General features: G+C 36.4%; 3 protein-coding genes across 6 annotated transcripts; 1 reads left to right on the top strand and 2 right to left on the bottom strand.

Moving 5' to 3' along the window:
- Window positions 1–18,291: 18,291 nt before the first annotated feature.
- Window positions 18,292–19,233, bottom strand: LOC127839693 (immediate early response gene 5-like protein). Its single transcript, XM_052368077.1, has one exon. The coding sequence runs from the start codon at window positions 19,231–19,233 to the stop codon at window positions 18,292–18,294; it is 942 nt and encodes a 313-aa protein (XP_052224037.1).
- Window positions 19,234–60,004: 40,771 nt separating this feature from the next.
- On the bottom strand, window positions 60,005–125,518 carry LOC127838433 (uncharacterized). 4 transcript variants are annotated; one of them, XM_052366213.1, is made up of 8 exons: window positions 125,015–125,518; window positions 120,030–120,054; window positions 112,321–112,369; window positions 70,813–70,902; window positions 69,108–69,186; window positions 67,579–67,745; window positions 63,098–63,253; window positions 60,005–61,800 (listed from the first exon to the last, which is right to left on the bottom strand). In XM_052366213.1, the coding sequence occupies exons 1-7, from the start codon at window positions 125,076–125,078 to the stop codon at window positions 63,146–63,148; spliced, it is 582 nt and encodes a 193-aa protein (XP_052222173.1). In that variant the 5' UTR covers window positions 125,079–125,518; the 3' UTR covers window positions 60,005–61,800; window positions 63,098–63,145. The 4 variants fall into 4 exon arrangements, with proteins under 4 accessions (XP_052222173.1, XP_052222172.1, XP_052222174.1 ...); XM_052366212.1 differs by having other exon boundaries at window positions 60,005–63,253; window positions 125,015–125,517; XM_052366214.1 differs by lacking the exons at window positions 120,030–120,054; window positions 125,015–125,518 and adding an exon at window positions 117,380–117,463 and having other exon boundaries at window positions 60,005–63,253.
- LOC127838426 (uncharacterized) lies at window positions 84,475–92,263 on the top strand. Its single transcript, XM_052366192.1, has 3 exons — window positions 84,475–84,591; window positions 84,900–86,249; window positions 90,624–92,263. The coding sequence occupies exons 2-3, from the start codon at window positions 85,516–85,518 to the stop codon at window positions 91,198–91,200; spliced, it is 1,311 nt and encodes a 436-aa protein (XP_052222152.1). The 5' UTR covers window positions 84,475–84,591; window positions 84,900–85,515; the 3' UTR covers window positions 91,201–92,263.
- Window positions 125,519–144,179: the final 18,661 nt, after the last annotated feature.

Genomic DNA, 144,179 nt, shown 5'->3' with positions numbered 1-144,179 from the left:
CCCGGATCTTATTGCATGTGATCCTTTAATCGAAAATATCTTAAAAACGGAAAGTGTAGACCCTGATCAACACGTGGGGACTTCACAATCTAATCGAAGACGACACTTTACGCACATGCATTAAGCCATGTTTTCCCAAACCGAGGCTCATATTTAAACATTCACATGATGACGATTTATGTTGGCGTTATTTGCTGATACTACCATGACTTTTTGAGCGATTTATGTTCAAATGTCACTTGCTTTGTCTTCTCGGATATGCGAAACAGTAGGTCAGTGTTGAATACAGATATGTTTATCTAGTGATGCTAAGACAACTTTTGCCACGAACCTGAACTTCATCGTGAAATGAGTCTCGTACTGGTTAGCCTGTGAATTCCGCACAGGCTAACCAGGGACGATACTTTCTGTAGTTTTTTGTTGTTGTTAAAATGAAGTCACTTAAGCGAAAATTCTGATTCAGAGAAAAGTGTCGCTCCTGATTAGCCTGTGTGGACTGCACAGGCTTATCTGTGACGACGCTTTAAGCCCACGCATTAAGCTCATTCTCCAGAGCAAGACTCAAATGTAAACGGATCTGGTTATGTCTGGATGGGATCCGAACCAGACACCTAATGAATCAAAAACTACGTCCAACCTCTAGATACATTCTGCCACGTTTGTGAAAAAAAAACTTAAAAGAACCACGACATCCTGTTTGCTACACCAAATGCACGACAAATTGAATTGTTTACTGTGCATGAAGCAGTAGCATAATGTTCTCGGCCCTGATGAAGGACTACTATCGTCTCAGATTCGAGTTAATTCCCCTTCCATTTAGTGCACTAACTGCGTCACATGGTCATTAATTGTTACGAAACTTGTCCTTTGATCAAAGCTCGATGCGCGTGCATCTTTAACTGAGATTGATTTAAATTATAATCTGGTCCATTGATTTGTTGTGATCGGATCTTACGCCCGCAAATGTATTTGCAGCCACGTAAACAATTTTAATGAGCTAAGACGTCTGCTATTGATGTGCGTAAATACGAGTGTATCGTGACGTAGACATGCCACAAATAGCTACGAACAAAAGAACATTACCAGAGAATGTGCGAAATATTTTTACATGTGGTATACGTTCAAATGTGGCGAACCTTCTCAATTTCAATGAATTCGCGTGAACAATGCACTACTGTTCCCACTAATCATGACTTTGTTTCCGCAACCTTAACAAAGAATAAGAATGAAAACAAACCCCGTGTTGTACCTCTTCACGGGGATTGGCTACAACCGAGACCACGTGGTGGGAAGCACACGTCAGTTAATGACCTACATTTTATTCAATGGGCGGGATTGGTTCCCTCGTACCAGACGAATTCTATACTGGTCCCCGCTGTTTATACGCGTTTGTATACCATGGTGTTAAACGTTGAATGCTTCGAAAGTGGGTTAAAGTATTGAAGCAAAATACTGTCGGCGTGGATCTATGAGGCAGTATGTGGCTTACATTCAAAACACCATCGTGCGTCAGACGGTGAAATTATACCGCAAATATTCCGGCTGCAATTGATCTTTGTTCTGACACGCCCTTGAAAAGGTATTGGAATATTTCCATAAACAGCCATTAGAGAGACCGATATTTATTGATGTTGATGCAGTTGTTTGGTTGTTGGTTTTCGTATGCATCACGTTGCTAACGTGATTATTGAAAAAAAAAAGATTTTGTTTATTATTTCCGCTGTGCTGGTGATTGCCACACTGAGCTTCATTCGGAAGTGAAGTGGTTGGTGATATGAAGAAACAAACAACAACAAACACAGCTTAGCATCTACTACCACTACTTCTACTACAAATATTTCTATTACAACAACTACATGCACTGCACTTACTTATAATAGCACTACTTCTACTAGTACTACCACTATTACTACTAATACTACTACTACTGCTACTACTGCTACTGCTACTGCTACTGCTACTGCTACTGCTACTACTACTACTACTACTACTACTACTACTACTACTACTACTACTACAACTACTACTACTACTACTACTACAACTACTACTTCTACTCCTACTACTACTACTACTACTACTACTACTACCACTACTACTACTACTACTACTACTACTACAACTACTACTTCTACTACTACTACTTCTACTACTACTACTACTACTACTACTACTACTACTACTACTACTACTACTACTACTTCTGCTATTGCTGCTGCTGCTACAACTCTGATTATGTTGTTGCTGCTGCTATACTACTAATAATAATAAAAATTAAAATTTCTACTACTTATACTACACTCGGCACATATACTTTGATTGCTTCCTAATTCCTACAACACAATTTCTTGTCAAAAATACTTATGCTTCTGAAACCACTAACCCCACCACCACCTAATCGATGCGGGCAAGGTCGCATGTCATGTCATAAAACATGCTCTTTAATATGCCCTTTGACAGTTGACCATCTGGCAGCGTCTCCTAGCGCTCTCGATATTTATTGGAATCGCCAAGACAACAAAACAAAACACAGTTGTTCTTCTTGTTATGTTCCCATGGGCCTGTATCATTATCTGTGTTTCAGAAATCCACACGGCAACAAAACAATACCGTTATTCTTGTTGTTGTGTTCCCATGGGATTCGATCATAGTATTTGCTTTAAAGGGATTGTTCCGAAATATGACAAAAGTGTTGCCGCTGATTTATCAACACAACTTACAAACGAATATCAGAATTCTTGGAAGCATGAGTTTTTTGTTCTGCGAAGCATGTATTTCCGGGTTCAATTATATGATTGTGCAGAATTCGGAAAGAAAACGGATTACGCCAGAATATGTGCGATAACCGCTTCCATTAAATTACCGATATGAAAAGGTTGTTTATCTTTTCGACTTTTCAACTGTTGTAATGTTAGCAATTCAGCAATTCAGCCCACATCTCCATCTAATGCAAAAGGCAAAAAACATTCCCCCCCCCCCCCTCCATTCGCCTTACGGGCGACAGAACCAATGTTAAAAATTGACACAGTGGTATATTGGTAGAATTCTAATAATAATAAAATCAACTAAGAGTGATAATCGGTTAAATTCGTCTTAATTAACTTACATTTCGCCCAAACTAAATTGCATTTCATTGTTCACATAGATCACAGCCATAAGTCACCTACTGACATTAAATTGTTCGATTTGAATGACGTCTTTTATCCAAAAATTGTAATATTTTCTGGCGACACAATTAAAAAGCGTTGACTTTAGAAAAAAATCAAAACTAAACTTGACCGGTAAATATTTTCACATAGCAATTATTGTGTTTCGATGTTCAGGTCGTTTTTAACCCTTCGAAACCAATTATCATTGGACTTTTAGTTGGCTGTTCGTTTCGGAATTTTGATAAGACATTTGTAAGAGGTACCGTTACATTTTCCGAATTTCGATCAAAACTTTTATATGAAAAACAACCTCAGCTCGGGTTTCCTCAAGAGTCAAACAGTCTTACTCCGTGATGTAACGTTCTAGTTTTGGAAAAATCCCACAAATCTGGGGTAATAAACAAGCTACCCATGGAAAATGCCTTTGAAATAATACACCATATCTTTAACTTCAAACTGCATAGAACGTGTCTGCCATCGGTACGTTAAAGCGACCAGCGTCGTTTGTACATAAGGATAAAGTTAATGTTTATTTTATTTTATTTTTCAAAAATGTGGAGATCTTGACCATAACTTTTTGAGTCGCCATGGATTATAATTATGAATCTCGTTATTGTAAATCTGGACCTAATTCTTGCGCGTAAAGTGTCGTCATTGATGAGCATGTGAAGCCCGCATAGGCTTTTCAGGGACGACACTTTCCGCCTTTACTGGATTTTCGTTGAGAAGAGACTTTTTTCAAATGAAAAATTCCATAAAAGCGAAAAGTGTCCTCCCTGATTAGCATGTAGGATTGCACAGGCTAATCTAGGACGACATTTCACGCACACAGCATGCAGTGATTAAGTCCTGTTTTCAAGTACGAGAGCATTATTAACGAAAAAATCGTGTAACACAATATCCTTAACTGTTGTATAACAAGCCATTTGCGTGACGCTTTCCATTTTCTCCTGTTTACAACCTTATGTAACTTTATTTTTTACAAACTTACGTAACTTAAATATAATGGCATGTTCATGCAATTTTTGAATATTTCAGTTTCGCATTACTTCTCTGACAACCTACCGTTTTTCTGTGAATAGTGCGTGCTGTTCAATAGCATCTTTATCGTGTAATCATTTTACCGCTAACGCCCTTGAACTTTAACTTTGTCGCTGTGATGTTTTCTTGTTTTCGTTTGCGCGTCTTGATATGGTTGCAGACAATGGCAGACGACACAGGCGATTGGACGAGTCGTCATATTTTACATTTAAACTTTAAATGGCCCCTTTGCCCCCATTGTTAAGCCAACAAGCGACGCTAAACGACCCCTAGTTGATCCCGTCCGACTCATCAAAAGGACAACCAGGTGCAGACGCGTCAACCTTTGTCGATTTTTCTCTTTTTAATATTAAAGCATGTGCGCACCTGCGCGTTGTTTAGTGGTTTCCCGACTTTAACACCATATTGATTTTATTTCATTTCTCTTAATTCGCTGATTCATGTTATTTATTGGCGTAGGTTCATTTGCACTCGGTTTAAAAGACGATGATAACCAATATACAAATGCGGATCGACAAGTTTATTCCCGTCAGTAATACCCGTTAGTAGTGATCGCGTTATCTAAACTCTAGCTTTCATTTCTTTACAAGGCCCTTCTGCATGTGACATAGTTTAGCAATGTTGTTTCCCCATTGATGTTATAACGCTATGTTTAAAGCGATGTCTACATTTGATAAAAGTTCGTTTTGTTTTTATTGTTAAGGAAAACGAACTTAAAAGCAGTGAAAGACGGTAGAGTATCAAAATAAACTTGGCCTTAAACGATGACAAAGTGTTAATTGCGTCATTGGTACTATCGCTAAACGATGACAAAGTGTTAATTGCGTCATTGGTACTATCGCGCATGCGTCATAACTGGGCTCGACTCCTCGATCAGAGCAGTGATCGGAAGTATTGCGAATAATCACTTCATTATCTTCCTCATGATCATCTTCGTCAACCTCTTTCCTTCCATGTACGTACAAAGTTCTCTCTGTGGCAGTGTCGTACGGTTCATTTTCTGGTCAAAATGTCACCGAATACTACATGTATTACATTTACAACAAGTAATGCTGAATAAAAGTTGTCAGTTTTTACCCCGTGTTTGTCGTATTCTTTGCAGTCCTTAAACATTGACATTGTGTCAATACAGATTTGGTCCGTGTCTTCACACGAAAGAGAAGGCAATATCAAATCTTATACAAGCATAAACTTGTCATTATACATCTTGTTATTTGTGTGCATAAATATGTTTAAAGTCATTTCGTAGTTATATATATATATATATATATATATATATATATATATATATATATATATATATATATATATATATATATATATATATATATAAATATATATATGATCGTGTTAAAAAGCCATCAATTCTCGCTGATTTGTTTTTCATTTGCTAGTCATGAACTGGGTGAAAAACCCGATGTCTGGCACACACTATCAGATCTCACACGCACGATGAGGGGGAATATTTATAATTCTACATGCATCTGAAGCGAGTGAAGCACCCTGTCAGTTTATGAGTATTGTTTTTGTTGGAACGCTTTTTTCGGTACACGTAATACGATACAATCTAGAGAAAAAAATATTGAGGTATTACTAATGCAGGAAGACAAGTGTACTATTGAAGTCTGAGGACTTATAATTTCAGTGTGTTGGGCTTGAGAGGTCTAAAATGTAGTATGGGTGGTCACTGAAGTGCAAGAAACACTTCGTCGTTCCTAGTGCGTTTCTTCTTTAATTGCTCAGTTGTTTATGCATCTAGTACACAACATCTAGGACAAATGGCTTTAACTGCGTATACCGGTACCCTTGAGTATAACGTTCAGTTGGCTTAATTGCGGCAAAAGGCCAGTTTATTCCACTCCGAAAGCAACTATCACCTGTGTTTAGCTGTGGCGACTCACAAGGCAGTCATCTCGAGGTGCGAAAAGTAAACACTAAAAATTATAAATCTACATAAACGTCTTTTACATCCGACGTCCTAACGTCTATAGAGCGTTTATTTTGCGGCTAGAGAATTTGAGTGCGGTAACTGCCGATGATATGCTAAATACGGACCACTGTGAGAAAACAGATCAAAAGGATGTGGAGAAGATTTGATAACATGATTTAATTAATTATAAAAAAATGTAAAATGTCAAATGTAGCACGTTTTAAGTAATTCTCGCTTATGAAAAGCCCGCAAATTACTTCTTACAACCTTAAGTTAGTAAATACATATAGGATCTGGCACGATTTGTCATATCATACCATTTTTTATTAAACGAGTTCATGAATTTTGTTAGTAAGCGAGCCTATGGCGAGCTTACTAACGAATTTCCTGGACGAGTTTAATAAAATATGGTATGATATGACAACGAGTGTCAGATCTTTTTTATCACATGCTTTCAAATGAGCAAATTAAATAAATATTAACGCAAACATAATGATAAATCCCGAATGTCGTTTACATTTCGTGACGTCATTTGACGTTGTAACGTCATTTCAGCAAAATAGCCAGAGGCGATTGGTCAATTAACTAAAACTAAGCCAATGAAAACGCTTAAAAATGTTGTATTACACATGTGTAATAAAAAAAAATGTAATGGTTGTATTACATGGGAAACAGGGTACAGCATGTGATAAATAAATATATATGGATTTGAAAATAGGATTTTCGGATCATTCCTGATATGAGCTTCTAGCGCAGAAGTTAATTTTACATGCAATAGGTAAAATAAATCACGGATTATTAATGAGTTTAGTGTGTGCTTAAAATGACGCAAGCGCTATAATCTGAGGCTCCAGGGTTGGGAAGCTGGTGCTTTTCCACAAGGCCACGGATCCGGTATATCGCAACAATGGGGTGAGGCACCAAAAACCATGCACCTCGGTTTAACCCATTTATGCCTAGTGGACTTCCCCATCCTTCTAAATTGAATCAATTTATTTCCAAAATAAGGGATGTCTAGTATATTTATTTCTATATTTAGAATATTTCTTACAGAAATTCGTTTAAGCAAACAGCGCAGACCAAGATGAGACGCCGCATCATGCTCTCATAAGGGTCTGCGCTGTTTGCCAATGCCTTTTTTTCTAGACGCTATGCATAAATGGGTTAATGTCGCTTAGAAGTTGGTTTTGGCCTTGCATGGACTCGAACCAGCGACGTTTTGGATGAAAAGGCAGTTTATAAATAATAATGGGTTACTCGTTGTGTAATTTATCATACTACTACATAGATATCTGCCGGATATAAAGCTATCTTATATATCTCTTACATCACGTAAATAGGAAGTTGTAACATACGTCAATGTTTGGCTTAACAATAATGTTTACTATTTCTTTTCTTAAAAAGGGGTGTGTGGTATGAGAAACAAAAGAACAGGTCACTGCCTGATCGTATTGTCATATATCAGGCTCGTCACGAATACAATAACGACTCAACAAGCCTCGTCGTTATTTTTATTCTAACGTGATTATGTAAAAACATCAGGCATATATATTTACGTCTATATGTCTACAACAATAGGACCGCATTTAAACAAGCAAATTCGTTGAATTGATACCCCCGCCTATATACTTCTGGACACAAAAGTGTTATATTTGACACTAAAAAAAGGATTTTTTTGAAGATACAAAAGGCCACAACTCTGTTATTATCAGATGGTGTGCAATGCCATTTGGCGTGCATCATCCTATTATCCATATATACACTCATACCAAGTTTTAATGAAATCCGCAAAAGCACTTCCAAGATATGGCTCCGGACACAAAAGTGACGGACGGACGGACAGCCGGACGGACAGCGCCAAAACAATATCCCTCCGCCTCTGGCGGGGGATATATACTCATACCAAGTTTCAATGAAATCCGCCAAAGCACTTCCAAGATATGGCTCCGGACACAAAAGTGCCTATAGTAAAAAGCTTTTTTTCAAGATACAAAGGGCCATAACTCTGTTTTGAACAAATGGTATACAATGCCATTTGGCAAGCATCATCCTCTTATGCATATATATACTCATACCAAGTTTCAATGAAATCCGCCAAGGAACCGTCAAGATATGGCTCCAGACACAAAAGTGCCTATAGTAAAAAGCATTTTTCAAGATACAAAGGGCCATAACTCTGTTTTTAACAGATGGTGTACAATGCCATTTGGCGTGCATCATCCTCTTATGCATATATATACTTATACCAAGTTTCAATGAAATCCGCCGAAGCACTTCCAAGATATGGCTCCGGACACAAAAGAGCTTATAGTAAAAAGCATTTTTTCAAGATACAAAGGGCCATAACTCTGTTTTTAACAAATGGTGTACAATGCCACTTGGCGTGCATCATCCTCTTATGCATATATATACTCATAACAAGTTTCAATGAAATCCGCCAAAGCACTTCCAAGATATGGCTCCGGACACAAAAGTGCCGGACGGACGGACGGACAACGCCAAAACAATATTCCTCCGCCTCTGGCGGGGGATAATATGTTTGTCTATTGAGGTAAACATTTGAGATGACATCTAAAAAGCGCAGAGGTTCCTCTAAAGGTCAAAAGAAATGCGAATATAACACAGAGCGACACTATCACAAAAGATCTTCCCCCACAGTCACAGTAAGAAGTAAACACGTAGATTTTCCTTTGACGTCATTGGTTATTATTGGACATGGGCGAACGTTGTCCGATAACGTATGCGAAAGTAAACAACATTCACTATCCTCGCTCATTGACACTTCGTCAAAGGTCGTTGCACTTTGTATAGCCTGGCCAAACTATTAGGGAAGGTTGGCGGCCCGGTAGGGGTGAGGTTCGCCGAATCTTATCTGATATCATGTCATGCTAGTATAATTTGTTAATCGCTATTTTAATTAATGACTTAAAGTACTACTAATTCGGGATTCATAACTAACTTGTTAAATGTTTCATGTTTGCCAAACTTCGCTTTATTTGTTTAAAATTATATTGCTTTATTTGTTTAAAAGTGTATTGCTTTATTTGTTTAGAAATACACATTACTTTTAATTAATACCCGTTACTTATAGTATAAATAAAATGATGTACAAACATACGAGTAAGAGAAAATGTATTTTGGTTAATTTAAATTGTTGCATATTGTTTCATAATTGAATGTCTTTTGTATCTGATTTTAAATGAGTACCTGTTGTATTTGATGTTGAATAAAAACAGTATTGGTATACTTAAACTGTCACCTTAGGTCAGTTGAAAACAAACTGACCACATATTTATTGGGCATTATTACATAGGTATGTTTTCTACAAAGGGTCATTAAAGTAAAAACATTCGTCATCTGCTGTCAAACTTCCCTAAGGCAAACAGTAAGATCTATTGTGACAATTAGATGTAAGCAAAATTGCATCATATCCGATTTGATTTGTATTTAACATGTTTCGTGATATCTGTCATGCTGACACCTCGTGAAGAAACCTTGTATAAAAGTGAAGAATAGAACACATGAATAAACCCGATAGAATAAACCCGGTATACTCTGAACAAAGTGGTTCTCTGTGATATGTTGACACTTCCTTTAACGTTATAAGAATACATTTAAAATAAACAAACATCGATTTTATTTAGCATATTAAGAATGTGTGTTTCAAAACTGTGAACTCTAAGGATAATTATTATTTTTGCTGTTAAATGGTTACTTCATGAAAATAAATTCTGAAATAAACGACACTTTGTGAGATGCATTGCGCGTCTACTAAACTAAGAACTCAGTGTCAATCGCAAAACTTAATCATCCGCGGCATAGCAGTAGTAATGGAATATCAAGGGGCCGTTTAGTTAATGAGTTATAAAGTTTCCCCCAAACTAGCGGATGAATGGTAAAGTAGTCTGAACAGCCGTAGTGATTTGAGTTCTCTATAATGAAACTACAGCATCAGTCCTAATAAAGCTCTCCGTTTCCACAAACTCGACCGACCCTATTTTTGTGCCGACCCTTAACCCATGTATTCCTAATGGACTCTCCCATCCTTCAAAATTGGATCAATTTATTTCCAAAATTAGGGATGTCTAGTATATTTATTTCTATATTTAGAATATCTATTACAGAATTCCTTAAGGCAAACAGCACCGAACCTGATGAGACGCCGCATCTTGCGGCGTCTCATCTGGGTCTACGCTGTTTGCCAATTCCTTTTTTTAGACTCTAGGCATAAATCGCTAGGCATAAATGGGTAAATATTTGTTTCGATTTTCCAGTTTGAGTTTTCAGTTAGTTTTGCTAAGAGTCGATGGTTTCCACTAAGTAACCGTTAGATTATTAGGCATAAGTAAAACATAATAATGGTACATATATACATAATCGCAAGATGTATGTTATTGGCATCGTTATTAAAGTGGGAAATAACCAGTACACCGTTCAAAAAGTAATAAAAAAAGAGCCTTACGTTCCCATGTGTGATTTGCGGATGAAATACTGCCATGTGTCGCCGTGGCGTAGTTGATATGGTGTCCGCCTGGCGATCGGGAGGCCACGGGTTCAATGCCAACAGTGGGAGCGATCTTTAGATCTCCGTCAAATACACCAAATACTGGTTCTAGTCCAAGGAAGCGAAATCAAGAGCGTTTCAAAGAAGCCAAAGGCTTTCTATACAATCGAGCTAAAATAAATAGGTTTAAACTTATTCTGACATAATCGACCTTATTCAGAAATAACGTACTGACAGCGTTTTGCAGTTATATGAACTTGCGGTCACATGAATATCCGTGTATTGACAAAAAAGTTCAGATCCATCTAATATCAATATAATACCTAGTAGATTTAGATCAGTCTTGTTCGTATTTTAAGTAAATTAGGACAAAAAAATCGTGTGTCATAAATTCCGAATATCAAGTTCATATTACGAACAAGAAAAGGCCTTTCGTTGATTTCATTATCAGAGCTATGCTCTGATAAAAACGGGGGTAAACGCATTCGCGTGACATAGTTCCAGATAAGCCTGTGCAGTCCACACAGTCTAATCAGGGGTGATACTTTCCGTGTTTATGGAATATTTCGTTTAATTTAAATGAAGTCTCTTTTAAAAAATCATGTCTAGGCGGAAAGCGTCGTCCCTGATTAGCCTGTGCGGACAGCAAAGCCTAATCAGGGACCGCACTTAACGAACTTTACGCACATGCATTAGATCCCGTTTTCCCAGATTGAGGCTCGTATAGAATGAAAACACATCACTAAAAGAAACTAAAGTAAATACACGTGCGTGCAATCTTATAGTATATTAATCGGAATTTCTCTGATTGATAACAAGTACATTAGATTGCAGGAGCCGTGCGATTTCTCTCATAGGTCATATGGGGCACTGATCTTAGAACAAAAGCCATTGGCAATCCAGCTGTCACCACTCAAACTGGAAGCCACATTCTAATCTATATGGGTCAAACCAGGATGAGAACAGCTACACGCATTTCTTACGTACAGAACAAAAATAAATATATTTCTCGTTATACCGTTAGTTATTTATAGTAAGCACTTATGTAAGGCTAAAAATAGCCTTTGTTAATTAGTAGATAAGTTTAGTCGCTTTCTGTTTCAGAACTTCGAACGCGTTATTTACGGTTTTTGCTTGAATTTTTCCAGGGAAAATCAATCAAATGGGCGCGATGATACACATCATCATCTGGATGCTTACAACTGCACCCACGTTCTAGGAAAACTGCGCTTTATGCATGCGTGTAAATTGTCGTCCCAGAATGCGTGTACATTGTCGTCCCAGAATGCGTGTAAATTGTCGTCCCAGATTAGCCTGTGCAGTCTGTGGGCTGAACATGCTAATATGGAAAGATACGTTACATATATGTTTGAAGCCCAGTTTTCCCAGTTCACGTTATACCAGTATAGTTAAGTATTAAATTAAACATTTTAGTACCTAAACGGTGTGAAATTATTTATAAAAAAAAACATAAGTCGATATGAGTCGGCAAATGATGTTATAAATCAGACGCCTGTGTATGTGTAATCGTGTATTAAAAAAAATCGGACACCTGTCATTCGGGAATATTTGTTGTTTCTAAAATTGTTGTATCTACAATTAAATATATTTTAAATGTTTCGTGTCCGAAAACATGATGTTATTACGGAACACTACGCACGCTTACGGATCGCAAATGGTTAGGTTACAATTTAAGAAAAAGTCAACGATTTTGAGGACGACAACGTGATGATTTTTGTCCCCGATTGTCATTTCCTTGTAGCATTTGGAGTGCAATTACTATAAAGGATCTATCAATAAAACGTACAATTCTGCTATCGGATGAAATCGGTTATGATCGGCTTTTATTGTTGTGCAATCGGGACTCCTCGGACAATTCCGCCATAACGGCGATCGTCGGTGTGGTGTAGCCCACTGTCCGATGCGTTCAGATTGATTGGTGTGATGCGTAACGCGATAGGTTGGATTCGTAAGATTACGGTCAAAACATAACTCTATAGAGTTCTTTGTTTCACACATACACACTATTTTATTGTTAGCATGTTCATGATTTTGATATGAATCAGTCTAAATCCAGATTGCATTGCGGTTAATCGACGCATAAAACGGTTCTGTATCGATAGGGTGTGTATAACTTCACTTGGTACACACGTAAATTATTGTTCTCGTGGAATGTTGGAATGGCACGCCTATGTGCTGGTTTTAACCATCCGATTCATTAATAGCAGACATATTTGTGAATTGGAATGAATGAACAAGAACGCACGCGCACTGGGTGTGGTAGTCAGCAAATATGTTAATGGGAGGAACGCCCTAACCCTCTTATAGTGATAATTAACGTTTCACGGTATTGAACAAAAGCAAGTTTGTTTGTAAAATTTTCGAAACAAGCAGTGTGGCAAAAACGTGTGGTTGTAATATTTTGGAGACAAATGTACAAGCCTGCGTATTTGTACAATTTTCGAAACTAACAACCAGTCTTAAGCAGTCTCAACTCTTCTTGCTATAAGTATAAAACCCCACAATGACCAAAAGAGTTGCTTTCCGATAAAGGTATAACGAACTGATTACTGTTTACACCACCATTTGACTTTCAATTGTATCCCAAGGTTACGAAACTGATAAACACGTCATTAACACGTCACGTATCTTCCGGATGTTTCGTGTTAGATATATGTGATTATAGTCTGAAAAGATGACATTGTTTGCTCTTTGGTTTCATTGTGAAACAATCAATTCCTGAAGTGATTTAATGTTCGTTGACAGCGTATGTGTTATATTGAACGGTTATGAAAGTTTAGTCGAAAATATATATGCACAAACGCTTTTAAAATTAAATCTAAAAAGTAATTCCTGCGCCCACACACTCATATCTTTCATTCATTTATAAATTCATTTATTCATGCACTCATTCATTCATGCAACTATTCACTCAATCATGCCCGTACTCACTTACTCCCTCCTTCCCTCACTCACTCATTCATTCCTTCATTCATTCATGCAACTATTCACTCAATCATGGCCGTTCTCACTCCCTCCTTCCCTCACTCATTCATTCCTTCATTCATTCGTGCAATTATTCACTCACTCATCCCTGTACTCGCTCAATGTTGCTTTCGTTCAGTAAGCAAGAAACCCATTATCAGACAGTTGAACCCATTTTATGCCTAGTGGACTGTCCTATCCTTCTCAATTGGATCAATTTATTTTCAAATATAGGGATGTCTAGTATATTTATTTCTATATTTAGAATATTTCTTACAGAAATTTCTTTAAGCAAACAGCACAGACGCTGATGAGACGCCGCATTATGCGGCGTCTCATCTGGGTCAACGCTGTTTGCAAAGGCCTTTTTCTAGACGCTAGGCATTAATGGGTTAAACACAAAACGCGTAAACAAAACAGTCCATGATATAGCTTGCAAGTAGTCTAAAATTGTTGATAACAAAAAGCAATAACCGCATACTAAGATCCGGTATAGGTTAAAAAGTACCATATGTATCGCGCTCCGAGTAAACAATAATTTAATAACCCTTTATGTAACGTTCCGGGTTCGAACCACCAATTTCTAAATGTTTCATCCCATTGAATTGATAACATTTATTCGGAGAAACTTCCTGGTCGATTACAAACGGAAAGATAACGCAAAAGCCTTATAAAATCATGTGTTACTCGCTATTTTCTGATGAAATACATTACGATGTGCTAATTATATTTTATATTCGCCTGGTTTCATGGTAAAGGTGCGCCCGTTAGTGTTTTAAATAATTCATAGTGTTTAGAAATATGCGCGCGTTCAATGTTGTTGTATCCTTAAATATAATTTTAAGTACGAAATGAGAGCGTTGTATCCGACGGAAAATTGTGTCTTGTTCAGTGAAAATTGGGCAAAATGCATGTGTGCGTAAAGTGTCGTCCCAGATTAGCCTGTGCAGTCCGCACAGGCTAATCAGGGACGACACTTTGCGCTTTAATGGTATTTTTCGTTTAAAGGAAGTCCCATTTTACCGAAAGTCTAGTTTAAGCGGAAAGTGTCGTCTCTGATAAGCCTGTGCGGCCTGCACAGGCTAATCTGGGACGTCACTTTTACGCACATGCATTATGCCCAGTTTTCTCAGAACACGGCTAAATTAATGGTGTATCTGTAACAAAGCGCAGGAGACGTGCGAGATCTGCGTGTATTGCACTGTGTGAAAATGTTGTGCAACCAAAAACATAATCAACACCTAATGCAAAAAAAACGCGTGACCTGTAAGAATGGTGTTCGTCACCACAGGTGAAAGTTAAAAGCCGATGCTATTGTAAATGCCATTGCTAACTTATATACATGGTGTAAAGGCCAAACTGTCAATTAAATATTGTATAATTATAAATGACGGTATATAAAAGTCCGTACACGTTCGAGCTCTGTTATTAATCGACGTTGCATTTATGTTAAAAGGGCGGAATCTAGAGCAAGCCCCTCTGCTCATTTTTACCCCCGACAATGAAATTAAGGTATCGTCTGTTCACACGCACAATTTCAGGCCATTAACAGACAAAACCAGTTTAGTGGAAGCCGATTTTGAATCAAAGAACATGTAGGAGGAATATCGGGATTGTGACCATGTCGGAACCACATCGAGCCATACCGATCTCAGGCCTTTGTCAAACACAATATCAGGCAGATTTATCGGGTCGATATTGGGAAAATATGAAACGTTTGATTTGCCCAGCCCAATCCCGTCAGTCTAGCTGGCTGGCTGAGCGCAGTGGTTGGTACATGCGGTTCACACCGGGTTCAATTCCCGTACCCGGCGCATGTTGGCTTGTTTCGTGAGTACTACGGTTTCCTCCAGGTTTCGTCCACATCTCAACACCACAAAGTCTGTACCCGCGCTTGCTTTGATAATGATATTAAAACTTGTTAATGTACATTTTATCCTGTCTATTTTATTTTAATTAACTGTCTCAGAGTTTCTTAACTTAAAATGGTCATTGATCCTACCAGTAATTTCCGCATGCACTCATTCCTATCGGTCGGGGTTTTATGTTAATGTGACGCTTTGCCTTCATTTGAAAACGGAAAGTAGCGCCTGCTTACCGGTATATTGTGTCGAATAAATATGCGCTTCGATCTATGAAAACAGGGCGTAATGCGTGTGTATACGTTGTCGTCCCAGATAAGCATTTGCCATCCACACAGGCTAATCAGGGAAGAAACAATGCGCTTTAAAAAAAATGTTTTCATGAAGTATTTTTTTCAACAATAAAAGCGGAAAATGTCGTCATATTAGCCAATGCGGACTGCACAGGATTTTCTTGGACGAGACTTTACGCACATGCATTACGCCCTGTTTTCGAAGAGCGAGGCGCATATTCCTTTTATTGATGTATTAGAGGTGTGACAATACTTAACAAATTTGTAAAGCAACCATACATTATTAATTACTCTGTAACTTACAAAATACTGTTTATGTTTAACTTTTGACTGTCTGATCATCATCTCTTCCGACAACATCGTCATTCACCTCTACCGCAATCATCACAGTGGTGCCCCGATCAGTGATTATTATTTATCTTTCAATGACATTGATGTGCACTGAAATTACCATTTACACGTGAAAACAGTGATACAAATCTCGATATTATGTATAAAGATCCTTGTCTTATATAGAACGTATTTCTGCTACTTGTATTTTCTGTGCTTTTACAAAGATTTTTATTTACTATGCACTCGTGCATAGTTGCATACTTTGTACACTGCTTACAAACTTGCATCCTGTTTATAAACTTGCAAACCATTTAGCTATATACTAACACAGCTGTATTCAATTGCTACTAACACATAATGTGTGTAAGGAATGACGTAGGGTGGCCTCGACCTACACATACCTATTGACGAGATAAATAAACTATATTTCCCCCCCCCCAAAAAAAAAAAATGTATTTCTCATTCAAAGAAATGGTGTAACTTTCCTTGGAATATAAATAATAAGACAACAAAAGTCAATAGTATTGTTATTCATATTTTTATTGCATATTTTTCTGTTTTCTTTTTTCTCATGGAGAACATATTTCATAATACAATATGGACAAATAAATACGATTTAAACAATATTTATAAAAATAAATACATTTTGTTCAAACGTTTTTTTTCAATTCATCAAAATGTATACAATATAATTCTTAAATTTCATTTACTTCATTTAACATACATTGACTGGGTCAATCGACTATTCCATGAACAAACATTTCTTTTTAATTATGACAAACAACATATACATACTAATTACCCACTAAGTATAAACCTTGTCACCATAAGGTAACAGATGACACGCGTCTATTCTACTAACTTCCACCACGCGATCTAACATCATGGTAAATGACAGCCTATCATATGACAGGTAAGAAAGGTAACGTTGTATTATTAATCGACTGACAATAAAGGGATCTTTTCACGCTTTGGTAAATTGACAAAATTGAAAAAAGTTGTTTCAGATTCGCAAATTTTCGTTTTAGTTATGATATTTGTGAGGAAACAGTAATACTGAACATTTACCATGGTCTAATATAGCCATTATATGCATCTTTTGACGATTTTAAAACCTAAAAATTATAAAGCGTTGCAACGCAAAACGATTGAATAATTTGGAGAGTTCTGTTTTTGTCGTTAAATTTTGTGAAACTACGAAGATTGCTTATATAACGTATAAAATACGTCAAGTATGTGTACTTGGCGGAATAGCTCAGTAGGCTAAAGCGTTTTTACTTCAGGACTCTGGCAGGACTCCAGGGGTCACTGGTTCGAAACCTGGTCCGGGAAATGTTCTTTTCCTTTTTTTAATTTTATTCTTGATTTTTTACTGGAGCTTTTACGATCCAATGTTTACATTTATCGATATAAAGCATTTAATGAATAAGTTAAAAAATGCCAAAATCTGTGAAAAGGCCCCTTTAAGTAAGCCTAATAAATATTTGTACGCTTATCACTGCAACGCCCTGACCTTTGTCTCAGAAGTAGGTCAGTAGGTAGATATAGACAGAGGATTGTAAACAGTCGTTACAAAACCTGTTCAAACCAGTTGCCCAAGACAACATGTTTACCTGATCTATACGTTGTATAAATGTTATCTTTTTTATATAAGCATTGGTCGGCTGATTATTAGTGCTAATATTCGGAGCGGTCAACAGCTTAAATAGATCTTAATAAATAGAGACTTTATATAACAGAAATGGTATTTTTCTGAACAAATGAGGTCTATGTCATGACACATAAACCATGTATGTAACATAGGACTGGTCTTAATACTGGCCGGACATAAATTAACAATCACAAGTTTGATCTACTATAGAGCATAATCCTTGTACATACACTTTTAAAAAGGGACGAATACTCAACCAAAACCAACCCCAATCCATTCATATACTTCCTTGAAGAGAAATAATTAATCGAACTTTCGTATGAATTCCCTAAAAATTGTTGTGTCAACATTTACACATACACCCAAAATTATCACAACAACTCATGTCCTTTAAGAAGCATAAATGCTTCTAAACCCTGATTGCACCTTCGTTTTTCATAAAACGTTAAAAATAAATTATGACAATTAAAATTCCTTAGGCCTATACATAAACAATGGATTTAATACAAAAATGATAAGTGACATGGTCCCAGATAGTGTCGTTCATACTGCCAATGCAATAGCGGTGGGCAGCGAAACTTTGTCTATTATTTGGGTGCCGCAACTTAAGTCTTTCAGTACATACTGGTGTCCGCCAACGGACCTGTCCGCGCTGACGTACACATTGATATGTCCGGCCGGTGACGACGGCTTCGCTTCGTTAGATTTGCAAAGTCCGTTAAAGCCGCTGTTAAAAATGTCAACCAGACCGGTCACCTGAGACGACTCAGTCTGCATTCTTTCCGTTGCATCACAGTCACTTGAGTCCGAGTCATACTCAAAGTCTGAGTCACTTCCATCGCCTTCCTCGGTGAATCGAGCCCGCTTTGAGACCGACCCTGATTCATAATCCACCGCAAGTCTCCGACGCTTTGTTCCTACACACCTGCACTGGGGTAACTGGCTGACGTAATCCGAACTGTTACGCGACGACAGCGCAGGTTTTCCTAACACAATTGGAGCCGCGTTGTTAAGGTCCTTTTTATAACAACACTTCGATTGGAGATCATCCGATTTATCACAAATGTCTGAAGACTTTAATTCCGCATTGTTCTTACTAACCGGCACGATATTTTCTTTGTCCGAACACGACTTGCTCGCTTTGTTCGTCAGTTCCCCGTTGGGAACCTCCGCTTTGTCAGTTCGGATACGGTCTGTGACCTCAGGCGTTGTTGAACTTTCCATTAATTCAACGCGTGAAGATGACCGCATTTCTGGCTGTGTGTCCACGATCATTTTAGCCGCTGCTTCTTTCTCGGCCTGTGCCCGTTTCTGAGCCAGAAGTGTCTGAAAGTTATCCATCATGTACGTTGTTCTAGCCTTGTGAAGGACACTCGCCACTAATAAGTTTTTATGCAGGTTAATTCCACAACGTTGCTGGCGTGACACGGCAATTTTCCCGAGGGACACGGCGATCAAACGTTGCGCATCGGTTGTGGCACTCATGATTATTCCAAGTCTCTTTGCTACACCGAACTATGTCCGTTTATAAAGCACCAAAACCCCGTGAAACTGATCGCTTATGTGTGATAAAGCCGAGAGCTGTCCAAAAACGATGCTCCTCGTGGCGCGTCAGTTACTACTATGCCGATTAATAGTAAACTCGCTAGTTTTCACAACGGATTTGTACAACCAATCGCAATACTCGGTCAACATATACGTCACAATGATCAGCCAATCATATCGCGCTTGAATATTACATTCCGCGTGATAGTAAAATTCTATTTTTAGATTGACCCACCAAATAAAGCAGCGGAAAACTTGTAGTCATAGCGGAGGTTTATAAATCATCGAGTCATGCTACGATTATTAACCACGTGGTACAAAATGGCGACGAGTCTAATCTTGTTTATACCAAAAATTGTTGTTTACAAATCAATATTCCACCTGTAATTGGGCGTTTAATTATTCAATGCACACTGGGGTTGCTGATAGCAACGAGCTGTATTCGTGATACTTTATATAACAAAATCAGTAATGACTTGCCCGCAAGGCTTATTAATAACATGAATAAGAAGTTCAGGATTTTTCAGTATTCTAATAATAGCACACAGCGAGAGAGGTTGTTTTCCCAAAGTTATGTGGGGAATTTGTAGCGGACGCCGCATATTACTTGCTCACTATCTGATAAAGATAAACGGGAAGTTAGTGCGTTCAGGAAAAATAAGACTAGCTCAGCTGGGTTTTGTTTTATAAATAGCTCAATGTGTTTCCCCTGGTTTCAATAAAAAATAGTTTGGTTTGCAAACTAAGCATTTTTTAAATATCGAAACAATTAAAGAAATCCGTCTTATAAACTTAGTAAGTGACATTTATATATATTCACTTATTATGCAATATCAGTATTTTATCAGATTTATAAGAATAAATTGATGCACATGGATAACGAACTACGCTGATAATATAGTAATAATAATCATATTTTATGAAATGTTACAGGGTATGTAATAACGTGTTGTACCAGGAATAGCTATTATGGATGTTTTTATTAAAATTCCTCGAAATTGATTCGAACATCAGAGAACGAAACAAAGTCATATGTTCTGATTGAAAATTAGCCTGATTTTGATTTGCATTTACAAATACTAAAACATGTAGGCTTACTAGAATGTGCAGACAATTAATACACTCTATAGTGCTCTATTGCACCAAAGATCTATAAATATTTATAGATCTTTGATTGCACGTATGTATATTTTGTTGGGTATTCATAAGTTTTCTTTTACATAAACCTTCGTGGATGTTGTACATAAATGCACCATCCGTGTTTCTGATTGACACACACTAACATAATCAACTAAAATTTATCAAAACAAAATATATCTACTATCCTACACGTGTTACACGAATAAGCCGGTTTTCATAAAAGTTAACATATCCACGTAAGATGAACATACGTTCCTGTGAGTAAAAATGTTTTAACCCATTTTTGCCTAGCGTCTAGAAAAAAAGCCTTGGCAAACAGCGTAGACACTGATACGACCCCGCATGATGCATTAATAGCGACACAGGTATGTTGACCGTCCTAATTAGTAAAGGACATTAGTAATGGATATTATCAATCAACCAAAATAGCAATTGGCAATTTATGTTTTAGGAATAATTTGTAATACGGTTTCGGTTACCGTCCCCTTTCGAAACCCACGTTACTGACTGAACCCATTCATGCCTAGCATCTAGAAAAAAGGCCTTGGCAAACAGCGTAGACCCAGATAAGACGCCGCATGATGCGGCGTCTCATCAGGGTATTCGCTGTTTGCTTAAAGGAATTTCTGTAAGAAATATTCTAAATATAGAAATAAATATACTAGACATCCCTATTTTTTTTTAATAAATTGATCCCATTTAGAAGGATGGGAGAGTCCACAAGTAATAAATGTTCTAATAATAACGAGTTTGACCCGCAACCATTAACACATTTCGATATCATTATTTAACCGCAAGGTATGGCCATAAATATGACTTCAAACAGCAAGGATTCGGCATTTCCTTTGCTTACGACTTTCTTTTTTAATAGTTAAACAAGTGCAAGCTCCACATGTATGACTTAAAGGGGCCTTTTCACAGATTTTGGCATTTTTTTAACTTATTCATTAAATGCTTTATATTGATAAATGTAAACATTGGATCATAAAAGCTCCAGTAAAAAAATCAAGAAAAAAATAAAAAAGGAAAAGAACATTGCCCGTAGCAGGTTTCGAATCAGTGACCCCTGGAGTCCTGCCAGAGTCTTGAAGTAAAAACGCGTTAGCCTACTGAGCTATTCCGCCGAGTACACACTCTTGACGTATTTTATACCTAATATAAGCAATCTTCGTAGTTTCAGTAAATTTAACGACAAAAACAGAACTCTCCAAATTATTCAATCGTTTTGCGTTGCAACGCTTTATAATTTTTAGGTTTTAAAATCGTCAAAAGATGCATATAATGGCTATATTAGAGCATGGTTAATGTTCAGTATTACTGTTTCCTCACAAATATCATAGCTAAAACGAAAACTTACGAATCTGAAACAACTTTTTTCAATTTTGACAATTTACCAAAGCGTGAAAAGATCCCTTTAACATGGTTGTTTAGTTGGTTTTGTGGCCAGCGATGTGGTGGGATTGGCAGCTACATACTTTGATCAACAACAGCGGTTTACATCAACAGGATTAGTCTCATAATCAAGAAGTCAATAACATAACAAAGGGTCTAAGTTTCTCGACGAAGTTGTTATTCACAGTTTCGGAAACACATTATTCGCAGTTTACATTGTTCGTGGTATTTAAATAAAAAGTATCACAGTTTGGTTTTGGCTGAGATGTCACTTTTTAACCAAGAGAAATGATTTACAAATCGAAATCCTGTTAACACGTGTTATTACAAGCATGGGACGCATTTTAGATTGTCGTTACAGCTGCTTATCCTTCAACTTAACCGTATAGATAGATGATTTGACACGCCATCTGGGAAAATTGGGCTTAATGTATGTGCGTACAGTGTCGTCCTAGATTAGCCTGTGAAATACGCACAGTCTAATCAGGGGCGACACTTTCCTATAAATGAAAAATACCAAAAATACAGCGGGAAGTGTCATAACTGATTATTTCACAATCTAATCTGGGGCGTCACTTTATTTTTTACGCACATGCATAAAGCCCGGTTTTTGCCAGACTGTTGCCTTTTGTGTATATTTTTTATTTACTGAAATAGGCCTACACCATTGTACAACATGTGCAGCTTTTAAGTAATGTCCGGTAGCTTGAATGAAATGGACTATGCAGTGGGCCCGTTGCCTTGACTCCGTTCACTATCTACGTCCAATTGTTTTAGCCTCTGTCTGCCATTCCACACCCACCCGAAATATAACAGCATAGCAGAAATAACGTTTTGTAAAATCCTTTAATTTGTATGGACCCTTACAGGGTGGGTCATACGCATACCTTAAAGAGTTTTGTTTTTAACGTCTGTTCTAGATCACTAACCGAAAGCATTTGCCATTATGGATGCACGCATGATAGTCCATATGCGTTTAAAAACCGTACATGACTCACATCCGCGGATATGAACGAAAATACCAAACAAGAAAGAATAAAGGCACTTTGGTGTTTATCCTTCAATTACTTTAAAATGATATTTTTGTATTATGAAAAAAACAACACAATTCGTGTTGATAACATTGTCTAAAAACAGAGCATGTCCTGTGTAGCCTAAAAGTCATGTATTGGCCGGTCGGTCATATTTCCGGATATGAATTTGGTGTTGCAAAAATGTCAAGAAAATTCTAACATAGTCGCTCTTAACAGTGCTTATGTATTAAATGTATTTTATTCAAAGAACGATTTTTATATTTAACAAAAAAGGAAAAACACAAAAAGGCTTTATCTTTTCATTGTAGCTCTTTTCAGTCATATCCGCGGATATAACTCACATGCGGTGTTTAGTCTTACCCCGATAGTCCATCTTTGCATGTCTCATTCGTTGATCCATTGAGTGGGAGTTGTTTATAAGCCATTCAATGACCACTACCGACATTACGTTTGATCTCATTTATTTTTTTGTACAGAAACGATTTTTTCCCATCAACAATTTATACACTTTCCCATTTCCAATAATATCAACTGCACCTTGCTCTGTTAAAACGGGGCTAAATGCTTGTGCGTAAAGTGTCGTCCCAGATTAGCATGTGTAGTCTTTGAAGTCAGGGGAGACACTATCCGTCTAGATTGGATTTCCGTTTAGAAAGTCATTTGTTTAACGAAAAACTCCATACAAGCGGAAAAAGTGTCGTCCCTGATTAGTCTGTGCTGACAATTAACGCACATGCATTAAGCCCCATTTTCCAAGATCGACACTTAAATGGTTTGTGTACGTTTTTTGTTACGTGAATCATATTGGATGCATACAACAAACGTCACGATGATGGACTGTCCGCTACATGCACGAAGTGGACTATAATGGACCCGTGGTCGTGAACTCCTACACCCACTCACGGCATTATCATACCATTAACCCTTTGCATGCTGGGTAATTAGTCGTCTGCTAAAATGTCGTCTGCTGAAATTCTAAAAAAAGGATTTTCTTCGATTAAAAAAAAACAAACAGTTTGGATCCTGATGAGACGCCACGTTCTGTGGCGTCTCATCTGGATAATTTTCTTTTTGTTTGTTTTTGCGGGACAAGATATTCAACACATGTTCATGTACCAAGTTAGCGTTCGTGAGTCGTATGAATATATATCGTTGAGGTAAATTTAAATGAAATATATTGTGCCACAAAAAAATAAAAACCAGCATTTTGTATCTCGTTAAATCTATGTTACCATACCACATCTAGCTGTTATATGTCTTTACTTAATTTTTTCGAAATATTGTATGAAAGTTTCGTTGATTTTTAGTAATTATGCTGCTTTAAATATCTGTTCGATCCCGTTGGTTTGCAAAATCGATGTACAATATACTAAATTTAAAGGGATCTTTTCACGCTTTGGTAAATTGACAAAATTGAAAAAAGTTGTTTCAGATTCGTAAGTTTTCGTTTTAGTTATGATATTTGTGAGGAAACAGTAATACTGAACATTAACCATGCTCTAATATAGCCATTATATGCATCTTTTGACGATTTTTTAACCTAAAAATTATAAAGCGTTGCAACGCGAAACGATTGAATAATTTGGAGATTTCTGTTTTTGTCGTTAAATTTTGTGAAACTACGAAGATTGCTTATATAAGGTGTAAAATACGTCAAGAATGTGTACTCGGCGGAATAGCTCAGTAGGCTATAGCGTTTTTACTTCAGGACTCTGGCAGGACTCCAGGGGTCACTGGTTCGAAACCTGCTCCGGGCAATGTTCTTTTCCTTTTTTTATTTTTTTTCTTGATTTTTTACTGGAGCTTTTACGATCCAATGTTTACATTTATCAATATAAAGCATTTAATGAATAAGTTTAAAAAATGCCAAAATCTGTGAAAAGGCCCCTTTAATACTGCTCCATAAAAGATCCTGCAATTTGCTTTAGCTGTAGATATGTACGCAAGGTAAAACAATATAAAGAAGTGAAACTCCAGCTGCTGGAGCAGTATTGCATTCTCATTATATACAATTTGTTGGTCCTTTATTTAAGGCAAATGACCGATTGCCAAAACAGTACAATACAAAAGAACATAAACACATATAAGAATAAAGCTGGGGTCACCGCCTTGGAACGATTAATGCAAAGCATTGGGGTTTAAACCGGTTTTAGAGCGCTCAACCTCACACTTGGCCCAGCAATATTCATGATACATTTAAGTGAAAATAAAATTTAACCTCATAGCATTGCAACTTAAATTAAATAATAAAAAAATGGAATTAATACGCATTCAATTTAATTACCATTTAATTACTCAATGGTAGGAAAGAGACCAGAGCAACAGAGTTGCAACTTTTTGAGGAACGATGAAATGAAACTACGAACAAGTGTCAAACGAGTCATGTGTTTCCATTTAAATCGCCAAACATTGGGGTAGGCAGATACGCTTAACTGTTTTGTCGTCATCTCTTTTTAAAGATTCTAAACTGTATATTATGCCATGACAATGGGCAATCTTACAAATGTCTACTAAACATTCTTCATTTAGGTAATTTTATTTAATTTAAAGTCAATTTAGTGAATATGATTTAATGTAGCAAAAAGATCGATAATTAAGATTTATTCAGTGAAATAAACAAACATGTTGGAAAACTCAACATGGAAAACCAAATAAATGAATAAATAAATGAATACAAATAAGCCTAGGGTCGGCATATTAACTTTGAGTCGGCCGGATTAATGGAAACGAACTGTTTTTTAAGCCTGACATTTGTACATGTGTTGCGTATGTGTCTGAAATATCTGTGTACGTGATGTCAATGTCGGGATATCAAACTTTTTTATTTCATTGTATAGCATGCTTTACAGGAAGCTACATTAAACTACAATGATATAAGTATGTGCAAAGTATCGTAATATATATGGTAAATGGTTGCAAAAATCTATGGCTTCACTTTTGGACAATTTGAACGCGTCTGTGAGTTTTTCAACTGTGCTCGGGTACTCATCGGCGAATAGTTTCTCCATCAGCATGGCGTCTCAACTTTTAGCATAACGATAATGCGTATATTATGGAAAATCAACAATATTTAAAGACCCTTATTTTGTTAAACTGACCGACTTAAATCCTATGGACGAATGCACCTGCGACAAAATAAACAATTCAATTAAATCTGTCAAACTTAACCCATTTATGCCTAGCGTCTAGAAAAAAGGCATTGGCAAACAGCGTAGACCCAGATGAGACGCCGCATGATGTCTGCGCTGTTTGCTGAAAGGAATTTCTGTAAGAAATATTCTAAATATAGAAATTTTTGAAATAAATTGATCCAATTTAGAAGGATGGGAGAGTCCACTAGGCATAAATTGGTTAATGATTGATTTTAAAGAACTTGTGAAACGGATGTTAAAGTTTTGCGTAGGTATAGCCATCAAGTTGCCGCCTTGCGAATCCTTTTGACTGAAACGCACTAGATTCGCTCATCACCAATAGCAACCCGTCTTGTTGCTTGCGTCAATAGCCAATTATTGTTTTGTGGCTCTCTTACTTATTATAATTGCCGCCATTGGCAACGGGTTGGCGTTAAGTCGTCACTAGCAACTTTCGCGACACTCCTTTCTGCACGCACGCGGTTTGTTGTCGGCAGTTTACCAATATCGGACAAAGTCTTAGAATAAGAGATTCGTTCTTTTGATCAGGGTCCTTGTTTCATCATATTCTAAAATCGTGCAGCGAGTAACGGTGCTATGTCGTAATTGGCAGTGATCGGAAAAGGCATCACAAAGCATTATGTCTAAGATATAATACTGATTTGTTACCTTTCCGAACCGAGAATAGAATAGCATTCCATACAAACACATATCGACAAATTTAAGCATCCAAAACGATGTCTTAAAAATAGTTTCTTTAGCAATTGGAATCGACACAAAACATTTCACTATCCGAAACAGACATTAACAATCCCATGCATTCTTGCATTATAACATTCGCGAGAATGCTTCTTAACCCATTTATGCCTAGTGGACTCTCCCATCCTTCTAAATTGGATCAATTTATTTCCAAGATTAGGGATGTCTTGTATAGTTATTTCTATATTTAGAATACTTCTTACAGAAATTCCTTAAAGTAAACAGCGAAGATCTCATCTGGGTATACGCTGTTTGCCAAGGCCTTTTTTCTAGACGCTAGGCATAAATGGGTTAAAGACGGATATAGTGGGACGTTAAAGTTTTCATGAACACATGGGTCATTAATTTTTTGTTTCAAAAGGTATACTTCGCGTCAATTTATTTATGTTTGCAAGATCCGTATTGCATTCAATGTGTATTGAACTTGGGAGAACCCATATTTTGCTAATCATTGAATAATTTGTGGTCATAATAGCTCATTTAAGGCTTACATGTGCCTCGCTCTGGGGAAACCGGGCTTGATGCACGTGCTTTACGTGTCGGCCAAGAGTAACCTGAGCAATCCGCACAATGTTTACATCTTACCAGTGACAACACTTTCCGCCTGATCTTGATTTTCTCTGAAGAGACTTCCTTTACACGAAAACATATAATTAACGCGGAAAGTGTCGAAAATGATAAGCCTGTTCGGGCTGCACAGGCTAATCTGGGACAACACTTTACCTAAATGAATTAAACTCCATTTTCCCCAAATAATAACGTATGCTTCATATACTCATTATTGTGAATTAAACGTTTCCGTGACACATTAACGTTGCTAACGTTTCTTAGTTAAAAAATGCATTACTATTAAGAATTGTTTGTAGGTCAATAAACTATGATTTGATATATGATGAGTACAAATTAAATCATGCGACATTAGCCCGACATGTTAAATGTTAAATAGTCTCGCATGAGTTGTTTATTAACAGATACGCAACCATAGTGAAACAAATATTACGATTCTAAATTGATTTTAAAACATACTTGTGCAAAGGATATGATAACTGTATTTTACCCCGTTTAACCCTTTGTTTGCTGGGAAATTAATTTTGTCGTCTGCTAAAATGTCGTCTGCTGAATTTCTAAAATTAGCATTTTGTTCGATTTTTTTCAAAGGATACTATCAGAATAGCAAGCAGTTTGGATCCTGATGAGACGTTACGTTTTGTGGCGTCTCATCTGGATCCATACTGTTGGCAAAGACCTTCAAAATTCGGTTCTAGCACTAAAAGAGTTAAGGACCTTGTTCGGTATTGTGTATTTGCAGTTTTACAATTTGAGACGTTCTCATGGCAAGACTAATATTGAAATATTGCACAATTGTTGTGACCAACAATTTGTGAAAATTATGTGCTACACATGTGTTTGTTCACCTATTTAAGTCTAGTGGACTCTCCCATCCTTCTAAATTGGATCGATTTATTTCCAAAATTAGGACTGTCTAGTATAGCTATTTCTATATTTAGAATATTTCTTACAGAAATTCCCTTTATTCCTCCGATTCATGCGGCGTCTCATCTGGGTCTACGCTGTTTGCCAAGGCCTTTTTTCTAGACGCTAGGCATGAATGGGTTCAGTCAGTAACGTGGGTTTCGAAAGGGGACGGTAACCGAAACCGTATTACAAATTATTCCTAAAACATAAATTTCCAATTGCTCTTTTGGTTGATTGATAATATCCATTACTAATGTCCTTTACTAATTAGGACGGTCAACATACCTGTGTCGCTATTAATACAACATACTATACAGATACACGTAAACATATCATAGGCATTAAACGATTACAAATCGGACCTATGATTTATCATACAATGTTTATGTAAGCTAGAGACTAAGCCCTATTCATAAACATGCTTACACAATCAATGACATTATTTTTAACCCACTCAGAAAATTGTAATCGGGTATTTCCCAATGACAGTCGATTGATATATGACCATATATAGCATACAGCAGTCAGCTGACTACTGATTGTATACTGAATACGTATTACGTATACGTACACTCCAGTAATTCAATATGATTCATTCACGCTACAACGCCCTTTTACAATTACGCTACATACTTAGGTTCAAGTACTTTGTATTTAAGTAGAGCAACAGCAAAGCGTTGTGTACTTTTTAGCTGATGTTTACTTGTTCAAGCGAAGATCAACAACATAAAATGTACCTTATTTTCCACGCAAAACGATTTTGCGACGCGAAATTCCCCTCGAAACAACATACAGTGAACATTGCAAGCGTCGTACAATTGTTTTAATTGACTGCATTAAGACAATAATTAAAACAAACAATAGCAAGAAAATCCCCATCTCAGGAAACATGCTCAGCTGATTTTAGTAGTTTCATTTTCAGCAGTATTTCAGTCGTATCACGGCGTTTCGGGAAACAGTTTACACTATTCCTGCGTTAACTGGTTTATCATTACTTAGGGCACATACTTATGCCAGTAACCTTTAACTACCTTACTTGCAACTGACAACTGCTTTACATGTAACTGACAACTGCATTACTTGTTACGTATAACTGCGTTACTCGTAACTGACAACTTCCTTCCATACAACCGACACCTGCCTTACTTGTTACTGACAACTGCCTTCCATGCAACTGACAACTGCCTTACTTGTTACTGACAACTGCCTGACATGCAACTGACAACTGCCTAGAGGTGGGGGTGAATAGCCTTGGAAAGGATTCCATGAACAATCGCGCGCAAATTATGTGGCCGGGCCGCCGATCGAACCCATACTCATTGGATTAAAAAAATTCGATTACAAAATTAACAGAGAAAGCTAGAACAAAATGTATTTAAACTGTGTCGTTAGGAGTAAGACTATACGTATATTTGTAACGAATGAGATTATTTCCTTCCACAAAAATATTATACTAGCTTTGGGCAAATCGGGTTTAATGCATGTGCGTTTAGTGTCCGCACAGGCTAATTAGGGACGACACTATGCGTTTGTCTTTGTTTAAAGGAAGGCTATTCTGAGCGAAAATCCAGTTATGCGGAAAGTGTCGTCCTTGAATAACCTGTTCGGACTGCACAGGCTTAGCTGGGGCGTCTCTTAACACCCATGAATTAAGCCCCAAGTTCACAGAGCGAGGCTGAAGTGTACAGACAGACTCAGACCTGAAGAAATAAGACAACTAAACACCATGTTGCGTTCATCGCCTAAGCGAACATTTATTAAGTCTCGATTGTTTATACAGATTTTTGGATGGCAAAATACGTTTTGCGTTTGTATTCGAGATAAAACAATGCTTACATACACAAATCGAGACGCGTTACCTCAAAATCTTTATTTTTAATGGGATTTTTGCACCAAGGCAACAAACAAAAACTGCTGTTTGTTTGTTGTCCGGTGGGGAGAAGTAGCACTATACAAAAAGCAATCTGATAAAACGTTGTTTGGTGCATTAGCGCAAAGTGTCGTCCCAGGTAAGCCTGCACAAACTGCACGGGCTAATCAGGGACGACATATTCCGCTTAACGCATGCATTTAACCCCGTTTTCCCGCAGCAAGGCTCCTACTGAATGATAATGGACGTTTCTTTGTTACGCAATTGTGGAAAATACAGCACAATTTTAGTTGTTTATTAATCAACTGAGGACAAAGATAGAAGTGTATACTAACTGTTAAGTGTTTATAAAATCCAGCCTTAGAATAGAAAATAAATTTGAAGACTTAAATGAAGTACACAATTACATAGAAATAAGTTTTCCGTTGTAACCCTTTTAACCGGATTTTCTTGGAACCATGATAAAGGTTCGATTTATAGTGGGTTGCGGTTTAGAGGGTAAGTCATCATTTACGTTAACCAATATCTTAAATATTGCCCTCTACGGCACGTCACCCCATGTCACGCAACAGGACGGTATGGTACGGTTTAATACTTACAGTACATTTACATGTATATCGTAGTAATGAAAGTACTCGAGGCAATATTTAGGAATCAATTGCTCTGATTAATAGAGAGAAGTGATTTGTCGTAAACACCGACAGTATATTTGATAAAGTGTGCGATTTTCAGTATTTACCAATGAATACCTGATGAAACACGACGAACTATTTCATAACTGCAAATCGTCCCCGAGATAGAAGTTATCATATTTAAACACCGGTAAGAGGATTTCTAAAATCAACCGTGACATGTAAGACACATACACAATAGAGGTAAGACTTGCTTAGGAAGACCGAATAATGTCCACGTACAAACATTCCCAATTGAGGATAGACTTGCATAGGAAGACCGAATAATGTCCACGTACAAACATTCCCAATTGAGGATAGACTTGCATAGGAAGACCGAATAATGTCCACGTACAAACATTCACAATTGAGGATAGACTTTCTAAGGAGGACCGAATTATGCCCACGCACAAACATTCCCAATTGAGGATAGACTTGCATAGGAAGACCGAATAATGTCCACGTACAAACATTCACAATTGAGGATAGACTTTCTAAGGAGGACCGAATTATGCCCACGCACAAACATTCCCAATTGAGGATAGACTTGCATAGGAAGACCGAATAATGCCCACGTACAAACATTCACAATTGAGGATAGACTTTCTAAGGAGGACCGAATTATGCCCACGCACAAACATTCCCAATTGAGGATAGACTTGCATAGGAAGACCGAATAATGCCCACGTACAAACATTCACAATTGAGTTAGACTTACTAAGGGCAATCGAGTAATACCCACGGCACAAACATCCACAATCGAAGATAGACTTGCTAAGGAAGACCGAATAATGCCCACGTACAAACATCCACAGTTAGGGATAGACTTGCTAAGGAAGACCGAATAATTCCCACGCACAAAAATCCACAATCGAGGATAGACTTGCTAAGGAAGACCGAATAATGCACACGCAAAAACATCGCCAATTGAGGATAGACTTGCTAAGGAAGACCGAATAATACCCACGCACAAACACCAGCCATGGAGGAGAGACTTGCTAACCGTGAGACCGAATAATACCCACGCACAAACATCCACAATTGAGGATATCCTTGCTAAGGAAGACCGAATAATGTGCACGCACAAACATCTATAATAGAGGATAGATTTGCTCAGGAAGACCGAATAATGCCCACACAAAAACATTTACAATTGCTGATAGACTTGCTTACAGTGAGACCGAATAATGCCCATGCACAAACACCCTGAATGGAGGATGGAATTGCTCAGGAAGGCCGAATAATATCCACGCACAAACACCAGCAACTGAGGACAGACTTGCTAAGGGTGAGACCGAATAATGCCCACGCACAAACATCTACAATTTAGGATATATATGCTAAGGAAGACCGAATAATTCCCACGTAAAAACATCGACAATTGAGGATAGACTTGCTAAGGTAGACCGAATAATATCCACGCACAAACACCAGCCATGGAGGAGAGTCTTGCTAACCGTGAGACCGAATAATACCCACGCACACAAATGCACAATTAAGGATAGACTTGCTAAGGAAGACCGAATAATGCCCACGTATAAACACCCCCAATTGAGGATAGACTTGCTACGAGTGAGAGCAAAGAATGTCCACGAACAAATACACACAATTGATGATAGACTTGCTAAGAGTGAGACCGAATAATATCCACGTACAAACATCCACAATTGAGGATAGACTTGCTAAGGAAGACCGAATAATGCCCACGTATAAACACCCACGATTGAGGATAGACTTGCTAAGGAAGACCGAATAATGCCAACGTATACTTGCTAAGAGTGAGAGCAAAGAATGTCCACGAACAAATCCACACAATTGATGATATACTTGCTAAGACTAAGACCGAATAATGCCCACGCACAAACATCCACACTTGAGGATAGACTTGCTAAGAGTGAGACCGAATAATGCCAACTCACAAATATCCACAATAATTGAAGAAAGACTTGCTAAGGAAGACCGAATATTACACACGCACAAACATCCAAAATTGGGGATAGACTTGCTAAGGAAGACCGAATAATACCCACGTATTAACATCCACAAGTGAGGATAGACTTGCTAAGAATGACCGAATAATGCCCACGTATTAACCTCCACAATTTAGGATAGAATTTCTAAAAGTGAGACCGAATAATACCCACGTATTAACATCTACAATTGAGGAAAGACTTGCTAAGGAAGACCGAATAATGCCCACGCACAAACATCCATCATTAAGGATGTACTTGCCAAGGAAGACGAAATCTAGAGGTTATCCAGTAGTTATTTTCAGCAAGACCCTGCTAAATAAGAGGTTAACATGGTAAGCAACTGCGTATACCTTTGCTGGTAATGTGGAAAGCACTCAAATCTAATACTAGTAGTTCACTATAAACATTGGCTATCTGTATTAACATATTTGTAAAACAAAATATTTAAAAGGAACCATACACCATTTAGTAATATAAAAATGGATTGGTTTGAAAAGTCTAGGTCAGTATCGATTTATTGGCCTATATAATACGTCATAGTCCACAATTTGTTTAATATCAAGGTCTAAATGAGTCGTGTTCTGAGAAAAATGGGCATAATGCATGATCTTAAAGTGTCGTCCCAGATTAGCCTGTGCAGTCCGCACACGCTAATCAGGGATGACACTTTCCGCCTAAATTGAATTTTGCTAAGAAGAGACTTCATTTAAACTAAAAATGTCATAAAAGTGGAAAGTGTCGTCCCTGATTAGCCTGTGCGGACTGACAGGCTAATCTGGGACGACATTTTACGCACATGCATTAAGCCCGGTTTTCTCAGAACGCTAATCAAATTTTCTAAGATGATGTCAGTATGCTAAGTTTTTCATGAAAGATTTTTAGTGAATACGTTGTTGTATTGATGTTAATCGAACGGTCAAATTGGGCTTACCACTAATTTTGATCTTCGGAAATAGTTCCTAAGTAGGTCAGTATCAAGGTCCGGGGATGTGATATTATATCATCATGTCATTTAGACTACCTTGTACGGACGGACGGACTAACAAACTGACTGAAAAACGGATATGCCAATCGCTAAATGCCTTTCGGTGTCAGCAAATCTCGGTGGCATACACAAGATTATTCGCAGTCTATAAAGACACACTGTCTTAAAATATCCTGAATGACATCACAAGTTCAGCGTTTCTACCAAAGTTTGACAATAATTTTATTTTTCAATAATAAAATGCAAGAACGATTTTGATTTGCATAAACAGTTTTATTTTTAGCATACTGTATTATATTCTTACATCATATACTTGTATATAGCTTTTTTAAATAATTTACGTTGAAGTTAATTAAAAACTATTTTGGTTCTGAAGGTTCATTTTACTATGTGACAGCATTTTATTAACAGAAACATAAACATGTGTTTTTATTTAGTTTTCTGCACTCTCTGCACTTTCTGCTCTTGCAGGATTTTCAAATGTACTCTGTATATGTAGTTCAAACGTTTTGACTGATAAGTTAGTCAAAAATTTAAATACATCACCATCAATCGACACTGTGTTCAAACACTTTTGATATATGGAATAAAAATGAAATACATTAGAAATATTATAATCAATCACATATATCAAATTTTACCTTGTAATGGTTGACAACCTTTGGCATATGTAAAATCATTCACACTGTAGCACTTCTAAGCAGGCGTTATGAGTATAAAAGTCCATTTCGGAATGTACTTATAACTAAACATAAATTCGTAGGAAGCGGAGAATGACCGATATATTATGAAATTGATGCTGCAGTGATGAGAATTAGCGAGGACACACTAACCAACATCCCCTAATATTTGTGATTGGCAGCTTGTTTTTATTTTCAATCAAATCAACCGCGAAACTCATGCGTTCTCGTCGTAGACAATCGAAATAACGACAGTGGACGAAAATGGCCAAATTCTTAGTTTCTGGTGTTGCTAGGACCGTTGTTGATATTTCAGTATATTTTGCTTGCTCCAACGTATGCATAAGTCCACTGCGGCTAGCGGAGTCCTGTTGCAAAGTAAGCAACACACTGTTCACAGATTAAACAAACTGAACTTTGGTATTAAGACTGGATACAGGAATAATTGCGTAGGCGCTGAACGCGTGTAAAATGTCTTAGTCATAGATTGTTGAACATTGATGGCGGTTTAGTCAATATGGGTGTATACGTGTATGAACTATTAATCCATAGCCGTATTATGTGGTATATAATATAAGTGTATAAGTGTATGCACTATTAATCTATAGCCCTCATATGTGGTAAAAGCATGTAGTTAAATTATATAGAAAAAAAGAAAGAAGGTACTTGACTTCAAAATAAACTCAAGGTATAAGCAAGCCACTAACTTATGGCAAGGTCTAGACCAAAATAAAAAAGTGAAGAATTGATAGAAACTTGTACTAAATAATTTTTATTAATTCTGTTCATTATTATTGTTTGTTCTTTTACCATCTTTTATCCCAAATAACTTGTAAAATTGTATCATGGCACTGATGAAATAAGGTCCCGTGACCTTAACTGAATAAAAAATGTAGTGTGCACTGTTCTGTTGTGTTTACTGTGTTGTGTTTAAATATGCTGCAATGTGCCATGTTGTGCTGTGTTGCGTTATGCGTTGCTGCAATGTACTGAAATGTGGTGTACTGTGATACCTGATTTGCTGCCGTGTACTGAGATGAATTGCGCTGAGATCCGTGCATTGTTGTCATGTATGTGAAGTGCTGCGGTCCGTGCTAAGCTGCCATGTACTGTGTTGTGATGTGCTGTGATCCATGCTTTGCTGCCGTGTGCTGAGATGTGTTTTGATCCGTAATTTGCTGTCGTGTGCTGAGATGTATTGCGATCCGTACTTTTCTGTCGTGTGCTGAGATGTGTTGTTATCCGTACTTTTCTTCCGTGTGCTAAGATACGCTGTTATCCGTAATTTGCTGCCACGTGCTGAATTTGTGCTGTGATCCCTGATTTGTTGTCGCGTGCTTTGGTGTTATGTGCTGAGATCCGTTCTTTGCTGCCGTGTGCTGTGATGCTGTGTTATGTGATGCTTGCTTCGCTGTAATATGCTGTGCTATGCTGTGATCCGTACTTTGCTGTCATGTACTGTGCTGTGCCGTGCTGAATTGCGCTATACTGTTCTGATATCTACTGTGCTGAATTGAACTGTTCTGTGCAATGCTTTGCCATGCTGCACTGTGTTGCCCTGTAATGTGCTGTGTCGTGCTGTGCTGTACTTTGTTGACATGTACTATGCTTCGCTTTTCTGTGCTGCACTGTGTTGCCTTATACTGTGCTTTGCTGTGCTCCACTTTGTTTCCATGTACTGTACTGTTATAGCGCATTCTTCGCTGAACTGTAATGTGCAGCACTGTGCTGTTATGTGATGTGCTTTGCTATGCTGTACTGTGTTGTGTTTTGCTGCCATGTACTGTGATGTTATGCACTGTGTTGTGCTTTCATGTCCTGTACTAAGATGTGCTGTGCTTTACTATGCTGTATTACGCTTCACTTTGCTGCCCTATACTTGGATGTGCTGCGCTGTGCTTTGATGCCCTGTACTGTACTGCACTGTGCTGTGCTGCATTGCGCTATACTGTTCTGTTGTCTACTGTACTGAAATTCACTGTGTTGAGCTATGCATTGCTGTGCTGCACTTTGTTGCTCTGTACTGTGCTGTGTTGTGCATTGCTGTACTTTGTTGGCCTGCATTGTGCTGTGTTGTGAATTGCTGTACTTTGATGCCATGTTATGTGTTATGTTTGCTGTTCTTCACTGTGTTGCCTTATAATGCGCTGTGCTCTGCTTCCTTGTAATGTGATGTGCTGCGCTGTGTTGTGTTTTCCTGTCCTGTACTAAGATGTGCTGTGCTTTGCTATGCTGTGTTGCGCCACGCTTTGTTGTCCTATACTTTGATGTTGTTAAGCTGTGTTGTGCTGTCCTGTACTGGAATGTGCTGTGCTGCATTGCGCTATACTGTTCTGTTCTCTACTGTGCTGATTTGAACTGTTCTGATCAATGCTTTGCTGTGTCGCACTTTGTTGCCCTGTACTGTGCTGCGTTTTGCTGTGATGGTCTTTGTTGCCATGAACTGTGGTATTCTTTGCTGTGCTTCACTATGTTGCCTTATACATGAACTGTGCATTCGGTGCTGCACTTTGTTGCCATGTACTGTATTGTTATATGTTGTTCTGTGCTGAATTGCTCTGTACCGTGCCGTACGGTTTGATGTGATGTGCTTTGCTGCCCTGTACTGTGTTGTTCTGTACAGTGCTGTTCTACACTGCACTGGGCTTTCCTGATCACGCTGTGGTGCGCTGCGGTGCAATGTACTATACTGCATGTGCTATACTGTCTTGTACTCTTCATGAGATTCCGGATGATCATTTTACAGTGCGACACGTTCTGGGAACGAATGTTTTTAAGTTCTTTGAACGTTGTGACGTGTCCGTTACCATGCGGATGTATATTTGAGATATGTTGAGGTTCGCATTATAATATTTATTGAAAACAAGAAAATTTATTGAATTTATATTCCCCGCCAATTGTAAAATTTTGCGACAGACTGACGGAATGACGGCCATAAAGACGAACGGACGGACGGACAACGCCAATTCTATACCTTCCGCCTTTGGCGTGGATAAAAAATTACGCTCTGTTTTGTTATTGCAATTCGTCTTCAAGCGTAACACTTTCCCAACAAACGCATATATAATAATAGCGGATGCGACAATCATGATTTAGGATAGACATGCTAATGAAGACTGAACGACGCCCACGAACACACAAAATGGCTGGTTCAGGAGTCTTTCTAGTTCGTCATAAGCTTAGGTCGAGATTAACGCTTCCCACTCATAACGTTTTTCATTTGACGTTAGTGTAAAATTGACGCTTTAGAAGTTAGCAACTGCGTATACCTTTTAAATTTATGTATGTTTAAGACATGCTAATCAGGAGGGGGGGGGGGGCATAAACAAGTTTATTTCGAAAACCAAGCATGAGCTCATGAGTTCAATGGACCTTATACATAAATAAACACACAAACAAACATCGCGCTCCATGTGATGTAACAAAGCCGGCAGTATTTAAGCTATACAAATAATACACATATCAATTTTATTGTATTTATGTAAACCAAATGCTCATGTTGTATATTAAAAGGTTGAGTCATGTAGTTGATCAGCTTCGTAAATAAATGTCTCAAGTATGACTGATACACGTTCAATGTCGGTGTTTAAAAAAGTTCGAAAAATTTAAGAATGGTTGGCCGTTTTCCAAAACAGATAAATTACGATATTCACGTAGATCTACTTTCTTTTATTATAACAAAGAGGGCATTCAAGCATAAAATGAAGCTGGGCTTCTAGTTTATTGCATAGTGAACATAAGTATGAGCCTCGCTCTGCGATAACGGGGCTTAATGCATCTTCGTAAAATGTCGTCCCTGATTATGCTGTGCGGTCGGTACCGGCTAATCGGGGACGAAACTTTCCGCCTGGACTGGATTTTCGCTTAGAAGAGACTGCCTTTAAACAAAAACCGTCATAAAAGTGTCGTCCTTGATTAGCATTTGCTATCATATTGTGTGCGTATTTAATGAATCAAGGGGCCATTATTTATTAATTATAATAATTTAACTTTTTCGGCGTAGTAAGCTACTAATTTACTAGATATATTAAGATTATTATGCTGCGGGAGCATTTATTGCAAAATGGACAATCGTATTGTTTACGGAATTGTAACATACAACAACTGTTGAATGCCCACCAATAATTGTTGGATACTTTTACATGCATTCAAAGATTTCTACATATTTTTAACATAAACTCTAGATACAACGATAATAATAATGAACTAATTGTGTTTCGTCAACAGAATGTTTTATTTACTCACATTATAAAATATAACTATCTAAAGTTTTCAGTGATATGTTTATATCACTTTCTGAAATAGATAAAGACCTCTTTTCAAATCTCTGTTATTTTTCCTGTAAAATAATTTACTTTCATATGTGTGTGATTGAAGAAAATGTGAATTCTTCTCTAATCTGTTCACAAGACAGAAATTTAGCAACCCAGTGCAAAGATTTTTTTCTCAAACGAGGCTTGGCGTTCTATATACGTTTTTGTTCGATCACAGAGAGTTCAACAATAATATCAATGTTCAATAACAGCATCGATGAGTTCTCGCTCAGGATTAAGCTTGCGCCCAATCTGCTTCTTACCGCAGATTGCATTGAACCAACTTCCGTGCAGAGCTTTGACTGGAACCAGCATAGCTTGAGCAAGGAACGACAACTCTGCTTGGAGATTGGCAATGTACCAACCGGGGCTCAAGACTGTGGACATGACCGACAGTTGACAATGGCACTGAGTGCTACAGAGTGTGATCGACAGTATTTTAAATATCGTTTCGGGAAATTAAAATGGAACATATTGTCCCATAAAAAATAAAAACGAGATTTTTGTATCTCGTTAAATCTATGTTACCTGGTCACATCTAGCGTTGAAATTTTGGCTATTGCTATAAGGAACGCTGATTTTTTTTATAGATTAACTTTATTTTACGAACTATTTAACGAAATATTCGTTTATTTTGAGTGTTGATGGGCCTATAACACCATCCCCACTTCCAACGTGATGGTGGTGTCATATGTGGTCATTTGTATTTTTGCTTTGTTTGCAGTTTTTACATTTAAACGCGATGACATAAACGCTATGAAGTGGAGATCGCGTGAGAATTACAACCGCTGATAGCGAAAGTTGTTGAGAACATGTAGTGTATTAGGTGTAATATTTATTGAGTGGCCATATTTTCGATGAAACACAAGGAACAAGTAAACGAATACGGACGTTACAAAGCAATGCCTCATTGATTGGTTGAACAATTGTAACTTCGCTCTGGGTAAACGGTCTGTGGTCCGCACATGCTAATCTGGGGCGAGACTTTTTGCACACGCATTAAGCCCCGTTTTCACGCATTAAGCCCCGTTTTCACGCATTAAGCTCCGTTTTCACGCATTAAGCCCCGTTTTCCAAGAGCGAGTCCCCTTTTTAGATTTTTCCGTTGTGGAGCAAATTATGTTGAGCACATGCAGTCGATGAATGTAATCCATTTCATATATAGGCAACTGAACTTAAAAAACTGTAAGTGTATATACACTTTACAAAAAGTTAATATTCGTCAAATACCGTTAAATCAGATGCACGGACATACAATTCGTTTTCAAAAACTAGTTTGAGTTTGAAAGCGGATAATATCTCTATGCAATTCAGTTTAACTTAAATGCTGGTCTATTGTAAACATTTCGTAAAACTTAAAAATTCTATGACAGCAGGTCAACACATAAAAAGGAAGTGATATGAATCGTAGTAATCCGACCTTATATAAATTTTAGGGTTATGTCCTTGTACACTGTTTACCTGTAATTAAATTCGACCTTTAATGTCTTATTCTTTGTTGGAAACTCCCCAATATAAGCAAAAATGGCCATGCGCAAACGTGCATATTTTGTCTCTCTTAAATGGTTCTGTCCTAGTTTTTAGCCTTGTTTGAAGTAACAATTGGGTGTGCAGTCTTATCTGGATTACCTGCACTGGTTTTACATGTTTTCGAGCGTTCATTGTTTTTATTAGCTTCGTCTGCGCATATAAAGATATAAAAAATATTTGGATTGTATCTGACCTGCGAACAATAAAAAGGTTGAAATCGACGGATTTGGTAAAGTTTTCTGGGTCTTTTTGTTTAGCATAGAGTCGTATCAGACCGTTTTACCATTCTTAATGGTCCGTTCGGAAAGTTAAAAAGTATTGTATATCATGTTTAAAATATGCATTGTAACGTAAAGCAATGTCGCAATACAAATTTATCATGACCTATTTACTGGATTCAATTGGTAATTTAACGAAGATTTATTAATAATGACCGATATCGAATAGGCAATGCATGCATATTATAATTAGATATTAGCTAAGAGTGCTAGACATACAGATGATATAAAACAATGCGTTGAGTCATATAAAACAAGATTTCATACTTTCGAATTCGCTCATTAGTATTTGCTTAAAATAATAAAATATGATCTCATTCGCATTATTCAACTATAAATAGATAACGGAAGTATTTTTCTGAAAAGTTTGTCATGTGTTTACACTGTAGATTCGATAACCGACATTTTGCATACAAATATCTAAACAATACAGACGCATGTAATAATAAATAATCAGGGGTATTCTTCAAACGGCATTCCTATGGTTGTAAAAGTTTGATTTGTATAAAAAATAATCGTTTGTATTACGTTAAAGTTATATTGTTATAGCAATTCATTATGTAATCATAAACAGTTTATTCCAACACTTGTTTTAAAAATAAATGACAAAAGACATAATGAGATAATACAATTTTCTATACATATATACAAATTTTGAACATTTTTATTTCACGAAGATATTTTATATACATGTAATTCTTCTTCGAAAAAAGCGTATTTATTGCTGCTCACTTTATATATTATAATGATGTGCGACAGTATGTTCACGTGGGTACAATATTAAATTGTATTCAAAAAGAGAACACATATGCAAGTACCCCCGCACTGCATATGCCCGTTTATGTATACAGTTTCGTGAATGTGATGCAATTTTGGTTCATCGACGCACAGGGACTGACACTGGACGTATGCCTTTGTGTTTCCGAGTGTAAAGCCTTACACTATACTGAGCTTTAAACTAGCCAAAAATGCGGTTTATTAAAATCAATCAATCGTTTATGTTTTATTATATGATAAGTAGACAAACATTTGCATTGATTGTATTCAGATATTTGTTCTTATTGCACAAAGCATATCTTCCACCGTGACTGTCCGGTTAGCGCGCATCTCACCTAGGCGACCGGCGATCGATCCCTGTTCCCGGAAGCATGCGGGTTTGGTTGGTGGTTACCACACCTGACGTCTGGGGTTTCCTTCCGGGTACTCCGGCTTCTCCCAACAACACTAGATAACATCAAAATTGAAAATCTTTCAGTAACAACTAAATAGCTGGATTTTTTTTGTCACTATCATGATTAAATCGCCCAGTTTTCATGCTAGGCATAAATGGGTTAAACAAACTCAACTTTGGTATTAAGACTGGATACAGGAATAATTGCGTAGGCGCTGAACGTCTTTAAACTGTCTTAGTCATACATTGTTGAACATTGATGGCAGTTAAGTCAATTTGAGTGTATAAATGTATGTACTGTTAATTTATAGCCGTACTATGTACTATAAGCATGTAGTTAAATTAAAGAGAAAAAAAGAAAGAAGGTAATTGATTTCAAAATAGACTCGAGGTATAAGCAAGCCACTAACGTATGGCAAGGTCTAGACGAAATTAAAAAAGTAAAGAATTGATAGAATCTTTTATTAAATAATTTTTATTAATTCTGTTCATTATTATTGTTTGTTCTTTTACCATCTTTTATCCCAAATAACTTGAAAACTATTATCATGACACTGCTGATATATGATCCCGTGACCTTAACTGAATAAAATTGTAGTTTGCACTGTTCTGTTGTGTTTACTGTGTTGTGTTTAAATATGCTGTGATGTGCCAAGTTGTGTTGTGTTGTGCTGTGCTGTGTTACGTTATGCGTTGCTGCAATGTATTGTGATGTGGTGTGCTGTGATCCCTGATTTGCTGCCGGGTACTGAGATGTGCTGTGATCCGTGCCTTGCTGTCATGTACTGTGTTGTGATGTTCTGCGATCCTTGCTTTCCTGCCATGTACTGTGTTGTGATGTTCTGTTATCCGTGCTTTGCTGCCATGTGCTGTGCTGTGATGTGCTGTTATCCGTGCTTTGCTGCCGTCGACTATGATGTTTGTGCTTTGATCCCTGACTTGCTGCCGGGTACTGAGGTGTGCTGCGATCCGTGCTTTTCTACCATGTACTGTATTGTGATGTGCTGTTATCCGTGCTTTGCTGCCATGTACTGTGTTATGATGTGCTGCGATCCGTGCTTTGCTGCCATATACTGTGGTGTGATGTGCTGCGATCCGTGCTTTGCTGCCATATACTGTGGTGTGATGTGCTGCAATCCGTGCTTTGCTGCCATGTACTGTGTTGTGATGGGCTGTTATCTGTGCTTTGCAGCCGTGTACTGCGATCTGATGTGCTGTGATCCGTGCTTTGCTGCCAAAGGCTGAGATGTGTTGTGATCCGTACTTTGTAGCCGTGTGTTGAGATGTGTTGTGGTCCGTAATTAAATATCTGTGCTGAGATGTGTTGTGATCCGTAATTTGCTGCCGTATGCTGAGATGTGTTGTGATCCGTTATTTGCTGCCGTGTGCTGATATTTGTTGTGATCCGTACTTTGCAGCCGTGTGCTGAGATGTGTTGTGATCCGTAATTTGCTGCCGTGTGCTGAGATGTTCTGTGATCCCTGATTTGTTTTCGTGTGCTGAGATGTGTTGTGATCCGTGCTTGGCTGTCGTGTGCTTTGATGTTATGTGCTGAGATCCGTACTTTGCTGTCATGTACTGTGCTGTGTCGTTCTGCATTGCGCTGTACTGTTCTGTTCTCTACTGTGCTGAATTGAACTATTCTGTGCAATGCTTTGTTTTGCTGCACTTTGTTGCCCTGTAATGTGCTGTGTTGTGCTGTGCTGTAATTTGTTGCCTATGTACTATGTTTTGCTTTTCTGTGCTGCACTGTGTTGCCTTATACTGTGCTGTGCTGCACTTTGTTGCCCTGTACTGTACTGTTATGTACTGGTCTGTTATGCGCTGTACCCTGCCGTACTGTGCTGCGTCGCGCGTTTTCTTTCCTGAACTGTGATGAGCAGAACTGTGCTGTTATGTGATGGTCTTTGCTATGTTGTACTGCCTTGTGCTTTGCTGCCATGTACTGTGATGTACTGTGCTGTGTTGTGCTTTCCTGTCCTGTACTAATATATTCTGTGCTTTACTATGCTGTATTGCGCTACGCTTTGCTGCCCTGTACTGTGCTGTACTGCGCTGTGCTGCATTGCGCTATACTGTTCTGTTGTCTACTGTACTGACTTGCACTGTACTGAGCTATGCTTTGCAGTGCTGCACATTGTTGCCCTGTACTGTGATGTGTTGTGCATTGCTGTACTTTGTTGCCATGTACTGTGTTAGGATTTGCTGTGCGGGGGGGGGGGGGCATAAAAAAGTTTATTTCGAAAACCAAGCATAAGCTCATGAGTTCAATGGACCTTATACATAAATAAATACACAAACAAACATCGCGCTCCATGTGATGTAACAAAGCCGGCAGTATTTAAGCTATAAAAATAATAGACATATCAATGTTATTGTATTTATGTAAACCAAATGCTCATGTTGTACATTAAAAGTTTGAGTCATGTAGTTGATCAGCTTCGTAAATAAATGTCCCAAGTATGACTGATACACGTTCAATGTCGGTGTTTAAAAAAGTTCGAAAAATTTAAGAATGGTTGGCCGTTTTCCAAAACAGATAAATTACGATGTTCACGTAGATCTACTTTCTTTCATTATACCAAAGAGGGCATCCAAACATAAAATGAAGCTGGGCTTCTAGTTTATTGCATAGTGGACATAAGTATGAACCTCGCTCTGCGATAACGGGGCTTAATGCATCTGCGTAAAATGTCGCCATGATTATGCTGTGCGGTCGGTACCGGCTAATCGGGGACGACACTTTCCGCCTGGACTGGATTTTCGCTTAGAAGAGACTGCCTTTAAACAAAAACCCGCCATAAAAGCGGAAAGTGTCGTCCTTGATTAGCCTGTGCTGTCATTTTGTGTGCGTATTTAATGAACCTAGGGGGCCATCATTTAATAATAATAATAATTTAACTATTTAGGCGTAGTAAGCTACTAATTTACTAGATTTATTAGAAAAAATAGGCATTCGTATGTATTACGGCATTGTAGCATACAACAACTGTTGAATGCCCACCAATTATTGTTGGATACTTTTAAATGCATTTAAAGATTTCTACATATTTTTAACATAAACTTTAGATACAACGATATTTATAATGAACTAATTGTGTTTCGTAAACAGGATGTTTTATTTACTCACATTAAAAATATAACTATCAAAAGTTTTCAGTGATATGTTATCACTTTCTGAAATAGATAAAGACCTAAAGAATATGTGAATTATTCTCTGATCTGTTTACAAGACAGAAATTTAGCAACCCAGTGCAAAGATTTTTTTCTCAAACGAGGCTTGGCGTTCTATATACGTTTTTGTTCGATCACAGAGAGTTCAACAATAATATCAATGTTCAATAACAGCATCGATGAGTTCTCGCTCAGGATTAAGCTTGCGCCCAATCTGCTTCTTACCGCAGATTGCATTGAACCAACTTCCGTGCAGAGCTTTGACTGGAACCAGCATAGCTTGAGCAAGGAACGACAACTCTGCTTGGAGATTGGCAATGTACCAACCGGGGCTCAAGGTTACAATATACTAAATCATTTTGGTGTTCAATGCTATACCCTCTAAAAAATGGAACATCATTTATTTGAAGACACAATTCTCTGTATGTGCACTTGCCATGACTTTATTTTTGAATATTTCTGTGTGCATGTGGTAGGGAAAACATTGTTGTACACTACAAATTCAGTGTTTTGCTTATAGGTTGGAGACTACATGAGATTTTGACAGATGGCGGGAAACCCTCATCAACTGGAGATCAGCCGGTAAAAAGGTGGCCTTAAAACAGTGACCGTTGATTCGCGTCGAGTTCTTTCTTACATACTGCATGACCTATCTTTTTGTATTGTTTTAAGCCATTCGGCTTGGCATGCTCTTTAAGAAAAGGTATGGGTATGGGGGTGTCTACGCGCAAAAGTTTGACTTTATTTTTCGTTGAAGTTGTTGATTTTACATTGAATTTGTTAAGGAAATCTTTTGGTATATTGTAACCTCAAGACTGTGGACATGACCGACAGTTGACAATGGCACTGAGTGCTACAGAGTGTGATCGACAATATTTTAAATATCGTTTCGGGAAATTAAAATGGAACATATTGTCCCATAAAAACGAGATTTGTGTATCTCGTCAAATCTGGTCACATCTAGCGTTGAAATTTTGGCTATTACTATAAGGAACGCTGATTTTTTTTATGGTTTAACTTTCTTTTACGAACTATTTAACGAAATATTCGTTTATTTTGAGTATTGATGGGCCTATAACACCATCCCCACCTCCAACGTGATGGTGGTGTCATATGTGGTCATTTGTATTTTTGCTTTGTTTGCAGATTTTACATTTAAACGCGATGACATGAACGCTATGAAGTGGAGATCGCGTGAGAATTACAACCGCTGATAGCGAAAGTTGTTGAGAACATGTAGTGCATAAAATGTAATATTTATTGAGTGGCCATATTTTCGATTTTCACATGGAACAAGTGAACGGATACGGACGTTACAAAGCAATGCCTCATTGATTGGTTGAACAATTCTAACCTCGCTCTGGGAAAACGGTCTGTGGTCCGCATATGCTAATCTGGGACGAGACTTTTTGCACACGCATTAAGCCCCGTTTTTACGCATTAAGCCCCGTTTTCACGCATTAAGCCCCGTTTTCACGCATTAAGCCCCGTTTTCCAAGGGCGATGCTCCTTTTTATATTGTTCCTTTGTGGTGCAAATTATGTTGAGCACAAGCAGTCGATGAATGTAATCAATTTCATATATAGGCAACTGAACTTAAAAAACTAGACCTGTATATACACTTTACAAAAAGTTAATATTCGTCAAATACCGTTAAATCAGATGCACGGACATACAATTCGTTTTCAAAAACTACTTTGAGTTTGAAAGCGGATAATATCTCTATTCAGTTTGACTTAAATGTAGGTCTATTGTAAACAATTCGTAAAACTTAAAAATTCTATGCCAGCAGGTCAACGCATAATAGGAAGTGATATGAATCGTAGTAATACGAACTTATATAAATTTTAGGGTTATGTCCTCGTACATTGTTAACCAGTAATAAAATTCGACCTTTAATGTCTTACTCTTTGTTGGAAACTCCCCGATATAAGCAAAAGTGGCCAACATGCATCTCAAAACGCAATTGTTTATGAGACGTGCGCAAACGTGCCTGTTTTGGTTCTGTCCTAGTTTTTAGCCATGTTTGAGATAGCAATTGGGTGTGCAGTCTTATCTGGATTGCCTGCACTGGTTTGAAATGTGTTCGAGTGTTCATTGTTTTTTGTTAGCTTCGTCCGTGCATCGAGGACATTGCCTTATACAGAATATATTTCGATTCAATCTGACCTGATAACAATAAAAAGGTTAAAATCGACGGATTTGTTAAAGTTTTTCTTGGTCTTTTTATTTAGCATAGACCTGTATCAGACTGTTTTTCCATTCTTAATGGTCCGTTCGGAAAGTTAAAAAGTCTGGTATACTAGTATTATGTTTAAAATCTGCATTATAACGTAAAGCAATGGCGCAAAACAAATGCGTGTAACATGCCTAATTAAGTTGATTCAATTTGTAATTTAACGTTAATTTAATGACCGATATCGAATGTTCGTACATGAACATAAAAGTGCATGCATATTATAATTAAATATTAGTTATTAGTGCTAGACATGTATATGATATCAAACAATGCATTGAGTCATATGGAAAACAAGATGTCTTACTTTCGAATTCGCTCATTATTAATTGCTTAAAATAATAAAAGATTATCTCATTCGCATTCTTCAACTAAAAATAGATGACGGAAGTAATTTTTTCTGAGAAGTCCGTCATGTGTTTACACTATAGATAACCGACATTTTGCATACAAATATCTAAACAATAACGACGCAAGTAATAATTAATAATCGGTATAATTAAAACGGCATTCCTACAGTTGTAAATATTTGTTTTGTATTTAAATAAACGTTTGTATACGTTAACATTATATTGTTATAGCAATTCTTTGTGTACTCATGAACAGTTCACTCTTAACACTTGTTTATATATGACAAAAGTCAGAAACTAACATCTGCTAAATACAAATTGTGTATTTCGCGATGAAAATTTATATAATTCTTCTTCGAAAAAAAGCGGATTTATTGCTGGTCAATATATACATAATGGTGTTCGACAGCATGTTCACGTGCGTAAAATATTAAATTTTATGCAAAAGGAGCACAACATTGCAGGTACCTCCTCACTGCATATGCCCGTTTGTGTATACAGTTTCGTGAATGTGCTGCGATTTCGGTTTATCGATTTCGATTTCGGTTTCAGTTTATCGTTTTCGGTTTATCGACGTACAGGGGCTGACGCTGGACGTATGCCTTTGTGTTTCCGATTGTGAAGTCTTGCACTAAACTGTGATTTAAACTGGCCAATATTGCGGTTAATTAAAATCATTCAATCTTTTATGGGTGTTTTTCTATGATACTAAGACAAAAAAAGTGCATTGACTGTATTCAGTTATTTGTTTTATTGCACAAAGCATATCTTCCACCGTGACGATCATACATAGACTGTCCGGTTAGCGCGATTCTCACCTAGGCGACCGAGGATCAATCCCGGTTCCCGGAAGCATGCGAGATTGGTTGGTGGTTACCATACCGAACATCTGAGGTTTCCTTCCGGGTACTCCGGCTTCTCCCAACAACAGTAGATAACATAAAAATTGAAAATCTTTCAATAACAACTAAATAGCTGGAAATTGTCCCTATCATGATTATTTCGCCCGATTGTCATGAATCCAGTAAGTTAATTAGGTAGGGGTGCTTGGGCGTACCCCGGGTCCTCGCATAATCCGTCTCCGACACAGAGGGACCTCACCAACGAACAGGGGGTTACATCGGGCATTTGCAATGCGTTTCCGGTTGTGAAGCCTTACACGATTTTGCGAATAAAACCAGCAACAAATAATTGCGGTTAATTTGAAAAAAAATCAATATTTGTTTTTATTAAATGATAAGTACTGTATGCAGACACGTGTATTGATTTAATTCAATTATTTGTTTTTATTGCATATGTCCTATATTTCATTTCTTTTGGCATAAAGCGTATTTTCAACAGTGCCGCCCATGCCTGTCGTTATGTTGCCATGCATGACATGACTACCGACATAAGCTAGCAGTCACGTTTTGTCATGGCATGTTGTCACCATCTTGCGTAGCGTCTCCATGGCGACCCGAGTCACGCGCTGTGTACATATGGAGGACTCAAAGTATTGTTTGAACTTAACGAACCAACATATGTATATCGATAAACATGTGTTTGTTCAGATCTTTGAAAGACCAGAGAGATTGCATGGTTACCAATCGTTCTTTGGTCTTTTGAAATACGCTAGAATCAATTTTTTATGTCGCAGCTATGCTGCGTGAGTTTCAAAATTAACCCATTTATGCCTAGTGGACTCTCCCAACCTGCTAAATTGGATTAATTTGTTTCCAAAATTAGGGATGTCTAGTATATTTATTTCTATATTTAGAATATTTCTTACAGAAATTCCTTTAAGCAAACAGCGCAATCCATTATGAGGCGTCTCATCTGTGCCTTTTTTCTAGACGCTAGGCATACATGGTTTAACTAGTGTACCAGCCAGTAAAGCAGTCACGATTTTAGTATTTCATCATCGAAAAATAAGTTGCAAGGTTAAACACAAACACTGAAACTATTTCAATCGTCACACCAACAATCCGGATGTTCTGAATGTTCAGAAACTAGAACGTTCGCATACAAAGTCGATACTTTTGCAGTAATACAATGAAAGTAAAACCCACAAGTGACTGCCTATTTTGAAAAATGGCCAGAATTACCGATAAAAAGCTTTAAAGAAAATTGACACGAACAGTAAGATTAATAAGACTTAATTATAAAACGAAGGTTACATAAAATATTAAGAACATGGGGTGATTTTATTGAAAACGAGTATTTTTAAACACATGTAATTGGTAACCCAATAACTATGACGGAATTGTCTATTAATACGTTTAACCGTATTTTGGACAATAATGGCCCATGGCCAAGATTGGGTTCAATGACTATTTCACAATTAAGTGCACCGATGTCGGCTGTTATTCAGTACAGACGCTTAAAGTAGGAGTAGATTTAAAGTCATAGCTGGTCACAAAGTTCGTCGACAATGCCCTCAACCCACTCGCTTGTCGCTTGGAGACATAAGGATTTGTCACTCAATGTTGGGGTGGGGTTTATGAAATCATCATTACGAGATTCTGTTTAATCTGTTAACTTTTAGCTTGACACGTCGGCCATTGACAGTAATACAATATATTGCGAGGAGAATTCGGCCATTGGCAGTAATGTAACACTTTTCGCGTAGATGTCGGGGATTTATTACGAAATTTCCCGCAATAAGATGGTAGATTTCAGTAGCTAAATCAACAAGAATCAAAGGCACGCACAGTCTTGATTGTACAATTTAACAGTTACGTTTAAAACCTGTGTATAAGGACCAGCCGCAATTGCTTGCCCAAAGACTAGAGGAAGGGATATTCAATGGCATTTGGTAAATCTGAAGGTCAACTCAGAAAACCCACATCTGTAATCAAAGGCGTGGTGGAGGGGTGTGTAGTCAAGGTTAATCCCGTCTGGGAGCCTACGGGAACAAATTAAGGCCAATTCTCCTATGCCAAAAAACATTTGTCAAAAGCATACCTAGCTTAGTGAATTATCATTTAACGGATCTTGTATCAGCAAGGCTCGGTCATTACATCTAACCACTTGTCATGTTACCGATGTTCTTCGGAAAACATTTAATACAATTTAGGCGTGAAATATGTATATTTTATTGAAACTGCGGCTTCATCGCACGTAGTTTTTAATGCCCGGCGAAATGCCTACGCAACACGTACTGCAACTCGTTCAGAACACGCCTATGCTTCAGAAGGCTAGGTTACTTCTGCCTTACAGGATTCCTGAGATAGTGGATGTTTCACGATTTGGCCAAGCTATGTTCCAGAAAAAGGCGACGCTATAGATGTTGCGTGGATCGAACGTGCGTTCAGTTATTTTCTAGCAAGTGATTTATCATTGGACGAAGTGGCCGCTGCAGTGCTGCAATGACGTTTTTCGCTTGTAATACACTGTTTTGCAAAAAGCAATTATAATAAAATGACACTGATTTTATTGACAACAATGTGAGTCTTTGTATATCTCATGTTTCAAATTGTTTGGCATTGAGAAAGCCTGTCTATAAAAAAAAATCGGTTAAGCCGTAGCGTATAAACAAACAAAAATATTCATTATAAATGTGCAATCGAGCTGTCTGCCAAATGTGTCACAGATCTTTGCTGCGGTTAACACAAAGGCTGATTTAATACAACGCAATATGGTATTGATCAACGACTCATAACTGACACATTTCAGATGGTATGTCATGCGTGCGCCAATCCTGAGGTCGAACCGCGAAAACTGGGTGAACGGGGCTCAATTTTTTCACCAATACTTGACAGGGTTACATGTATAAACCTGTGAGTTTGTAAGTATATTTAAGCGGCTACTTACTCTTACGATTAAACGGTGTAAACTACTAAAATATGCTTCCTTGTTTACTTTTCTTATCGCATCCAATTCGGTTTTACTTTCTTATATTTCTTTAACTTCCTTAAACTCCCGAATAATTGAATGTTGGTAGCCTTTGCATTTAGACGAAACTTTTGCAACGATATTAAATATTATAATTGAGTCTCGCTATTGGAAAACGGGGCTTAATGCATGTGCATCAAGTGTCGCCCCAGATTAGCATGTGCAGTCCGCCTTAACTGGATTTTCGCTAAAAAGAGACTTCTCTTAAACGAAAAACACAATATAAGTGGAAAGTGTCGCCCCTGATTAGCCTGTGCGGACTGCGCAGGCTAATCTAGTTGACACATTACGCACATGCATTAAGCCCTGTTTTCCCAGAGCACAGTTCAAGTATATTTAATGTATTTATTTGCTGCGTCGTTTGAACGTTCAAGCTGCTGTCTCGAGCTCTAAAACTATAAGTGCAGTTAACAATAGCTATCAATTATACATCATTATTGAGTTTATCCGTTATGTTCCAGTAAATGCTTTCCGTAGAATTATATAAGCAGAGAAGAACAGAAGGGTTTATTTGGACGTAAGCATATAAAGCACATTGCCTTTATCATACATATATACAAAAACCACTTGCGATTTAAATATAGAACATATTTCCTTTCGAAAACATCAATTTAAATAAACAGGTAAACATGTTTTCGTGAGAATGTCACATGGGTGTGATTAATACAAAGTGACCACATAATGTCAAACGTTGTTTAATAAATGCAACCAGTATAACATTATTGTGTACTTGTTTTCTTAGAAAAAAAATTCTGCAGCCAGCAGCGCGTATAAATTTTCAAACCACCGAAAAGCCGTTTCGCATAAAAGCGGACACTTTTCTTAATACATGTACTTATTTATGTTGTAAAAAAATCAATCACCATTATAAATTTTAAACATTGGCCCCAAATTTCTAAACATAACCAGCGCAGTTCTTCTTGATAAGGAATGACCAGTGGCAAACACAACGGAGAGGTAGTTTGTTGATACAGGTTCGTTTAGTTAAAGAAATGGTGTTTGACGAATGCAAACTTCTGGGAATCCAAAACCCACGTTACAAAATTATGTCAGCTTTTTTGTAGAAACGATTTCTTCACAACAATCAAACAGAAACAAGAAAACAATCGTGTGGATTTATTTTCGGTTTCATGAACCAGATTTTTTCGAGAAAAAAATTTGTTTTATGAACAACTGGCTCAAATCGGTTTTATTGACGCACAGGTCTATTTTAAACTTGATGGTGTTTTATATAATATTATTGACGCTATTGTATTCGCATAAATATATTCGTAATGGAATGTTTGTACACTATATTGCATCACGTTATTGCACTTTGGAAAATGCGAGCTTATGCTAATTACGTTAGTCGCGTTCTGAGAAAACTGGATTTAATGCATGTGCGTTAAGAGTTGTCCCAGATTAGCCTGTGCAGTCCGCACAGGCTAATCTGGGACGACACTTTCCGCTCTAACTGGATTCTCGTGTGGAAGAGACCTCCTTTAAACGAAAAATACCATTAAAGCGGAAAGTGTCGTCCCTGATTAGCCTGTACGTACTGCACAGGCTAATCTGGGACGACACTTTACGCACATGCATTAGACCCGGTTTTCTTAGAACGCGTCTCATATTAACTTACTTAAGACTATTCTAGGAATCGGAGCCGAACCAGCTCTTAATCCCGGAAATGATTTTCCACACGAGCGTTTGTTATTATGGTCGATTAACTTCAATGGCAAATGTCAGGGTCAACCTTTAACATAACCGGAATGAAACCGAACAGAAAACGAAACCAGCTGTGCAGTGATTATGAATCACAACCGACATCCACATATCCACCTAAAATACAGACATTTCAACTACGAATGAGTATGAATCATGAAACGCCGTCAAAGAAGAAATGGGTGGACTTTGAATACCAAGTCTAAATAGATCAGCCATTGCATGATGAAATGAAATATACATATGAATGTCAAGTTAAACACCGATTATTAAATAATACAAGTGTACGATATGAATTGTCTATTATTACCTTTTTGAATATATACTTATTTATTGTTTATATTTACTGAGTTACTTTGGGATTAGTGGTGCCTCATTTATGTGCATATCCTCGTTTATGAGTTGAGTCGTGTGAAAACTGGGCATAATGCATGTGCGTAAAGTGTCGTCCCAGATTAGCCTGTGTAGTCCGCACAGGCTAATCAGGGACGACACTTTCCACCTAAATTGGATTTTTTGCTAAGAAGAGACTTCATTTAAACGAAAAATGTCATAAAAGCGGAAAGTGTCGTCCCTGATTAGCCTGTGCGGACTGCACAGGCTAATCTGGGACGACACTTTACGAACATGAATTATGCCCAGTTTTCTCAGAACACGACTCAGTTAGACTTTTCATCTCATGTATACCTATGACCCAATGATTTTTAAATGTTATTCTATCCTATTCTCTTTAATATGAGAAATGGCGTATACAATACACGCAGTGCCAGAATATAGAACGCACGAATTTTGACATGATCGCGAATACAATTCATGTACATGTATATCCAATATGCACATGATCTGGGACCTATACAAACATGGTTGTTAAGGTCCCTGAAATGATTAAAGGCATGAACATATGGCTGTTTTTCAGACCTCAGTTGCAACCTGTTTTTCACTGATTTTCGTGACGTACACATATGCTCTTCTAAATCAATGGGTTATTTATTGCCATCCGAACTTAAATGACATTAAATGTTTTGTCATTATATAAATATACATGTGACACAAGTAAATATGCGCCTCGTTCTGGGAAAACTGGGTTTAATGCATTTGTGCGTACAATGTCGTCCCAGATTAACCTGTGAAGTCCGCACATGCTTATCAGGGATGACACTTTCCGCTTAGACATGATTGTCGTCAAGAATAGACTTTTTAAAACGAATACTAGTAATTCCAAGCGGAATATTTCGTCTCCAATAAGCCTGTGCACTCTTCGCAAATGCATTAAGCTCTGTTTTCCCAGGACGAGCCTCATGTGACAGTTTGAAGTTGCTTATTTGGATTAAGTTCGTTGAGTTCCGAACATGGTCTATTACGGGGCTTTTTCGGGTATCCCTAAACGAGAGCAAGGAATTATATGAAAACACGCACCACCCTTCGTTACCCTTGGTTACGATGCATGTTGAATAACACGCCTCACGGAAGACGCAACACGAGTCTATGAACTGGATATATTACGAAATGTTGTACGAAGATACAGTTTTTAACCTTGAAAGTGAAACAACAGTGAATCCTGTTTGGCTATCAGTCTAATCTAGTCGTATGTCCAATAGTCATGTGAAAACTTGAACGCACTCCCAATGTTACATATGATTATTTGGAAATGCACTTCCAACGTTAGATATGATTATTTGGAAACGGCAGTTGAGTAATAATTAAGGGCTTAACATTACTTTAAATATGCGGAAGAAGAATCAATTTTGTTGAACCAGTGGGCGTTGAGATGAAGTACAATGTGTCTGATTTACAAATCTGATATGAAAATGCAATTTCACGCATTCAACATACAACCATTTTTCGAAGCGATTTGTCAATAGCTGATCATATCCGAATTGACTGAGCTATTACTGCATATCGATTGATCTTCTTATCGCTGCATCATGTTTACAATTGTTATTTTCATTGTATCCCATGGTAGCGTCGGCTTTGGGTTTCTCAATGAGCAAAACCATTCTCTGTTTCTTTCATATTGCCGTTTTCAACTGCTAGCCAAGGGAAACTACTCCGTATTGGGAACCACAAAACATTAACTGGATTACCTACCTTATACTTAAGATTTTATTTGCTTATAACTTATTGATTGAATTGAAAATAATATAGTATAATGAGGTAATTATACATTAGTAAAATCTCGGGCGATGTTAGCAATATTTTTAGTGAGCTATAACTTAAATGTCGAAAAACAGAAGTTCGTGTCATATATCACTTCTGTATTCATCAGCTACGGTATTCAATTTTACAGTCGAATAGGCTGAACAAATGATCAAGACAATATGAGCTTTGTTCTGAGAAAACTGGGCTTAATGCATGTGCGAAAAGTGTCGTCCCAGATTAGCCTGTGCAGTCCACACAGGCTAATCAGGGACGACACTTTCCGCTTTTATGACATTTTTCGTTGAAATGAAGTATCTTCTTAGCAAAAATCCAATTTAGACGGAAATTGTCGTCCCTGATTAGCCTATGCGGACTGCACAGGCTAATCTGGGATGACACTTTCCGCACATGAATTATGCCCAGTTTTCTCAGAACGCGATTCATACAAACATTTGTATGTGCTACAAGTGAGTGTGGCGCCAGATTTATATAGCGATATTCGAATACCTTTAACCGTAGCATGCTATAATGCAGGTATTGTTTTGATTTACTTGATCTCAGGTATATCGCCGAGGTTGTTTGTCTTTTAAGATTTATTTCGACAGAATATGGGGATCCATATCAAATATCTTGTCACCTTCTCAGCTGAAATGGTCATATGGAAATACAAAACAACTTAGAAAACACCTTGATGGCTTACTTTGACACGAACACATTATTTAGGACACAATGTTGCGTAACCCTTGTATGCCTAGCGTCTAGAAAAAGGGCCTTGGCAAACAGCGTAGACCCAGATGAGACGCCGCATGATGAGGGTCTGTGCTGTTTGCTGAAAGGAATTTCTGTAAGAAAATATTTTAAATATAGAAATAAATATACTAGACATCCCTAATTTTGGAAATAAATTGATCCAATTTAGAAGGATGGGAGAGTCCACTAGGCATAAACGGGTGAAACTCGTGTACGAGCACATTGTAGGAAGACGGTGAAAGACTTACTGATACGCGATCATGTGTATGTATTAAAATGATAAAAAATACAAGATTACATTTGTAAGAGGTATCTCCTTTATCCGATTGCTATTCCTCTACATAGTACTTGATTATTTTATATAACCGATTAAATACACGTGAAGTCTAGAGGCAATGATGATACTGGTATCAGACAGTCTTATTCACAGGGCGAGGACCATTCTCGTTGTTTTTTATCGTCGGGAGGGTACCTAGTGCATATCGTGCGCCGAACCTTCGTCTTACAAACAGTGTCTTTGCGGACAACACACGAAGCCTTAGCGAGCACCATGCGACTGACTAGCGTAAGTCTCAAGTATATCGCATGTTTGAATTAGACACCAAAGGTAAATCGCAAGAAGTTTGTGGTAGACGCTCGCATACAATGCGTAATCGACGCTTCTTGATATAAATGTTTGGCGTATAAGATGGAAACAATATAAAAGTTCCACAAATACCAGAGAGGTCGCAAAGGTGTTTTGGTAGCGGCGACTGGTCAACGCCAGCGAAAAAATGATACGCCCGAAAGGAGGCAACTTCGATACATTGAGCCTTGTTCTGAGAAAACTGGGCTTAATGCATGTGCGTAAAGTGTCATCCCAGATTAGCCTGTGCAGTTCGCACAGGCTAATCAGGGGCGACACTTTCCGCCTAAACTTGATTTTCGGTAAGGATTGACTTCATTGAAACTAAAACTCCCATAAAAGCGGAAAGTGTCGTCCCTGATTAGCCTGTGCAGACTGCACAGGCTAATCTGGGACGACACTACGCACAAGCATTAAGCCCAGTTTTCTCAGAACGCGACTCCAATATTGGGGAAGCGGATATGAATTTCACATGGTGACTAATTTACCTTAACCCATTTATGCCTAGTGGCCTCTCCCATCCTTCTAAATTGGATCAATTTATTTCCAAAATTAGGGATGTGTGGTGTAATTATTTCTATATTTAGAATATTTCGAACAGAAATTCCTTAAAACAAACAGCGCAGACCCTGATGAGACGCCGTGCCTCTTTTCGCAAGAACGCCGTAACCAACGCAACTGACATAATGCAGATAAACGTGAAATGTTTCATGATGATTGTATGAAAAAAGTGTACATTCTAAATCATGTCTAAGTTTGCATACTTTTCCACAAAAGACAATAACTCTGGCGTTTTGTATGCAACATTGGTTAGATTTCAATTCAATAACAATATAATTATAATAGACAAACTTTGAACGATTGGTGACGTATGGATGAAAAATAAAGTCTCCACAATGGTAATGTGCATTTGTCCACAAAGGTCACTAACAGTTTGGATCCAGATGAGACGCCACAGAACGTGGCGTCTTATCAGCTGATGACTCTACTTTGATCTTGCTTTAAGGTTTCTTTTTTTTTAAACTTATGGTTACTGACAGGATGTATACATTATCTTCGACAAAGTCCATGTTTGCTTTTTTTTGCTTATAATAAGGCCATAACTATTGTATGTTTGTTCCAAAGATATTGCATATATTATAACTAAAATCTTAATGTCTTTTCATTATTAGTTCTACTGACCGAAGGCCTGAAGAGCTTATGTCATGGCGTGGTTTCCGTCGTCCGTCCGCGCGTGCGTGCGTGCGTTAGACTTTTTCTTGTTTACCTGATAAAGTCCACAGTTTTCATCCGATTCTTTTCAAACTTGTTCAGTGTCTTTATATTAATGAGGACTCGAACCCTATTGAAAATGGGTTACATCAGAGTAAAAAGTCCAGAAATATCTCCCCTTGAATTTGAGAAAATTGTGAAATAAGGCTTGTTTACGCAATACAGTCCACAGTTTTCATCCAATCATTTCCCAACTTGCACAGTGTCTTTATCTGAATGATGAGTCAAACCCTAATGAAAATGAGCAATATCGGAGTTATAAGTCCAGAATTATCTCCCCTTGAATTTGAGAAAAAAATGAAAATCTTTAACATTTTGCCATAACTTTTGCAATATTGAAGATAGCAACTTCATATTTGGCATGCATGTGTTTCTTATGGAGCTGAACATTTTAATGAGGACTCGAACCCTATTGAAAATGGGTTACATCAGAGTAAAAAGTCCAGAATTATCTCCCCTTGAATTTTAGAAAATTGTGAAATAAGGCTTGTTTACCCAATACAGTCCACAGTTTTCATCCAATCATTTCCCAACTTGCGCAGTGTCTTTATCTGAATGATGAGTAATACCCTATTGAAAATAAGCAATATCGGAGTTATAAGTCCAGAATAATCTCCCCTTGAATTTGAGAAAAAAATTAAAATCTTTAACATTTTGCCATAACTTTTGCAATATTGAAGATAGCAACTTCATATTTGGCATGCATGTGTTTCTCATGGAGCTGAACATTTGGGTGGTGAAAGGTCAACGTCATCCTTCAAGGTTTAAGGTAAAAAAATTATCACGGCACAGAAGGGGACATAGTGTTTCCGACAAACACATTTCTTGTTTGTTTACATATAAAGTTCTATCCTTTTGAAACTTCAACGGATGTTTTATATCACCAAGGGCCATAACCCCATTTAGAGTGAAGAAAATTTGTCCAACTTATTGTTGAAAAGGAGCCATTTGAAGTTTAAATTTTACGTTTCTTCTTGTATATGCGATAAATTTCCCATTTTGGGTCGGTTTATTTTAAACTTACTCAGATTGTTCATACTATCAAGGGCTTGAGCCCTATTGATTCTAGCTAGTAGTGCGATTCAGGCCCTTACAGGCCTCTTGTTTCCCTCAGAAATGACTATTTTGGGCGAGTTTTCTCCATAAACAAATGGTTATAACTCCAGTATGTGTTAGTGTTAAAGACGAGCTAAATAGTTGCTGTTAAAAAGCTGTCATTAGACCAATTGAGTCATGTTCTGATAAAACTGGTCATAATGCATGTGCGTAAAGTGTCGTCCCAGATTAGCCTGTGCAATCCGCACAGGATAATCAGGGATGACACTTTCCGTTATTATGACAGTTTTTCTTTAAAAAATTAAATGAAGTCTCTTCTTAGCGAAAATACAATTTAGACGGAAAGTGTCGTCCCTGATTAGCCTTTGTGGACTGCACAGGCTTATCTGGGACGACACTTTACGCACATGCATTATGTCCAGTTTTCTCAGAACGCGACCCAATTATTCATGGTTTTTATCAGTGTCAAGGCCAATGTTACGAACCACAGATAAGTGATAAATCGTGGAAAAAACGCAGACAAAATACATACACATGCATGTTTGAATCATTGTATTCTTTGTGATTATAAAGTATTTTCAACAACATAAAAACAAACAAGAAACGCAAAAATATTCTTTTAAAAGAGTCTGCAAAATGTAGCTTACCATCAACAAAGCAACAACATAAATGTGTGACTAGTCTGTAATAAACTTTACATGACATATAAATGAACAATATCCGTGTACGACACAACAACAAATTAAACTGTTCAGCGCAGGAAGTGCTCACTAGGTTTTGCATTTGACTTTTGAATTTTTTTTACTCAAATGCCATGTTAGTAAACAAACCACAATCATTTTCTTAAATCAGCCCAGATATCACTAGTATAAATGGTTTTACTATAACAAGAGCACCGCATAGCGGGTGCCAACGCTCGGCTGTGGGTGCAGTTTTGAATAAATGAATGGTTGTCAGAAGTGACCTTGACCTTTGACCTAGTGCCTAAAAAATGGGTGTGGCGTGTAGAGCTCATCAAGGTACATCTACATATGAAGTTTCAAAGTTGTATGTGGAAGAACTTTGATTTTAGAGCCTATGTCAAGGTTTTAGCACGACGCGGACAGCAGACGCCAGACGACGAACTGGCAATGACAATACCTCTGGTTTTCTCCGAAAACAGTCGAGCAAAAATAACTTTCCAACCTCATGGCAAACATGTTTTTCAATTAAACTAAAACCATATTTAACTCAGTGGAGACATCATTAGAAAAAATGTTCTGAGCAATATTTATGAAAAATTAGCAAAAAAAGTTACTTCTAGCGTTAACAATCTACTTGTTTAATATGACCAAGTGACCCTGTATAGAACTTGGCGAATATGTATTTTGGAGAAATGTTGTGACCAAGTTTACTGTTGATAGGGCTAAAATGCGGCTTATTGAGCATTCACTAGCTTTTTCTTCAATGTGTCTTAGTGACCTAGTTAATTACCCAGAGTGACCCAGTTGCAAACGTGGTCCACATATCATTTGTACAACTGGTTACTGACTTAGTTTCACAGATGATGGACAAGGGTGGTCACTAGGGCTCAACAAGAACATGTGCTCATGTGAGCTTAAGCATTCCTTGTGATTTGTGTTCACCAACAATATGGCTCTGCAACAACGTGGCTTGACTTTTACAAGCAAAATTTGCAAAAATAAAATTTATTAATAATAAGTGAAATATCTAATATATAACAAGATGCATTTGGAAACACTATGTCCCCCATATATTTGACCTTTGACCTTTCACCGTTTTTTTAAATAACAATGATATTGAGATTTCTTGTATGTAGAAAGTTAACATTTATGTAATTTAACCAATGGTTAAGTAGACAAGAATCAGAAAATAGTTATTAATTGACTAAAAAAAGTTACTTAAAAAGTTATTTGCAACATGATATGAACAAGATTCTCAGAAATAAAACCAGAACGAAACTGATCTAAGAAGACATAAAAAGAGATACAAAGACATAAAAAAATGAATCATTACCATATTTTATCAAATGAGTTCAGGAGTTTTAATAGTCAAGCTGAGACTTTATAATCAACTTTAAAATGAATTTCTTTACAAATTTAAAATACTGTACGCATTATTGTGTTGTACTTGTACCTCATGTTTACATTCTGCTGTTCAATACCATTTCGTATTTACAAATTTTGTTCATAATTGGTACATAGGTGTATTGTTCACTTAAGTGAAGTCATTTGCTCCGAAAAACTTCATGTGACTGATCAGTCGAAGAAAATGTTGCCAATGTTTGATTCTTGAAATGCTGTCTTTAACATTTTAAATAAAATAATTTATATGCATTCCGTATGATTGTAATTTAAAGCACGTGACAATAAATTCTTATGTCTCGAAATGAAAGTTACATAAATTCATACATCAAATACCTATACATGGTACAAAACAATATACATTGTATCTGAAGAGACAATTTAAAACTTAAACATGTTACTCTTATTAAATACAAAACAATGTTCTCCATATAATATGGTATTACAAACAGCACATTACACTTTAAAATAAAGAACAATTAACACCATTTAAAACTTAACCTCATTAAATAATTTAACAGCTAAAATAACTACAAAACCATGCATAAAATATTTCACAATAGAAAGAACATTCAGGTCCACATGTGTATCTTCCTTCTCCTATGCATATTTAGTTTTCCCCACTGATCCAGTAATTATACTGGTGTCAAGTGTTGATGTCAAATACAGCAAATTCTAACATGAAGTCAGTGACTATATAGGTGTCAAGTGTCGATGTCAAATACAGCAAATTCTAACATGAAGTCAGTGACCATAAAGGTGTCACGTGTCGATGTTGAATACAGCAACTTCTATCATGAAGTCAATCATCATAAAGGTGTCAAGTCTCGATGTTGAATAACTCCTAAAATGAAGTCAATCATTATTAAGGTGTCAAGTGTTGATGACAAACACAGCAAAGTCTAAAATGAAGTCAGTGACAATAGAGAAGTTAAGTGTCGATGTCGAATAAATTAAGTTATAACATGAAGTCAATCATCATAAAGGTGTGAATTGTTGATGAAAAATACAGCAAATTCTAACATGAAGTCAATCATCATATAGGTGTCAAGTGTCGATGTTGAATACAGAAACTTCTATCATTAAGTCAATCATCATAAAGGTGTCAAGTGTCTGTGTTGAATACAAAAACTTCTTTAATTAAGACAATCATCATTAAGTTGTTAAGTGTTGATGACAAATACAGTTACTTCTACCGTGAAGTCAATGACCATATAGGTGTCAAGTCTTGATGTTAAATACAGCAACTTCTATCATGAAGTCAATCATCATAAAAGTGTCAAGTGTTGATGACAAATACAGCAAATTCTAAAATTAAGTCAGTTACAATAGAACAGTAAAGTGTCAATGTTGAATAAAGCAAGTTATAACATGAAGTCAATCACCATGTAGGTGTCAAGTGTCGATGTCAAATACAGTTACTTCTACCGTGAAGTCAATGACCATATAGGTGTCAAGTCTTGATGTTGTATACAGTAACTTCTATTATGAAGTCAATCATCATAAAGGTGTCAAGTGTTGATGTTGAATACAGAAACGTTTCTAACATGAAATCAATCATTATAAAGGTGTAAAGTCTTGATATTGAATACAGAAACTTCTAACATAAAGTAAATCATCATAAAGGTGTAAAGTCTTGATAATGAATACAGAAACTTCTAACAAGAAGTCAATCATCATTAAGGTGTCAAGTGTTGATGACAAATACAGTAAATTCTAAAATGAAGTCAATCATTATTAAGGTGTAAAGTCTTGATGACAAATACAGTAAATTCTAAAATGAAGTCAATGATTATTAAGGTGTCAAGTGTTGATGACAAAAACCGTAAATTCTAAAATGAAGTCAATCATCATTAAGGTGTAAAGTTGTGATGACAAATACAGTAAATTCTAAAATGAAGTCAATCATCATTAAGGTGTCAAGTGTTGATGACAAATACAGTAAATTCTAAAATGAAGTCAATCATCATTAAGGTGTAAAGTCTTGATGACAAATACAGTAAATTCTAAAATGAAGTCAATCATCATTAAGGTGTCAAGTGTTGATGACAAAAACAGTAAATTCTAAAATTAAGTCAGTGACAATAGAGCAGTAAAGTGTTGATGGCAAATACAGCAAGTTATAACATGAAGTCAATCACCATATAGGTGTCAAGTGTCGATGTTGTTTAGTGTCAACTTTGAATACATCAACTGCTAACATGAGGGCCAGTGTCAATCGTTAAGGCTTGGACGATCCAAGGGTCACATTTAGAACCTTCTCGAAACTCATCTTTCGATAACATGCCGTCCTTGTTCTGAAAAAATAAATAGTGTTATTTTCACAATATGCTTTGGATAAAGAGAAAGAAAGGGCAGTAACTCAAAAAATAGGGGAGCAATATTTATGATTCTTGTGCAGCGCAACCTCCTCAGTGACATGTAACCTCCTATGAACCTTCAAGTTGATTCCTCTGTTACTTTTACTCTTTTACTTTGCCAGACATGCTCTGAACAAAATTAATGTTAAACAAGATGCTGCATTCAATAAACACTGATGTCCCATTGAAAACCTTCTCATTTTAGTTCAATTTGCCCATATAAAAACAGATCAATGTCAAGGTTAAAATGAGGTCAGGTGATTTGGGTCAGTAGAGTGCATTCATAGATAACTTCCATGTAAGTATCAGGGCTTAGAAACAAGCAGTATTGATGTTAGACGACACGTGTCATTAATTATTTTGGGTTCAGCAAAAATTTAGTGTATGTCTAAAAGTAGGTGTCAAGGTCAAAATGAGATCGGGTGATGAGTGTTTTAATAGATTTCAAAGGCATAATTGATTTAAGCATAAAAGCTTTGTAAGGAGCAACTATTGATGTAATACAAAAGTGTCTGGTTGACCAAGAACTTGGACCCTCTAAATCAGTCCAAAAGTTTTCACCATTTTGAGAGTGGGTCCCTTCCTATTGTAAAATATTGCATTGTTTTTAAAATGAAAAATGTGTGTGTGTTTTTTTACAAATACTAAAATTTGAGAATTAAAGCATTTCCATGTTCAACTGACAGAGCTGGAATGGATTATGAACTTAGTTTTATAATTTTGATTTATATATATAAATTTTTTAAAGGACACCTTCAATAATAAATTTCAGGCAATCATTTTTTATTTCGCCCAAAATTTGACCCCCATCAAAAAATGAAAAAAAAGTCAAGGTCAGAATGAGGTCAGGTGTTGTGAAAGTTTTGAAGGTGCTTAAATATACCATCTACAGAAGTATCAAAGCTCTCTAGCAAATGATATTGACGTTACATGAAAAGAGGCACCTAGGGTTAACTTCGTACTGATAGATGGACGGGCTATGTCTCTTGACATCAGGATCTCGAGCTGATGATGGGGCATACAAATTCACAAAGGGAAATTACTCTAAAACTAGGGTTGTAAGAGTTAGAGTTCTTGTGCACTGCACATCCCCTCCATATAAGATCTACTTACCTATGAAGTTTCAAATTGATATCTTAACAGTTTTTATAATATGCTCCAGAAATACACAACTTAACAAGGGCAATCAAGTGCACAAATTAACATCCTTGCAAGTATCAAAGCTTTGAAGCAAGTGGTAATGGTGTAATACAAAACGAGGGTTAACCCATTTATGCCTGGTGTCTAGAAAAAAGGCCTTGGCAAGCAGCGTAGACCCAGATGAGACGCCACATAATGCAGCGTCTCATCAGGGTCTGCGCTGTTTGCTAAAATAAATTTCTGTAAGAAATATTCTAAATATAGAAATAAATATACTAGACATCCCTAAAATAAATTGATCCAATTTAGAAGAATGGGAGAGTCCACTAGGCCTAAATGAGTTAAACTCGTACGGACAAAGGAACGGATGGAATCAGCTTCTTGAACACGTCCTACCACCTCCATGAAATCTGTCTGCCTATGAAGTTTAAAGTTGATACCTCTACTATGTATACTTTTCAAAATAACCCATTGCATGCTGGGAAATTTGTCGACTGCTAAAACGTTGTCTGCTGAATTTCTAAAATTAGCATTTTCTTGGATTTTTTTTCAAAAATACTATCAGAATAGCAAACAGTTTGGATCCTGATGAGACGCCATGTTCTGTGGCGTCTCATCTGGATCCAAACTGTTTGCAAAGGCCTTCAAAATTCGGTTCCAGCACTGAAAGATTTAAGCTCCTGTCAAGAAATCCAATCTCCTGACAGACAGACTAAATCTAGTGAAGACAAGGGCTGTTTGTAAAACATGCATGCCCCCCATATGGGCTGTCAGTTGTAGTGGCAGCCATTGTGTGAATACGTTTTTTGTCACTGTGACCTTGACCTTTGACCTAGTGACCTGAAAATCACTAGGGGTCATCTGCCAGTCATGATCAATGTACCTATGAAGTTTCATGATCCTAGGTGTAAGCATTCTTGAGTTATCATCCGGAAACCATTTTACTGTTTTTATTCACTGTGACCTTGACCTAGAGACCTGAAAATCAATAGGGGTCATCTGCCAGTCATGATCAATGTACCTATGAAGTTTCATGATCCTAGGCTTAAGCATTCTTGAGTTATCATCCGGAAACCATTTTTTCTATTTCTAGTCACTGTAACCTTGACCTTTAACCTATGGACCTGAAAATCAATAGGGGTCATCTGCCAGTCATGATCAATGTACCTATGAAGTTTCATGATCCTAGGCCTAAGCATTCTTGAGTTATCATCCGAAAACCATTTTACTATTTTGAGTCACTGTGACCTTGACCTTTGACCTAGTGACCTGAAAATCAAAAGGGGTCATCTGCCAGTCATGATCAATGTACCTATGAAGTTTCATGATCCTAGGCGTAAGAATTCTTGAGTTATCATCCGAAACCATTTTACTGTTTTGAGTCACTGTGACCTTGACCTTTGACCTAGTGACCTGAAAATCAATAGGTGTCATCTGCCAGTTATGATCAATGTACCTATGAAGTTTCATGATCCTAGAGGTAAGCATTCTTGAGTTATCATCAGGAAACCATTTTACTATTTCGAGTCACTGTGACCTTAACCTTTGACCTAGTGACCTGAAAATCAATAGGGGTCATCTTCCAGTCATGATCAATGTACCTATGAAGTTTCATGATCCTAGGCGTAAGCATTCTTGAGTTATCATCCAGAAACCATTTTTTCTATTTCTAGTCACTGTAACCTTGACCTTTGACCTAGTGACCTGAAAATCAAAAGGGGTCATCTGCCAGTCATGATCATTGTACCTATGAAGTTTCATGATCCTAGGCCTAAGCATTCTTTAGTTATCATCCGAAAGCCATTTTACTATTTTGAGTCACTGTGACCTTGACCTTTGACCTGGTGACCTGAAAATCAATAGGGCTCATCTGCCAGTCATTATCAATGTACCTATGAAGTTTCATGATCCTAGGTGTAAGCATTCTTGAGTTATCATCCGAAACCATTTTACTGTTTTTATTCACTGTGACCTTGACCTTTGACCTAGTGACCTAAAAATCAATAGGTGTCGTATGCCAGTTATGATCAATGTACCTATGAAGTTTCATGATCCTAGAGGTAAGCATTCTTGAGTTATCATCAGGAAACCATTTTACTATTTCGCGTCACTGTGACCTTGACCTTTGACCTAGTGACCTGAAAATCGATAGAGGTCATCTGCCAGTTATGATCAATGTACCTTTGAAGTTTCATGATCATAGGCCTAAGCATTCTTGAGTTATTATCCGAAAACCATTTTACTATTTCGAGTCACTGTGACCTTGACCTTTGACCTAGTGACCTGAAAATCAATAGGGGTCATCTGCCAGTCATGATCAATGTACCTATGAAGTTTCATGATCGTTCTTGAGTTATCATCCGGAAACCATCTGGTGGACGGACCAACCGACGGACAGACCGACCGACATGTGCAAAACAATATACCCCCTCTTCTTCGAAGGGGAGGGGGGGGGGGGGGGGATAGATATGCTAAATGTAATTTGATTTTCTAAGGGAATACAGACATGTCAAAGTGTGTATTTGAGAGGCAAATGGTTAAGCCTTGAGATAGTGGCCAAGGTGAGGATTACTACATACACTTTAGGTAACAAAAGAAAAATGTGGCTAAATAGGTGTGCTTTAAGTGTTGTCCCAGATTTGCAGCCTTCACATGCTTATCAGGGACGACACATTCTGCCTTTATGGAATTTTTTGTTAAAAATAAGTCTTTTTTTAAATAAAATAATCAAGTCTAGGAATACAGTGTCATCACTGATTAGCCTGTGCTTACTGCACAGGCTAATCTGGGACAAAACTACGCACATTCATGAAGTCCCATTTTCCCAATACACTAATTTTTCCAGCCTTGGGCTTGTGTTCAAGTGCAGACTACTAAGTACACTTGATTTAACCTTTTGCATGCTGGGATATTTGTCGTCTGCTAAATTGATGTCTGCTGAATTTCTCAAATAATCATTTTCTTCACTTTTTTCGCAGACCTATATCAGAAAAGCAAACAGTTTGGATCCTGATCAGACGCCACGTTTTGTGGCGTCTGATCTGGATCCAGACTGTTTGCAAAGGCCTTTAAAATTTGGTTCCAGCACCGAAAGGGTTAACAAATCACAAGCCTGCGCTCACCGCATCCATCTGCTGAAAGATCTTGTTGGCCCGTTTCTCCGGCGTATCCTCGTCCTTGGGCAGCTCCAGGAGGCTACCCACCATGCTGTAGATGGCGTCTATAATCTCGATCATCTCTCTGCGCGTGATGTAGCCGTCATTGTCCACGTCATACAGGCTGAAGGCCCCTGAAGAATGTGACAGATTGTGACGCGCCTTCATAAGAGCAACACTGTTGGAAAACTGGGCTTAATGCATGTGCAAAAAGTGTACAGCATGATTGAACTGCACAGGTTAAAAAAGAACAACTCTTTCCGTTTTTATGGAAGAAATATGTTTAAAGTAAGTCTCTTCTAAAGGAAAATCTAGTTTAGGCAGAAAGTGTTGTTCCTGATTAGCCTGTCTGGACTGCACAGGCTAATCTGGGACAATACTTTTTGCCCATGCATTTAGCCCAGTTTTCCCAGAAAGAGGCTCTATTAAATGTAACATTATTTAACATTTCACACCTGAACTTTGTAACTTCAAAGTCAAAGGAAAATTGCAAACACTTCCAAGATATCAGTGGCTTGCATCCTGCAAAGGGCCAAGTTGTTAACAATAGAGACTAGTTTAAAAAAACGTAAATGTTTGAATTAACAATAAAGTTTATCTTTCAAAGTAGTTTATAGTTCCACAAAGTGAGTTTAACGCAAGTCAAAAAAGAGAAATCTGACACCCATTGTTAATCGTTTTGCTCTTTTCACTCTTCAATATAACATAATAAATGTGGGCCTTACTCTAGGAAAATGGGGCTTAAAGCAAGTGCATATAGGGTCCTCCCAGTTTACGCTTTATGGTATTTTTTGTTTCAAGGAAGTCTCTTTTTAACTTAAATCCATTGAAAGCAGTAAGGGTCGTCCCTGATTAGCCTGTGCAGAATACACCGGCTTATCAGGGATGACACCTTACGCACATTCATGAAGCCCTCTTTCCCCTGAACGAGGCTCACTAGTAAGAAATAAACTTTGATATTAATGTCATTTTGAGTTAAAATTTCAAAATAATCAATTCTGTTTTGCATGAAGTATGAAGAGGAAAATATGTTCCAATTTTACCTAAGAGAGTTTCAGATTACAAAGTTTACCCTATGGTTACATACAGTCAAATTTCAGATACCACAATTTTCCCTGCATTTATATACAATCAAATGTCAGATAACACAATTTTCCCTGTAGTTACATACAGTTTAAGATAATAAAAGTTGTTCCTGTAGTTACATCATTCCAATTTCAGATAACAAAGTTTTCCCTGTAGTTACATACAGTCCAGTTTAATATAATAAAGTGTTCCCTTTAGTTACATACAGTCCAGTTTCAGATAACAAAGTTTTCCCTTTAGTTACATACAGTCCAGTTTCAGATAACAAAGTTTTTCCTTTAGTTTCATACAGTTTAGTTTCAGATGAAGTTTTCCCTGTTACATACAGTCCAGTTTTAGATAACAAAGTTTTACGCTTAGTTACATACAGTTGAGTTTCAGATATCAAAGTTTTCCCTGTGGTTACATACAGTCCAGTTTCTCGTCCAGACTTCCCCTCGATGTTACAGACAGGGCACAGATAAACTCCTTGAAGGAAATGTGTCCGTCCTGCAACAGACAAAAACTTATACACTCAAAGATGTTTTTCCTTCTTTATGAGGCACCTGTAAAAGACACTTTCCCAATGAAGAAAAAATACAAAGTTCCCAATTGTCATCCAAAAAATTCCAAAAAGGAATAAAAATTTGTGAATGTTTTTCCAAAAGCCCATTATCTGCAAGTGAACTAAGAAAATGAGCACTGCAACTGAACACTTAAGCACAAAGGCATGTTAAATAATATTTAGATGGGTTGAGGCAATTAAGTAATCCAGTCAATTTAAAAGACCCAAAATTTGCGATCGTAGATTTCACAACGCAATCTCACAAGTTTAGTAGTTTTCCTGCTAAATTTTCCCAATTGGTACGGTTCCGCTTCTTTTCATGAAGATTGGCCAATAAATGTTGCAGTTAGCGCATTAACAAGGGTTCAATTTAGCCGTATGAGACCCCCCCCCCCCCCTACCTGTTGGCCATGGTTTTAAACAGAACAGAACCATTTTTTAAGTCAGCAAAGATATCATTACTTTAGCCATATAAAGAAAACTGCCCCACCCTCAAGCAGCCATGTTTTCCAAAGGAACTGGAGCCATGTTCGAACTCAGCAGAGATAATAATCATTAGAACAAATGCTCTGACCAGATTTCATGAAAATTGAACTATCAACAAGACATCAAGAGTGTTAACAAGGTTTTACTAAAGCCATTAAAGGAAAACTGCCCCGGCCCTCGTGGCCATGTTTTTCAACTGATCAAAACCATTTTCAAACTCAGCTGAGATATCAGTAGGACAAATGTTCTGAACATGTTTTATGAAGATAGGAAATAAATGTGTCCTCTAGAGTGTTAACAATCTAATTGTTGACAACTCAAGACGCACTACAGAAGAAAGGTTATCACAAAAGATCGCCATGAGTATATTGTGCTCAGATGAGCTTAAAAAGTATAAATATATATAATGGTAAAACAATGGCCCATGGTCTTAATAAATAAGGCAATAGTGACAACATTTATACTAATAGTTTAATCCTAATCCATTATAACTCACATTGCTGCTTAAACCCCCAATGGAAGTGCTTATCAATACATTTCAGTTTTAAAGTAATATCAAACTCTACCAGCAATGTAAATGAACTTATTATAACTAGAGCTTTAATAATGTCCAAAGTTGACTAATATCTTGGCATGACTTTGTTAGCAATGTTCAAAGGCAAATGACTATAAGGTATGTGCAGAACCATGAGAATTAAGTGCAGTGCACATTTACACTTCAGGGTATTGACATATTTCAAGTTTCAAATTAATCGCTTCAGAAAAGTTGAAGAATTTTGCTGCATGATCTTATTATTAATATTAATATATTTCATTATTTACTTACTACAAGTTATGCAAGCAAACCAAACAAACAGATTGTCAGAAAAACTGACAGCGACTCAAATTATACCCCTCTTTCTGAAGGGGTTCAAAAAACTATCTAATCAAATTTTTTAACAGTAACACAAAGAATTAAACAGTTAATGGTGTAACCGTTAATTGTGTTACTGTTAATAATGTAACCATCAATTGTGCTAATGTTAAATATGTAACCATAAATTGTGTAACTGTTAATAGTGTTACGGTAAATTGCGTTACTATACCTTGTTTGTATCAAATATGTTGAACACATAGGCCGCAAACTTTTTGGGACTTCCATGGGGGAAGAACTGCTGATAAATTGATTCAAACTCCTGAAAAATAACATACTTTCACAGTTACATAAAACATCGATATCCTTTGCACACCTGTAACGTATTAGAACGTACACGTTTTCTCTCCTCAAAACTGGGGCGATTTTTACAGTGAACGACTACAACGTTATAGAACGCATACAAATTTAGTTGTTTCAAAACTTGACCCTTATTAGGCGTAGGAACCCTGAAACTTTTTTTCTTGGAAAATACAATTATCAATGTTTGTAAATGAACTGAAACTTAATCAAAGACAAAAAATAAAATAAGACTGCGACGTTTGAATGTTCAATATATAGTCTGTTGCCTATAAACTTGTCAAATAAAGTTTTGACCATTTATGGTTAATAACTGAGAGTTAAAATCAATAAATATTTAAATGCTCAAAATTTATCTTAAACAAGAGCTGTCTCCAAAGAATGACATATGCCCCCCGAAAAACACTTTTGATAGAAATTATGAAAATTGTTCGAAACCTAAACGCAGATTTCGAAACCTAAATGCTGACACTAAGTTCAAGGTCAATGTCAAAGGGGTCAAAATTTGTGTGCATATGGAAAGGCCTTGTCCATATACACATGCATACCAAATATGAAGGTTACATCTGAAGCGACATAGAAGTTATAATCATTTTCGAAACCTAAACACAGATTTCGAAACCTAAACACGGACCCTTAGTTCAAAATCAAGGTCAAAGGGTTCAAAATGTGTGTGCGAATGGAAAGGCCTTGTCCATATACACATGCATACCAAATATGAAGGCTCCATCTGAAGCGACATAGAAGTAATGAACATTTTTTGAAAACTAAACGCAAAGTGTCATGGAAGGAGAGACGGACAGATGGATGGTTCAATCACTATATGCCCTCCTTCGGGGGCATCAAAAGCAAATGAGTGGTATTTTGAAAACAATGATTTTCTGTCATGTTTGATCAAATCATACAACGGATCATGTGTAATATTGTTTATTGATCTGTATTGATTTTTTCAAAAATACGTTTTTATACGTTACAGAGGTTTATTTGCTTTTGACAAAGTTCGTAAAAATACGTAACAGTTCTTCTTTTGTCTACATCTACTATACACTAGTATTCTCATGCACTTCATTTTTCAGTTGTATAATAGCGTAAAAATATGGTAGAAACCGCTATGGGGCATCCCTTTCTAAAAAAAATTATAACGTATTAAAATCAGATAATTGTTTGACGATAAACAACTGTGACGGGTAAAAACGTATTTTAGGCCCGATTTTTGTTGTGAACCGTAAAATGTATTTAAAAAACGATAAAATCAGTTGCAGCATTGAAAATTATGAAAAACATGCACGTTTAACAACGTTGTAGGTGTTACCTTTAAAAAAAGCCCCGGTTATGAGAAGAGAAAAATTGTAAATGTTTCAATACGCTACAGCCTTTCGCTGCAAAAATCGACCAGGTGCCGAAAGGATATATCACTTCAAACTTCTGATAAATAACATAGAAGTTGAAATGCATGAAACGCCAATAAATTGATTTGAACTCCTGATTAAAAATAGACATAGAAAGTACCTGCAAAATCGATAAATGCTTCAAACTTCTGACAAATAACACAATGGTTGAAATGCATACAATATCAATTATTGATTCACACTCCAACACGCCAGTTGTTAAAATAAAACTAACAAAACTTGTAGCAGCCAAAATTGCTTTCTAGACTGAAAGGTCATTCAACAGCGAAAAGTCAACAGAGAAATGTTTCAGTGAGATCCACCAATTAGTTTACTCTTTCAGTGCTGGAACCGAATTTTGAAGGCCTTTGCACACAGTTTTGATCCAGATGAGACGCTACAGAATGTGGTGTCTCATCAGGATCCAAACTGTTTGCTATTTTGATAGTATTCTTTGAAAAAAAATCGAAGAAAATGCTAATTTTAGAAATTCAGCAGACGACATTTTTACAGACGACAAATTTCCCAGCATGAAAAGGGTTAAAGAGGAGTTAAAAACAAAAGCTTCAGGGGACTATATATTCTTTATTGGAAAATAGAATAAAAGGGCAATAATTCTGCCAAAAGCATTGAAGATACCTGTCTTTTTATCAAGAACACAATAAGGTCATTGAACTGTGAAAGTTTGTGCGAGATCCATCTGGTAGCTAAAGAGGATTATATTATATATTACAGGCTTCTGGACCTACGTTGCTCCAGACAGACGGACGGACTGACTGACGGAGGGAGAGACGGACGGACAAAGTTTAATGAGGCCTCCCACTCTGAGGAGGCCTAAATATGGAAAAATGGCCTCTTTTCATGACTATTTGTTTTTACAGTCACCATTGTCACACCTAATTAAACCTATTTATTTATCAACAATAAAACTTAAAGCAATTGTGGGGGTTTTACTAAAAATATGCTATCAGGTTCATGACTTTAATAATTGTTGCTCAACCTCACAGGTTCATATTTTTTTTATTTTTAACTCTCCAATATCTTAACGTAATAGCTTTTGCTGCCAACAGAAAGCACAAAGTTGGTGTTGCTAGAGCAACCTATTATCTTGGGAAAAGCAGTGTCTTAAATTTCAACAAAGACAATGTCAATACATGTATGCTGCATTTTAACAAGTTTTTACAACCATTACAAAATCCAAATATTATAAAAATTAATGTTTGTTTTTTCTGACAAACAGGTTTTTAATGTTAATAAATTTGGTTTAAATTGATAAATTCAAGGTTATGAATTTGAAATGTAAAAAGACGCTCAAATTTACATTATCACACGTTTTGTTGTGTTGTTTTTTTTTAATGAGAAAACTACTTAAGAACAATTAATACACCAAATTACTGGTATGCATCTTTGTTAATAGATTTAAGTATTTATTATTAAATTCTGTAGATAGGCCTTTACATGTATATGAACCATGCATTTAAGTTTAATCCAAATATATACAAATAAACATATTTTTGTTTATTTCACATTTTATTTGTAAACAACTATATCAAAAGAAAAATATTTTTGTGTATTTCACATTTTATTTGCATTCAAATATATACAAATGTAAATATTTTTGCGTATTTCACATTTTATTTGCATGCAAATATATCATATTATAAGAATATGTTTGTGTATTGTACATTTTATATGCATGCAAATATATGTTTAAGTAAATATTTATGTATTTCACAATTTTTATTTGTATGCAAATATATCCTCATTAAAATATGTTTGTGTATTTCACATTTTATTTGTATGCAAATGTATACAAATACAAATATGTGTGTGTATTTCCTAAGCAAACACTCATGTCAAAGTGGCCTGTCAGTTGGTTGTTCACAGCACTTGATTGCTGCCATTTGCTTGTAAATTTCACTGTAAAAGTATCCGACTGTCAAGTTATGTTTGCTGTAATAAGCCACTCAAAACTGTGATAAAACTATTTGGTAACTGCGGATGGGTGCAATAGCTGAAGACAAACTGAATTTCATAAGACCCCGTTGGTGTTTTTATTACTTCAAAACAATTCCATTTGCAGCCAGTTGGTGAAAATAATTTGGGTAAATATTAGGATTACTCCTGGTTCAGAAATTTGAGATTTATAATGGACTTCTTGTTGTTGAAATAATATTTGTGTGTTTATTCATTAAATCATATCAAATATTGTCACACGCAGAGTGGAAATTGCAATTTATAGAAGTGAACATACTTTTAATTTCACGATTCAAAATTGGAGGTAAGAAAAATGTTTGTGAAATTTGTTCTGTGAATACAAATATTAATACAATTGCAGGTGAATATTTGTATGTTATGCCTCGATAATATTTTAAGAAAATTAATACCGACGGTACCAACTGTACAGTATTACAAAAAAAACAATTAGGTTCTTTGTTTATATCTATTTTTTATTAATTTAAATATTTATTTATATAACTATTTAACACATATATTAAAATAGGTTTAATTTATTACTTGTATTTATTAATTCCATTCAATGTATTGTTAATATACTATTATGGGGGTTCTTTTTGTTCATCTTTTTGTTTTAATTTCATTATTTTTTTATTTATTTTTCATATTTTATGTTTTAACTTATACATTAATTTGTTAAATTTATTTATGTTATTTATTTATTTAATTTAGAAATATTGTTAATATATTCTTGACTTTCAAAAAGAGGAATGCCAAAGTAATGATTCAGATATTGAAAGTAAAAAAACTGAATAGGTAATTGGGGGCATAACACAACTCCCCCAGGCCCAGGTTCCTCTCATTACAATTAAATATCCCCTAAGTTCAGTTTGAAAAGGGGAAGTGACTCCGCAGAGTCTATGGTTGTCATCAGTGCAAAAAGAAGACGATTTACAAGTGCCAAAATTAACCACTGAAAAATGGCAGAAAGCAATGAAATCTGTGCGTTGATTATATAACCTTATTACTTCATCTTCATCACAAATGCATTATACAGAAAATTTACGTTTGCCAAGATTAACCTCTAAAAAGGCGACAGGAGGTATTGAAACATTCACTTTGATTAAATCAACTACGCTAAGCCTTTTTGACAGTTTAATGAAACAGATTAATCACAGTCTGTTCCTAATATAGACAAGAAATATCTTTTAAAAAGATATACGGCGTTGATATTTCAATGAATGAGATCAAGGATAGCGAATGTCTTTTTCTGTGCAGTTCTTAGCTGCATCACACGCAGTACGTATGTTACGCGGAGTTTTCGCGGCTTATTTTACATAATAACATATTGCTGGTCATAAACCCATAGATACAAAACAGAAAAACAAAAGAAGAATGGAAGAAAACCAAAAGAAGAATGGAAGTGAAATTAAAACATACGAGTCAACCGGCCACATGCGAAGTATCCGTATTTATAGGCGCGTTCTTCGAACAAACCTGTTTTAATGGTTTGTCGGGCATTGCTATTTGATTCGATTATTAACAGTATCGAGAATCATCGCGCTAATGCTGAATACATTAGTCAATATGGTGGAATAATTATTGTTAAATAAATAAAAAATAATATTTATCATTGTATTGTATTGTTGAAAACACATTAAGAATCTATTATTGACATACCATAAGTATATATCTATATTTAACATATTTCTGGTCTAAAGAAAATTCCAGGTCACCTAGTTCATGGATAGCGTCTTTATTATATAACGATTATTTTACTGGCCGCGAACTCTGGTGATGAACTGTATATAAACTCTGACATTCACACACTGGCCGCGAATTGACCCGATACCTCGCGGGTTGAAATGCAATGCATTAAAGTGAGGCCTCGCTTCCACTGCTCTTTATACTTTTACTGACAGGAATATGGAAGTAAGTATTAAATATGAGAACATAGCCTTTAAGTACAAACGCTTTTGTGCTGGTAATTCTCTGAAAATAAAAGGTGCACGCACAAACTGTATTGATGTCGAGAATTGAGTGTAAAACTGTTCTATCTATTGAGCCTTTTCATTAGAGATAGAATTGTTTCATGCAGTAAAACAGTGTTACAAAGACGCGGATATGTTTCCAATGTTCTGGTGATATACTCAATCAGCCAATGGAATAAATGAAGTGTATTCATTCGTACCTAGCCGCGGGAAATTTTATTTGAATTTTATTGGACACTTACAAAGGTCAGGTAAGGTGAAAAGCTGGCTTAATACAGCTACGCCGAAAAAGGCAGGCACTTTATTGTGCAAGCATTTTAGAGGCTCATTCTCCAACCTCAAAAGCAAGACTGTCATGAGCTTAGGGCCTAAACGCCAATGTGACCATGGTCGAAATTTTGTCTGGGGCTGATTGAGTTCAAATTTCTGGCAGATAGAAATAAAACAACTTTGGCATGACAGGCATGTATTTCAAACATAATAACATGGGATCAGTATATATCTGCAACAATTTCAAATGATTGTAATAAGTCTCCTGCATCACTATTTTGAAATTACATAATTAATAATAAAGTGGTGTTTTGAAATAAGACAACTATTTGCATATACAACTAATATAATTGAGCCTTGCTTTGGAAAAAACATGGCTGAAGGTGCTTGAGGTGCAGTCTGCACTGAGGCTTATCTGGAACAACACCTCCCATTTCTTTGCAAGTTTTCGTTTAACCCTTTACCACTTAGAAATGTATTTTTACGCATAATGTTGTCTCTTAGAAAGTTAAACTTAATTTAAGACCTTTCTTACTAAATTCAAGTTTTAAAGGCTTCATTTCCAACCCTAAAATACTGATGAGCAGCAAACAGCATAAAACCTGAATAGACTGCGAGTTACTCGCAGGCTGTTCTGGTTTTATACTGTTTGCACATAGCCATTTTCACTTTGCTTCTGAGTTGCAAAGGGTAAAGGAAGTCTTTTCTAAACAGATATCCAGTATAGGGGGAAAGTGTTGTCCCTATATAAGCTAATCACAGGCTATCCAGTATAGGGGGAAAGTGTTGTCCCTATATAAGCTAATCACAGGCTATCCAGTATAGGGGGAAAGTGTTGTCCCTATATAAGCTAATCACAGGCTATCCAGTATAGGGGGAAAGTGTTGTCCCTATATAAGCTAATCACAGGCTATCCAGTAAAGGGGGAAATTGTTGTCCCTATATAAGCTAATCACAGGCTATCCAGTATAGGCGGAAAGTGTTGTCCCTATATAAGCTAATCACAGGCTATCCAGTATAGGCGGAAAGTGTTGTCCCTATATAAGCTAATCACAGGCTATCCAGTATAGGCGGAAAGTGTTGTCCCTATATAAGCTAATCACAGGCTATCCAGTATAGGGGGAAAGTGTTGTCCCTATATAAGCTAATCACAGGCTATCCAGTATAGGGGGAAAGTGTTGTCCCTATATAAGCTAATCACAGGCTATCCAGTATAGGCGGAAAGTGTTGTCCCTATATAAGCTACTCACAGGCTATCCAGTATAGGGGGAAAGTGTTGTCCCTATATAAGCTAATCACAGGCTATCCAGTATAGGGGGAAAGTGTTGTCCCTATATAAGCTAATCACAGGCTATCCAGTATAGGCGGAAAGTGTTGTCCCTATATAAGCTAATCACAGGCTATCCAGTATAGGGGGAAAGTGTTGTCCCTATATAAGCTAATCACAGGCTATCCAGTATAGGGGGAAAGTGTTGTCCCTATATAAGCTAATCACAGGCTATCCAGTATAGGGGGAAAGTGTTGTCCCTATATAAGCTAATCACAGGCTATCCAGTATAGGGGGAAAGTGTTGTCCCTATATAAGCTAATCACAGGCTATCCAGTATAGGCGGAAAGTGTTGTCCCTATATAAGCTAATCACAGGCTATCCAGTATAGGCGGAAAGTGTTGTCCCTATATAAGCTAATCACAGGCTATCCAGTATAGGCGGAAAGTGTTGACCCTATATAAGCTAATCACAGGCTATCCAGTATAGGGGGAAAGTGTTGTCCCTATATAAGCTAATCACAGGCTCTAGGACGACTCTTAACCCTTTCAGTGCGGGAACCGAATTTTGAAGGCCTTTGCAAACAGTTTGGATCCTGATGAGACACCACAGAACGTGGCGTCTCATCAGGATCCAAACTGTTGGCTATTCTGATAGTATTCTTTGAAAAAAATCAAAGAAAATGCTAATTTTAGAAATTCAGCAGACGACATTTTAGCAGAAGACAAATTACCCAGCATGCAAAGGGTTAAAGCACATGCATTAAGCTCCATTTTCACAGAGTGCGGCTCAATTGTTTTTCCAAATGCTATTAAAATCATAACATGAAATAAATCTAGATCTAGACTACTATTTAATGTGCCACAATTTAATCAACCTGAAATATAAATCCTATAATTTACAGAGGTAAAACAGGACATACTCATTTGTTATTGAGAGACATTTAAATATCCTTTTATCTAATTAACTCATCTTAAAAGATATGACTACCCTGCTTTTGTCTTTTCCTGACTGTCTGTCACTCCACCCATAGACTCCATCAGATATTGAATACCACTTGGAATGTTGCCAAAATAGGTTACACACCACCCGTAAGATATTACAATCAGATAGTGTTACAACTAAACGCTTTTTGACCTGTTTTACATTTGACACAATGAGCAAACAGATAGCAATTAAACGTGTCATTCATAACCAAAAATATGCTGTAAAATCAATTTCACAAACTGTTACATCTGATTCTGGTCTTTAAATGCCTGGGTGTAAATGCTGCCAAAATACTGAAACTTAACAGGTTGTACATTTTAATTAAGATAATAGAGTAAAATTTTACTTTGAGGTATACCTGCCAAGACAGATTGATACCGGTATTTAACATTAGATACTATATGGCTCCTGATAATTCCTTATTTTATTTTGACATATGACGCTATTGTAACGCTAGTAAAAAAATTGAGCCAATCCCCTGCGAAATGTTGTTCTGCAGTTCACGAATAATTCGTGAACAGTTCATGAACTTTTGGTGAACTGAGTTCATGAATTGTTCACGAATAGTTTGTGAACAGAAAATGAGCCACGTCTGTGAAAAGTTCTTGAAATTTTAGTTCATGAACTGTTCATGAACACTAATGGCATGACGTGTTCATGAAATATTCTTGAATCCTAATGGCATGAAGTGTTCATGAACTTTTCTTGAACCCTTATGGCATGAAGTGTTCATGAACTATTCTTGAACCTGTGTGGCATGAAGTGTTCATGAACTATTCTTCAACCATTATGGCATGACATGTTCATGAACTATTCATGAACATCAATGGCATGAAGTGTTCTTGAACAGTTCATGAACAACACAATTCTTGAAAAATTCTTCAGGGTTTTGCTGTTCACGAACAGTTCATGAACATTTTCCTTCTTTTTTTCAATGGCTCATTTTCTGTTCACGAACTGTAAGTGAATAGTTCATGAACCATAGTTCTTCAAGAGTTCATGAACTGAGGTGGCATGAAGTGTTCATGAACTATTCATGAACAAGAATTTGTCAATTTATGCAAAGGTTATCATAAGTGTTACCAAAGCTCAACAAACAGGTCAGGGTAAGAAGAAACAAGTCTTGTATTAGCACTTAACATAATGATAGCAACATATAACAATAATTTAAATATAACACTAATAACTGAGATACAAGTGGTTTGATAATACTCTTTAAATTTCATAATACAACTTTGCACTATATGTTCATGAATAATTCAATGTATTGAAAAGATTATGAATAGTTCCATTTTCAGTTCAAGAATCATTTACTAATCAATGGTTTCCCTGAAATGGTTACACTTACAGTGCCAAAGAACTTGAAATGGAACCAATGGCTGATCAGTTCAGCCGGTAATTTATTAAAGACTTACATTTTCAAATATAACATAAACCATGTGCCTTCCGTTTCAACTTCCTGTGCACACAATATTCTTTCTTTGTAAAAACAGCAATGCAATGTACATTGAGTTCTTGATATCATCTTAAACTGTTCTTGAAATAAGATGTCCTTAAAACGTTCTTAAACTTGTCTTTTAAGTCTTCCAAGAACAATGACAGATCCTTTTAAGAACATATTGGATTCTTAAAAAGTCCATCATACGTTCAAAAACATTGTGTAGACCTGTTTAAGAACATCAGAAGGAAACATGTTGTTCAAAAAAGTTCTTAAAGTGTTCAAGAATAGTTTAAAAATAATTCAAGAACAGGAAAGGTCCTTAAAAAGTTATTGAAGTGTTCCTGAAGGCAGTTCTTGAACAGTTTTTGTACAAATGTTCTTTAAATTCTCTAGAACAGGTCAAGAACTAACTTACAGTGGTGAAAGTACTATGCATATTCATACTAACTTCACAGGTTTCACAAATCTACAAGATTTGTATGCTAGACATTTCAATATTACTTTCAAAAATATGTATGAAACATCTAGCACAAAGGATTTCATGAATTATTCATGATGGATCCTTAAAGTCTGTCTCAGCAAAGTCATTAGAAATACTTGTGCATGAAATGTTCATCACTAAGTATTTATGGTTAGATGAAGAACTGTTCATGAATTTTGAAATGTTCAACAATAATTCATAAACAGTTCATGAACATGTCCAAAGAACAGTTCATGTCCAAAAGTTCATGAACCAAGCTCAGGAACTTTTTCAGAACCGTTCATGAACAGTTCTTGATTGGCTTGAAGTGTTCACGAAATCATGAACAACATTTCGCCGGGGATGGCATCAAACTGTTTTTTCATATTTGTCATTATCTTAAGTGTGCGCATACAGTGGTTGTTATTTTTTTAGCCAGCGCTATAAAGTTTAATTTAGATATGAATTGACCACACATCCTCCCAATAGGAAAAGAAATCATACCAAATTCTCTATTGTCATGTCATAAATACCATTCCAATTATATAACATCTATTAACACGTTTCTGACAAATACAACTATTGTCATTATAGTCATTTGGTAAATTTTATTATTTTATCTAATGGCAGTTTTGTCATTTAGTCATATTTTCTGTCAAAGAGGAAGTCTGTCGTTTATTTGGTTCTATCACTCTGAGCAATTTCTTCTCTAATCTCAAAACAAATATAGTGATTGCAATCCTACATAGATAATCTATACTTAATCCTTGATCTTTCTTTTATCTTTTTTTGCCATTTTTTCTATGATAAGATCTTTTATTGTTAAAGTTCTGAACATTTTTTCAATGAATCATTAAATCAATTAATTAAATAACCTTCTCAAAATAACATACCAAAAAGACTGGTATATACAGTAACAAAGATAAATCACCAAAAAACAACGGATATACAATAAACCAAGAACAATGGCATATCTTGCTTAATTTGACAGATACAATCAATAAGATGTCCTAATCAAACAAACTCTTGCAATAGGAATAATCAAATTCCATTCCTGATCAGAGGGCGATGAAGCATGGCAATTTTGTTTCCAGTGAGTATTTTGTATTATTTCAAGATCATGCATTCGCCAAACATTTCTATAAAATATTAAATAACTCGGTAAAATCTGGTAAAACTTAAACAGCTAAATTACTCGCAGGCTGTTCTGGTTTTATGCCGGTTACAAGAAAACATTTTCACTTTGCTTCTTATTATGGGGGAAAAGGGTTAATAAGGCAATGTTCTGAATAAATTCCAAAGTTAAAAAACTTTGACAAGACTTAACCTGCGAGTGTTAACTGTGACGAGATCCTTTCATTACAGTCACTTAAAAGTACAGGCCCAGTAATAACAATAACCTGAATTACTTTGAAATATTTTGTAAATTATATATAATTTCGAAATACAGCCAGTTTCTTAATTGAAAATTAAGCAATTTTTTTTAGCAAATATGTTTTTAGCAATAGATTCATAACAACATTATTACCAATACCGCATATGTGTGAAAAGTTAACAGTAAGAAAGTGAAAAGTAAAAAATCACCTTTTTTTATAGCTTGAGTTTTTAAAGTACAAGCAAGCTTTACTATGGGCTCGATCGAGTATTCTACTCATTGTTTGAAATATTTATCTCCACATTACTTAATCATTACATTCAAACTTCACATGTTACTATAAGTTAATAAAGAAAAAATGTTTTCCACTCAATCAAGGTTTCTTTTCTCATAAAACATTAATTTTTTTTACAAAAATACTAAATTACTTGATAGCTAAAATAACTTACCTACTCATTTACAAACAGTTTGGTTTAAAAAAAAAGTGCCAGAAACTCTAAAAAGAACAAGAAAAGTCAAGCACACTGTCTCCGACATCTCTTGCTATTATGAATAAATGGCCAACAGTACTTTTTGCATTGGAATTAACTATAAATATATCTATTTCTAATTTGTATTTTTGAATTATGTATTATTTTATATTAAAAACGATGACAAAACATGAGATGAGCTTAAGTAATAACATGTTATATAGGCATATGATTTAATTTCATTTACCGCAAGACCGAATGTCTGACACATTTTTGGAGTTTAAAGGAATTCTGGCTAATCAAGGAAGACACTTTCTGCCTTTATGGTACTTCTCGTTTTAAATAAGTCTCTTCTTAGTGCAAACCCAGTTTAGGGGGAAAGAGTCATCCCTGATAAGCCTGTGCAGTAAGCACAGGCTTACGAGCCTGCACAGTTAGTGCATACTTATCTGGGACGACATTTCAGGCTCCTGCATTAAGCACCATTTTCCCAAGGCCAGGTTCATATTTCAACTTCCATCCAATTGTGGATTGTTTGATCCCTGAGTTCTGCTCCAATTTAAAACCACCCTGCTGCCAAATTAAGATAATGAGAATGCTTTATCTACCGACCAGAGTTTGATTTGTAAATTATTAATTTTATACAAACACATTAGCCCATTAGCAAGTTGGGCTAAAGTCAAATAGTCAAATAGTATGCGGTGGTTCTTTCATGTTTACATGGAAAACTTGTTTGATAGTGACGGTCAACACAGGGCCTTAAGTACCTGAAAGGAGTAGCAGTGGATGTAATGGTAGAGATATTATAAGGGAATAGAAATGATGTACCATAATTTGTTACTTTTTTCAGTGCATAAATGAAATTTTGTTTGTGTGGTTGGAATAACACTGGAATTTAAATCAATTAATAAATAATTTTATTACATATAGGGGGAAAAACTTTTTGCACTAGAAAATTGTTGTGATAATTTAAAATTAATTGTATTGTTGTTTACATGAAAGATTGCCTTGCAATATATTTTATTCCTGGTTGTAATTTAAGGGCTACTGAATCAGAGTTTCTTAAGTAGGATTGTTTATTTTCAGACAGGCAAACATTTAGTGGCAAAATAAAGTATCTACATGCATCACTTTTTATAACAATTTGTATGATAAAATTATGTATGCAAGTGTCTATTTCACATATAATTTGTCAACTTTAATGATAACAACTTATACATCTGTTTGTAATGCAATGTTGAAAAAGTATACTTTTGATTGCAAAGATTGCTGTCTTATTTTAAATTCATTATAATATACATTCCATATATTTATATTTTTATTTTTTTTTGCCTCTAACCACTTACTTTTGATAATATATAGTTTAAATACTCGATTCATTGTGTATATAAACACAACAACACTCTCACGTATCATTCATTATTATCTTTATAACTATTTTTGTTCATGCAATTGTATGAATTTTTTACAATATTGATCATGATGAGCTGTAAAATGCTTAAGTGAATATTTTAAGAGTTCTGTTCTGTATATAAACAGTATATCAACCTGTAAGAGCTAAAATTGCATAAATTATAATAATCTGCAGCTGTTGTTTTGCGCCATAGTTTCCTTGCCCGTATTTTAAACCAGACTTTTAATTTTTATAATTACGGATTTCAAATATTTGAATCTCTTGCAACTAAAAATCATTTTACAGCAGGGTTAAAAGATAACGTTCATCTGACAAAACAAAGCATGACGGAATTTGTCACGGAGGAGAAAACATTGAATAGGTTGCAAATAAAAGGACATAAAAGTCTATTTTTGATTAATTGATACAATACAATGCCTGTCTCTCTGGCAATTGTGCAGCGGTGATTAATTGATGCTTATTTCTTAAATAAAGTTCACAATAAGATAGTAAATTGAAAGATTGAAAGGGCTACATGATAATATTGTGATGGTGCAGAAACACTAATAACATTGTGTCACTTTGGAAATCCATCTTTGATAGTTTTACTTCAAGAAGACTAGAAGGATCTATTGTGTGCTTTGGTGATTATGGTTGGTCTGTTTTTAGTTTTAAATTGTTATTCATTCCAAATATTGTGAATTTTTCTCCAAAAGTTTTCAATCGCAAACAGCTATTACTAATATTATTTTCACTGTTATGGCACAATTGTAATATAACAAGGACACTAATCAAGAAATATTGTTTAGGTTACCAAGTCAAAACTATTTCTTAAGTTAAATACAATGAAGGATTGCTGACAATTTTTGATAAAGTACAAATGCTAATTTGATAAACCCTATGTTCTTAGTAAATTAAAAATCAAAACAACTAATTCATAATATTTTTTTCTTTATTTCAGCCAACTGCAAAAATTAGAGGTCAACTTTGGAACAGTGTGGAACTTTTTGGATTATCTTTGAAGATTTAATTATTAACTATGCTCAAATATCAAATGGAGTAGTTGAACTAATTTGACATAAGGTGATTGCGATAAGAATATTTAGATGAAAAACTGAAAATGGATAAAGACACAGTGAGGCTCAAGTGAGATGATTAATTGCAAATTTGGTCCGATAAATTGCAAATTATGTCGGATTAATTGCAAATTTGGTCCATAGAACTTGTGATGTGCCCTGTAAAGTTAAGCAAAAATCCTTGTACATTTCAAATCACATCAGGCTGGGGTAAGTGACATAACGGGAGGATAAATTGAGAAGAACAATACTCTATGCTACCCCTATGAAATGAACATTAAGGCGGTTAAACCGATTAAGAATTAGTTAGTATACATATCACTTGATTTTTGGTTATCAAGGATTACAAGAAAAGCTCTTTGTTAACTATTTAATCTTCTTTAGTGATCACCTTGAAAGACTAAGATTGCAGAGTGTTCCACTGTCCTTTCAATTATAATCAATAGCATTGAGGCATGCAAAGAGAATTTTTAATCGCATAACCCCTCTCAAGTAGTGAGAATGAATTCACCCATAAAATTAAACAGTAACGATTTTGAGTATTTAACCCTGAGCGACCAGGAGTACCTATTCACTATTGAACGTCTCTACCTATTAAACAGTGGTAAACTAAAGCACTTCCACACACTAGGACCTTGGCACCAAGTGAAGTCAAGAACACTGAATGAAATCATAGAGCGCGTTGCGACTCCAAATCCACGCCCATGCTCCAGGGGTCACAAGAAAGGACTCTGGTGCGTACAGGATCCAGATTATATCACCGGACCAAAGATCTTGAAATATCAAAGGACAACTGATGAAAGCTTGGACGACAGTGCAGCATCTACATCTGCGCAAGCTCTTGACACAAGTACCGATAGTGACAGATCCAGGACACCCAAACCGCCAAGAGTACCGAAAAACAAATACTCCATTCCGCGGAAATACCAGGTAATTCCGAAACCTTCGCCGTGGATAGTTATGGAGCCCTCTAAAAAGAAGAACTTCATTTGCGATGACCCGCCCGATCCCTCATATGTCAGGGAAAAATCTATGAGCCTGCCAAGGTCAGCGCCAGTTCGAAGGTCGACTGCTCGGTCTCGAGTCTCGTGGCCGGGTACGGGAGCAAGCGATAGGTACACCATGAGCCCGTTCTCAACCTCGGTCAGCCACAACGAGCTTGAACAGATAGTGGAGCGGGTCACCAGACCTACTCATGCCAGCAAGGGCGGGGTAGACCTGCAGGAAAAGTTCAGGTAACTTTTTTTCTCATTAGTTTTAACTTTTATCCAAAACATTGTATTTTATTTTTTTACCTTTATTTTATATTCAATTATTTTTAAGAGCTGAATCTGTTAAGGCTTGTGATTTTACTAATTCATTATTAAAATTGTTATTAAAAATAAGAGTTTGAAAACCCATTTTGCAATGAAATAGTAGTTATTATTTTTTAAACTTTTATTCCTTACATAGATTATAGTCGAACAATTTTAGCTGTGAAGTGTATTTTTTCTAAAACCTATCATGTAAAATATACAAATCAATTTTGACAGTTTTTTTTTCCAAAATAAATGTGCTTCCTTGGATAGATATACGCAATGTACCCTTGGAAGTTTTAACACAAAAGTCAAAATAAAATATTGATATAATTCAAACAAAAACAGAATTACAGACAAATGGTTATAATAAAATCTACACATTCCTTTTTTAAAGTTCAATTTTTTAAGAAGTTAATTGTTGTTGTTGTTGTTGTTTTTTCTATGGCACAAACAGTAAACATATAATAATATAAAATAATGATATAAAATATTGTTTTTGTTTTATTCAAGTTGTTTAGCTGTATCCTAAGGTTTGATATGTGGGGACAGTGGTCTAGTGGTAGGATGCTGGTCTAGGGATTGGAAGGTCCCTAGTTCGAATCCCGCTCAGGGCATTGGATTTTTCTGAGCAAAATATTAATCCCACGCTTGCTCCTCTCCACCCAGGTGTATAAACGGGTACCTGTGAGGGAAATAAGTCAATGTGCCGTGGCCATATGTAAACGGACGACTTAAATCCCAGTGTGGGGGGGGGGGGTTAATGTCCAAGTCGGCTGAAGATGCATTCGTTATCGAAGCAGACTATAAACCGCACCTTTAACCTTTAAAGTATTATTAATAATTTGAGTTTGAAATCCCATTTTAAACGGATATAATTTTTTAATTTAATTGTCACATTCTTATCAATTCTTCAATACATTCACGGTGAGCCTGCTCTGAATTTATTTTGCTGTTAAATGATGTTAACATAAGCAGTTATTTTGAATGTGTTCTATCAACCTTTTATTTAAAGGATCAGTATCACAATATTCATATGCTTACAAGTATCCTCTAAAATGTAGTAAAGTGCGTCATATTGTCAATTAAACAAGAATATTAACAGCATTAAGACTACCTTGTTATTCATTTGGTCAAATTATATTCAATTACAAGGAAGCATGTTTCGGCAAGTATATCCACTAAATAATCCAAACAAAAATCATAACTAAGTTTGAAAGATATGAATGTCCTAATTTAGATACGTTTCTCTATATAAAAATGGCAGGTAATAAATAAAGATTCAATTCAATTAATTAATGATTTAAATGGACTTTTTTTTTTAATCACTAATGTCTTGAATGCTAAAACAAAAATAGCATAAAAATGTGTGAATCAAATTTTTAACATTGATGATTTCTTGAATTAATTGCAAGTTTACTTCCAATATATACAATGGGTGTAACATTGCATTCTAATAATAATTACTTTTGCTATTGAACCTTGCTCTGGAAAAAGGGGGCTGAATGCATGTGCGTATAATGATTTGCCTATGCAGTCAGCACAGACTAACATAGGACAACATTGTTACCGCTTTCAAGGAATTTTTCATGTAAAGGAATTGTCTTCTAAACAAAAATCCAGTGTAGATGGAAAATGTCGTCCCAGATTGGACTATACAGGCTTATTGGGGACAACACTGTACGCTCATGCATTAACCCTTTCAGTGCGGGAACCGAATTTTGAAGGCCTGTGCAAACAGTTTGGATCCAGATGAGACGCCACAGAACGTGGCGTCTCATCGGGATCCAAACTATTTGCTATTCTGACAGTATTCTTTGAAAAAAAATCGAAGAAAATGCTTATTTTAAAAATTTAGCAGACAACATTTTAGCAGATGACAAATTTCCCAGCATGCAAAGGGTTAAGCCTTCTTTTCCCAGAGCATGGCTGGATTGAAAATTATCATATTTAAAGTGTATGTCACGTTTTTTAGAAAGAGAAACAAGAGCTGTCACCATAGGATGACATTTTATGCCCCCTATAAATGCTTTGATAGAAGTTATGAGCATTTTTCAAAACCTAAACTCAGATTTCGAAACCTAAACGCCGACCATAAGTTCAAGGTCAAGGTCACAGGGATCAACATTTTTGTGTGTATGGAAAGGCCTTGTCCATATACACATGCATACCAAATATGAAGGTTATATCTCAAGGGACATAGAAGTTATGAGCATTTTTCGAAACCTAAACGCGAAGTGTGACGGACAGACAGACAGACAGACAGACAGACGGACGGACGGACGGACAGACAGACAGATGGACGGACAGTGTGATCACTATATGCCCTCCTTCGGGGGCATAAAAACAACACACAAATTAAGGACCCTTTCATAAAATTGATGTTACCTTGTTACCTGAACATAGCTGTTTACATAGTTATCTAACTAGCTTTATACAACCCATATCCTGACTTGTTATCATATAATACATACACACACACAGAAGGCCAAAGGTATCAAAGACATTTGACATTGGAAAGGATTTAATAGTTCAATATAACTTTCACATGTAACTGTGTAACCTTTGTTTACATTGTATCATAGAAGTTAAATTATCAAACAATTCAAATTAAAGGGGCCTTTTCACGTTTTGGCAAATTGACAAAATTCAAAAAAATTGTTTCAGATTCACAAATTTCTGTTGTAGTTATGATATTTGTGAGTAAACAGTAACACTGAACATTAACCATACTCTAAAATATCAATTATATGCATCTGTTGACGATTTAAAAACCTCAAAATTATAAAGCATTGCAAAGCAAATTGATTGAATAATTTGGAGAGTTCTGTTGTTGTTGTTATATTTTGGGATACTACGATGATTGCTTATATAAAGTATAAAATACTTCACTCATTGCATGAGCACGGCTGGCCAAGTGGTCAAAGTGAAAGGCTTTTATTCCCGGGGTCAGTGGTTCGAGTCCAGTTCAGGTTCATTTTTTTTCTTTCTTTAATTTTATTCTTGATTTTTACTGGAGCTTTTGAGATCCAATGTTTACATTTATCAATATAAAGCATTTAATGACAAACTTCAACACATGCCAAAATCTGTGAAGAGGCCCCTTTAAAATATCCTGTTCACAGTTTGACAAATTATTTTCAATTTCAATGTTGTTCCCTCGTTCTTAAAAAGGATCATTGTGTTTTGAGTTTTTGCAAAATAAAATGTTCAGCTCGCAATTTCAATTGTTTAAATGTTTAATGACATTCAATATGATTTGTCAAAAATATATGTGAACAAGTCCCTTTAACAAACACGTACAAATGAAATGTGACTTTTTCAAACACATCTATTTACAGGAGTGTTATTGTCACAAAAAATCTTTTTAGCAGTGAAGATTAACAAGTTCAAAAGAATTATAATATAATATTTGACCTTAAATGGTACATTGACCTTGGGTGCAGGCCTCATCATTATGAATAACGCTTATTATCACAAAGGTCATCACTTCTGCCTGGTTACCTCACAATCCATTTATGGTCAACACACAAATTTGACAGCCTATTTTTTTATGAATTGTCTATTATGTTCTATATTTTCTATTCAGTTGTGACCTTAAAGGGACTGTCCAACAGAATTGGCATGTATTAAAGCATGTCATTAACTGCTTTAAATGCTTTATATTGATAAATTTAAACATTTGAACTAAAAATCTCCAGTAAAAAATAAGAATACAATTTTAAAAAAAGAAGAAAAAACGTTAACCTCCACAGGACTCGAACCACTGACCCCTAGAGTCATGGAGTTTTGGAGTAAAATGTCTCCCGACTTTACCACTCGTCCACCCACGCTCATGTCAAATGCGTAGGTATTTTTTAGCTATATAAGCAATCCTCGTAGTTCGCAAAAATATGGATTCGCGTCAAAAGACGCTTTTGACTGTTGGACAGTCCCTTTTACTTTAGACCTCGAGACATGATTAATGCTTTCAACATTCTGTCTAAAAATGCTCATTTCTTCTGATTATATGAAAATCCACTTTTTAAAACAAAGTTATACAATAACAAAGTGCTCAGGATCGATTTCTGATAATTGACCTTCACTTTTGATCTTAAGCTCCAACCGCGTTCTTTATATTTCCCCCATAGACACCAAGTACTGGTTCTAGTCCCAGAAAACGGACTCGAGAGCGTTTCAAATAAGCCTTAGGCTTTCTATGCAATAGAGCTGAAATAAATGAATTAAAACTAAGTAAATAGTTGTGTTTGAGAAAATCACCAGAATGATGTCTTATTCCAAGTTCACTTAAACATGTGTGTTTATGTATTTCAGGAACAAAGACTATGTGTATGGATCGAGAGCATGCACCCCAAACATCGACCACATTGCGAAGCCAACCATATCCAGTCGCGGCGGAAAAGACATCGCCGAAAAATTTGAAAATAAGGATTACGTGTATGGCTCCAAAACTGTCGATCCAGATTCACTGAATACCATTGTTGACAGAATAACTCGACCAACAGTGGCAAGTACAGGTGGGGCCGGGCAGGAGAGAAAGTACACAGATTTTGTCTACGGGGAGCAGAAGGTATCGAAAGATGAGATGGAAACGATCGTTGACAGAATTACTAAACCGACAATCTCGAGCCGAGGCGGCGTAGATCTGGCGGACAAGGAATTCATTTACATTCAACAGCCGAAGGTGAAAACTAACATCATAATTCCTGGACTTGAAAAAAAGTTCATTGGCCGAAAGAAGCTGTCTGCGGATGAAATGAACGAAGTTATCGAAAGGCTCACCAAACTCACACCCGCGTACAAGGCAAAGTTTGCCATAAACCCGAATGTATGGAAGGATGAGTCCGCAAGGACGGGGCCCGCACATCAAAGAGAGGCAATTGCTGTGTGAAAAGTAATAAAGGGAGGTAATTGCTGCGTGGAAAGTTATCCCTTAATGTTTGCAGAAGAACACTGTAAGATGAGGAAGGCAAAAACTTATTGCTTGTTTCCACTAAAAGTCTCTTAAAGAATACAGCACTGGTAGAAAGGTTGTATAAAAACTTTTAGATTGTGTTTTTTTTTACCATACTTGAGTTGTTTCCCATGTAAATAAGAATATTCAATGACAGAAATCTTCAAAAATCTCTTATGAATCTTCTTCTGTAGATGTTAAAGTTAATTTAGCCATTATGATCAAATCTAGCGAAAATCATCAAAAACTAAACCTTTTATGCCAAAAAATTGTTTAGCGTCTGCACAAATAATGGTCAGACTGGTGTAGAAAACCTACTTTTTTAACCCCAAGAGAGAATATTGCTTTATGATAGAGGAGATTGCTATACACTTATGGAAGACAATATAAATGATTTTTAATATGTTATAGATCTTCAATGGTTGTGTATCCATGGATAATTGTGAAATTCAATAGTTTATATCTCCTTGAGGATTGACTTAAGTCATGACATTCAATGCTTTTCATGGATTGTGGAATATGAATGCAATAAAATCCTTGGTTATAAAATATGAAAATCAAATAACATATCAGTTATTAAGAAACTGAAATGTTATTAAAATATTCACGAATATCTGTTGAAACTGACTATTGTATTCACTAGACTTGCTATGATATGTTATGTATATGTTATGTTAAAAATGTTCTTTTGCATGTGGTATTGTTAATAATATTTCATACAATCATGTTGTTTTTTTTAACTTATTTATTGTATATCTGATTAGCAGGACTAGAAATTAAACTGGATGTCTTTGCCCTTCTTAACTGGTATTTTGAATGTGAACATTCATACGTGTTTATTTTCTCAAAGCACTTAACAGTTCATTCTGATGCTTTGCATTTTGTTGTGCATTTACTATATATACAGTAATATAAATAATAGTGAATGTTAATACAATATTACACTATTCAGATGTGTGTGCATTTAGAATTTATCAATAATGTGTAAATAATATAAATTTGCAATAAAAACTGACAATTATTCATGATCCATTGTTGTTTTACTTCAAACAATTAATGTGAGATGAACATGTTTACTTGAATTTTTTATAAAAAGCAACGACTTTAAACAGGCACTGTAAGCTCAAAAATCTCAGCTCCTCGCTGATGATACTTTCCTATACAAAAGGATACAAGATGCAGCAACACTTCAGCTTGATCTGGATTCACTACAGAAATTGGGTAAAGACTGGCAGATGTCATTCAATTCTTAAAAGTGTCTTACACATCTCAAAATCAAGTTAGATTAAGTCAGAGTACGTAATTCATTGGCAGAGGCTTATATCTGTAAAGGAAGACAAATACCTTAACATGACAATCTCAAATCTGACTACATGTCCTGGAAACTGCATGAAGCAGCAGTAATACGGAAGGCAGGCAACAGCCTAGGGATCTTGAGGCAAAACCAAGCCAGCTGTTGACCTAGCCTCAAAACACGCACATACACAACCTTAGTGCGGTCAATATTGGAGTACGCTACAACTGGGGACCCTCACACTCAAGTATGTATTGACCAGATAGAAGCTGTTCAGAGACATGCTCCTTGCTATGTGAGCTATGTAAGTGGACTACAGAACCACAAGCGGCAGATAGAAGCTGTTCAGAGACATGCTCCTTGCTATGTGAGCTATGTAAGTGGACTACAGAACCACAAGCGGCAGAAAGAAGCTGTTCAGAGACATGCTCCTTGCTATGTGAGCTATGTAAGTGGACTACAGAACCACAAGCGGCAGATAGAAGCTGTTCAGAGACATGCTCCTTGCTATGTGAGCTATGTAAGTGGACTACAGAACCACAAGCGGCAGATAGAAGCTGTTCAGAGACATGCTCCTTGCTATGTGAGCTATGTAAGTGGACTACAGAACCACAAGCAACAGATAGAAGCTGTTCAGAGACATGCTCCTTGCTGTGTGAGCTATGTAAGTGGACTACAGAACCACAAGCAACAGATAGAAGCTGTTCAGAGACGCGCTGTTCGCTATGTGAGCTATATGAAAGGGGATTACAGAACCACAAGGGGCAGCACACAGATTATTACTGACATTGGGTGGCAGCTCCTTCAAGAGAGACGCCAAGGTCACTATGATGTACTGTTTTATTAACAACCTGATGGATATTCCATCTGCCCACTTACTCGGCCCTGCTTTATCATCCACAAGAGGCAGCAGTATCAGGGACATCGTTACATTCTGCAGAACAGACTACCTCAGACACTTCTTCTTCCCATCAACAACAAGACTGTGGAATCAACTGCAAAACTACCATGACGGCTCACAGCCTTGAAGCGTTCAAGAAAGGGATGGCACCAAAATAGGCCACAAATGACTTTGTAAATAGTTTAAACAATTCTTTAATAGCGGCACACCACGACTTTTAAACCATTTTTCGTGTACAACAATGCCAAGACAGGGGATCTTTTACAATACAACAAGAAGAAGAAAAAGATAAGAATAAGGTAAAGGCGGGTATTCTTGGCGCTTGACCTTCATAAACAATAAACCTTAATGGACTGAAAACTGACGTTTGATCTATTATTTGTGTGTATTTACAAGTCAGTTATCACCTAGAAGTCAGAACAAAAACTTTGAAAAGAAGCCATTCCCAGAGAATAGGTTTTTGCTGAGGCTGCAATTATACCTGGCATCTTATTAGACCTTTGCAATATATCTATACAATGTTCTATCTTAGGCCCAGGAACCAATCTGTAATAATGACACCTGAGTATTTAGTAATAAACATTATCAAGTTCAAAGCTGCGTGAAGGTGTTGATAAGAGAAGTTGGTAAATTTATAGCAATCTCAGCAAAAACTTTACTTTCATGAATGGCTACTTCTTAATGTTTTGGTTCCAATGCCTGTGTGTTGAGGAGAATAAATATATATATTTTCTAAACTCGAAGCTACTGATGCCATTTTTTACCATAAGCAAAATAATTCTCTGAAAATTTGCAGAAATTAAAATTACCGTAATTACTCTAGTGTTTCTGACACTCAAGTTTTTTAGCCAAAATAATTATTGTTTATGATTCTAAATTTCGGATATACAGGTTTTCGTCCATAATTAATTTTCAGACAATATATTTTACAGGGCTATTTTACCAGATGTTTGTCCTGTTTTTATTATCTGATGACACTTGGATCATGGGGTTTTACAACCGAATTAATGTCATAAAACAAGACAGATGCATGCTTGAGGGCAATATACTGTTACATTGCGTCATAGGGTAATATAGCCTTGTAAACTGTTAATTACCGTAACAATGGCTTCGCCAAAAAGTATATCAAATGATGTCTTATTAAGAAAGCAGTATGTTTAATGTTATAAATCTTTTTTCTATATCACACAAAACAATTATTGCACATTGATTATTGCTTTTATTTCAATATTATATTTGACAAACAAACAATTACATACCTGGTACATAATGAATTTCAATTTAATTCATGTTAAGCATATTTTTTGATCTGTAAAACATAGTTAAACAAGAATATCAGTTAACTTTTTATCAGTAAAACATAAATAAACAAGAATATCAGTGAAACTGATGAATGCTCCCCATTGATTTTGTCAATCTATTCGTTAATTGTTTGGAAACAAATTTTTATTCAAGGGGCAAAATATAACTCCCTGAAATCTCCCTGGAATGGAACGAACAACCTAAAAAATATATAAGAGATTGGTCAAATATTGAAGGCGGTATAAGAAACTGTAACAAAAGTTTGACCTTGAGAACAACCATTATTAGCCTCGGTGACCTTGACCTTGACCCCAGTGACCTCAAACCTCATCAAAAGGTAGAGATCCATGTTAGGTACCTACATGCCAAATATGTAAGAGATCGGTAAAATATTGAAGGCGCTATGAGAAACTGTAACAAAAGCGTGACAGAAAAATCTATTTTTAGCAACGGTGACCTTGACCTTGACCCCAGTGACATCAAACCTTATCAAAAAGTAGAGATCCATGCAAGGTACCGAAATGCCAAATATGTAAGAGATTGGTAAAATATTGAAGACGATATGAGAAACTGTAACAAAAGTGTGACAGAAAATCTATTATTAGCCTTGGTGACCTTGACCCCAGTGACCTCAAACCTAATCAAAAGGTAGACGTCTATGCAAGGTACCTACATGCCAAATATGTAAGAGATCTGTAAAATATTGAAGGCGCTATGAGAAACTGTAACAAAAGTGTGATGGACGAAAGGAAGTAAGGAAGGAAGTAAGGAAGGACAAACTGGCAACTATATGCTAACCAAAAATTCATCTTCGTACATGTTCACTTCCGGCTCCTCTTCGTTGTCATCGTAGTCGGCTGTGGAGGTTTCAAATGTGTCTTTAGGGACGAGGCTGTCCTCCTGGCCATTCAGCATTGGAAATTCCGCAAGCCTTGAAGCTGTGGCAGACAAGATCGGATTTCCCCTTTATGTAGCCAGTGGCCGCAGCAAGCCATCAGACAATTTCCTCTTTGCTGGCCACTTTTATTTGTTCTCCTGTCCCAACAACCTTCACGGGCTCTTCCTTCATACAAGTCACACAGGATTTCCACAGTTCGGCCTGGATTATATTAATTATATAGCGTCTTTTATTATTATATCACTTTAGTCTTTCACAGGCCTTTCTTTACAGTGTCTCTGTCTTGTGCCCCACAAAACTGTCCAGCACGAGAAGGCAGCGGTCCTTCACAGTGTATAATACGAGGATCTCTTTCACCCATCTTATCATGAGCTCCTCGTACATCCCGCCTTACCGCTGCACACAAACCAGCCATCAAGGTGGATGTGAAAGTTTGACTTCCTTACAGATCACCATAGGTGGAATTACAGATTTACTGCAGCAATGCCTAGAACAACTGTCAAGAGTCGCTTCTCCGACCCAGTTGTTTGTATGTGAATTGACTTCTTTCCTTTTATTTCCAGCCTCTTGCCGGAGACAATGTCAAAGTACACAGGTGTTTCATCCATATTCACAATGAACATATCTTCGTACTGATCCCACTCCCTCTGGCCCTTATAAAATCGTGGTAGGAAACTTCTCTTCTGAGCCATAGATGTTTTGGCCCTTAAGACAAGGTCGTGTCGATTCATGAACATTGTGGCCCAAAAGCAACTGGCTTTAAATGTAGGATTTGGCGGCGTCACAAGATCACTTGCATAGATGCACATGTCATCAATTGTGACAGCCAGCTGGAGCTCCCTCTATTCCAACACAAACCAGATCAGCTGATCTTCAATTGCCATCCCATAAGACAGAGGACGGCCTGTCATCTCGAGATGGCCCTGATTGCACAGCTGTTTCGAAGATCATTGTCTACCAGCTGGCCAATGTGGATTTCTGTACCTTGTAGCAGTGCTTTCCACAGGATTTTTGTCAGGCGCCCCGGGGCTTATAGGGGTGGTTGATTTTTTTATCATTTAACGGGTCAATTCACGTTCTGTGGTGCGTTATTACTCAAAGAAAAACAGCGTACAAAGACGTCATTTGGTGCTCAAGAAAATCCCCCAGTCATTTAAAAATATATATAATTTTTTATATTGTTTAATTGTTTTAAAACTTTCACGCACAGATAGTAAAATCCCGACTCGAACAATTCCCCAATACATCTGTTTCAACCCGACTCTATTACTGTATACTTACTACTTATAAAGTTTCTATTTATTACCCGAAAATCAAGTTTATTCTGTTTTTATAAATCATTTTGGTAAATATTTACGATAAAAGCTCTCAATTATTTCTTTAACACAAACCTTGCCATTTTTCTATAGTATCAAATAAATTTTAAGTGACTTTTTATAGATTTGATAAAATATTGCCTCTGAACATGCGTCAATCCCTTGACATGTTGTGTGCTTGTTAAAACGCTCAATGCACCCACGTGCTTTGTATGCAAATGACGCGACGTTGTACATGCTGCATAATTTTCGCGCTTTTTTAATAGAGAAAAAGATTCGACACAAAATAAATTTGCACTGCTAATTTGAAGCAAAAATATTTTAACATTGCGGTAACATTTACATTTGGAAGTGTGTTTCGGATTAAAAAAACGTTAACATCGACTTACGGGAATGGGTTTCGGATTACAAATTTAATTATTCCCATTTGAGATTTCTACAAATATTAACAGTTGCATTATGAATTCAATGAGAATTTGTTTAAACACTTTACAAGTTGAATAAATGTTTTTGACGGAATTATACATGCAAAACACGTTGTCCACGAAGATTACGGCCGGTTGCCATCTTCAGTCTTTTAGGTATCGGACGAAACATTTACAATTGTGCGTAATTAATTCAACGAAAATTTGTTAAAGCGCATTACGTGTCGAATACATGTCAGAAAAACGAGGTGAATTAGTTCTATAAATGGACATGATAAAATATACATGTACTGGAATTAAATTGTTATTGCATATTGTAACCGGGAGTTATTTGCACAACTTATTCGCAATAAGTAATTAATTGTTTACCACTTGCAATTAATTTCTCGTATTAATTATGAGTCATAGGTAACACTTGTTTACAGTAAAAAGGTGTTATGATGATGCCCGAAACCGTCTTTAATGTACTGTACTGTACTACGTAGTTACCGGTTTTATATTACGTAAATGGTGCAACTCCTTGCTAATCAAGCTGCCATAAACTTTTAATTTGTGCCCGACGTCAATCAAAAATAATGGTCTATTGTTAACCCCGTCCTCATAAGCACTCGCGTAACCAATTTGACGATGAACATCACAGTTTGACGACAGGAAAGTTACCTGATACATCGTTGTCAGCATTTAAATAACTGTTTAGTCATGGTAATGTGGCTAGAATAATCGATACGCGCGCCATGCTATTCTCTTATCAGTGGATTATCCATTACCCCATGTGGTGTTTATGGCGATTAATTGTGAAAGTAGGTACCCAGTGCTCTTTTAAAACTGGGAATATTGATACACTGATAGAGAAACCTTGATTTTTTGACAAACTCCACTTTCTTTCACTGAAAAATACACTGATCAGAAAATTTCAAGCGCCCCGGGGACTCTGATTTCGAAATTCAAGCGCCCCGGCGAGGGATCGTTAAATGGCCTGTGGAAAGCCCTGTTGTAGGTGTGGCTGGCCTGACGGACGCCATGAATCTCCGCGTACTGTAAGACCTCTTGTTTTCCACAGAGTAGGCCTTGTAATGGCCACGAACTGCTGGAGAGCTAGTGGTCACTTTGCCTTTGTGGTTCTGCACTGAGCACTCTTCTTCAACAAAATCCGTGTTGAAACTTCCCGTATCAGCACTTTCCGGTACTGTATGTACAATGGTACTGCTCATCCTGCTAAATCCAAGGTAGTGCACTGATCATTAGCACTTAATTCCAACAACAGAACAGGAGGCAATTCCAAGTCTTTTCTTCGGTAAACCAACGGGCCTCTTTGGTGTGGAACTAGGTAATGGAGATGTCTTCCAAGCTTGCAGCAGACTGCTTCATCAGTGGTTGAAAACCGCTTAACAAACTTATCAATACTTATAAATTGCAAGTGCTCCATACTTATGGATTGCAAGTGCATGTGAACGATGATATTGCTAAAAGTAACTTCTTAGTGTCAAAGTAATTTGATTGAATTTGTTGCACAGATAAAAGCCATTATACTGTTAATGCAGATCAAACGTTTGATTGGATCATAACAATTCACCAATCTGAAAAAATAGATCAGTAATTAAATGTTTTAAACCATAATGGACCAAAATATAAATTAGTGCCAATTATGATAATCTTAAACAACTTTCTTTAGAAAATGAGCATTGTGACAAAAACCCGATGTTACAAAATGCCAATTAACATTCCAATTATCTACTGTACTTTGCCCCTTTTCAGTAAGATAACTGTGACAAATACTAAACGCTTCAAAGCGTGATGCACCCTATTGAAAGTTTTACGAACAATGGAAGGTGCTTGACAATTACTAATGAACAAAGAATTCACAGTTTCCAAAATTGTATTTTATTGCATTAATGACAGGTTCATTCTAGAGAGTATGGGTACATAACATGCTCATCTTTGAACTTGTTGGTCAAAGTACAGCCTTAGAGTAGCTTTATGTAAAATAAATTAAGCATTTAAAATTAAAATTCAGTGCAAACATATATAAATGTAATTTATGCTATTATACAGCTTGGTATTTTACAAGCACATGCTATTAGTTGTTGATACAATGGGCACTATACACATAGCATACCCGTATCTGTATTCAATGCAATACTTGTACTTTAAGAGTGTTTCTACATTTTTGGACGGAATACGGACAAAACCCCTCCCGGATAAAAAACCTCCCGTCATTTTCATAGGGGGCGGACGAAAACCCTCCCATGAATAAACATGGGCGGACAAAAACCCTCCCATGAAAAAAACGGGGGAGGACAAAAACCCTCCCATGAAAAAACGGAACCGGACAAAAACCCTCCCGTAAAAGAAACACTTAGTGTTGCATTCATTTATCCGATAAAATTACCCATTGTGTGTATTGTGTTTTCAGGGGTATGAAATTGAAAGAAAATGTGTATCCATTAACTGTTAACATACCGCTTTCTAATGTGCATATATATCCGATAATCCAATATAAAAACAACATCAATTAAAACATAAATTGAGGCCATTTATAGACAAGTGAATTTAAATTGAGATTGAATGCAATACGATACAGTGCAACGATTAATCGCGTCATATGCTCATTCATGCAAAAACGTGCTTTCGGGGAAGTTTCTGAAAACTTTGCGAAAATGATAGTAAAATTCTGTTAACAACTAACAATTCGTAAGCATGTAACTAACTTGTCTTAATTACTTATTTAATTTAGCTTTGACTGTAACGTTTTCAATTGCATTTTTGCAGACAATATATAAAGCATACTGTATTGTCAAATATGTCAATGATTCAGTTATTTACGCCCACTAATCAGCTAGTCATAACAATTAACTAGTTAATGGCATACAATAAAATGTATCAAAATAGCAAACTGTGAATCTGCAACTGCGGACAAAAACCCTCCCGTGAAAGCAATTAAACACCGACAAATGTAATTGCTTCACACATTGTTGCATTCATTAATAAGCAAAATTTACTCAAAATAGCAAACTGTGAATCTGCAACTACTTTTAGTTTTTAAGTAGTTTAATTACAGAATCAATTAAAACCAATTAAACGCCGACAAAATTATTTGCTTCACACAATGTTGCATTCATTAATCGGAAAAAATCACTCAATGCTGACAACATTTGTTCACAATATCATACTGTGAATCTGCAAATATAAAAAGCAATTTGTTTGTGTAAAGGCACACAAGTGTCTACAATGTTGGTTTTTGTTTATCAATTTATTATGCTTATTTGTCAATGTATGTAACATTATACTGTCTAGACTTCACAATACTTGTTATAAAACGAAATAAAGAATGTCTTGGGAAGCCTGTGTCCGCCTCTGTTATTTTTGCGATGATGACTAAAAAAGAAACACAACTTTGATGTTCTTAATGCACTGGCCGGCGCACAATTTGATATTTTATATATTTTATATTAACACCCTACTTGTTATTCATACTAAGTAATCATGAATATCGTAGTTCTTATCATACTAAGTTATAATACAAATCTTAGTTCAAACATATATAATTGACGTCAAATGGGTGTAAAATAACAACATTTCAATTCGGAAATATTTTAATTAGTCAATATATAGTGTAATGTTACCTACTGAAGTGAAGTCACTATTACAAAAAATAAATATCTCGGATAACCGACAACAAAATACAAATGTCGGAAATGACATTCGGAAATGACCGATTTCGGATTAAAAATTCATAAATAATTGTTGATAGTTGAATTCGTGGCTCAGATTTCACGGGAGGGTTTTTGTCCGGTCCCGTTTTTTCATGGGAGGGTTTTTGAACTCCCCCGTTTTTTTCATGGGAGGGTTTTTGTCAGTCCTCGTTTATTCATGGGAGGGTTTTCGTCCGGCCCCTATAAAACTGACGGGAGGGTTTTTATCTGGGAGGGGTTTTGTCCGGCATTCTTTTTGAACACTTCAATTTTGTGACTCGTATCTAAGTTTTCGGACACAATTGTTTTTTTTATTTTTTTTTAAGTGCGAAAACTTTGAATAATTACCAGTTCTGTTGCCAATACTGATGTTCAAGTCATCAATTGAATTAATTTGGTTATATACAGTCTAACCTGTGTTAACCCTTCCCCACTCAGAAGCAAAGTGAAAATGGCTATGTGCAAACAGCATAAAACCTGAACCACCTGTGAGTAACTGTTCAGGTTTTATTCTGTTTGCTGCTCATCAGTATCTAAAGGTTGGAAATGAAGCCTTTAGAACTTGAATCTAAGAGATATCATTAATTAAATTTAACTTTCTAAGGGACCACACATGTGTCAAAATAGGTATCTAAGTGGTAAAGGGTTAAGCAGCCAGTCACAGGAAGTGGTTGAAGTGGCTGGATAAGTCAGGTGACCTGTTAACCAGTTAGCATATCATTGGGCAGCTGATAGTATTATCCTCATTTAAAGAAACAAATACCAAAAGCAACACCACTTATAATTTTTCAAAGCCTTAAGTTACATACTAGTACACGTAGCTAGGTTTGCATATTATACATGCATGTACATGTAGTTAAGGGTCTAAATGAAATATCATTCAAACAACCACACTTAGCAGTGCTGAACTCAAAACAATGACATGCATTTAATTTACATTAACCACATTATAACGCTTGAACTTTTTTTCCAAAGAATAGTAGTTACTTGGGCTCAACATTAACCTAAAAACCAACTTGCCCTGCCGTGCAAGTACTTAGAAAATCTACTTGCCCTGAACATAAAGCCACTTGCCCAAACATGAAATATCACATTAACTGTAAACCATTAACTGTAAACCTCATAATTATGTTTTAATAAAGATCAAAATGAATCACCACAAAACCTTTTTTTATTATAAGTAATTAAAGTCTAATGAAAGTCTAAATGTAGATTTGTGCCAATATTTGATTATTAAACATTGCTCCTAACGATTCATCATATCTCAACCATTCAAACTCACTTTTCCATTATGGTAAAAAGTTGCGTTTTCGTTTGAATTCGCACTTTTTGGCACTTTTGGCTGATTGTTTTGTGCATTGGATTTTGCAGACTTAAAGTAACTTGTAAAGCCGAAGCTAAATAAACTAGACATTTCTCGTCTGCTCACAGTACTGTAAACAACATTGAACATGTGAACTGTAACAAAAATGTCAATTGATGTAAAGTAAAAGATTGTTGAAAATGTATGTCGCAAAATATGAAATATGTATATAGCGAAGCTATTTGTTGTTGTTTTTATATTGTTATAATTTTAGTCGTTTTCTTTGTGACTGAAAAAAACAACGATATTATTTGTAACTGATAGTAATGAAGAAGATAAACACAATAGCATTTGAAAGCCGATGTTTGGAATCCCAAGCCATTTACAGTATTTCTAAAAATAATTTTGAAAATGCAAGCGCACCATGCTAAGTTAGTTCGGACTTCCGCAAACAACAATCGCCGAGGTAAATTTGTGCATTAGGCAAAACGTTTGTGATTATTTGTACTATTTATCCACAGAAACACACGTTTTTCTTTGTTCTTTTTTGCACTTGCCCGGGCAGACAACTAGATTATAAAATAACTTGCCCGGACCCAACTTTTACTTGCCAGGGGTAATCGGACAAACGTTAATGTTGAGCCCTGAGTTACAGATTGTGGCATGTATTGAAGATTGTCATTAAATGCTTTATATTGATAAATGTAATCATTGGATCTAAAAAGCTCTAATAAAAAATCAAGAATAAAATAAAAAATAATAATAAACAAGAGGACCTGAAAGGCCCAAAGTCGCTCACCTGAGATAACAAGATATTATTGGGACAAATCTTCTGACCAAGTTTCACGAGGATCGAAAAATAAATGTGGCCTCTAGAGTGTTTACAAGGTTTTACTATAGCCATATAAGGAAAAATGCCCCGCCCCCTGGCAGCCATGTTTTTCAACCAACCGGCATCATTTTTGAACTCATCCAAGATATTATTGAGATGAATCTTCTGACCAAGTTTCATGAAGATCGGACAGTAAATGCAGCCTCTAGAGTGTTAACAAAAAATATATTTTACTATAGCCATATAAGGAAAAATGCCCCGCCCCTTGGAAGCCATTTTTTCAAGCAAACATAATTATTTTCAAACTCATCCAAGATATCATTGAGACCAATCTTCTGACCAAATTTCATGAAGATTGGACAATAAATGTGGCCTCTAGAGTGTTAACAAGGTTTTACTATAGACATATATAGCCATATAAGGAAAAATGCCCCGCCCCTGGTAGCCATATTTTTAAAGCAACAAAAACCATTTTCGAACTCATACGAGATATTATTGGGACAAATCTTCTGACCAAGTTTCATGATGATCGAAAAATAAATGGGACCTCTAGAGTGTTAACAAGGTGTTACTATAGCCATATAAGAAAAATAGCCCCGCCCCTGTGGTGGCCATGTTTTTCAACCAACCGGCATCATTTTTGAACTATAATATTTTTTGGATGAATCTTCTGACCGAGTTTCATGAAGATTGGACTATAAATGTGGCCTCTAGAGTGTTAACAAGATTTTACTATAGCCTTATAAAGCCATTTAAGGAAAAATGCCCTGCCCCTTGGCGGCCATGTTATTCAAGCAAACGTAACCATTTGCAATCTCATCCAAGATATCATTAAGACAAATCTTCTGACCAAATTTCATCAAGATTGGACAATAAATGTGGCCTCTAGAGTGTTAACAAGGTTTTTATATAGCCTGGCGGCCATGTTTTTCAACTACCGGCATCATTTTCAAACTCGTCCATGATATTATTGGTATGAATCTTCTGACTAAGTTCCATTAAGATTGGACAATAAATGTGGCCTCTAGAGTGTTAACACGATTTTTGCTATAGCCACATGTAGCCATATAAGGAAAAATGCCCCGCCCTTTGGCAGCCATGTTTTTCAAGCAAAGGTTACCATTTTTGAACTCATCAAAGATATCAGTGGGATAAATCTTCTTAGCAAGTTTAATGACGATCGGAAAATAAATGTGGCCTCTAGAGTGTTAACAATGTTTTACTATAGCCATATAAGGAAAAATGCCCCGCCCCCTGGCGGCCATGTTTTTCAACCAACTAGCATTATTTTCGAACTCGTCCAAGATATTATTGGGATGAATCTTCTTTCCAAGTTTCATGAAGATCAGAAAATAAATGTGGCCTCTAGAGTGTTTACAAGATTTTACTATAGCCATATATAGCCATATAAGGAAAAATGCCCCGCCCCTTGGCAGCAATGTTTTTCAAGCAAACGTTACCATTTTCGAACTCATCCAAGATATCAATGAAACCAATCTTCTGACCAAATTTCATGAAGATTGGACAATAAATGTGGTCTCTAGAGAGTTAACATGGCAAATGTTGAAGTCGCACAACAGACAACGCACGACGGACGATGGACGACGGACAAAAGGCGATCACAAAAGCTCACCATGAGCACGTTGTGCTCAGGTGAGATAAAAAAGTAACCCTCAACAGGGCTCGAACCACTGAGTCCTGGAGTAAAAGTTTACCACTAATAGACAAATTGGCCATCCGTGCGCATACAATGAAAGGTGTATTTTATACTTTATATAAGCAATCCTCGTAGTTTCACAAAATATAACGACCACAACAGAACTCACCAAATTATTCAAGCGTTTCGAATTGCAACGCTTTATAATTTTCAGGTTTTTAAATCGTCAAATGATGCATATAATGGGTATTTAAGCATGGTAAATGTTCAGTATTATTGTTTCTTTACAAATATCATTTCACAATTGAAAATTTGCGAATCTGAAACAACTTTTTTTAATTTTGCCAATTTACCAAAACATAAAAAGGTCCCTTTAACATTGAAATGAAAGGCTATATCAGTGCTTTCCATTTCAAACACTGGGGGACAACACTATGGTTTTAAACAATGATGCTGCAGAGCCATTGATTTCCCAACAGTTCTCAGTTAATGTGTCCAAGTAATTATTACAGTTGCTTATTGATTGTACAACGTAAGTGAGATTTTGCTATGTCACAGTATTGATGTACAAAATATATTTTAACATGGGCATTATAAAAAAAATGAAGATTGGACTATAAATGTGGCCTCTAGAGTGTTAACAAGATTTTACTATAGCCTTATAAAGCCATTTAAGGAAAAATGCCCTGCCCCTTGGCGGCCATGTTATTCAAGCAAACGTAACCATTTGCAATCTCATCCAAGATATCATTAAGACAAATCTTCTGACCAAATTTCATCAAGATTGGACAATAAATGTGGCCTCTAGAGTGTTAACAAGGTTTTTATATAGCCTGGCGGCCATGTTTTTCAACTACCGGCATCATTTTCAAACTCGTCCATGATATTATTGGTATGAATCTTCTGACTAAGTTCCATTAAGATTGGACAATAAATGTGGCCTCTAGAGTGTTAACACGATTTTTGCTATAGCCACATGTAGCCATATAAGGAAAAATGCCCCGCCCTTTGGCAGCCATGTTTTTCAAGCAAAGGTTACCATTTTTGAACTCATCAAAGATATCAGTGGGATAAATCTTCTTAGCAAGTTTAATGACGATCGGAAAATAAATGTGGCCTCTAGAGTGTTAACAATGTTTTACTATAGCCATATAAAGAAAAATGCCCCGCCCCCTGGCGGCCATGTTTTTCAACCAACTAGCATTATTTTCGAACTCGTCCAAGATATTATTGGGATGAATCTTCTTTCCAAGTTTCATGAAGATCAGAAAATAAATGTGGCCTCTAGAGTGTTTACAAGATTTTACTATAGCCATATATAGCCATATAAGGAAAAATGCCCCGCCCCTTGGCAGCAATGTTTTTCAAGCAAACGTTACCATTTTCGAACTCATCCAAGATATCAATGAAACCAATCTTCTGACCAAATTTCATGAAGATTGGACAATAAATGTGGTCTCTAGAGAGTTAACATGGCAAATGTTGAAGTCGCACAACAGACAACGCACGACGGACGATGGACGACGGACAAAAGGCGATCACAAAAGCTCACCATGAGCACGTTGTGCTCAGGTGAGATAAAAAAGTAACCCTCAACAGGGCTCGAACCACTGAGTCCTGGAGTAAAAGTTTACCACTAATAGACAAATTGGCCATCCGTGCGCATACAATGAAAGGTGTATTTTATACTTTATATAAGCAATCCTCGTAGTTTCACAAAATATAACGACCACAACAGAACTCACCAAATTATTCAAGCGTTTCGAATTGCAACGCTTTATAATTTTCAGGTTTTTAAATCGTCAAATGATGCATATAATGGGTATTTAAGCATGGTAAATGTTCAGTATTATTGTTTCTTTACAAATATCATTTCACAATTGAAAATTTGCGAATCTGAAACAACTTTTTTTAATTTTGCCAATTTACCAAAACATAAAAAGGTCCCTTTAACATTGAAATGAAAGGCTATATCAGTGCTTTCCATTTCAAACACTGGGGGACAACACTATGGTTTTAAACAATGATGCTGCAGAGCCATTGATTTCCCAACAGTTCTCAGTTAATGTGTCCAAGTAATTATTACAGTTGCTTATTGATTGTACAACGTAAGTGAGATTTTGCTATGTCACAGTATTGATGTACAAAATATATTTTAACATGGGCATTATAAAAAAAATGAAGATTGGACTATAAATGTGGCCTCTAGAGTGTTAACAAGATTTTACTATAGCCTTATAAAGCCATTTAAGGAAAAATGCCCTGCCCCTTGGCGGCCATGTTATTCAAGCAAACGTAACCATTTGCAATCTCATCCAAGATATCATTAAGACAAATCTTCTGACCAAATTTCATCAAGATTGGACAATAAATGTGGCCTCTAGAGTGTTAACAAGGTTTTTATATAGCCTGGCGGCCATGTTTTTCAACTACCGGCATCATTTTCAAACTCGTCCATGATATTATTGGTATGAATCTTCTGACTAAGTTCCATTAAGATTGGACAATAAATGTGGCCTCTAGAGTGTTAACACGATTTTTGCTATAGCCACATGTAGCCATATAAGGAAAAATGCCCCGCCCTTTGGCAGCCATGTTTTTCAAGCAAAGGTTACCATTTTTGAACTCATCAAAGATATCAGTGGGATAAATCTTCTTAGCAAGTTTAATGACGATCGGAAAATAAATGTGGCCTCTAGAGTGTTAACAATGTTTTACTATAGCCATATAAAGAAAAATGCCCCGCCCCCTGGCGGCCATGTTTTTCAACCAACTAGCATTATTTTCGAACTCGTCCAAGATATTATTGGGATGAATCTTCTTTCCAAGTTTCATGAAGATCAGAAAATAAATGTGGCCTCTAGAGTGTTTACAAGATTTTACTATAGCCATATATAGCCATATAAGGAAAAATGCCCCGCCCCTTGGCAGCAATGTTTTTCAAGCAAACGTTACCATTTTCGAACTCATCCAAGATATCAATGAAACCAATCTTCTGACCAAATTTCATGAAGATTGGACAATAAATGTGGTCTCTAGAGAGTTAACATGGCAAATGTTGAAGTCGCACAACAGACAACGCACGACGGACGATGGACGACGGACAAAAGGCGATCACAAAAGCTCACCATGAGCACGTTGTGCTCAGGTGAGATAAAAAAGTAACCCTCAACAGGGCTCGAACCACTGAGTCCTGGAGTAAAAGTTTACCACTAATAGACAAATTGGCCATCCGTGCGCATACAATGAAAGGTGTATTTTATACTTTATATAAGCAATCCTCGTAGTTTCACAAAATATAACGACCACAACAGAACTCACCAAATTATTCAAGCGTTTCGAATTGCAACGCTTTATAATTTTCAGGTTTTTAAATCGTCAAATGATGCATATAATGGGTATTTAAGCATGGTAAATGTTCAGTATTATTGTTTCTTTACAAATATCATTTCACAATTGAAAATTTGCGAATCTGAAACAACTTTTTTTAATTTTGCCAATTTACCAAAACATAAAAAGGTCCCTTTAACATTGAAATGAAAGGCTATATCAGTGCTTTCCATTTCAAACACTGGGGGACAACACTATGGTTTTAAACAATGATGCTGCAGAGCCATTGATTTCCCAACAGTTCTCAGTTAATGTGTCCAAGTAATTATTACAGTTGCTTATTGATTGTACAACGTAAGTGAGATTTTGCTATGTCACAGTATTGATGTACAAAATATATTTTAACATGGGCATTATAACGTTAACGCACAAACTAATGCTGCAACTTCTAATTTTGAGCTATTTTTGTTCTTATCTATACCTTCAAAGAGATTTGTTTGAAGAACGACTAAAAGTGTTATTGAAGATAGGTTTTATGATTGATTTAAGATCTTTTACCACTTAACAGGCGCATTAGGAGCTGTTTTTAAAATTCAACCTGTACTTGTGACCTTGACCTTTGGGCTACCATTACAGGTTTGCCTGAAGTTACATTCCTATTATATGTGCCCTTGACATTTGAGCTTTGAAATATTCACATGGTGATGGCAATGACAGGCGATATTTTTTCATTCTCTTTTTTTTGACAAATTTTGGTGAGAAAAATGTTGACAGGAGGGCAAAAGAGAAAACAAGAAACCGTTGGAAAAGGCATATTATGTTCCCCAAAGTTTGTTTTTGTCACAATATTGCATTATATATTCAGATAAAAGGAAACGTCTAGTAGTTCGGGGGACAAGAATTGCACTATATGCACAGTTAATGGAAAATTTCAAAGGGCCATAACTCTGTGAAAAATCATCCGACCAGAACCGGCTGATAATATGCACATCTCCTTTTGGTAGTGAAGCTTTCCATAAAGTTTAATTCAATTCCGGTCATTAAATGCTGAGAAATAGCCCGGACAAAAATTGTGCACGGACGGACGGACACACGCACGGACAGATGAAGCGGCGACTATATGCTCCCCCCAAACACATTTAGGGGGAGCATAAAAAAGTCGCAAAAAAGTTCAATGTTCGATTCCTAAATTATATACAGAATCGTCAATAGCATCAATCATGGTTGTAAGCTATTGTTTAAAAATGGGTAATACAATAAAATTATATAAATAAGTAGAATAAGGGTCTAGAGCTTTGCAGATTTTTTTTAAGTTTTAGCTAAATGCAATTAGAAATACATAATTGGTCCATAAATGCCTTGACGTCCATAGTGCCGACAGGAAAATTGACAATGTTTCAACAATATGTTCCATCATATTGGCTGCAAAAACGCAGGATTAAATTTGCTATCATGTTCAATGGTTAAGATGAATAAGGATATCTTAAATATTTTGACAACACGAGGTGCTTAACCTACCATTTAAAGCTATTTTGAAAGGTGAATCTAATGTTAATCCTATAATTATCAAAATTTCAACTCCAAACAATAGCTCTTTAAGTCGTTAAAGGCTTATTAGCAAGCTGGTCAAAGGAACTGTATAATAATCCACTTATGAAGGTGTTACGACTATCAGAATAAGTGACGAGGTCACAAAACCATGCAAACAACTCCATTTGTAAATTTGGTATCTTACCTCATCATATAGGTAATTTTATTGCTCATAACAAAAGCAACAAAACAAGAATAATACTGTTAAATCATTAGTATTTGTTTGTTATCAATTGTTGATTTTATGGAATGACAGATCCACAACTTAAACACAAATACATAAAAAAATTACCATACCAATTCTTAAAATTCCAAAATTAAAAATCCAAGAATGTACTTGCCCACGAAAGTCTCTTTTTTTAGACGAAATTTTATGCAGACGACCATAAATGATTTTACAGTGTATTCCAAGCATAAAAATAATGAAGAATATAGTTGTGAGATATTACAACTAAAGACTTCTGAATGGGAAAAAAATGAAAATGCTTGTTGGTTGGTTAGCTGGATATTTGGCATTTTTCAACAGTGCTGAAAGACATATCACGGCAGTCAATTTACCAACTCACGCTTTCCTGGGTCAGCTTCTTTACCAGTACTTAGTGCATGTATCTAAGCCTGTGACTCATAACTGCTTTAATAAGATCAGTTGTAGGGGGAGATTCAAACATTTCACAATGAGCAAGGATCTGAAGACCAAACTCCACTCTACTTTTTTCGTCGATTATGATTTATTTTCGAAGATCATAATAGCAAAAGTAGAATGACGAATACACATGCGGTGATACGGAAGGGGTGGTTTATAATATTTCGAATTGTGTTCACCAGAAATTGCAATTGGAAAAACTATATAAAAATAAGTATAATAAGTAAGGGCTCTGGGTGGGTTGGGGCCTCTGCCCTTTATTCTTATGTGTATGTAACTGTAGCTGATATCTGGTTTGTTAAGTCACACCCACAACATTGATTGTATTCTTTATTGTAAAGCCATGATAATATTTTATAAGAAAATGACACACTGATATTATGCTTGTTTTTAAGTATATATATATATATTTATGATACATTAAATCCAATAAATATACATTTAATAAAACATAGATAAAATGAGATTCATTGTTTTTTCTTTCTTTTTGCCTTCAGTACCGTTTTGCGGAAAAGTCCGCGTCTGTTTTGGCTATTATTTTTTTCAGGAAAAAAATTATGGCTATTATTTTCTGAAGGCCAGTGTGAGCACTGACTCTAGCTATGTTTCCCGGCCGGAGATCGCACTCACAATCCTCTGATTTGTAATCCTGCACTAAAACAACTGAACTAATTTGGTATAACACAAAGTTGTTTTCTAAGCTCCTTATAAGCAGCTTATTGGTTGTTGTTTTTGTATTTAAACTAAATAAGAATATGGATTTTAACCCGATTATGTATTTGAAAAGGGCAGATAACTCTGTCAAAATATAACACAGACTGGTTTTGGCACTTCGGTATAAGAAAAAGTATTTGAGTGACATGACAGGTGAACAAAAATTTGACCTGTAAACTTTTTCCTGATTGCAGTGGGGCAGTCTTGCGTAAGGAATGGTTGCCCAGCTGTCACAACAGAAGACATGTTGTCCCAACATTTGTTGAATTTGATGCTTGTGTACTATCAAAATTGCAATTCGAGCTCTGTCTGGCCCAAACTAACAACACTAATCCCCTTGTCATCTGCTAATAACAACACTCAGTCAAGTGCTGTTGTTGACATCTTAGAAGCAAAATGAATTAAGATCAATTGATTTTGTCAAGCTCTCATGTCACAGTGTATGACCCCAGTAGCTAATTGCTACCGATCCACATACATGTATTACTGTTACATGTCTTCTAAAAAAAAGCTGACTGTTTTAGTGTTTTACAGCCCAACATACTAATATCCCTGGTATTATATCGATCTAGGATTTAATAATCTCATCAAGGTAGAAAAATAATTAAACAAAGACAAATGCGTTTGCATCATTAAAAGGAATTCATTTGCACTTTCGCCCCATTTCAAGAAAACATTTTGTACATATTGCATGTAATTTAAATGAATCCGATTATTGAAACATATTTCCCCATGAGATATTCTCGGGATATTCTAGAAATAGGCAGACTGAACATAAGAGTAATGGTTTTTCTTAAGTACTGGTATTAGATAACTTTAAGATATAGAGGAAAATATTCCCTTACCTTCTAGTTTTATATAGCTAGTTACAATACTGAAGCCTTGTTCAGAGAAAAGTGGGTACTATGCGCAGGCTAAGTGGGTACTATGAGCAGGCTAAGTGGGTACTATGCGCAGGCTAATCAGGGGCAATACTTTCAGCCTGCGCTGGATTTTGGGGCAAACAAAGTGACTTTCTTTAATGAAAAATACCATTACAACCAAAACTGTCGTCCCTGTTTAGCCTGTGCAGACTGCACAGCCTGATCTGGGATGACACTTTATGCGCATGCATTAAGCCCCATTTTCCTGGAGTAAGGCTCATGTGTAAGTGTTCCTACCTCCTGTTTCAGTTCGCCAGTGGGGCATTCTTTCAGGAAATCTTTGTACCTAAAACAAACAAAAGCAACTTTTATTCACTTTTATGAAAACACTTGAGTGATAAAATGTATGAATTGAAGCAATTTTTTTCATTTCATAATTTTTCATTGCCAAAGCAGAGTGAGAATATTAAAAGAATTAAAATAAAACAAGCATCCACATGTTATATTTCTGAACTAGCTGTACCATAACAATTACTATACTTGGTGTACGGCAGTTTAAGCAAATTCAATCTGTTGTTGACAGCAAAAGAATAATCTCAAATACTTTCCATCTATATATCTATTTGGAACTCTCTTCAAGGCTTACTTTATCTTTTATTTTAGTCCACATTAGAGGCGTATTAATGTGTATCAGTTTTCCACCTAATTTTACAGCGGGACCCATAACAACTGTAGCAGATAATAAACAAGCTACTGCCTTTCTTCATACTAAAATCAATGTGCTCATTTCATGCATGCTGCATTAATGTTCTCTACCACATAAACTGTCTGGGGCCTTTTACATTTTATAGTGATAATGGAAATCCAAGCTATGGGACACGTTATAAATTGAGTCTGGGAAAAATGGATCTCATGCATGACAACACTTTCTGCTTTTATGGAATTTTTGTGTGAAAAGGAAGTCTCCCCTGCGAAATGTTGTTCTGCAGTTCATGAATAATTCGTGAACAGTTCATGAACTGTTCGTGAACTGAGTTCATGAATTGTTCACGAATAGTTCGTGAACAGAAAATGAGCCATGTCTGTGAAAAGTTCTTGAAATTTTAGTTCATGAACTGTTCATGAACACTAATGGCATGAAGTGTTCATGAAATATTATTGAAACCTAATGGCATGAAGTGTTCATGAACTATTCTTGAACCCGTGTGGCATGAAGTGCTCATGAACTATTCTTGAACCATTATGGCATGAAATGTTCATGAACTATTCATGAACATCAATGGCATGAAATGTTATTGAACAGTTCATGAACAACACAATTCTTGAAAAATTCTTCAGGTTTTTGCTGTTCACGAACAGTTCATGAACATTTTCCTTCTATTTTTCAATGGCTCATTTTCTGTTCACGAACTGTAAGTGAATAGTTCATGAACCATAGTTCTTCAAGAGTTCATGAACTGAGGTGGCATGAAGTGTTCATGAACTATTCATGAACAAGAATTTGTCAATTTATGCAAAGGTTATCATAAGTGTTACTAAAGCTCAACAAACAGGTCAGGGTAAGAAGAAACAAGTCTTGTATTAGCACTTAACATATTGATAGCAACATATAACAAAAGTTTAAATATAACACTAATAACTGAGATACAAGTGGTTTGATAATACTCTTTAAATTTCATAATACAACTTTGCACTATATGTTCATGAATAATTCATGTATTGAAAAGATTATGAATAGTCTCATTTTCAGTTCAAGAATCATTTACTAATCAATGGTTTCCCTGAAATGGTTACACTTACAGTGCCAAAGAACTTGAAATGGAACCAATGGCTGATCAGTTCAGTCGGTAATTTATTAAAGACTTACATTTTCAAATATAACATAAACCATGTGCCTTCCGTTTCAACTTCCTGTGCACACAATATTCTTTCTTTGTAAAAACAGCAATGCAATGTACATTGAGTTCTTGATATCATCTTAAACTGTTCTTGAAATAAGATGTCCTTAAAAGGTTCTTAAACTTGTCTTTTAAGTCTTCCAAGAACAATGACAGATCCTTTTAAGAACATATTGGATTTTTAAAAAGTCCATCATACGTTCAAAAACATTGTGTAGACCTGTTTAAGAACATCAGAAGGAAACATTTTGTTCAAAAAAGTTCTTAAAGTGTTCAAGAATAGTTTAAGAATAATTCAAGAACAGGAAAGGTCCTTAAAAAGTTATTGAAGTGTTCCTGAAGGCAGTTCTTGAACAGTTCTTTTACAAATGTTCTTAAAATTCTCTAGAACAGGTCAAGAACACTAACTTACAGTGGTGAAAGTACTATGCATATTCATACTAACTTCACAGGTTTCACAAATCTACAAGATTTGTATGCTAGACATTTCAATATTACTTTCAAAAATATGTATGAAACATCTAGCACAAAGGATTTCATGAATTATTCATGATGGATCCTTAAAGTCTGTCTCAGAAAAGTCATTAGAAATACTTGTGCATGAAATGTTCATCACTAAGTATTTATGGTTAGATGAAGAACTGTTCATGAACTTTGAAATGTTCAACAATAATTCATAAACAGTTCATGAACATGTCTTAAGAACAGTTCATGTCCAAAAGTTCATGAACCAGGCTAAGGAACTTTTTCAGAACCGTTCATAAACAGTTCTTGATTGGCTTGAAGTGTTCATGAAATCATGAACAACATTTCGCCGGGGCCGGGCTCTTCTAAAGGAAAATCCTGTCTTGGTGGAATGCACAGGCTAATCAAGCACTTTACACACATACATTGTGGACTGCACAGGCTAATCTAGTACTTTACACACATACATTGTGGACTGCACAGGCTAATCTAGTACTTTACACACATACATTGTGGACTGCACAGGCTAATCTAGTACTTTACACACATACATTGTGGACTGCACAGGCTAATCTAGTACTTTACACACATACATTGTGGACTGCACAGGCTAATCTAGTACTTTACACACATACATTGTGGACTGCACAGGCTAATCTAGTACTTTACACACATACATTGTGGACTGCACAGGCTAATCTAGTACTTTACACACATACATCGTGGACTGCACAGGCTAATCTAGTACTTTACACACATACATCGTGGACTGCACAGGCTAATCTAGTACTTTACACACATGCATTGTGGACTGCACAGGCTAATCTAGTACTTTACACTCATACATTGTGGACTGCACAGGCTAATCTAGCACTTTACACACATGCATTGTGGACTGCACAGGCTAATCTAGTACTTTACACACATACATCGTGGACTGCACAGGCTAATCTAGTACTTTACACACATGCATTGTGGACTGCACAGGCTAATCTAGTACTTTACACACATGCATTGTGGACTGCACAGGCTAATCTAGTACTTTACACACATACATTGTGGACTGCACAGGCTAATCTAGTACTTTACACACATGCATTGTGGACTGCACAGGCTAATCTAGTACTTTACACACATACATTGTGGACTGCACAGGCTAATCTAGTAATTTACACACATACATTGTGGACTGCACAGGCTAATCTAGTACTTTACACACATACATTGTGGACTGCACAGGCTAAACTAGCACTTTACACACATACATCGTGGACTGCACAGGCTAATCTAGTACTTTACACACATGCATTGTGGACTGCACAGGCTAATCTAGTACTTTACACACATACATTGTGGACTGCACAGGCTAATCTAGCACTTTACACACATACATCGTGGACTGCACAGGCTAATCTAGTACTTTACACACATGCATTGTGGACTGCACAGGCTAATCTAGTACTTTACACACATACATTGTGGACTGCACAGGCTAATCTAGTACTTTACACACATGCATTGTGGACTGCACAGGCTAATCTAGTACTTTACACACATACATCGTGGACTGCACAGGCTAATCTAGTACTTTACACACATGCATTGTGGACTGCACAGGCTAATCTAGTACTTTACACTCATACATTGTGGACTGCACAGGCTAATCTAGTACTTTACACACATACATTGTGGACTGCACAGGCTAATCTAGTACTTTACACACATACATTGTGGACTGCACAGGCTAATCTAGCACTTTACACACATACATTGTGGACTGCACAGGCCAATCTAGTACTTTACACACATACATTGTGGACTGCACAGGCTAATCTAGCACTTTACACACATGCATTGTGGACTGCACAGGCTAATCTAGTACTTTACACACATACATTGTGGACTGCACAGGCTAATCTAGTAATTTACACACATACATTGTGGATTGCACAGGCTAATCTAGTACTTTACACACATACATTGTGGACTGCACAGGCTAATCTAGCACTTTACACACATACATCATGGACTGCACAGGCTAATCTAGTACTTTACACACATGCATTGTGGACTGCACAGGCTAATCTAGTACTTTACACACATACATTGTGGACTGCACAGGCTAATCTAGCACTTTACACACATACATTGTGGACTGCACAGGCTAATCTAGCACTTTACACACATACATCGTGGACTGCACAGGCTAATCTAGTACTTTACACACATGCATTGTGGACTGCACAGGCTAATCTAGCACTTTACACACATGCATTGTGGACTGCACAGGCTAATCTAGTACTTTACACACATGCATTGTGGACTGCACAGGCTAATCTAGCACTTTACACACATACATTGTGGACTGCACAGGCTAATCTAGTACTTTACACACATGCATTGTGGACTGCACAGGCTAATCAAGCACTTTACACACATGAATTGTGGACTGCACAGGCTAATCTAGCACTGTACACACATGCATTAAGCCCCATATTCCCAAAGCAAGACTCCATTACAAATGTCTATCTCAGGTTCCAATGTAAAGGCTTTTATGCAAAGATCTTCCAAACAGTCTGTGTGGCACATAATACAGTGACATCTTTATATTTGTAAGTCAACAGAGCTCTCGTTGATGCCGAGAGCATGTGACAATCCTACAGATGTTTGTGACACTGTCTGACATGCACAGCGCTAGAGCAAGTGTCTGCACATTAAAATACGCAAAAGCTAGCATAACATATAAACACATGCAAATATTGACAAATGCATATTAAAGTTACATTACACACATCAAAACATAAATTGATAGAAGTAAAAAGTATCAGAATGTTAAAATAAACACTCATCTCCATGTCATTCACACACATAACTTTTTATATAAGAAACATGCTTTTTATTGAACTAATTTGCAGCACTTTACCCTTCATCAGACTTGTAAAAAGACACAGACTTTTATTCAACAAAATTAAGATAACTTGGAATCAACATACTTAATGTAAAGAGTATAGTTCCTGTTCAGCCATGAAAAACACACCAATTTCATTTCTCATCTTTGCATACTGGGTCGAGTTAGATCAAGCCTAGTTGGACCAGAACACATAAGTATTCAGACCATACATAGAATGTATGTTTTCCTTGTTGCTTTGTTGTAACAAGTTAAAATACACACACACAAATAATGAAAAGACCAAAATGGTGGTCAACTGAATTGTTGTTTGGTCCAGTTGCTTTAACTAGAATTATGAACAATTCTTCAAAATGTTATTCGTGAAAACTTCATATGACCAAGGTTTCATGAGTATCCTACAAAGAACATGATTCGGCGTCTCATCAGGGTCTGCGCTGTTTGCTTAAAGGAATTTCTGTAAGAAATATTCTTAACATAGAAATAAATATACTAGACACCCCTAATTTTGGTAATAAATTGATCCAATTTAGAAGAATAGGAGAGTCCACTAGGCATAAATGGGTTATGACATACGCAGCAAGCATAGCTCATGGGCTACGCTTTCCTTTCCTCTATAAAAAGCATGCCAGGTTTCCTGGTATCTTCAGAGTGTCATTCTGAAATGCATATCCAGACCAGAATGCGCAAATGTGCAGGCTAGGCTGGAGCTACGCTGGCAAAATATTGCATAAGACCCATTTTCGCATGATGATTTAAAAATCTCTTGTAAATGGAACATCAAGCCATGATACTTGCGGATTAAAAGTAACACTGTGTTATTTATCGCAAACTGGCAAATGTTGGCAGCCTATTATGGTTTGCAGGAAAGTTGTTAAGACAGATTTACTGCATACCCGGTACATCACACATGTGTGGCTACTAGATATATAAATTAAATGATTTCCCTTCTATCACGGACACTATACTATTTTGTTGGTTTTGTCTCACAGCACAAGACAAATGGCATTTACCAATAGGTTTTCATTCATTTCTTCCCTTAAAATTAGTGATATTTGATATCTTGAAAGCAATACTGTGTTTTCAAAATGAGAAGTTTATCAATAGTTAATTCCAACTTCCCATGACTATTAACTGACCCAACACTGGCCCTGAAAGTCTTGGGAAATCGGGGATGGAATTTACCGGTATTGCGTAATTGTTACTAGGCAAAAATGTGTATATATGTTTTGTATGAATATGCAGAAAATAGTCCACCTTTCCGTACACTGAGCAGTGTTACATCCTATACTACAGAGTCGTGGTGATGTTGCTAATGTTCCGGGGGATTGTGTTTAAATCAGCCAATGAAATTAATGGAGTGTATTCATTTTGGTCTGCTTGCGTTATGTAAATGTCATCAAAAGTGAAAAACAGCTACGCCGAAAAAAACAATAGCAGGAAGTCTGTAACAAAAACTCTCAAATAAAGTCCTTGAATTTGTCATTAAATAAGCAAATTTATTCTACTCAAATAACAAAGTCTCAGTTTTACAAGGATCTGTCTAGGAACCATCTTCTCAAGGGATATAAATGCAGCAACTTTCACATTATTTATTTACTTGGTTTACAATAGTAACTAGAGCCATGGTCTGACATGTTTATTGATGGCAAGTAATCATCCACTTGATTATTATTCCGGACTTTTCCTGGCGTATCTATGGGTCTCCTACACGGACACATTCCCAAAGCAAAAAGGAAAAAAAAAATTATACGGAAAAAATATCTCTTTTTTTTTTTTAAAGAAAACAAGAGCTGTGTTTTTGACACACAATGCCCTCTACTGAACAGCAGAAATATCCCAGAATTCAGGGCGAGTCCAGGGTAAACAAATGTCTGTGATTTTGTCAAAATTGGTAACACGAAACAAAATTAAATAATGATCCATAATTCTAAAATCAGGTCAATATGGAAAGTGTTAAGCAAAAAGTCTGTTAAATTGTTATTTTAGTGTAAATTCCAAGGCTCTTCACTTTGTCAAACATCAATGAGGCTCTTCACTTTGTCAAACATCAATGAGGCTCTTCACTTTGTCAAACATCAATGAGGCTCCTCACTTTGTCAAACATCAATGGACCAGAACAATTAAGTCAGCCTTGATCTGAAAGTCATGCAGGCAGACTGCATACACCAACAAATTAGGCAAATGTGTGAAATCGTTTCAGAAAAATTTCCAGAAAAGCGTTGTTTTAAAGAAAATTGTCCGAGGCCCAAAACTTTGGCAAAAACCAATGGATTAGAAAGAAACTCAAACTTGATCTGTAAACCGTGTAGGTAGACTCACACACTAAAATTAATGTCAATATATGGAAGGAAAAAACTCTGGAAATGGAATTCCGGACGGACATACGGACGGAAATGAAAAAATCCCAAAGCCGATAATGCATTTTTCCCAAAATGGCTAGGAAAAAGCATGCAAAACATGGTTGTTGGCAGTAAGATATTCATACCATAATTAGTCTATGGGCATTTTGATGATAAAATATTTCACACTATTACATTGATAATAGAAAAAACAAGAAAAAAAACACCTGTCTGATATGGTGAACACCAACCTACTGGAGTAGGTATTGAACCCAGGTCCCATAGTTAATAAGCTTGTGTAGCGACCACTGCGTTAACTGGACAGCTTATATTATTAAGATTTGAAGTTTAAAGTAAAAGAAAACATAATTACCAGTCAGCAACTATTCTTACCAAGTCTGAAGTTCCTTTTTGTTAACTGAAATATAAAAACAACACTATTTAGTTTAAAGTAATATAGGATATTACCAGTATTTTCAATAACAATTTGCAACAACATGTATAAATTAATAAAATTGGCATGGTTTTTTGTGTGTAAATAAGTTTCTAGTGTAGTTATGCTTGGTTTGCCAGAGCAATATTGGTAAAACTTTACAATGCATATGAATGTGGTGTTTATCAAACAAGGCAAACACACAAAATTTATGTACTCTGGGTTGCCAAGTATACATGTATAATGCAAAATATGCAAGCATGAACAAATACAAAGGGCCAAAACTCTGTAAGGTATTAGGTGCTGAGTATTTTTTGTGCATTGAAATTTACCTCAACAAAACCTATATATACTTTTAAGTTTCAAATAAATAGCTTTCAAAGTCTTTGAGTTATCTTCCACACAAAAAGTAAGCACGAAACTACCCTAAGGGCAATAACTATTTAAGTATAAAGTGCAGAGTAACATTTCTTGTGCGTATGACTTCTCCACATTAAAATCTAGATCTACTCATGAAGATTAAAGCTCATTGCTTTCATACTTTTAAAGCTATCTTCCCAATAAAAAAGTATGGAACTAAACAAAGGGCAATAACTCAAAGAGTATAAATTGCAGAGTAACATTTCTTGTGCACTCGACCTCTCCTTAGTAAGAGCGAGATCTACTTATCAAGTTTCTAATTTATAGCTTTCATTACTTTTGCAGACAAAAAATAAGTTAGGAACTAAACAAGGGGAAAGAACTTAAATAGTTGAAGGAAACAATTTTGTGTACTGAGCTCCACTCACTGATTGAAGTTTCAAAGAAATATCTTTAAAAATCGTAGAGTTATCGTTAAAAAATAAGCAAACAGAGACGCTGACACAGACACTAACCAAATAGACACCTAAGTGTCAACTAGTCGGGCAACACAAAAATCTAAAAAAACTTTGAATTAGCATAGTTAACAAAGATGTTCACTGGATGTTTTAAGTATTGATTAAATGTATGTACATTGTATGTTAATATACATCTAAACCATATCCCATACATGTAATAAATACTATATTAATAGAAGGTTAATAAACAAACACTGGTTGCTACTAGAGTAAATACTGAGTACATTAAATATAAGCCAATTACATACTACATACTTATAATAAATAATGCGTGTTTACTGCTTAATGTAAGCATATTGTAGCTGATTATATAAAATAGATTCTCCATCTACTCGATTAACAACCTGGCCTGTGGACTGGAAACTGCCTATTTAACCACAGTTTTACAGAGAACAGCTTGTACATAATCAGACGTTTCCTGGTTTGAAGCACGAGTCGTGTTCTGCGAAAACTGGGCATAATGCATGTGCGTAAAGTGTCATCCCAGATTAGCCTGTGCAGTCCAAACAGGCTAATCAGGGACGACACTTTACACTTTTATGACATTTTTCGTTTAATTGAAGTCTCTTCTTAGCAAAAATCCAACTTGGGCGGAAAGTGTCGTCCCTGATTAGCATGTGCAGACTGCACAGGCTAATCTGGAACGACACTTTATGCACATGAATATGCCCAGTTTTCTCTTAACACGACTCACATAATCTTCCTTGCCCTGGTCTGAAGCAATCATAAGCATGTTCTTTTTGAAACAGCAGTATATTCATTATTATTCTATTATTGTCTTACTTTAATATCCAACAGCAGCAAATTTAGTATTCCAGGATTTATTGATAATCAAAATTTGCAATATTTCTGGTTCAATGTTACATAAAACCCTAGAACCGATTTTCGTATTGATTATTAAGCCGACTTGTTAATTGATAAAAAGTGTGTATAGTTGTTATTCATTTGCTGAAAAACTTCATTTTTTGCTGCAATATGCTTCATTAGTAAAATGTTCAACTTGGTGGATTGAAGAAATCTATCTTTTTTCGGCGTATCTGTATTAAGCCAGCTTTTCACCTTACCTGACCTTTGTAAGTGTCCAATAAACTTCAAAAAAAAAATGCCCGCAGCTAGGTACGAATGAATACACTTCATTTATTCCATTGGCTGATTTGAGTATACCACCAGAACATTGGAAACATATCCGCGTCGTTGTAACACTGTTTTACTGCATGAAACAATTTTATCTTTAATGAAAAGGCTTAAAGGGGCCTTTTCACAGATTTTGGCATTTTTTTAACTTATTCATTAAATGCTTTATATTGATAAATGTAAACATTGGATCGTAAAAGCTCCAGTAAAAAATCAAGAAATAAATTAAAAAAAGGAAAAGAACGTTGCCCGGAGCAGGTTTCGAACCAGTGACCCCTGGAGTCCTGCCAGAGTCCTGAAGTAAAAACGCTTTAGCCTACTGAGCTATTCCGCCGAGTACACATCTTGACGTATTTTATACCTTATATAAGCAATCTTCGTAGTTTTACCAAATTTAACGACAAAAACAGAACTCTCCAAATTATTCAATCGTTTCGCGTTGCAACGCTTTATAATTTTTAGGTTTTAAAATCGTCAAAAGATGCATAAAATGGCTATATTAGAGCATGGTTAATGTTCAGTATTACTGTTTCCTCACAAATATCATAACTAAAACGAAAACTTACGAATCTGAAACAACTTTTTTCAATTTTGTCAATTTACCAAAGCGTGAAAAGATCCCTTTAATAGATAGAACAGTTTTACACTCAATTCTCGACATCAATACAGTTTGTGCGTGCACCTTTTATTTTCAGAGGATTGCCAGGGCAAAAGCATTTATACTTAAAGCCTATGTTCTCATATTTAGTACTTACTTCCACAGGTGGTTAGCGTGTGGCTATGATATTAATTAGTGAAAACATCATTTTGAATGATAAATAATCATATTATAACGAAAAATTAACTTTTCTGAAAAAAAATATTTCACTATCAAATATATATATAACAAGGTATGCAACTCAAAATCACCCCATAACGGGGTGCATCGCTTTGAACAGCCATATCTTCATCAATTGTGCAGCGATTTTCACGATCTCGGTCTTATTCAACGCAGAAATGAATTTCCTTTCTGGAAATGTATATGTCTTGCAATATTTTTACAAATGCTGGGTCAACTTTTAAGAAATAACACGATACACAACACGCATGACCCAGTTGACAGTGATCATGTATTCTTTATGAATGAAATCTCCAGTTGTAAAGACACACCTCCGCATTGGACCAATGAAATCACTCGTATGTTTAAAATGTCAGTTAGTTGAAATGTATGTAAACAAAGGTTTCAAACGGCGCTGGACAGTTAGTCTTGATGCAGAATGTAACGACAAGAACGGTAATAATGTTTTTTCATACGTTTTATTGAATTATAGTATCGAACTACATGAACTTTGTAGGGAAGTTGCCCTTTACTCCGTGAAGATTTCAGTCTTAAAGACAGCATGATCACTGTCAACTGGGTCATGCGTGTTGTGTATCGTGTTATTTCTTAAAAGTTGACCCAGCATTTGTAAAAATATTGCAAGACATATACATTTCCAGAAAGGAAATTCATTTCTGCGTTGAATAAGACCGAGATCGTGAAAATCGCTGCACAATTGATGAAGATATGGCTGTTCAAAGCGATGCACCCCGTTATGGGGTGATTTTGAGTTGCATACCTTGTTATATATATATTTGATAGTGAAATATTTTTTTTCAGAAAAGTTAATTTTTCGTTATAATATGATTATTTATCATTCAAAATGATGTTTTCACTAATTAATATCATAGCCACACGCTAACCACCTGTGCTTACTTCCATATTCCTGTCAACATGTTAACATGTAAAAGTATAAAGAGCAGTGGAAGCGAGGCCTCACTTGAATGCATTGCATTTCAACCTGCGAGGTATCGGGTCATTTCGCGGCCAGTGTGTGAATGTCAGAGTTTGTATACAGGTCATCACCGGAGTTCGCGGCTAGTAAAATAATCGTTATATAATAAAGACGCTATCCGTGAACTAGGTGACCTGGAATTTTCTTTAGACCAGAAATATGTTAAATGAAGATATTCAGCAATATAATTATTGTATGTCAATAATAGATTCTTAATGTGTTTTCAACAATACAATTATAAATATTATTTTTGATTAATATAACAATAATTATTCCACCATATTGACTAATGCATTTAGCATGAGCGCGATGATTCTCGATACTGTTAATAATCGAATCAAATAGCAATGCCCAACAAACCACTAAAACAGGTTTGTTCGAAGAACGCGCCTATAAATATGGATACTTGGCGTGTGGCCAGTTGACTCATATGTTTTAATTTCACTTCCATTCTTCTTTTGGTTTTCTGTTTTGTATCTATAGGTTTATGACCAGCAATATGTACTAATGTAAAATAAGCAGCAAAAACTCCGCGTAACATCCCGTACTGCGTGTGATGCAGCTAAGAACTGCACAGAAAAAGACATTCGCTATCCTTGATCTCATCCATTCATTCACATCAACGCCCTATATCTTTTTTAAAGATATTTCTTGTTTATTTATATTTCTATCTTTCTTTTTCCTTATGATTTATATGTGTAATTTAAATTCTTCTAATTCAATATTACCATAATGTATAATAAATCACAATAATGCTTATTTTTGCTACAAGTTAAGTATTTTTTGTTTGTGAAAAAATATCTGCAGTTATTTTGTTTCCCTCAAACCAGTCTGGAAATGATGGGAAAGGTCGTCATCGAACGTTGTTTAAAACTAATGTTATCCAACCCCTTTGCCTTTTTTGCAAAATTCAACAGCATTCATACTATGTCAATGTAACTGTAACTTAATGTTTGTTACATGCATACATGTATACATGTATTTACATGTACACGAACGCGCATTTAAAACAGTATTAAACTAACTTGGCATAATAAGTAAGAACAATTCCAAGAGTCTTTTCAAAAAAGTCAGTTTTTTTAAGAAACCCGTGAAACAAATACGAAAGTCTGTACTTACAATATGTACATCCCATTAAGTCTTTCACGTCAGTTGAACTTAGTTTGCTCGCTCGTTTTCCCATCTTACTAGACCTTTACATATTCAAAGCACAATTCACGTACCAAGAAGCAAAGTGTAGATCGCGCGAAAATTTAACGTGACTAAAATTAATCGTTCGTCTGTATGTACTTCACATAGTTATTCCATCTAGGTTCGTTTGCTATTCATGATAACACGCACTTAAAAACATACATCACTTTCATGAATGATTCTGCTTTGGTTTCGAATTTTCCAGCGAAAAATATCTTGCCCAGTGCAAATTCCCGCCAAAATATCATGAAGTTATTTCCCGCCAAAACGATGACAAGCTCGATCAAATCTCGACAGAGAACTTCGGCTGCAACACTTTTCCGTCCACGTCTACTTCATTCGACAACAACGAGTTCATGGAAGATTCCATAAAATGTCGACAATGCTCTTACTAATGCAATGTGACTGTCGTCTTTGAGAGAAAACTTGTCAATAAAGCTTAGCTGTGGACGCAAATAGAGCCAGAGGTGATTTCCAATTTGTAACGTAATGTCGCTCGATAATTCCGTGCACCGCGTCTTTTCCCTAATATTATTACAATCGCAAGCAAAATGAAGACGGTCGCAACTTAATTAAGTCTTTCGTCTGGCGTGTATTGGATTCTGGTTTCTAATTTTCCATTCTAGTGCCGTGCACTTTGATTTCCGCATAAGGGCATGTTTGCGTAAAGAATTGCATGGCGGTATCTTTTACGTCTTCAGGACGTGTGTGAAGTTAGCCTATCTTCAGGGTGCAGGATCACGTGACTTTGTGGGGTTCTCCCTATTAACTTTAATGGATGTATACATTACGGTAAGCGGTGCTTTATTTCAAATAACTTTTTAAAATTATTTTCTTAAGAATTTCAACTAGTGCATAAAAGACAGATTTGTATGCTGCTTATGGCAATGTGAAATACATCGGAATTACTTTATTTAATAAGCCCGTTTTCTTGTTAAAAAATTCGGAATCTTTTGCATTCATTGTACACGGTTATGCTTCACGCAACGTGAACATTTGTCAACGATTTCATACGAATTCAATGATTTATTCTTATTCCTTAAGATATCGGCATAAACTGCAACAAAAAAAACTGTCTTTTATGCACTGATGATTTTTGCAAATTTATTTCAATTACTTGAGATATTTGCAAAAAGTCCTTCACGGTATGCTTACATTCTGTCCAGCACGTGTGTAAAACCCGGGAAACCCCGTTGATTCTGCATTCTGATCTTATTCTTCGTCAATATTATAACACTGATACTTGTTTTATATATGTTAGCTCACCTGAACATATATAACGTATGAGGAGATTAAGGATACCATGTCCGTTGTTCGTCACTCTGTCCGTCCATCCGTCTTGTGGGGGGTGAGGGGGGGGGGGGGGCGGGCGAGGGTATAAAAAAAAATCTTCTCCAAAACGAAAAGCCCAAAGTATTGTATTAAGCATTTTACATTGCATTGTGGTCCCTTACCAAATTTCAAGGATTAATAAATTACGGCGGTTTGGCCAACAGCCGCTTTAGCAAGCCTACTACCATGTTTAACGAGAATTTAAATAAATTAGTTACGTCAGCTGATGTGACATCTGTTCATATTTCGTTGATCATTTATCAAATGAGTCTAGCTCTATTCATAAGCACCGATAGAAAATCAAAATCGAACGTGAAATGAAACAAGTATTTTCATTCGTTAAACATTTTCGATTTTCGTCGTCGCGTAGCATGGAAATGTATACAATTGCAAAAGATGTTTTCACATTGAAAGTAATCAAGTTAAATACAGTTCAAATTATTCTGACTTTAATCTATAAAATTAAAAAGATATATCACTTAAAAATGTTAAGTACGGTTGGAGAAGATTTTAGAAAAGATCTAGCACGGGAAGTTATATTGAACTAATGTGAACTAGCTCGAGTTTTCTGGATTTCGTAACAATCGCAGAATGTGCGCGTTGATAACGTTGAATATTAATGTATTTCATATCCATAGTAATTCGGTCTTTAAACATTGAAAATTGGGAATAATTAATCGTCGGGATCTTGAATTCGTGGATCGATCTACTCACGAAATCAACGAAAAGTTATGCCCCATATGTGTCCCATAGTAATGAAATGACGAACTGGCATAATACTTAGGCGAGTTGCCAAACCAAATTGGTCACAAATCCACTTGTTCAGACACATTTTATCACATAAATCAGGCAAAAAGGCCTGGCCACTTTTTACATATGAAGAAAATCGACAGTACAAACGCAGTGTGACTTTCTAGATGGAGGCAAATTACGCTGCCCGAACGTTGCAACGACTTTCTTTTTATTGCATCATTTTCGCTCTTTTGCCTAGACGCATTGTAATTTATAAAAAGGGTTTTGTCCAATACACGTCAAGATGAGTGTCCGCGTGAGTGCTTGAAAAATTCTTTAAGGCAAAAATCTTGTTTGTTTGCACTAACATCTCCAAAAAGAATGGAAGGTAGTTCGGCCAATCTTTCTTATTTACCTTTGATTACCGGTACTATCAACGTATTTAATTTCCCACTTTAATAAAGATGTTTAATTATATACATCTAACAAATTTATTTTCAACATATCTTTTTGATTTGATTAAATTTTGCATTAACAATAATTTTGATTCAATGACGAAAAGTTGATAGAAACTCCTCCTGCCCCTTTGTGGGCTTGACATCTCATCGGACATTCTGACTTTCTTAGTCATGACTGTCTTGACAGGTTTCGCAGAGTCTGCCTTTAGTACTGTTTGTGACCTTTAATATGTTTCTAAATAAATATAAAATGCACCCTCCTCACTGCTCACGTCGTTATTGGAAAATAACAAAAACTATGTTGTTGTAGTACAATACAAGTTGCAAGACATCAATATTACAACGCTCGCGTGTAAATATGCACATCTTCGATTTTTCCCCAAAGATTACATATCGCTCTCTAATAATTCAATACGTCGAGAGAAATTTATTTCACGGTGCTTTGTTTTCGATATTTATCAATATCAATTCATTTCGTTTTTTTTGTGATAATTTATAAACAGGCATAATACAATTATCTTCTATTGATTCGCAAACACGGAGACATAATACATAACTTAAGGCAGCATCAAAGATCTGACGGTCGACTGTACATGTACTTGTTCGTGTGGCTCGTATAGAAGACACAACGTGAAAGATATTAGCCTCGTTCTGTGAAAACGGGGTTTAATGTATGTGCCTAAAATATCACTCCAGATTAGCCTGTGCAGTACGCACAGACAAATCAGGGACGACACTTTCCGCCTACAGGATTATGGTTAGTTTGAACCTATCTATTTGAGCTCGATTGCATCGCAAGCCCTCGGCTTATTTGAAACACCATTGAGTCCGTTTCCTGGGAATAGAACCAGTACTTGGTGTCTTTGGGGAGATCTAACGAACGCTCTCACATTTTGATCAAAGTCGTGACCTCCCGATCGCTAACACTAGAGTCCGTTTCCTGAGAATAGAACCAGTACTTGGTGTCTGGTGAGATCTACTGAACGCTTCCACAGTTTGATCGAACCCGTGACCTCCCGATTGCTAGGCGGACACCATATCCACTCTGCCACGGCGACCTTCGAAGCATTATTGTTAAGAAGAGACTCCCATTAAAAGAAACATTCCATACAAACTTTCACTTGCGCGACACTTTCCGCTCAGGCATTACGTCTCTCTTACCCAGTCCGAGGCTTATATTCCATGGTAGACAAACACACAGTGCAGGCAACACTTATTAGTGGTGATAAACACACAGATGCAGAGAAAACCGGACAGTTAACTTTGGGAAGGTCATCTGAGGGACGGGGCGAGACATTCTTTACACAATGCCTGTCATGTAATTGATTGTATATTGGGTATCAGGGGCTGAATATTCCAAGATTGTTTGATTGAGTGAAAGGTATTTTTGTTATATTAATGATAATAATCACCCATCTCAAACGCAAACAAAATTATCGAGTTACTTCGTAAACATTTTTTATGTTTAGTAGCAATGACGTTTACCCTCCACCAATGAGCCCATTTCAAATTAAATCGGGCTAGGGTTGGATTAAGTGACAGGCAAAGCAATACTTCAGCCCAGCCAGGTTTGTAAATTTTCATTTTCAAAAAGTCGATCAAATATACTAAGGCATACTGTGAACAGATTGTGACCCACGTCCCGTTCCAAGGTGTTTAGGATATGATTGATATAATTTAACCCATTTATGCCTAGTGGACTCTCCTATTCTTCTAAAATGGATCCATTTACTTCCAAAATTAGGGATGTCTAGTATATTTATTTCTATATTTAGAATATTTCTTACAGCAATTTCTTTAAGCAAACAGCGCAGACCCTGATGAGACGCCGCGTCACGCTGTTGCCAAGGCTTTTTTCTAGACGCTGGGCATAAATGGGTTAACGTCCATAAACTGTTTAACAAGTTAGTAATAGACAAACGAGGTCCCGTTAAAAGGGAGCGAGCTACGCAGATTTTGAAGTGTACTGTTCTTATTGTTTTACCTCCCTTGATACATGAACAAAACCATAAACAGATTATATATTGAAATAGAAGTAGTTTAGTAAGTCACAGCATAACGTCATACAGATATCATAAACACGTAGCATAGTTAACATAATGCGGGATATCAACAATGCAGTTATTGTCATAAATTGTTCCTTTAACAGATTATTGGATGAGGCATTAATCATGATAATATCAACAGATAATCCCTCCCGCCCTCCCGCCAAAAGAAAGGACAAGATAAAAAGGAAAAAAAAAGCGAAGACGGCGCGAGAGAGAGAGGAGAGAAGAGAAGGAGAAGAGGAGAGAGAGCGAGAGAAAAAAAGAGAAAAGAGGGAGAGAGAGAGAGAGAGAGAGAGAGAGAGAGAGAGAGAGAGAGAGAAGAGACAGAGACGAGAGAGAAGAGAGAGCGAGAGAGAGAGGAGAGAGAGAGAGAGAGGAGCAGAGAGAGAGAGAGAGAGAGAAGGAGAGAGAGAGAGAAGAAAGAGGAGAGAGAGAAAAAAGAGAGAGAGAGGGAGAAAGAGAGAAAAAAAGACAACAAAGAGAGACAAAACACACGGCGACAGACCAAAAAAGCGGAGGGAGAGAGACTCGAAGAGAAGAGAGCGGAGAGACGCTCTAGAGAGAGCGAGAGAAGAGGAGTCTGAGAGACGAGAGAGAAAGCGATCTCTCTCTCTCTCTATGACTCTCTTATATATCTCTCTTCTCTCTCTCTATCTCTCCCTCTCTCCTCTCTCTCTCTCGCTCGTCTCTCTATCGTCTCTAGCTATAGCTCTCTATCTCATACACTAGGCAGCCTGTAAAAATTATATTTATGTTGTACACAAACCATGATTTATACTTACATTAGGAATACGATAATCGAGATATTAAACATGAAGACATGATTTTTATGTCAACATACATTTTCTCATACTTTAAAAACACACATAAAATGACGAATATGGACGAAACAAGTTAACATCAAATATACTTGTATGTACCATATTTGAAATGTTTCATGAACTTCATCACTACAAATTTATTCATTGCGCTACGCCAAAAAGGAAACATATCTGAAGGTAGTTTTTGGGGAAAAAAATCGCCCATGTGTCATCTCAAACATTCAACAAAATAATATTGAGGGGTTCCTATTATTGTGCGTACGTGACATAGGTTTACAAAAATGTAATATCTTTTTAAAGATAAAGTTATTATTAGCTGTTATTCATTTATCAACCCACGTTTAATCGGTTTTATTTCATTTTAATTATTTTCGAGAAAACTTACAAAATAGATCTAATAAATTATTTCATTGAAGGTTATAAACATATATAAATTCGTTTATACTTTTAGCTCTCATTAGCTCAGTGAACCATTGAAATTGGGAAGAATCCTACTTAGTTCATCGTCCAAAATGATTCACTACGGCCGTTAATCACGGGCGCCACCTCCTTTTTATGATGCATTGATAAATGAGCAAATGCTACTTCCGAGGTGGCGTTAATGACCGGAATTAAATGTCACGGATAATTCTACAGAGTGAGTTAGTTTTACTCTTTTTTTTCAACATATTTCGCATTATTTTGAAAATCGGGCAATTTAGTGCGATTCAGTGAAGATTTATTCATACACACATGTACAGAAACAGATAATAACAATCCATTGGAAACGTGATGACCTTTATAAGTTGTGGCATGGTAAAGATTTTAACATAAAGTCGAGGTATTTTGCCTGTGTGACGAGCAAATCCCGCATTGGCTCCATCTCTTTTGGAAAAATACAAAATTATCTAATAAATCTGCAAGATGTCAATGTGTCTGTGTATGCAGATTCTAGTGTATGTTGAACGCAATCGTTTGATATCGTTCACGCATTAATCGGGTGGAAATTTGCCCATCACACAGGCATAATACATTGATTTGCTTTCAAAAACTCCACCGTGTCGCAACTTATAAACGTCCTGATGTTTCCAAATGGGTTCTGGTTGTATGTTTAGGTACATTTGTGGATGAATTAATCTTCGCTGGATCGAACTACAATGCCCGATTGTTTTAAATATTGCGAAATATGTTGGAAAAACATATAAAACCTACTCAACCTGAAGAATTATCCGTGAAATTTCAAAACATCCGGTCCTTAGTGTCACCTCGACAATGGCTCATTAACTAATGCATCGCAAACAAGAAGTGGCGCCCGTGATTAACGGCCGTGTTCAGCATTTGAATTGAATGATGTGATACCGACTTCACGCTTCCAGAATATACGAGTATTAAAAGACACAGTTTGTGATTTCAATATCGTGCGACAATTATAAGTGATCAAATGATAGTTATTGAAGTTTATTTATTTATTATAGTCTCATCCAATATTTACATTTATCACAGTTTTGCACATATAAAACAATAAGATAAAACATTGGCCACTCATAAAATGAGTTATAAGAGACTTTTACTGCTTATCAATGTACTTTACATGGCAATCAGTATGCATGTTAAAAGCTATATTGCCACCACCAATCTTACTATTTGTCATTTAAATTTGTTGCCGAAAAATATCCAACACTGTAAATTGTGACATTATTTCACAAATAGTTAGCCATCAAGAAAAAACATTCCACCATCAAGGCATACCATGATAAGCTGATTAGTGGTGATTATACATACTTCTAACCTAGTACAAACTTGCAATCAGATATCAGACTGAAGACAATTGCTCATTTTCAGACTGAAGGGAAGAAACTCCTTCGACCTTATCATTAAAATATCTACTTTTAAGCCCTGCAGAGTCATCTTTCATTCATTTACATTCAAATGTGCTAGGAAGCAAGTTGAGATTATTTAGTCCCATCATATACAATGTACTGTAAAAATGTCATTTAAGATTCATAAAATTGATACATTGCATATGACCACTATACAAAGGCCTTAAAAAGAGACTTTGATATATATACATATCAACATATATTGTCTGAACAATCAAGACCATTAAGCATTGCTAATCATTGTACAAATAATAGGAAAACTGGAAAACATACTGATGCCTGACAAAAAGACGATGTTGGCCTAAATAAGGCTACTTGACGTTTTAATGGTACTAAAACAAGGCAACACTGGATAATTTAAGAATTTGGTGTTGAAGAAGAAAGTGTTAAGACACAAGTCAGCTATTGAAACATCATAGTTTTCCAGTTTATATTGCTAGGAAATAGAGAGCATCAGTTACTATACAATCTTAAAACCAACTATACATATCTACAACCATGTTGAGTACAATTACTCAATGATTAAAATACAAAGTATTACACATAGGTGAATAAAATACTAGTTGACCGGTTTGTTAAAAAGCCTCTATCTAGTTATTTACATAGATAAAATGAGCGCAATTTAAGAATTTCAAAACAGGATTTTGCAGTTATTCTTATCAAAAGTGGGTCGGAGAACACAAGAATAGTCTTCTCTAACATTTACATATTTTCAAAGTTTGGATTAACTATACAGGCTTTCTGGGTAAGAACATGTGTTATATGGCTGTACACCGAACACTGAAACAGAACATGAGACTCATCTTCAATCGAGTCACAGAATGAACATTTGCGGTCATCAACATCTAAATTTTCATAACGCCCCGTTTCGATCCTAAGTTGTGCTACACCACACCTAAATTTACTAAACGCTGCACGATGATTTAAAGGCAGGATCATTTGACAATAGTTTTCAGAACCGTAGATGATTTTTAAACATACAATATACAAGTTTATTACGCCCATTACCTCGACCACTTCGCTCACGATTTATAGTTGTATGCCAGTCTACTACATACTGTTCAAAAATATTGTCTTGTACAATTACAGGTAGTGCATAATTAGTATTCAAGATCCTCAGATCACAAAACTCTTCACAGTTTAAACCGCTAAGCTTAGTTTTAACTAAATAGCACCAGTTTCTACAGTTACCTTTACCCTTGGATAGAGCCCAGAGTGCAATTCGTTTGTTAAGTCTGCATTCCTGCATTGCGGACAGTCGACACCAATGACTGCAAATACTATTCCACGGTCGCGCAATAGTAGGAACCCAACCCATTTCGCCTGCTACAGCTGCATTGGGGGTATATCTTACAACCCCTAGAAAAAACCTCATTGCCCGATTATGTACTGCGTTAATACATGAAAAGGATTTTGTTCCCCAAATTGCCGCGCCATACTCTATCACGGGCCAAACTAAACTATCATACAACTTAGTATAGACATCGTATGTAAACCCCCCTGCAGTTTTACATTTAGCAATAAGGAGCCCCAACGCCCGACTAGCACTCTGTGCAACCACCTTGGCTGTAATATTGAAGTCCAAATGGTCTCGCAATAAAATACCCAGGTAGGTATATTTACCACATTTGAACACATTATCACATTGTTGGATACTATTAGGTCTAAAGTGAACAACATTACTTTTCTTATCGTTAATAGCCATATCATTTGACGAACACCAGCTATCTAAATGGTTTAACAATAATTGTAGACTTTGTTGACTATCTGCTAGTAATACAATGTCGTCTGCATATAACAGAATACAAATAATGTCTTCATCGACCTTTATACCTATGCCAGTAGCTTTTAAGGAAGTAGCTAGATCGTTAATATAAAAATTGAACAATAAAGGCGACAACGAACATCCTTTTCTTAAGCCACAATTGACATCAAACCAGTCTGTCTTTAACCCATTCAACCGGGCACAGGAAGAAACTGAACTATATAAAGATTTTATACTGGAAAATATTTTTCCATGTATTCCCATTTGTGTAAGACGTCTCCATAATTTAGCCCTGTTAATAAAATCGTACGCCTTTTTGAAATCAATAAAAGCGGTGTAAGTCGACAATCCAGATTTTTTCCTAGTGTCAATCAAACTGGTCAAAGCAGATATTTGGTCTATAGTGCTGTGGTTTTTCCTAAAACCACTCTGCTCATCAACTAATATATTATTATTATCAGACCATTTAACCAATCTAGTGTTCAAAATGTTACAATATAGTTTATACATTGAGCATGCAAGGGAAATCCCATTATATGAAAGTGGGTCTCTTGGATCATTCATTGCTGATTTGGGTATGGGATTTATTATACATTTACCCCAAATAGAGGGAAATACACCCCTATTAAAACATATATTAAAAAGTGAATGTAAAAATAAAACAGTAGTATTATTCTTCAGTGACTCAACATGTATATTATCGATACCACAGGCCTTTCCTAGCTTTGCATCTTTAATAACGGTTATTACTTCAAGGATACTGATACCATCATTAAACAGGGGCTCATTTACTGTGTCTGACTCATCAGCTATAATATTTATGTGTTCTTCATAATTTCTACTGAATAATGTACAAAAATACCTATTCCATTTATCCAAAACTTCATTAACATCCTTGGATACAGATCCATCATCTAAAATAACTTCCATCGGGATACCCTTTTTCTTACAATGACCAACCCCTATTCGTCCAATAGATTTCCAGAACTGTGACTGATTAACATTACAATCATTAAGCAATTCATTCTGTAATGAGTACCACTGTAGGCGTTTGCAACGCTGAACTTCTCTGTCAATTTTTTTACGCACCCCAATATAATTTGATTTCAGTACCTTTTTATCACCGTTATTTGGGCATTTCAACCAAAGACGTTCAGCTTTACAAACATCTGTCCACAAAACAGAGAGGATATCATTCAACCACTGTTTGGCTGGTTTTCTCTTTTTATTACTAATATGCGCAAATGGTATAGACTTATAAGGCAACTTATCATACATATTATCTTTTACTACACTAATCCAATCATCATAAAATCTATCAACATCATCTTGTAGTTGCAAGCTATGTTCTAACTTATCAATTAGTACATTCACCTGGCCAAGGCATTCTGGATAAGATAAAAAGTCCTGAGGTATTTGAGAGAGGTCGAACTTCTTAAAATACCTGTCCTGACTATTAAATGAACTATCACAATATGCATTTTGTTGTGAAAAGTTTGTCATTATGTCCCATGACAGCACAGAGTGATCAGGAATACTTGCAGATGGTGTAACGTCAATAATATTACATTTATCAACTAGGTCAATAGCTTTACAAACAGAAAAGTTGTCAAATAAATGCAAGTCATCATATTTAACAAGACAGTAGTCTACCACCGAAAACCCCTTACTTGAGATTGAGGTGAAATCATTAGCTTTAGAGTTACGACCATTCAAAATGCACATGTTTACATTTATTAAAAACTCTATCAAAAGCTCTCCATAATGATTTGTTTTAAAATCAACAATATTACGACTAGAGACACAGTCAATACCATTAATAAAATCCTGTAAATCACCACAACGGCTATTAAAGTCCCTGCACAGAAATATCATTCCCTTATCCTGAAATTTATATATATCAGCCAATAGAGAGTAAAGAAATACATTAACGTCAAAATAACGTGAAGAATTTTCCGGTGGCAACTAACTATAACGAAAGGATTCGTAGTCGAAATATATGCTTTGCGTTTCTTCACAGCTACAGTATAATAACCTCCCTTAGTTTTACATTTGCCACGTTAACAATATTAAATTGTAACTTGTTCTTCATAAAGTAAGTTAATTGTATGGCTAAGAGTAATATATTAAGCATTTAAAGAGTATTTGATATTTAAGGAATGTTTCTAGTAAAATCCGGCGTATATAATCGGCTAGTTTCTGTGTTAGTGAAGGAGAAATGCTGATCGGTGATCTCCGTAGAGTGCGGATGGAATTCGGAAACGTCGGTTGTTTCCGGAACGTGTCTTTCCGTTAGCTAGGTGGCGCTCTGTTTGCCAGTATATAAAAGGCTTGCAAAAAGGCAAGTTAATGGAGTCCTCCGGTGTATGCGAGCGGATCAACATCTGAAGAAAAGGGACGTTACTCTAAAAGAACAGTATTCTGGAGCAGTTGGGTATTTACGTTGGCTTCAAGCTTTAAACGGTGCTGCCCGGGCTGCAGAGTTCCTGTTTCTTGGAGAGGGTCTTCAAAGGGTTGGAATCTACGGACGTCGTACAAGGCAGTGACGGAAGCTTCACCTAAGGCCTTGGGGTGACGTAAGCCAGTGTCTTCGCGGAAGCCAGTATCCTCACGGAGGCGGTGACATGTATCTTCACGGAAGCCGGAGGATTCGTGGAAGGAACATCGGCATTGTGAGGCCGCGCACATAGCGCTCGGTGGCGGCCTCAGGAAATCGGTCGAAGGCATCGATTCCCCTCTTTTGGTCGCATTGTATATATTTAAGGCGACTCAATTACTCTTCATTTTCCAATCATAAGGCAGGTAGCCTGAGAAAAAATAGTTTTTATTAATTGCTATTTGCAATCGGCCTTCCGAGGGTTTCGGAAGGCACATCGTCATTGTGAGGCCGCGCACATAGCGCTCGGTGGCGGCCTCAGGTAGTCGGCGGCCCGCGTTACATATTTGGTGGCAGCGGTGGGATAGGGTACAGAAACCTATCGACAGTTCTAACCTGTCAAGCCCAGGCCTCAAAATGGCTCAAGGTGGTGACCCAAGTCTTCTTGAAGCAATGGAGCGGTTGAAGCGGGAAAATGAAGCCCTCGTTGCAAAGTTTGAAACGTTGACTTTGGAGAAGGAACTTGATATATTAGAGCGTGACAAAATCCGGACTCGCTTCTCTACTCCTGGTCTAGAAACAGAGACACCAAAGCCTCAATCAAAGTTATTTTTTCCCGTAGAAAATGTAACAACAAGAAAGAAGACTTCATTGAAGCCTTCAGCTTCCGTGAAGGCAGCTACGTATGATGGACAATCATCGAGGCGAGATTATAGAGCGCACTTTGAGACGTGCGCTGTGATTAATCAATGGGAATACAGCGACAAGGGATTGCATTTGGCAGTGTCGTTGCGTGGCCAAGCGCAAGGGGTATTGGGAAACCTTGAACACAATTCCAGAGATTATGACTCACTGTTGCAAGCCTTGGAAGAACGTTTTGAGCCTCCTAACCAGACGGAACTGTACAGAGTGCAGTTACGTGATCGCAGACAAAAAGCATCGGAGACCTTGGGAGAGCTGGGGCAAGACATTCGAAGATTAACCAATCTGGCATACCCATATGCACCGGCAGACCTGAAAGAAACATTGGCCAAAGAACAGTTTCTTGATGCTCTTCATAGTGCGGACATGAGACTACGCATCAAACAGGCCCGACCAGTAAGCCTCAACACGGATTCTAGATTACACGGATAAGAAACGGGACCGTTACGCCAAATATCTTGTTGTGTCTAAGTCACGTGACCGTGTCGTAACTATCGATCTTTTATCGAAGCGCCGATGTTATAAATTTGATGTACCCACTCACGTATTTTGTTAAATTATAGTTTCATTTCTAGGCCGATTTTGACAAATTATATATCATTAGAAAGCTTACGTAACGTAGTTTTCAGATATATCAATATATATTAAGTTTTTCTTCTGATGTCGGCAGCCCGGCGAGTTATAACTTTAACTTTTGCAAATAACATACCGTTTTGGAGTTTTAGAATCTAGATTTACGGTTGACATGTTCGTACTTTATAATGATTTGTAGCGTTTATATTTGGAGTTCAGTTTTAAAAATAACATCTTGCTTAGGAGAATAGAATTCTGTATACGATAGAAAAAAAATTGTTTAAAAACGAAAGTAATTAAGGAATGAAGGCGGGAAAATGTAGCGCGCGTTCCTAACGCACTGAACTGATGCTACGGTCTTGGCGATTATGCTTTTGTTTAGATACCGGCCATTGAATTTCCTTTGCCATGATTATTATATTTTTTATGAAAATCAATATACACTCCGTGGCCTCAATGATGCCATCAGGCACGCTGTGGAGCTCGAAGCCTTTAATCGGACAAAAAGAGCAAAGTCCGACGGCCATGTGTCTGCGGTAGGTACAGATGGCAATAAGCCAATGAAGCAACTCGATGAGCTTCAAAAGATGGTTGACATGCTCAGCAAACAACTAAATCAGTTCATGGGCACCGCAGAAACTTCAAAACCCAGATATGGTTCAAGGCCAAGCGTCATGGAACGACGGTGTTATACCTGCGGCTCGAAGTTTCACGTGAGGAGGCAGTGTCCTAATAATCGACATGGGCCTCGCGACAAAGAAAGGACGACTTCAGAAAAGCCAAGTGTCTTTGACGCAAATGCCTCTTTGCGGGAAAGGTCGTCATTGAAGCCTTTAAAGGTTGCTGGTGCAACAGTGTTTGATAGTCATGATTCTCCATCGGCCCATGCAGAATGTTGCTGTTCCTCGTCAAAACAGATTAAGAAGCTGGGTATGATAATGGAGGCTGTGTGTTTTGGTTCAGTACGAACCATGTTAAGTAGTGAGTAGTTTTATTTTTGGTACTGATGTTGATACATTCATTATCTCAGGAAGAGATTCGCTTTTGCATTGTGTATGATAGCTCTTGTTGAAGTTTGCTTGTGTACAGTTTTTGGATTAGTTGTAGTGTTTGATTGTATTAGTTTTGTATATTGGAATCATGAGGGGACTCATGTCAAATCGGAGGCGTGGGTAATATAACGAAAGGATTCGTAGTCGAAATATATGCTTTGCGTTTCTTCACAGCTACAGTATAATTACCTCCCTTAGTTTTACATTTGCCACGTTAACAATATTAAATTGTAACTTGTTCTTCATAAAGTAAGTTAATTTTATGGCTAAAAGTAATATATTAAGCATTTAAAGAGTATTTGATATTTAAGGAATGTTTCTAGTAAAATCCGGCGTATATATTCGGCTAGTTTCTGTGTTAGTGAAGGAGAAATGCTGATCGGTGATCTCCGTAGAGTGCGGATGGAATTCGGAAACGTCGGTAGTTTCCGGATCGTGTCTTTCCGTTAGCTAGGTGGCGCTCTGTTTGCCAGTATATAAAAGGCTTGCAAAAAGGCAAGTTGGTGGAGTCCTCCGGTGTATGCGAGCGGATCAACATCTGAAGAAAAGGGACGTTACTCTAAAAGAACAGTATTCTGGAGCAGTTGTGTATTTACGTTGGCTTCAAGCTTTAAACGGTGCTGCCCGGGCTGCAGAGTTCCTGTTTCTTGGAGAGGGTCTTCAGAGGGTTGGAATCTACGGACGTCGTACAAGGCAGTGACGGAAGCTTCACCTAAGGCCTTGGGGTGACGTGAGCCAGTGTCTTCGCGGAAGCCAGTAGCCTCACGGAGCCGGTGACATGTAGCTTCACGGAAGCCGGAGGATTCGTGGAAGGAACATCGGCATTGTGAGGCCGCGCACATAGCGCTCGGTGGCGGCCTCAGGAAATCGGTCGAAGGCATCGATTCCCCTCTTTTGGTCGCATTGTATATATTTAAGGCGACTCAATTACTCTTCATTTTCCAATCATAAGGCAGGTAGCCTGAGAAAAATTAGTTTTTATTAATTGTTATTTGCAATCGGCCTTCCGAGGGTTTCGGAAGGCACATCGTCATTGTGAGGCCGCGCACATAGCGCTCGGTGGCGGCCTCAGGTAGTCGGCGGTTCGCGCTACATAACAAACACAGGGAATTAAATTAAAATGTTCATATTTGTGTTCAAGTTTAAGCCACAAAATACCTTCATCAGATTTATCTAATACAGAAACATCAAAAAATTTGTACAGTTCATTTCTTATAAAAAAGCCGACACCGCCAGAACCATGCCTTGCGTTTCTGTGGACTAATGTTCTGTTGTTGCCGATCCATGTATACCCGTCGAGCATAATGGTATCTTCATTCTGTAAATGCGTCTCTGCCACACCCAGTATGTCAAAGTTCTCGTTTAATACACAAGATGACCTTAATAAGTAATTTTCATGATTACGATCACTACTCCACCCGCGAACGTTCCAAAATCCTGTTTTGACCTAAATGTTTTTGTCACCAAAGTGACTGTTTCCACGTCGACCATTTCCTCCTCGACCGTTTCCTCCACGACTTCTGTTCATACCACGCCCTCGCCACTGAGTTCCCCGTTGCAGTGCCCCGCTGTTCTGGCCAACAGCGCTCCCTCTGTTACCGCTACTAGTACCACGGTTTGCGTTGTTTGGTACCCCTCCGTTATCCGATGTAATGCGATTGTCGAAGTTGTTTCCCCTTGATTTATGACGGAAACCATCGTTATCCCTCCTTGAGTCAGAAAATCCATCCTGCCGGCTATCAGAATTGTTCATAATGATAAGTTTAATGTATTAATTGATGACAACGATTATGAACCCGACTGTACACCATTACGGGCCTCTGTTGACCGTTTACATAATAATCATGGTGTTAAACTATTAGATTTGTGTTAATCTCTTAGCATTCGTATTGTTAATGGCCGTGTTGGCAATAGTAATAATTTTACATTTCTGTCACATAACGGTTCATTTGTGATTGATTATGTTCTGTGCAGTGAACGTCACTTTTCTTTGATAGGGGATTTTATTATTGGTCCATTTAATGAGTGGAGCGATCACACACCGATACAATTAATATTGCTGTGTAATACGTCTAAAAATAGTTATGATAGATACTCTGAAACTAAGTATGAATGAAATGATGCGTTTTTTACAACAGTTCCGATCTGGTTTAATTGCTAGTTTACCGAGATTAAATTCGATTGTTCATGATATAAGCTGTGCAAATAGGCAGTCAATAAATAAGGCTCTGAATGATTTTACCACTGTTTTACGCAACGTTGCGGACCCATTGTTTTCTTAACAACGGACTGTTACACTCAAATGTTGTTTTGATAATAAATCTCCTATGAAACATTCTATTTAGTTTGAACTTAAATAGGGCACAATTATGCGAACGTAAAAAAAGTTATAAAACGTTTATACGCAAATGAAGTCAATTTTTATGGTGGCAAAATGAATGAAATTCGAAACCACAGGTGGTTAGCGTGTTGCTATGATATTAATTAGTGAAAACATCATTTTGAATGATAAATAATCATATTATAACGAAATATTAACTTTTCTGAAAAAAATAGTCACTATCAAATATATATATATATAACAAGGTATGCAACTCAAAACCACCCCAAAACGGGGTGCATCGCTTTGAACAGCCATATCTTCATCAATTGTGCAGCGATTTTCACGATCTTGGTCTTATTCAACGCAGAAAAAAAATTACCTTTCTGGAAATGTATATGTCTTGCAAAATTTTTACAAATGCTGGGTCAACTTTTAAGAAATAACACGATACACAACTCGCATGACCCAGTTGACAATTATTCGGTTCCAGCACTGAAAGAGTAAATGAACACAGCGGCATGTGCACCCAAAGTAATCATGCGGGATAAATTGAATATCACGGTTGTCGAATGCGAACCAAAGGCTATTTTATAATAAGCTCTCCTTATTCATTTTTTTATATATTAAAACATGGTCGTTTGTGGTGCATATAGCCCACCGTTAAATAAAAAAAAAAAATTAATTCATTTTAATACGGCATATCACAGTTTGGACTTTAACAATAAAAAAACCCATTGTGTTTATTCTATAATGAATAGTTTTCGTGTGATTTGCAAAACAGTACTTACGAAAAGTAATTTTTCGAAATTATCACTAATTTTTACTAGGCCATAATGGTGACCCGATCTTCTACTATAAACCAATCAATCAATAATTGAAAATAACAATTTTTTAAATGTACATGCACTAATATTTCAACTGATGCTATAAATATTCATATGTATAATCTATAACCTACACTATTGCAACATGTTTCAGACGGTGATGTTTGTGGCGTCTGCATCAATGGCAGGTGTCTAGCTGACAGTCTGCAGATTGGGCCATGTCTCGTACAGAGGACTAGTGTATTAGTTGATATGATTGCGTTCGTATAAAAGTATAAGAACACACATAATCATTCAATTTGATCGATGATAGCAATCAAAATCTGCAATTCGAATCTCAAAAAACTTTGGAGCAACCAATCTTATATCTCGGTATAAACAATGGTGAACCATTTTACATTTATGATAGTTTCTTCCCAATAACAACGTTTGATAGGGTACGTGATTTGGAAAGTATTTGTAATATGTCAGCGTTGATTTTTTCACTCCAAAATCTAGCGTTTGTAGCAGCGAGTCTATTGTTCCATCCACACGCATTAAACATATGTGATTTTACTGTTTTTTTTGTTGCCCATTCGATTTAAGCGTCCCATCCGAGCATGTTACACGATTCCCTTTGGTTTAATGGTTTACAGCCGATATTTTGTAGCCCCAAGGAAAGGTACACACACTCCTATACATTAGGCGAGTTAGGTAATTATAGAATTACAGAAATGCTATATTTTTGACTCTTATGCAAGTTATACATTCGATAACCAAAAGAGCCATTATTGTAATACAGTATCGCTTTAAAATTATCAAAATAGAAGATTACAAGTATGTCAAATGCATGTATAGCCACATGTGTGAGAATTTAATAAATAAACCAAATACACATTTTCGAGCTAAATCTGTTTGTAATCTGTTGCAGACATTAGGCTTACACTGTGTATGGCTAAAACAAGGTGTAGGTAATGAAGAGTGTTTTTATCCTTGGTAAAATTTAGATTAAATGATACATTTATCCAAATTGAAAGTCAGGACGTAATGATTTTTCATTAGCAATAATTTAAAGGCAGTTTTGTAAATTTGAATTGCACCCTTACTTAAAAAATGTTCGTATAAATAAGTTTAGATTTAATCTTTGTAGATTAAGGTTTTCATCTCGTAGATTAAAATCTATACCTTTTCAAGGGAAATATGTCAAAATTACAATGTTCTTGAGTATATATCATTTTTATTAGAATGTTCGTTATATGATAATATTAAGAAATTGTATATAAATAAATACAGCTACACCGGCCGCCTATGGTATAAGGCCAATTGTCGCACAACGCTTTTCATATCATTCTGATTGATTCATTATGTATATGATTTAAACTTTTAATAATAAATATTATGAGAAAGATAGAACTTATAAATATTTAATAAAATGTGTTCGAAAGACAGAATACTTTATGCTGCATTATAAGTCCTGCTTATATAAGTTTAAAGTGCGTTAAACTGCGTCCTGTAATTACTTTAATAATTACTAAGATTGAAATACATTAAAAGCAACAATTAATTTCAAACGGAAATTATATCTTTTTTTGAATTTTAACTTGCGTCATTACTATCTTTCAACCAATAGTAACACTTCCTTTTACGTCACCAAAGTATACCAATGATTGAAGTGGTGTGTCCAAAGCCACCATCCCATGTCTTACGGCAAATCACGGAGCGTATATTGACCCATCTAGAGTCCGTAGGCAAATTTACTCTCTAATCAAGTGAATGTTATTCATACATGTTGATGAAATTATCTTTCAATCAGTAGTAACACTTCCTTTTACGTCACCAAAGTATACCAATGATTGAAGTGGTGTGTTCAAAGCCACCATCCCATGTCTTACGGCAAATCTTCTAATCAAGTGAATGTTATTCATACATGTTGATTAAATTAAAATTTAATGTTATGCCAATAACTTAAAGGCTCCGAATGGTGATTTTAATTACAAAAGTCAGGTCGCAAGATTACATTTACATTATG

The sequence above is a fragment of the Dreissena polymorpha genome, chromosome 7 (genome assembly GCF_020536995.1).
Source record: "Dreissena polymorpha isolate Duluth1 chromosome 7, UMN_Dpol_1.0, whole genome shotgun sequence".
NCBI lineage: Eukaryota > Metazoa > Mollusca > Bivalvia > Myida > Dreissenidae > Dreissena > Dreissena polymorpha.
Note: the sequence above shows the minus strand (reverse complement) of the source record. Positions and strands in the feature narration are given on the sequence as shown.

Excerpts from the sequence above, each read along its gene's own strand:
- LOC127838433 (XM_052366213.1), bottom strand. The coding sequence starts at position 125,078 with ATGGGAAAACGAGCGAGCAAACTAAGTTCAACTGACGTGAAAGACTTA. Across the intron at positions 120,055-125,014 it reads CTTAATGGGATGTACATATT|TTAACAAAAAGGAACTTCAG; the intron begins GTAAGTACAGAC and ends TTTATATTTCAG. Across the intron at positions 112,370-120,029 it reads AAAAAGGAACTTCAGACTTG|GTACAAAGATTTCCTGAAAG; the intron begins GTAAGAATAGTT and ends TGTTTGTTTTAG.
- LOC127838426 (XM_052366192.1), top strand. The coding sequence starts at position 85,516 with ATGAATTCACCCATAAAATTAAACAGTAACGATTTTGAGTATTTAACC. Across the intron at positions 86,250-90,623 it reads GACCTGCAGGAAAAGTTCAG|GAACAAAGACTATGTGTATG; the intron begins GTAACTTTTTTT and ends TATGTATTTCAG.
- LOC127839693 (XM_052368077.1), bottom strand. The coding sequence starts at position 19,233 with ATGAGTGCCACAACCGATGCGCAACGTTTGATCGCCGTGTCCCTCGGG.